Below are 116,389 nucleotides of genomic sequence, written 5' to 3'. Positions count from 1 at the left end.
ATTTATTTGAGAGGTATCACGGGCGGTAAAAGCATGAATCTGGATGATTACTGGTCCGCTGACTTGGGAAATCCTATTTTCAAAGAGACAATGTCTCGACAAAAATTTAGAGACATTATGCGCTATCTGCGCTTTGATGACAAGAACACAAGGGCTGCCCGACTTGTGAAGGATAAATTTGCCATGATCTCTGAGATATTTGAGAAATTTGTGAAAAACAGCATTGCCTCTTACACACCCGGTGTGAACATAACAGTAGATGAGCAACTGTTCCCTACTAAAGCGCGGTGCCGTTTCACACAGTACATGGCCAATAAACCAGACAAGTTTGGTATCAAATTCTGGGTGGCCGCTGATGTTGAAACAAAATACATGTTGAACGCAATTCCCTATCTAGGGAAAGACGACGGTAGGGCGGCTGGTCAGCGGTTATCAGACACCGTTGTAATGCATATTATGGAGCCTTTCCTGGGGAAAGGAAGAAATATAACAACAGACAATTTCTTCACCTCGTTGGGACTTGCAAACAATCTTTTGGCGAATAAAACCACTATTGTTGGCACAATGAATAAAATCAGACGAGAATTGCCCCCTTGTACACAGGCACAGTCTGAACGATATTCGACCAGGTTGTTGAAGGCTGGAAAGGCCACGCTCACAATTTATCAGGCAAAACGAAAAAAAATTTATGCGTTCTGAGCACAATGCATCAGGCAGTTTCAACTGATAATGGCGAAAAAAAACTGCCTGAAACCATTTCCTACTACAACAGCACTAAAGTTGGTGTTGATGTTATGGATCAAATGGCTCGGCTGTATTCAGTAAAGGCAGGCACCCGGCGCTGGCCCATGGCTGTGTTTTACAACCTCCTAGACCTGGCGGCAATTAATGCACATATTCTATATAAACAGTGCATGAATGTGACCATAAGCAGGAGGAGATTTATTCTGGAGTTGGTAAAGGAGTTATGTGCGCAACAGAAAACGGAAAAGGCAGCAGGGGCAATGGCAATGGTATGCAAGCGACCTTTACCTGAAACTCCTTCTCCACCTGCGAAAAGGAGGCAGTGTCAAATTGGCAGATGTGCAGGGAACAAAACCTCTTATATCTGCCAGACCTGTAAGCGGCTTGTCTGTGGCAAATGCTCAAAGAATGCACCAACGCTATGCTTGGAATGTTAATAAAGCGATGCAAGCATCATGGGCAGAATTCACACTGTTGAAGGGAACTTGTGTTCGTAAGCAAATAAAAATCAAGCGGCAGATGTTCAGAAACAAAACTTATGTCATCTGCTAGTAATCTAAGCTCAATGAATTGTAAGCCTTTGAATGGTGCTAAAAAAACTTGCAAAACATCAGCATACATTGGAGGGAACTTCTGAGGTGGTCAGTGATTGATGGCACGGTCGTTCGGAGGGGGTTGTGATCACACCTACAGTTCTTTTGTTTCTGGGCTGCCGGTCAAATATCTCTTCACTTGGAATTGAAGCACAAAATATAGGGGCTACATGCAAGGGATTTTAGCATCTCGACGCACAATATACTAAGCTGTTTATAAAGTAGACATAATGTTTGTTTTTTCATTTTGTAATCTTCCTCGTGTTTACCTTGTACTGTACAATGTATATTCATTTTTTAAAGAATTGCTGTAAATAAAACACATATGCAGTTGATTTACCAGAAAGGACGTTTCTGTTTTTTGTGTGCTAAACTAAACTTCAGGGTCAAGTAATACGGATTTTATTTGTTATATAATATATATAAATACACATATATAATATAATAGTTTGACACAAAAATGTGGGGAAAGATTAAGAAACACACTGAAGCAGAATCTGAACAAAACAATGATGATAAGTTCAAGCTTAGATTAATATATTGTGGCGTTTTTATCGCCTGAAAGGATGGTGGAGAGACGAGCGAGCTTATATTGCTGCCCAATGCAAATGGCTGGGAGTATTTTTATTTAAGCACACAATCTCACAACACGAACACATGAGACGGCTTAAAAGAAGAACACCCTATCACGCATACCCTGGCTGAAGCCACTAAACCAAACACCTTTCCCCAACACGGTGAACACATAAACAGTCCCTCCCGCAAAGCATGATGGTTATTACCTGAAACCCCGCCCACGCCACAATATTAATATTAAGATTAATATATAAACTGGTCCACTCCGTGGACGCTTCTTTAATATATAAATTTTAGGAATATATTAACATGTGCAGACATATATTTGAGGGTGCGCTTCCCCTCTTGCCCTGCGTAGAGCCGGCCTCGATTACTCACACACACACACATATTACACACACATATGAATTAGTTTCAGCTGAAACTCATGATCAATGGTGTTGGGGTACTTATGTAGTGATAATTAGTTTCAGCCAAATCATTAAAACTAACAATAGACTATGGGACTCTCTTGAGAGGGGATTTGAAGGTGTTATTCATTTATTTATTCAATTCTACATATAAACAAACAAAATACAGCTATTTTTCCCAAAAAAGTGAAGTTGTTCAGCTGTTTAGTGTCACTATGTCATAACCAGTAAAACAACGTGGACTCATCGCTGTGCTTGTTGTAACTGAAAAAAACGCTGCAACTGTTCAAAGTCTTTCCACTCCGTGACCGCTGAAATCCGACACGACACCACGTTAGGCTACGTCTTGACTCATTTGCATACCGACGGTGATTGGATGTTTACCGAGGGCTCAGGGGAGGTGTGTGTGTGTGTGTGTGTCTGCTTGTACTGTTATAAAAATTCTAAATATAAACAAACAAAATACAGCTTTTTTTCTCAGAGGTAAACGATAAAGTTGTTCAGCTGTTTAGTATCACTATACACTCAGTGTAGTTACCGAAATCTTTGATTTAGTTCTCATTGAGTGGCCACTTCCACATTTCACTCGCTTTTATTACATGAATCTTATGTGGGCATAAACAGTGAAACATTCCGCAGGTTTATAATACACCGCGGCCAAGTGAACCACGTTCCCGACGAACGAAATGAGGCATAATCGTGGTGTTTGATTCGGTTATGACATAGCATAGTTTATTATCTGCTGTGGTAGATCTGATTTATTCAAACACATTAATAAAGCTTTATATCCTCAGGATGGGTCATTGCATTTTTTAGAGATAATTGCAACAGGAATTTTTAAACAGAATGAACAAACTAATGAATTTTCTCGAAACGTTATAAAATAAAGTAAAGCTAAATCCTCTAAATCTCCTTATAAAATATCGCTGATTATCAACGCCAGAATGAATAGCGAATTGTCAATATTTCACGGATAAAAAAAAAAAAATATATATATATATATATATATATATATATATATATATATATATATATATATATATAATAAACTGCATATATGGAATGAAACCTGAGACAGTTACATATACGCACTGAATGACGCATAGATAGTATGCGCGATTCCTTGCGCCATCTGCTGAGAGAAATGAGAATGGCAGGTTGGAAAAGGCAGGAAACGGCATGACCGGCGCGCAGCTGTCAGCGATTTCACGTAAATAAGAGCAAAATAGCTTTATACTGGCTTTTACTGGTGCGATTTTGAAAATTTAAGCATACAGGGTGATTAAGCTCACAGATCTAGGAAAAGTCATGGAAGGAGGGTCCTGGAAATTGAACGAGTGTGAAGTATTATTTTTTTTTTACCCCCTTGCGGTCAAATGACCGCTGCTCGGCGCTTCTAGTGTTAAACAAAAAGCATTAAAATCGCTAAATCATTGTATATGAATATGATCCACTAGGGGAAATCCCAGGTGGCCGAGGTCAGCCACTCCACCATCCCATGTCAGTTACTGTAATGTTAAGGGTTGCTAAAACTCGAAATGGGTCCCAGATTGGTGATTAGCTTTGGCATGACAAATATCTGTTAATGTGCATTAGGCAAAGTGCATTTATGAGTTATAATGAGTTAAGTAAGTTTAAATTGGTTTCACCGAATAAATGTTTTAAGTACGGAATGTAGCCTTACTATATTGTGAGTTTGCCTCCTGGGGTGCTGCACAAGGAGTTGAGGGGCGGAGCCAGGAAAGAAGGAAAAGAGAGGATATGGCATGCAGTGAAGCCGCACATGTGTGAGTGCAGCGTGGATATCGTCAAAGGTTTTAAAAGTGCAACAGGTTTGTTTCTGCTCAAAATCGCGAAGAAATTTTGTTTGTTACACTCTGTAAATCCTTCGTGATAAATCTCTTTGGAGGTTGCCTAAAGAACATTCCAGAACAAAGTGCACTAAGGTTATTTGAGTCATTTATCCTACTTTGTTTATTTTGTTTTCTGGTCTGTGCAAGAACATATTTTATTTGAAAAATATGTCAAAGTATTTGATTTCTTAATACAAGAGTTAAACAAATGTATATTTTCGATGTAGTTTTTTTACCTCATTTTAAAAGTTAAACAAACGGGTCCTGTATGTAAATTACTCCCCTAGGTTGTTAAAAGTTAGGTGCCCCTGGGTTTCTATTCAGTACCATAATAAAGCGAGAATTTTACAATATAACACATGATTTACAATGAGATGTCCCTTTTACCATTTTGATTGATACCAGAATCAAGACGGTGCGTTGAATTGTCTAAATCACAGTATCCAGGACCCTACCACTCATGAGCCTATGGTAAAAAGGGTTACATCTCTATTTGGCAAAGCAGTGTCAGGTGGAGAGAGCTCTGTGAAGCCATGATTGATGAATTGAGTGCAGGAGATGGTGAGCAAGTGAGCAAATAAACAATAGTTTATCTAGTTATGTAGTGTTGGCCACAATCAGGCCATTAAAAACAAATACAAATACTAAAAAAAAGCAAATACTTATAGTCATTTCATATTAAGATTAATATTCAGTTATTTGTCACATGTACCTTATAGCACAGTGAAATTATTTTCTTTGCACATTTGGGGTCAGAGCGCAGGGGCAGCCAGTATATAGCAACCCCTGAAGCATATAGGGTTAGGGACCTTGCTTAAAGGCTTAACAGTGGCAACTTGGTGGTGCTGGGGTTTGAACCAACATAGGTGCACCTAGGTGGTGGAATGAACTTCCTCTAGATGTCCGTACAGCAGAGACTTTGACTATCTTTAAACGACAACTCAAGACGCATCTGTTTCTCCAGTACAGTATCAATTACCCCCCGGCCCCCCCCCAAAAAAAAAAAAAAAAAAAAAACCTCTTGCCAGTTGTGTTGGACTAATGGCCAGTTAACCCAGTGTAAGTATGTATCCAATGATGTAAACTTTAAAGCACTTTTTGTAAGTCGCTCTGGATAAGAGCGTCTGCCAAATGCCTAAATGTAAATGTAAACCACCAACCTCTCGATCTTCATATGTACACCAATCAGCCATAACATGAACACTACTACCAGGTGAATGGAGTAACACTGATTATCAATTATAATAAAACCCATACTATATACCAAAGAAAAGAATGAGGAAAGAAAAAACTGTTAATTTTATAACAGTCAGTCAAAGTTATGACTGCTTGAGGACAATAACCAGTAGGCTGTCTAAGAAAATGACTAATAGTTTCTGTTGCTCTGGTTAACTGAGGAACTAAAACATAGCTATTACTTAATTAGCCATCAATGTTATAGCATAGCACAAGCCCTCACACACACACACACACACACAGTACATCCCTCTTCTTCCTTTTTCATTCACCTGTTGCACGGGTTAACTGAGTAGCCTAAACCCTGTCATCATGAATTGACTATTTGAATTGAATTTGATTTGAATTTGACTAACGTATGCTCCTCGTCATTTTGCCTGTTACTTTGGCAATCAGCATCAATTATAGTACACAGCTGCTCTTCTACATTTGCCTGATGATGCTGCACAAACTGAAACACTGCTGACAAGGTGGATGCTAATGCAGCCACCCCTACAGCAAGCATGTCCAAAGTTTTAAGCTTCCAAACCTGTTTAGGTTTGTCTATTTTGACATGAAGCATTGAAAAGAAAGGAAAAGAAGTGAAGTGAAAAGATTTCATACAAGCAGAGCAAGATACTTCATCACTACACCTCTGGCACCATGTGATTGGCTTCAGTGTAAAAGAAAAGTCAATGGGGTGCTGTTCCTGCATGATTGGATGGATGAATAAATTAAAAAAAATACTGCACTCTGGGAGCACTACAGAAAAACAGACATGACACTTCGTCTTAACAAAAAAAAAAAGATTAATTTATAAAAGTAAAGAAATTCAAATGAGACAAGAAATTAGCACTATTAGGTTTTTACACAATATTGTGGCGTGGGCGGGGTTTTGATGGGCTACCATCATGCTTTGCAGGAGGGATTGTTTTGTGTTCACCCTGTTGGGAAAAGGTGTTTAAGTTAGTGGCTTCGGCCGGGGGTGTGTGTGTGGTTTGATGTGTGTTTTATGGAGGTTGGATGTGGTGGTTTTGTGTTTACGTGCGGAAGAAAAATAAATTACTGTATTTAAACGATTTACTGGTGCACGGCAAGGAATTTGGGGTCGCGTTAGCTAACCTAGGGGAGGTATTTTTAGCCATCCGGCGGGCGAACTTGCGGCTTAATCCCAAAAAGTGTCAGCTGTTGCGGCGAGAGACCGTATTTTTGGGACACGTGATTAGCGCCCAGGGGATTGCCACGGATCTGGCCAAAATTGCTGCGGTACAGAATTGGCCTGAACCGGTAAATGTGTCGCAGCTACGCACCTTTCTCGGGTTAGCCTCGTACTATCGCCGGTTCGTCAAGAATTTTGCCACGATCGCCAGCCCGCTACACGAGCTCACGAGAAAGAACCAGCCGTTTCGATGGGACTGGGTGCACGCGCGAGCGTTCACCCAGTTACAGGAAGCTCTGGTTACGTCGCCTGTTCTAGAATATCCGGACGCGTCCCGTATGTTTATCCTCGACACGGACGCAAGCGATGTAGGGCTGGGGGCCGTCCTGTCTCAGGTGTCCGAGGGCAAGGAACGTGCTATCGCCTACTTCAGCCGCGCGTTGTCTGGACCGGAGAGGAACTACTGCGTCACGCGGTGCGAGCTGTTAGCGGTCGTCGCGGCTCTTAAGCATTTTAGGCCGTATTTATATGGGCAGTCTTTCTTGCTGCGGACCGATCACACTTCGTTAGTGTGGCTGCTTAGCTTTAAAGAGCCTGAAGGGCAGTTAGCGCGCTGGCTCGAGCGGTTGCAAGATTACGATTTTATCGTTCAGCACCGAGAGGGGAAACTGCATGCTAACGCCGATGCTTTGTCCCGCCGGCCGTGTAGCAACGAGCGCTGTCGGCACTGCGAGAGGTTAGAAGCGCGGGTGATTGCGACGTCGAGCACTTTTCGAACCCCATGAGTCAGAACAGTCTTCCTGCGCAGTCCTCCGGAGCCCCCGTCGGTAACCAGCCGTCCGAGCCGGCGTGCAGCCGAGTTACTGCGGTGCCTAAACCATCGCCTATAGCCGTTGCGCCCGTGCCACAGCTGGACTGTGAACAGTTAATCGCCGAGCAGGAGAAGGACCCGGCGCTGCAGCAGGTATTAGGTTGGGTTAAAGCGGGCCGGAGACCGGAGTATAACGCAGTCGCCCACCTGGGCCTAGAGGTAAAAGCGCTCCATTCGCAGTTCGACAGACTATCGTTGTGGGGGGGCCTGCTCTATCGCCACTGGGAATGGCCGTGCGGTGCTGGCGAGTATTTTCAGCTGCTGGTGCCGCGGACTTTGCGGACACGGGTGTTAGGGATGGTCCATGGGCACGCGGGCGCGGGACACTTCGGCGTAACAAAAACTTTGCGGCGGCTGCGCGCTCGTTTCTACTGGCCGGGCTGCCACACTGATAACGAACTCTTTGTGCACAGATGCGACGTCTGCACGGCAAAGAAGGGCCCTACCCAGCGCTCGCGAGCACCCCTGCAAGACATTCGGGTGGGGGCACCTATGGAGCGTATGGGCGTGGACATTCTCGGGCCGTTTCCCATTTCCGATCGTGGGAACCGGTATGTGCTGGTGGCCATGGACTACTTCACCAAGTGGCCGGAGGCGTTTGCCGTTCCTGACCAGAGCGCTTCCACCACGGCTCGAGTGCTGGTGGATGAGGTGTTCAGCCGGTTCGGCGCCCCGGAGCAGTTGCACAGCGATCAGGGGCGTAATTTCGAGGCGGAGGTGTTTGCGGCGGTGTGCGAGCGCCTCAGGGTGAAAAAGACCAGCACCACGCCCCTTCATCCGCAGAGTGACGGCCTCGTGGAGCGTTTCAACCGGACACTCACTACCCAGCTTGCCGTGCTTACCAGCGCCCGGCAGAAGGATTGGGACGAACATCTGCCCCTCGTGCTGTGGGCCTATCGCACCGCAGTGCAGGAGTCCTCACAGCTGACGCCAGCGGCGTTAATGTTCGGTCGCGAATTGCGCACGCCCGTGGACCTTGTGTTCGGCCCCCCTCCACAAGTGGATTTACCTACGAAGCCGGGGTTGGATTATTTTTGTTCGCTAAAAGACAAACTGTTCCGTGTCCACGAGTTAGCGCGTAGACACTTGGCGGACGCTGGTGTTAAACAGCGCCGCGTGTATGACACCCACAGCCGGGGACGAGACTTTGCTACTGGGGAGCAGGTTTGGGTGTATTCCCCTGGAAGGAAAAGGGGGCTTTCCCCTAAGCTTATGTCTCACTGGGTGGGGCCCTGCACGGTACTGGCCCAGCTCTCCGACGTAGTCTACCTCCAGGTCGTGGTCGTGCTCCACCGGGACCGTCTCGCTCCCTATCAGCCCAACGCCAGCGAGATATCGAACTCTGTGGAGGCCGGTCCACCTCAGGAGGATGGTTGCACCCCTCCTTCCTCTGCAAAGAGACTCTGGCGTTCACAACGCCAGCGCCGACCACCGGCACGCCTCCTAGACTGAGTTCGCCATGATGACCGGGGACGGTCACAGCTCGGGTGGGGGCAGTGTGGCGTGGGCGGGGTTTTGATGGGCTACCATCATGCTTTGCGGGAGGGATTGTTTTGTGTTCACCCTGTTGGGAAAAGGTGTTTAAGTTAGTGGCTTCGGCCGGAGGTGTGTGTGTGGTTTGATGTGTGTTTTATGGAGGTTGGATGTGGTGGTTTTGTGTTTACGTGTGGAAGAAAAATAAATTACTCCCAGCCATTTGCATTGGGCAGCAAAGAAGCTCACTTGTCTCTCCAAGTTCCTGCGTGGCGGTGAAAAACACTACAATATTATTCATTAATAAGGGAAACAAAAGTAAGGTGAGAAGGGTGTAAGATGTGTGTAATTGTGGGAGCAGTGTACTAATGTCCAGCTGGTAAGATGACGCAAGACCAGTGAGCTATGGCATGAAATAAAGGCAGCAGTCAGATGTTATCTGGCACCAAGTCCACTTTGAATGCCAAAGGGGCCAATCACAATTCTTTGGGAGTGGTGTCGGAGATGAAAGCAACATAGTCATAGTAAGCATAGAAGTCAAGGAAGTGGGCGACATCCTAAAAGCAGCTGAATCTTAAGAGCTGTCCGTAACCAAAGATGGAAGTGCCGGGGAAGCAGTCACAGACAGTCAGTGGTGAGCTGCCCAATGGTGAAGAACACTCCTCAGCATTGAAGCCTTATAGAGCACTCAAACCCTGCTGTATCATCCATCAATATAGCTATAGACATGCAAGCAAAATAGAAAGCTTTAGAAATAACATTTTAAACAGGTTAAAAATAAATCGGTGAGTGTATATATTTAATTGATCAAATCATTTTATTCAAATGCACACAACTTAAATTTGTAAAAAACAGAAAAACACACAGCGGTACAAAAACAGTAGCTGTAGAACTAATAGAAAGCAGAACACAAAACACAACATCAGTTTCCACTAAATTTCAGTTAACTGAACATGTTTTTATATTACATACATACAAAACTTAACTTCCTTTAACTCCAGTAACACTGAGTTCTTTACCAACCGCTCTGACTGTAATCAGAATACACAACCTGCACTGCAAAATATTCCACTGTACATTTGCATTCTGACATAATGCAAATTAAACCATATACACTCTGTATATTAAGCACATCCTAATATACCAGTACTTCTTCAAGTACAAAACTAGGTCTTAGGTTACAAGAATAAAAGTGACTATAAAATACTGAACATTTAAGTAAAAACAGGAAATATTTATTTATATTTCAAGTCAGTGGATTCTCTTTACATGAATGAACGTTGCTCACTCGACTATGACTGCATTCTCAATTCTCTTTTCTTGGGTGTGATCTGTTAAAAGAATTGAAAAAGTTGTTTCAGAAAGGCAAACAAACAGAAACTGCATTTGGTCAATACATCATGTCACAATCTAAACAAACTCAAAATTAGTTGAGAAATTAAATAATTTTCATCTATTAATCCCGAAAGTGTTACAAAGCCATTTCTAAGGCATTTCAAACCCATCATTCACAAATGGAGAAAACTTGGACAAGTGGTAAACCTTTCCAAATGCTGTTAATCAAATCCTTTATACGTTTTCTAAAGTAAAAATGTGTGGAGATGAACTCAAAGAGTTTTCACCTCGAGCTCTATAACATTTGAGCAGAAGAATGATGGTGACCAGCAGATACGGAGAGGTCGTCACTACACTACTGATCAGCATGAGCACTGAGAATGGAGCTTCTTCACCTGATGGACCTGAAACAGGATAAATAATAAAAACATTGTTATTTATGGTAAAGTGTATGTTTAAGCTCTATCTGCAAGACATTTATTTACATTAACAGTTACACTGACCCTGAAAATTTTGCACGGTGGCCGTAAGTACGGTTCATCATGATTCACCGCAAGTTTTGGCACTGTGATTGTTTAAATTTTTTCGCATGTCAGTCCTTGCATAGTATCCCAGTACTTTAACACATTACTTTGTAACACGTTACATCCAACACTGACTTTAAGTGGTATCAGACATGCTTATTTATATTGGTTAATAAAACTGTAGCAGGATGAGCTGTGGTCTCATCATGTTTGGTTCTTTAGGTGGGTGCCTTATTCACGACAGGCTGTACTGTTCTTATATCTGCCATACTCTCAGTCTGTTTTGTGTCTAAGATTACTCCAGACGCTAGCCAATCTGTTTGCCTGTGGGCTGTTATAGAGGTAGCGAGAGAGCCTTTCATGTAGAGCGCCCGACTATTTTTAGTTGTTTACCTACCAGATAAAGGCCAAATAAGTAATCAAAATCTACCTCTAAACTTTGGACTTCTCAACATTAGATCCTTTGCACCTAAAGCAATGATGAAATGATCTCAGATTATTGCCTTGACGTACTCTGCCCCACCGAAACCTGGCTTAAACCAAATGAATATATTGGTCTGGATGAGTCTACTCTGTAAGGATATTTCTATAAGCATGAGCCCCGGGTTTATCTCATTTAAACTGCTCATCATTAATGTTGCACTCAATGAAATACATAATAAACCCTTGCTATATTTTACCCTGGCCACCGTGTACACCGTGTCCCCCAGGGCACATCTGCTACCAGACCTATTGGTTAACTCTGACAAAGTGTTGATAGTAGGAGACGTTAACATTCATGTAGATGATGCTTAAAACACTTTAGCACTCGCATTTATGGATTTACTAAATTTCTTTGGGGTTAAGCAAAATATAAATGGAGCAACTCACTGCTTTAATCATACACTAGATTTAATTATATCCAATGGTATGAATGTCTCTAATATAGAGATCTTACCTCAAAGTGATGATATCACAGATCATCACCTCCTGATATATTCTCTACCCGTAGAACAGATTAGCTGTGTCTCCCCATGTTATCTTTTTGTTATAAATATGAATCAGACTACTAAAGACAGATTCACAAGTAATCATGCTTTTATCACCCATGCTTTTATCACCTCTAGGTTGGACTATTGTAATGCCTTACTGTCTGGTTGTTCAGCTAGATGCATAAATAAGCGTCAGCTAGTCCAGAATGCAGCAGCGAGAGTCCTCACTAGAACCAGAAGATATGAGCACATCACCCCTATCTCATCTTCACTCCATTGGCTCCGTGTGAAATTTCGCATTGATTTTAAAATACTACTCTTGACATATAAAGCATTAAATGGTCTCGCGCCGCTGTACCTGAGCGAACTGCTAGTGTCTTACGATTCGCCACGCCTACTTCGATCAAAGGATGCAGGCTGCTTGTCAGTACCACGTATTACGAAAAATACAGCTGGGGGCAGAGCTTTTTCTTACAAAGCCCCATAATTATGGAATAGTCTTCCAAATAGTGTTCGGGACTCAGACACAGTCTCAGTGTTTAAGTCCAGGCTAAAAACCTATTTATTTAGCCAAGCATTTTTATAAATAGATTTGCCATAGGTTAAGAAGCAGATCTGGGGGACTCATGGACGTAGAGTATTATGGTGAACTGGTATGTTTGGATGCTGTCTTCCTCACTCTCATTGATCACTCAGGTTTGCTGACGGTGAGGTGATTGTTTGCTTTACATGTCAGGAAGCCCTCATGTTTGTGTTTCCTTCTGGCTCTCCCTTTTAGTTATGCTGTCATAGTTAGTCCTGCCGGAGTCTCTGCTTGCACTCTACAGTTAATATACATTCACATTAGACATTGTGTGACTGTGACCATACCTAACTGCCATCTCTCCTCTTCTTCTCTCCCCCCCTCTTTCCCTTTCCTCTCTCCTCCTGTCTCCCCCTTTCACTCTTTCTCTCTCTCCCTGTCGAGCTACACATGTCGTTCCTGAGCTGCCAGTGATCCAGACTCCCTCTGCCCTCCGGACCTGTCTGACCCATCCTGGTGCCCCGCTTCTGGCTGAAGATCTCGTCACATGGATGCCCCGTGTGTCTCTCTGGGATGCGTCTGGTGTCTGGGGATGGTTCTCTCTACCTAGAAGACAGTTCTGGCCTTGACTGGTGTTGGCAACTGTTTCTCTGGGGACTTGACAGTTCGATAGTTCATGACTGGAACTTCTTACAAGTCTACCTGGGTCTTCAATAACTACCTGTACTCCATATTAACATCAATTAACATCAGCTATTATAGCTGAACTGCCTCCCACCCTACACACTGTATAAATGCAGATCATTTACTGCTTTCTGTTTCACCCAAATGAGGATGAGTTCCCTGTTGAGTCTGGTTCCTCTCAAGGTTTCTTCCTATTACCATCTCAGGGAGTTTTTCCTTGCCACTGTCGCCCTCGGCTTGCTTACCAGGGACAAACTGACCATTTTGATTCATACAAATTCACATTTCATACAAACTTAAATAATTCTTTTGACTGTGTAAAGCTGCTTTGCGGCAATGAAAATTGCTAAAAGCGCTATACAAATAAAATTGAATTGAATTGAATTAATCTGCCAGATCTATCCCAATTTCTTATTAGACCCCTAAATGCAGATGATCTAGATGAAGTGAGTAGCGGCATGGCCACTATTTTTACCAGTACATTAGACACTGTTGCCCCCATCAGATTAAAAAAAAGTCAGAGATAACCGTGGTACAACAATCATACTCGTGCCACAAAGAGAGAAACCCATAGCCTCGAGCGAAAATGGAGGAAAACTAAATTAGAAGTTTTTAGAATTGCGTATAAAGACAGTATGTGCAGCTAAAGACAGGCTCTAAAAAATGCTAGGACAGAGAATCTTAGCCAACTGATAGCAAGAAACCAAAACAATCCCAGGTTCTTATTTAGTACAGTGGCTCGCCTAACAAAACCTAAGATGCCCGCAGAGAGTATCTCATCACAGTTTAGAAGTAAAGACTTTATTGACTTCTTTAATGAAAAAATCAATAGTTTCAGATAGAAAATAACGGAGGTTCAACCTCTAATAGTATCTCACGATCCAGTTCAGCCTATAGCTTCACATTTAGATTTTCAGTGCTTTACAGGTATAGGACAGGAAGAGCTGTATAAACTTATCACCTCAGCTAAATCAACAACGTGCCTGTGCCTGTTAGACCCAATACCAACCAGATTTTTAAAAGATGTGATGCATAAATCACCTCAGCTAAATCAACAACGTGCCTGTTAGACCCAATCCCAACCAGATTTTTAAAAGACGTGATGCATACAGTTGGAGAGCCACTTCTAAACATTATTAATTCTTTATTATATCTAGGTCACAGTTGGCAGTTATTAAGCCGCTTCTTAAAAAATATAATTTGGACGCAAATGAAATAACAAATTACAGACCGATTTCAAAACTTCCGTTCATATCAAAAATATTAGAAAAAGTAGTATCAGCTCAAATATGCACATTCTTGCAGGAAAGCAACATCCTTAAAGAATTTCGGTCAGGTTTCAGGCCCCATTATAGTACAGAAACTGCACTAGTTAAGATTGCAAACCACTTGTTTTTTTGTTGTATTCTCATAGATCGCCTACAAAATCATATAGATATTCAGTGACAGGCATTAAAATGGTTTAGATCATACCTGTCTGATCGATACCATTTAGTAGATCTAAATGGAGAACCATCTGTTGTAATGCCAGTGAAATATGGGATCCCACAAGGGTCAGTTTTAGGACCTCTGCTGTTCTCAATATACATGCTTCCCTTGTGTAACATCATTAGAAGACATGGGATTAGTTTCCATTGTTGTGCTGATGATACCAGATTATATATCTCAACAAAACCAGACGAAATACCTAAGTTGTCTAGATTAACTGAGTGTGTCCAGGACATAAAAGATTGGATGACCAATTGTAGCACAGCCACATAAGGGGTTAGTTTATTTATGCAAAAATAAAGTGGTAAATAAAAAGTAAAACCACCAGGCCTTTTTAAACAACCCTAAACGGGTATTTTGTTCCCCAGAATGACTGTGTTTTGGCTCCACACATTGTTTATAGTTGTATATAGGCATATTTTGTATATTGTTTGGTTTTGGTGCACTTTATATGTTTGTTTGCCCATTTCACTTTAATACACTTTGGTTTGGTTTTGAAGTTGTTGTTGTGTGTCTTGTCTTGCTCCACAAAGATTGCACAACACCAGAAGTAAGTAATATTAGTCCGTATTTAGATTTAAGACCCCGTTTTTGTGTAATTAGCTCTAAAATAAAACCTGAGCATTACACAATAACTTTCTTTTACTAATTAGTAATTAATAATTCAGATAAGATGGAGATATTACTTATTGGCCTAAAAACCAGTACACAACAGCTTTCACAATTCAGCCTGCGTTTAGAAGGATGTACTGTTACTACCAGCTTGACAGTAAGACCTGGGCGTAATATTAGACAGTAACTTATCCCACAAAAACAGCCTTTTTTAGCTTAGAAATACTGCCAAACTTAGGAGCATCTTATCCGTATCTGATGCAAAAAAGCTAGTTCATGCATTCATTACCTCCAGACTGGACTATTGTAATGCATTACTAGGTGGTTGTCCTGCATCCTTAATAAACAAGCTTCAGTTAGTCCAAAATGCAGCCGCCAGGGTTTTCACTAGATCAAGAAAATATGATCATATAACCCCAATATTATCATCCCTGCACTGGCTACCTGTTCAGTTTAGAATTAATTAGAAAATAGTATTGCTTACATACAAGGTCTTAAATGGTTTAGCTCCCACATACCTAACCAGTCTTTTAATACGCTACAATCCACAACGCTCTAGGTAGTCCCTAGAATTTCAAAATCTATAAAAGGGCGTAGGGCATTTTCATATCTAGCTCCAAAGCTTTGGAATAGCCTTCCAGACAGTGTTTGGGGAGCAGACATATCTTTTTAATCTGGCATACACGTAACTCATCCCATAACCTCATACTCCAGTACTTCTATCCTGAATGGCAACTACGCTAATTCTCTCCATCTGTTCTGTATTTTTCTGCCCATCCCGAGGCATTGGGAGATTGTGTCAGTAGACAGAGGCCAACCCTGCGAGGTTTCTGAGGCATCCAGAGAAGGACCAGCACCAGCTGAATTCAGCTTTATGATGGTTGGAGCTACATATGCTGCTCCTGTGCGTCCAGTGACCCAGACCCCATCTGCCCTTTGCACCTACTGACTCCCTGTGCTGAACTGGGCTTCATGCTAATTTAAATAACTTCTGTTATATTGAACTTTCACCTGCACAACACACATTTATATACACATTTTATATAATGTCTATCTGTTATCACCCAAATGAGGATGGGTTCCTTGTTGAGTCTGGTTCCTCTCAAGGTTTCTTCCTATTGCCATTTCAGGGAGTTTTTCCGTGCCACCGTCGCCGTCACCCTTGCTTGCTCATCAGAGACATTTCATTCATCATTCATTCATCTAATTATTATCTAGACACATTTTTCTTACACATACACACTTCCAAATATTTTCTTTTCTAAAAAAATTTCTTTCATTTTTGTGAAGCTGCTTTGAAACAATAACCATTCTTAAAAGCGCTATATAAATAAAATTGAATTGAATTAAATACCTGACTTCCGGTTTTGCCACAGGTAAAAACGCTCCTTGCAATCGCTTATCTATGCTTATGGGCATTGGCACTCACTTAAATGGGTTTTTATGTTCCCTCTTGACTTGTTAATAGTAAGGTTTTCTCCTATAAATTCTCTTTGTAAAGTGGGTGCACGCTTTTTTATGGTTTATACTCATTTTGGTTTCTTCTACAGTGAAGTCTTTCTCTGTGGATTCTCCTTCGTGTAGTGTGCATGTCGTTTCATTGCGCGTCTGAATTCTGCTTCCGTCTCATTTATGAGTACTCTCCATTTATTAATTATATTTGTGGGAAATGGTTTTCATTTAAGTTGGATTGTAGGTTTTTCCTGATTCTTCAGTAGTGAAATTGTTTCGGGTTACTTTGCCGTAACCCTGTTCCCTGAAAAAGTGGGAACGAGATGCTTCGTGAAAACCCTATGGGAACATCTTTCTGTGTTGCCGGTTGTAAAGCATGTGTGTATCAAACACGCCAAATTTTGGCATATATAACCTCGGTCAGGTGACGTCATCTGATGAATCACACCTGCAAGTTATAAATAGGAGTGAACCGGAAACATTCCTCAGATCAATTTTGTCTGAAAGAACGTCCATTCACGCAAGCAGTGCGGCATTGGAGCGCAGCATCTCGTTCCCGCTTTTCAGGGAACAGGCTTACAGCAAAGTAACCTGAGATGTTCCCTTTCAAAAGCTACACTCAATGCTGCGTGAAAATGCTTTGAGAACGAGAATACCAACACCTCCGCACTGCAAGTGTCTGGACCCCCAAGGTTGTGTAGTGTGTGTGCACAAAGGCCAAGGAGGTCAGAGCTATCTCTGGGAGGCTGACTCGAGGACCCAGTAGTAGCATGAACATCCAAACTATAGAATCTCACAAATGTGTGTGGAGAGGACCAGCCTGCTGCAGACACACTTGCTGCAGGGGAACACCTCCTGCCAGAGCAATAGATAAGGCAATCCCCCTGGATGAATGAGCCCTGTATCCTAGAGGCAAACTGTGACCCACGCACCTCGTAGGCTAGGGCAATAGCATCTCCCACCCGATGTGGCAGCATTTGGCATAAAAAACGCTGCCCTGACTTACGCCACTGGCTAGTGCGGTGGACGTAAATCTAAAGATTGCGTACTGAAGACAGTAATTGAAATCTTTCCTGCTCCAGAGCTGTAAAAGGTGGAGGACAGAGGCTTGGAGGATAACTGGGTGCATGGTCAAGAATGAAAATAGTTCGGGTGAGAATGCAGAATAGCTCTGACTAGCACAGGGGCAAAGTCTAGGCAGGATGGGAGGCCTGCAGATATCCAGTTCTCTTGAAAAAAGTAAATATAAGAAAAAACATCTTAAGAGTCAGAAGCCAGACAGGCACTGACTCTAGTGGTTTGGAAGAGGTGTCAACCAGACCCTGTCAGTCAGAAAATGACAAGCCGAAATAGCGGCTATGTACATTCTGAGGGTACTAGGGCATAAGCCCAAGGACAACTTTTCTTGCAGAACTCCAGCACTGAAATAATTCCGCAGTGGACTGGGTCTACTTCGCCATGCACCACTTTCAAATACCCTCACCTTGAGGGCATAAGTTCCTCTAGTGCGTGAAGGTTCCAGGGCTCCCATCTTCATATGCCCTAGAATGTAAATCGCCTTGAGGGACAGAAACTCTTTCTGTACCCAATGCAGAATCTGGTGTGCTAGCTTATTCAAGCGGCACAAGCACAGTCCACTCCGGCGATAATGTACGAGACTACCGTAGTGTTGTCCACCCGCACTAAGACATGGTAGCCTCAACTGTTGGAGGAGGGGTTTTAGGGCCAAAATAAAGCCATCAGTTCGGGGAAATTGATGTGCCACGCGTGAGGGAAGCGTCTGTCGTTAGCGTCTTGCAACGACAAAGACGCACATAGAGTGGGACCCAAAGTTAGAAACTGGGGTCTGAACTACATAGAAAGGGTAGGAAGCCCCTGGTGCGTAACCCTTATTTGCCTCCGGGGATTGGCCCTAATTTAAACCCCCTTGCTTTTAGCCACAACTGAAACGATCTCATGTGCAGAAGGCCCAAAGATATTACCGTGGATGCAGCTGTCATGAGACTGAAATCTCTGAAAGTGATGAACAGTCCCATTCTGACCTAGCTTGGTTTCCTTCAGGGTGTTGGAAATAGATTCGACACGCACAGGAGACACCTGTGCCTGCATTGCGATCAAATCCTACGTGACACCCAAAGATGTTGTGTTCTGAGCAGGAAAGAGAACGCTTTTATGGCAGTGAGTCTCAATCCTAAACAAACACGATGAGCTAGGACGACATGCCTATGTCGGAATGCTAGCTTCTGCGACTGAGCCAAAATCAGCCAGTTGCCTATGTCGTACAAAATACGGATGCATTTTGTATATGTGCAGCTGACAGAGCTAGGCCAAATGGAAGGACCCGATAAGGGTCAGATTCACCCCGAAAGCGAACCTCAGAAACTTCCTGAGGAACCTCCCTCAGGGAGGGCACTTTGTTCTTGAAAGGAATTCTACGCGCCCCTCCCCGGGGGGAGCCACCCTCCATGGTCCTAGGCACATGAGCCTCAGGACTTCTTCTTCTTCTGACCTCATTGAGGCGGCTTGTTAAGGGCGGCGAGCCGTACCCCAGACTTCACGAGGGGGTGCGCGGCTGCTACTGCTCTCTTTCTGTGCCTCTCGCCTGGCGAGAGTCGGACCAGGTCGAGACTGTGTGGCCGACACATTGAGCACGGCGGGAAAGAAATTTTCAAAAGGCCTGTTCGTATAATCTCGCCTCCCTAAACCTGGTGGCGACGGAATTAATGGCGTCACCAAAAAGGCCAGAGGGCGAGATGGGGGCATCAAGGAGGAATGCATGATCCTTAACCTTGATGCCCGTAAGGTTTAGCCACAGGTGTCTCTCTGCGGAAACCAGGGAAGCCATAGAACGGTGATAGCACGAGAGCCATCTGCTTGGTTGCGCGGAGGGACAGGTCTGTGGCTCAGCGTAATTTTAAAATTGCCGTATCATCCACAGCACCACCAGTGCTCAGATCTTTTAGCAGAACAGCCTGGTATGCCTGCAAGACCGCCATGGTGTGGAGAGAAGCACCAGCCTGTCCTGCTGCCTGAAATGCTTTTCCCAACAAGGAAAATGAAAGTCTACATGGCTTGGAGGGAAGTGTTGGCTTTTTCAGGAAAGATGATGTCCCAGGAGAGACAGCCGGCAAGCATCTCTTCTATCTGAGGCATCATCGTATACCTTCGCACCTCCCGCATCAGCGATACTCGAATAAATCGCAGTCGATGGCACGAAACCCGGGATGAGTAAGGCTTGCTCCAAGGAGGTTGCTAAAGAAAGGGAGAGAGCGTCATTGAGGCTCCACCCTTGGCCACCTGACAGAATTCTGTCGTCTAATTTAGAGCGTTTGGAAAAAGCTTGGCCCTGCGGCCAGTCAATATGCAGCCGCTCGACTGGGCATGTTATAACTTTAAGCAGCTCCTCAAACTCTCTGTCATCAATAGAGAAGGGTTCTGAGGGAACTACTTCCATTTCTGCAAAAGCAAGGGAGGAGGTCTCTCCTGCGCAATCACGAGAAGCGCCAAGGTGCGCTCGCGAGGCGGACAGAGAAACTTCCCGATCGGGAGAGAGCGTGAGAGAAAGTCTCCTTTATCGGGAGGAGGTCACAGTGCTCACACTCTCCTTGAAGCCCAAGGAGAGCGTGATCTCCACCCAAACACTAGAAACAACAAGTATGGAAATCGCCCTCAGATAGGATTCTATCACATGAAGGCACACATCTCGTTTGAAACTTAGCCATCTTATCAGTAAGTCAAACACTTTGTTCTTTGTTTTGCTTGCACACACACACTCGAACCCAATACGTCCTGAAGACAAAAAGATCTGAGAAATGTTTCCGGTTGACTCCTATTTATAGCCTGCAGATGCGCGTCATCAGATGACGGCACCTGACCGAGGTTATATATGCCAAAATTTGGCGTGTTTAATACACACATGCTTCACAACCGGCAACACAAAAAGATGTTCCCATAGCATTTTCACACAGCATCGAGTGTAGCTTTTGAAAGGGAACTCTTCCTATCGACTCTACATCGTGTAGAGCGCATGCCCTTTGCTGCATGTCCAACTTTCCAGTTTTTGTTTGTTTTTACCTAGACAGTTGGGTTTTCCTTTTTAACAACATTGCCTTACAGAGAATTTATTTTTAAATTGTAAGTTGTTTGTCCCTTTCTCTCTCTTTTTTTAATGATATTGCCTTATTCGGACTGGATTAGTTTTCCAAACGACGTTTAAGTTAAAATTTTTTTCAGATGACGTCGGTCATTTCATGTATGCATTCGGATGGACAAACTTTAAGTCAAATAATTGTAAGTAATTTTACGTTAAAACGTGTTTATTACTCAGGTAGGAGTTTCTGTGTTTTACATGTGGGCAATGCACAAGACATCTACATCCATAATTGGTGTGCAAACTTGAATACCGGCGCGCTAGAGATAGTTCGATAGTTCACGTTGACCAAAACACAAAAGAAAACGCGATTTGGAAAAAACATTTCCGGCCATCACAAACATTCGTATTTGGACGAGATTAGATTTCTCAGAGGACCTCCAAGTTTGCTGAAAAACAGTAGGTAATTTGCTCTGGAATTATTACAGAAGTCATGTGGGAGAAAGACAGACATGGCAGATTCGGACGTGATGAAAATCACAAGGTAAGTCTGTAAAACAGAAATTTCTCTAACGACCCCCTGTAAAACTAGTCCAGTTCGAATAGGGCTTATGTCCAAATCTTGTAGAACTGTGAGCTAAAGGTGGTGGCAGTGCGACATGTTGAGGTTTGTTCCCCTTCTTTGTGTGTGTTGGTCACCCTTTTGTGTAGATTGTCACAGTGAATTGTGTGTGGGGATGTGATTAAAGTGTGTTTGGGGTGACTCTTGCCTGAATATTCATCCCCTTCCCATGCTTTCATAGTCTGCTATCCACAGTTAAATTCCAGCTCTAATTTGTTTGTGTATTATAGTATGTTTCTCATTCTTAGCATAGCACATTGTAAGGATTTGAATAGTTATCCTCACCGTGCATTGAAAAACAAAGACAACTCAGTCGGACTTGGACAAAATTATGCTGTCTTTCGTTTATTTACTGAAGACACTATAGTTCACGGTTAGAGACCAGGCTTAACACTTTCAGCAAATATAAATCCACATATTTTCAGGAATAGCCGTTACACGAATAATGCGCAGCCATGCCTCTTAAGGTGGATTTTAGAGAGCGAGAAAAAGAAAAAAGGGGAGGGGAAGAGGGGATCACCAAGCAATCACCTATTGGCTGATCCTTACAACATCCTTGATTTGTCAAACTAAAACTACTTTTAGTATTGTTATGCATAACTGTTGAACTTCTACACTGTGTATGATTGTCTGTGAGAAAATAAACGTTTATGTACAAAATCCACGCCTCGTGCATGTTCAGTGAGCGTACCTGGGTGCCTTAGTTAATTTATTAATTAGGGTTTATTTCCTTGAGTTCAATTCCCAAGGTGCTGTAATTGGCTACAGTTGTTAAAATCAGGGGATCGGCGGAGTTAGAGCCAGCCCCTTATAACTCGCCATAAAACTAAACTATACAACTTATTCTAAACACGTTGTTTATGCTTATAAGTGATGTTCACAATTGTCACGTTGCAATCTCCATCACAAACACCTTTTTAACACCATATCTTACTAAATATACACTAAATGAAAGAGTTAGCTACACACTAGGGTTGGGCGATGTCGACCAATTTGGTCGGGGGTGGGGTGGGTTGTTGTTTAATAATTAATTCATAACGAATTAATTAATCGTAGCCTAACGTTTCCACTACCTGACCAGCATGGTGTTTGTTTTACCCATAACCAAACCATAAATAAATAAAGATAAGTTACACACAAACTACCACCTGTCAATCACTTTTTCAGCAGGACTCTAGGCACAGTGATCTGTGTCGTTATAATGGTGTCAACAAACTTGGTTGGTAAAAAAAGGTGCAAATTCACCTATTGGCAATACTTTGGCTTTAGAACGAATGAAAGAGGACAGCCGCGAGATACGTCTGAAGTGGTGTGTAGGATTTGCTGGAAAGTTGTCTGCGCAGAAGATGCACAGACGACAAATTTACATGACCATTTGCGTGTTCACCATCCCGCGGAATATTTGTGCATATGTGCTACCAGTGGTCCGTCTAAACGTGTGTTCAGCACAGCGGGTAATGTTGTTACTCCAATTTGCAGCTTATTAAAGCCAGAAAAGGTGGACATGTTTGTATTTCTTTTCAGAAACCTTTAAACTTGTTTTTTGTTCCAAGCTCTGTTAGCTATGGTTAAACCATGAAAAAGCCATATTTGGTGTAGTTTATTTAATCTAATTTAATAAAAATTATTTAGATTTTTTTTTCTGCTGTATTTGTATGCCTCATTTATTAATGTAAATGAACTAGTTCATGTAATTCGTTTGGAGTTTACTGTAATTTGCATTGTGATCACTAGCAACTTTCTTGTTATTATTTTCATATAATAATAATAAAAATAATAATAATAATAATAATAATAATAAGTAAAAATGCGGAAATTGAAAGCATGCATTTATTTAGCTATATATTGTGATTAAGTGTGTCTTTTTCGCGAGCTGGTTGCCGCTGCGGCGGGGGCGGGGCGGAGGATCGCGATGCCGGCTCAAAGTCGTGATATCATCGTCCATTGCCGATGGCCGATAGACATCATCTATCGACCCAAACCTACTACACACAGCAACAATTGAACAATGGATTCTCATACCACTGTTATGCAGACGACACCCAACTTGTTCTCTCCTTTCCTCCCTCTGACACTCAGGTTTCCACCCGGATCTCAGCATGTCTGGCAGACATCTCATTTTGGATGGCTGCTCATCAGCTGAAGCTCAATCTCAGTAAAACCGAACTGTTGTTTATCCCTTGTGACTCATCTCCAGGTCAAGACCTTGTGATATCCATGGACAACAACCAAATCACTCCCTCAACCACTGCCCGCAATCTTGGGGTAACCGTGGACAATCATCTGTCATTTTCCCCACACATTGCTATCCTTACTCGCTCTTGTCGATTTCTTCTTTACAATATCAGAAGAATTCGCCCATTTCTTTCTTCACAGGCTACTCAGGTGCTTGTTCAGTCTCTTGTTATTTCAAGACTGGACTACTGCAACTCACTCCTGGCAGGCCTGCCTTTGTCCACGATTCGTCCTCTGCAACTGATCCAGAATGCAGCAGCACGACTCGTTTTTAACCTTCCCAAGTTCTCCCACACCACCCCATTCCTCCGCTCCCTGCACTGGCTTCCTGTAGCTGCCCGCATCAAATTCAAAACACTGATGCTTGCCTACAAAGCCAAAAATGGCCCAGCACCCACCTACCTCTCTGCGCTAATTACACCACGCACTGCACCACGTTCCCTCCGATCCTCCAGCACTGCTTGCCTCATCCCACCATCTCTCAGGGATCGAGGGTGGCATTCATCCAGGCTCTTTTCTGTTCTGGCACCTAGGTGGTGGAATGAACTTCCGCTAGATGTCCGTACATCAGAGACTTTGACTATCTTTAAACGACGACTCAAGACGCATCTGTTTCTCCAGTACTTGGACTAACCCCCTGTCGGTCCCCCCTGTCGGGCCCCCCCCCGAAAAAAAAAAAAAAAAACTCTTCTCAAATGTGTTGGACTAATGGTACTTAGTTATTAACCTAGTTAACCCAGTGTAAGCATGTATCCAATGTTGTAAACATTAAAGCACTTTTTCTAAGTCGCTCTGGATAAGAGCGTCTGCCAAATGCCTAAATGTAAATGTAAACAATCATCATAAAGAGCACATGCCCTTTGATATCCCTTACTTATTAATACTAAGGTAGTTCTGAATTTTATTATTAATGTGGGTTTCAATAAACATGAAGTGTGCATACACTCATTATGGAAAAAAATACATACACACAATATTCAGAATTATTAAACATAACTCACTATGATCACATCACCAGCTAGGACACGGAGAAGCACATGCACAATATAACTAACTCAATCTGTGGAGTTTTCACAGAGTGAGTATTTCTAAATATTTTATAAACACACTTCATTACAAACACACTTCATAGAGACTCACCATGCACTGTGATGTTGACAGGATTACTGTTTTCCCCAGATTCAGACTCACACCAGTAAACTCCAGTGTAGGATGTGTAGAGGGAGCTGATTTTATATGTAGATCCTGTAAATGATCCCCACTGTGAACAATCTGACACTCCTCCACTGTGTGTGTATCTTCTCACTGTCCATCCAGTAGAGTGTCTCTGGTCCTCACAGCTCAGTGAGAGAGAGTCATTAGTAAAGTGTTGAGTTCTGTTGGGATTGATGATCAGAGAGACTGGAGGAGATTCACCTTAAACACAGAAAAGAGACGTGGAGATGCAAATAAGTGTAATATACAATAGACTGAGGAGACAAGTGCATGTGTGCTCAGAATGGTCTTTATTAATCAGGTAATTAAATCCACAGTCCTAAGCATTGATCATAACACAAAGTTTTAACACAGGTTAATCCCTAATCATTAATTCTGCAAAAACACAGCAGGTCAAAATCAAGAAACTAAATCAAAACTGGGACTATGAACACAGGAAAGACACAAAGCAGCACAGAAGGTGTAAATACAAAGTGTTTTAGGTAAAACTAGAAATAAGTCCACATGCTCAGATCATCACATCATCACGTCTCCACCAGAGGGCACCATCATCTCAGTATTAGCCTAGCTTTAGCATAAAACAACAAACAAAACAACCCCACAATATTGCACCATCTATTATCATCAGCTTTGTATCTGTTATTCTTGAATTATAAATAATAAATCATTTTAAATGAGAGACAAAACAAAAATTTCATCACTTATAAAAATACAGTACATGTTTAATCAACAATGTCATGAAGGTAAAAACTAGCAGCATTTAGAGCTCTTTCATTATCTTATAAATATGAATAAATATATGCTGCATTAATCACATTTATACAACCACATCCTACAGTAAATAACTAATGTTATCATTTTTCCTCACCAGTGATCCATAGTGTCTGTAGATTGCTGTACTGTGTGTGTAAGGCTGGTTCTCCTCTCTCTCCTCTACATACATACACTCCTGTGTGTTTAAGAGCAGCAGGACTGAGAGTGTAGGAGCCTCCAGATCTTCGTCCGTCATTATTTTTTATTTGATTTACATCGTCTCTGTAGGTAACAACTCTGTACCAGCTGAATGTCCAGTCTGTAGAGGAGTCTGTAACCTCACAGTTTAGAGTCACTGAGTCTCCTTCAGTCAGCCAGCTCTGTGGAGATACACTCAGTACTGCCTCTGGTCTCTCTGTTACACAGCATATGCACAACTAGTTTGTATATTTCTTAAATAAACAATTAGAATTTAACAATGACTACTTCTACTTCTTCTACTGTGTAAGAGCATCACACACCTGCTACTGTACAGGTGTATTTACCAGTGTGTGTGTGTGTGTGTGTGTGTGTTTTAATCTACAATATATGTGCATGTAAACCTTTGAACTTGTATTTTAATGTTTTTATCAACAGCTGATGAAATAAATAATGCAGGCTTTAAGAACCACATACATACATTATGACTCAGATAAACACAATGGTTTTACCAGACTGCAGCTCCCATCAGCCTCTGAGTGTCACATACACACCTGTTCTGTGTTTTCTCTTGTGGTTGTACTTTAGTTGCAGGTGTTACATTCATGTTTATTTTGCATTAGCTGTTATTGCTATTATGTTATGTGCTAGTTAATATTTCATTGCTATAAAGCTGGAATGTACCTGAACAGCTCGCTTTAGAGAAACAGATTGCATGAGATTCCAGCACTTAAATCCTGCCATCACACTCTCTCTATTCTCCTGCTGCTAGTTGTCTATGTCTTGCATTTATGTTGTGCTGCTTATTTCAGTTTATGTTCATGGAGTTCACTGCTTTTATTATAGTCTTGTTTGTGCTAATGCTAAGCCATGATAAGGCAAATGCTAATGCTAACCCCTAGCTCCTTGCCCAAATACAGTTTAAAATACAGTTTATTTTATGGATTTTAGACCACACAGATCTCAAAAAACATTATTTTTAACTTATTTCAAATTTCAAGAATATCAATAATTAAGCATATTTTTTATTCTCACCACTTTTTACTCCAATCCTTTAAAAAAAAAAGGATAATAAAATAAAATAAATAAATATATGATCATGTCGTACTTGTTGCAGTAATGGTGACTTCATCGCTGTACTCTGTGTAGGACTCTTTCTCTGCCCAGGCTTTATCTCTGTGTGCTCTGCACTTATACACTGAGTCTCCTGTATTATTCACTGTCACAGGGAGTGTGTTGGTGTTTACTGGTTCAGTGCTGAAACTCTGTAACGGCTGATTATTTTTGTACCAGTGAAACTCCCATCCAGTGCCCTGCTTCAGCTCACAGGTCAGAGTGACGGTGTCTCCAGTGTAGATGGAGCTCTGAGGATTCACTCTCACAGTCGGTTTGGGTTTTACTGTTGGGATGAAATGATGATGGAGTCAGAGCTGCTTTTCCTTTTACAACATAAACAGCAGATTTAACATTTTATAGAAAATCATGATCAGTTCAGTTTTTAACTAATGTTAAATTGTTAACATGCAGGATGATGAATGTGAGCATCAAAAACTTAATTTGTTAGTTTTATTATATTGGTAATACAGACATCCTGCACTTTAATAGCAAGCAGCTCCCTGATGCTCTCAAATCATGTACAACATAATATATATATATATATATATATATATATATATATATAGTGGTGTAAAAAACTATTTGCCCCCTTCCTGATTTCTTATTCTTTTGCATGTTTGTCACACTTAAATGTTTCTGCTCATCAAAACCGTTAACTATTAGTCAAAGATAACATAATTGAACACAAAATGCAGTTTTTAAATGAAGGTTTATGTTATTAAGGGAGAAAAAAAACTCCAAATCTACATGGCCCTGTGTGAAAAAGTGATTGTCCCCCTTATCCAAAAATAACTTAACTGTGATTTATCACACCTGAGTTCAATTTCTGTAGTCATTCCCAGGCCTGATTACTGCCACACCTGTTTCAATCAAGAAATCACTTAAATAGGAGCTACCTCACACAGAGAAGTAGATCAAAAGCACCTCAAAAGCTAGACATCATGCCAAGATCCAAAGAAATTCAGGAACAAATGAGAACAAAAGTAATTAAGAACTATCAGTCTGGTAAAGGTTATAAAGCCATTTCTAAAGCTTTGGGACTCCAGCGAACCACAGTGAGAGCCATTATCCACAAATGGCAGAAACATGAAACAGTGGTGAACATTCCCAGGAGTGGCCGGCCGACCAAAATTACCCCAAGAGTGCAGAGACAACTCATCCGAGAGGCCACAAAAGACCCCAGGACAACATCTAAAGAACTGCAGGCCTCACGTGCCTCAATTAAGGTCAGTGTTCACGACTCCACCATAAGAAAGAGACTGGGCAAAAACGGCCTGCATGGCAGATTTCCAAGGCGCAAACCACTTTTAAGCAAAAAGAACATTAAGTCTCGTCTTAATTTTGCTAAAAACATCTCAATGATTGCCAAGACTTTTGGGAAAATACCTTGTGGACCGACGAGACAAAAGTTGAACTTTTTGGAAGGTGCGTGTCCCATTACATCTGGCGTAAAAGTAACACAGCATTTCAGAAAAAGGACATCATACCAACAGTAAAATATGGTGGTGGAAGTGTGATGGTCTGGGGTTGTTTTGCTGCTTCAGGACCTGGAAGGCTTGCTGTGATAGATGGAACCATGAATTCTACTGTCTACCAAAAAATCCTGAAGGAGAATGTCCGGCCATCTGTTCGTCAACTCAAGCTGAAGCGATCTTGGGTGCTGCAGCAGGACAATGACTCAAAATACACCAGCAAATCCACCTCTGAATGGCTGAAGAAAAATAAAATAAAGACTTTGGAGTGGCATAGGCAAAGTCCTGACCTGTATCCTATTGAGATGTTGTGGCATGACCTTAGAAAGGCGGTTCATGCTAGAAAACCCTCAAATAAAGCTGAATTACAACAATTCTGCAAAGATGAGTGGGCCAAAATTCCTCCAGAGGGCTGTAAAAGACTCGTTGCAAGTTATCGCAAACGCTTGATTGCAGTTATTGCTGCTAAGGCAGGCCCAACCAGTTATTAGGTTCAGGGGGCAATTACTTTTTCACACAGGGCCATGTAGGTTTACATTTTTTTTCTCCCTAAATAATAATAACCATCATTTAAAAACTGCATTTTGTGTTTACTTGTGTTATTTTTGACTAATAGTTAAATGTGTTTGATGAGCAAAAACATTTTGTGTGACAAACATGCAAAAGAATAAGAAATCAGGAAGGGGGCAAATAGTTTTTCACACCACTGTGTATGTATATATATATATATATATATATATATATATATATATATATATATATATAGTATAGTATAGTATAATATAGTTAATTAAAATGCAACTGTGGTTTGATATAACTGTATTTCCCTACAGGGCTCTATCCTAAAGATAGTGGATTGTTAATATGTCTGGCTGTCTGGATATATAATGGACACCTCAAAACTGTTCCCCACTCATATTCCTCTGGGACATACAGTAAGGGTAAACCATATAAACACGTTGTTTGAGGTCTCGGGAGAATAGAGTAAATTGACCGATAGCGCCATCTGCTGTTTTGGAAGAGAAAGTTGCTCCATTGCATTTGTGAGAAAATAGGTTGGGTGCATTTGTGAGAAAATACGGTGGGTGCATTTGTGAGAAAATACGTTCGGCGCATTTGTGAAAAAGTCGAATTTTTTTCTTTGCAAAGCAGATTGTGTTTGCAAAATGCTGCATTTGTGAGAGTCATTTTTTTCTTTGCAAAGCAGATTGGGTTTGTTTGTTTGTTAAATTTTGGCACATAATTAACTCCATAGGTGTACAGCAGGCACTGCATATTTAATGAAAGAAACGGACGAGAGGGCTCAGTTTCTCCATGGTCCAGCGCTGGCCGTTATTGCAGGATAATAAAGGTTGTAATCTACTGGAAGCAAAGGCTGACTCTGAGTATTTTTCCACAACAATCACAGCATTCAGGCCCCTAACTCTCACAAGCCTATGGTAATAAGGATATATATATATATATATACAGTGGAACCTCGGATTACGAGCTTAATTCGTTCCGGAAGTGGGCTCGTATTCCAAAACACTCGTAAACCAAATTTAATTTTCCTATAGGAAATAATGGAAACATAAATTATTCGTTCTACAGCCCAAAAAAATTAATACATAAATATAATTAATACAAAATATAAAGTAAAAATAAAACAAATTAACCTGTACTTTACCTTAAAAAAATGTAAAATTAAACCCCGACAGATAAGGGTTTTCGTTTGTGCATGCAGAGTGTATGTGTGTAAAATGTGTGCGCGCGCGCGCGCGCACACACACACACACACACACACACACATTAACGGATAGACCGTTTTTAAAACCATTTAAAAATTAGCAAGGAACATTCCTAGTCACACTCACGTGAGCGCATACTAACAGGATCACTGCTGTAAGTAAAACAACAACAAAAAACGAATTAAACAGCTCCTCACCTTTGAAAACAATCGCGACAGAGAGAAGTTTGTGTGTTTATTTGGCAACCTGAGAGGAGGGGGGCTAAAGGGAGGCTCGCTTGCGTTTACAGCCCCCTTCTCTTAGGTTGCCAAACAAACACACAAACTCTCTGCCTTACACAGACACAAACACACACACGCGCACTCAAAAACACTGCAGGCACTAAGACCCAGCAGGGGAGACGATAGGTCTCGGCTTTACAGATCCCCTTCTCTCAGGTTGCCAAATAAACCATTATGGGCCAGGGGTAGCTCAGTGGTTAAGGCATTGGACTACGGTTCGGAAGATCCCAGGTTCAAACCCCACAACCACCAAGTTGCCACTGTTGGGCCCTTGAGCGCGGCCCTTAACCCTCAACTGCTCAGATGTGTAAAGAGGAAAAAATGTAAGTCGCTCTGGATAAGAGCGTCTGCCAAATGCCTAAATGTAAATGTAAATGTAAACACACAAACTCTTCTCTGTCGCGACTGTTTTCAAAGGTGAGGAGCTGTTTAATTTTTGTTGTTGTTGTTGTTGTTGTTGTTGTTGTTGTTTTACGTTACAGTAGTAATCCCGTTAGTATGCACTCATGGGAGTGTGACTAGCAATGTTCTTTGCTAATTTTTAAACGGTTTTAAAAACGGTCTCTCCGTTAATGTGTGTGTGTGTGTGCGCGTGCACATGCACATCTCACACACACACACACACACACACACACACACACACACACACACACACACACAGCGCGTGTGTGTATTCACCCAGCAGGAGAGACGATTACCTACAATCCTGCTGCAAGAGAGAGAAAAACCGTTGGCTCACTTGTGATGATGTAACGCTCGTTGTTAAAACAAGAAGCGCTGGCGTGAAACATGATACTTGGTGCTCGTTAACTAAGACAATGCTCGTTTTTCAAGTAAAAAATTATTAAAAATTGTTGCTCGTCTTGCAAAACACTCGTAAACCATGTTACTCGTAATCCGAGGTTCCACTGTATATATATATATATATATATATATATATATATATATATATATATATAATCAAATCATGACATACCTGTTGCAGTAATCATGACTTCATTGCTGTACTCTGTGTAGGACTCTTTCTCCGCCCAGGCTTTATCTCTGCGTGCTCTGCACTTATACACTGAGTCTCCTGTATTATTCACTGTCACAGAGAGTGTGCTGGTGTTTACTGGTTCAGTGCTGAAACGTTGTAACGGCTGATTATATTTGTACCAGAGAAACTCCCATTCAGTGGACTCCTGCAGCTCACAGGTCAGAGTGACGGTGTCTCCGGTGTAGATGGAGCTCTGAGGATTCACTCTCACAGTCGGTTTGGGTTTTACTGTTGGGATGAAATTATAAAAAACTCAGAGTTGCTTTTACCTTTAAAACAAAAACAGCAGGTTTAGCATTTTATTAAAAAAATCATGATCAGTTCAGTTTTTAACTAATGAGCGTGAACATGATGTCATGCTCTCAGCGCTCCGCGCTGATCTAAGACCGCTCTTGTCAGTTGACATTTCCTTTCCCACGCTGTCAAGCTCCTCATCACGCGCACTTGTTTTCCCACGCTGTCATGTCGCTTCCACGCCCCCGCTCCGCCCCGCCTGCACACTGGTTTCCCATTCAGCGCTGATTTCTCTGTGCTTATAAGGAAGCGCAGCGCACTGGATCCTTGCCAGATTATTGTGTCTCTTGTACCAGTTTTCTCGCGTTTACTTTGATAGCCCTCACGTTGCCAAGTTTGTTTCCGATTCTCGTTTTTCCCCTCCTCGCCTTTCGATTCTGATTTGATTGCTACGCTGACGGATTACACGGCTCCCGACTCAACGCGCGCTCTCTTGACTACGGCTTATCTTCACGTCTCGGCACAGACACCACGCTGACGGACTTCACGGCTCACGACCCAACGCGTGCCTCCACGACCACGGCTTATCTTCACGCTCAGCACAAACGCCACGCTGACGGATTTCTCTGCTCTGCTCGCTCTCTCTCATCCTCGACCAGACAACGCCTCGTTCCTGCACCTGCGTCTGGACCCGCCTCTATGCACCGACGGACATCTCCCTTCTCCGTGATCATCGTCCTGACAGAATAATCTGGCCATACGATGGATCCAGCAGGATTAGACAGGATGAGGCAGGCGCTGGAGAATCAAGGCGCTCTCCTTGGTAAACATCAGGAGGAACTGGTCACTACCAGACAGACGCTCGCTGACGTCACCGCCCAAATGCAACGTCTTCAGATGCCCGTAGCACGTTCCACGGACCCTCCACGAGAGCCACGCCTGCCAGCCCCTCCCACTTATGGCGGAGAGCCAGGTACATGCAGATCTTTTTAGTAATTTAATTAGCATAAAGACCACAAACTTGGATCAGACTGAATGCGCAACCGGCACCTCTGATCTGAAGCTAGGACTGTTAAATATTAGATCTCTCGCATCTAAAGCAGTTATAGTTAATGAAATTATCACAGATCAGGAGTTTGATATACTCTGTTTAACAGAAACCTGGATTAAACAGGACGAGTATGTAGCTCTAAATGAAGCTAGTCCTCCTGGATACAGCTACATACACCAGCCTCGGTTAACTGGTAGAGGAGGAGGCGTCGCAGTTATTCACAATTATGGAAGAACTTAAACTAGTTCTTAAGAAACACTACAAGATGAAGGACATGGGAGAGTTGTCCTATGTCTTGGGGTGCCTCGGTCATCCAAGCTAAAGAGAAAAACTGTATATTCCTCCATCAGAAGCATTATAAAAAAAAAGGCATTATATTCTTTATTCTCTAAAGCTGTACTCTTTGTTCACATATGACTGTGTGGCCACTACCAGCTCCACCACCATCATTAACTTTGCTGACAACACCGTCGTGGTGGGCCTGATCTTTAATAACAACGAGACAGCCTACCTGAAGGAGATTAGGAATCTGGAAAACTGTTGCCAGAGAAACAACCTCTTTTTAAACGTCAGTAAGACAAGGGAGTTGATAGTGGACTTTAGCACTAAGCAGGAGAGGAACTACCAGACCCCTGTCATCAATGACAGCCCAGTGGAGAGAGTGGACAGCTTTAAATACCTCAGTGTTCAATTCAATTCAATTCAATTCAATTTTATTTGTATACCGCTTTTAACAATTGCCATTATCCCAAAGCAGCTTTACACAAAACAGCTCTCCAACCAGAAGCGGGGCACCAGGATGGGTCAGACAGGTCCAGGGGGCAGAGGGAGTCTGGATCACTGGCAGCTCAGGAACGACATGTGTAGCTCGACAGAGAGAGAGAAAGAGTGAAGGGGGGAGACAGGGGGAGAGAGAAAAGAGAAAGAGGGGGAGAAAGAAAAAAAGAGGAGAGAAAACAGTTACAGTAGGTCTGGTCACAGTCACACAATGTATAATGTGAGACTCTGGCAGGACTAACTATGACAGCATTACTAAAAAGAAGAGCCAGAAAGAAAACACAAATATGAGGGCTTCCTGAAATGTAAAGCAAACAATCACCTCACCGTCAACCACCCTGAGTGATCAATGAGAGTGGGGAGGACAGCATCTAAACATACCAGTTCGCCATAATACTCTACGTCCATGAGTCCCCCAGATCTGCTCCTTTACCTAAGGCAAATCTATTTATAAAAATGCTTGATTAAATAAATAGGTTTTTAGCCTGGAGTTAAACACTGAGACTGTGTCTGAGTCCCGAACATTATTTGGAAGACTATTCCATAACTTTGGGGCTTTGTAAGAAAAAGCTCTGCCCCCAGCTGTAGTTTTCATAATACGCGGTACTGATAAGCAGCCTGCATCCTTTGATCGAAGTAGGCATGGTGGATCATAAGACACTATCAGCTCACTCAGATACTGCGGCGCGAGACCATTTAATGCTTTATATGTCAAAAGTAGTATTTTAAAATCAATGCGAAATTTCACATTGAGCCAATGAAGTAAAGATGAGATAGGCGTGATGTGCTCGTATCTTCTGGTTCTAGTGAGGACTCTTGCTGCTGCATTCTGGACTAGCTGAAGCTTATTTATGCACCTAGTTAAACAACCAGACAGTAGAGAATTACAACAGTCCAACCTAGAGGTGATAAAAGCATGAACTAGTTTTCCTGCATCATTTAGCGACAATATATTTCTTATCTTGGCAATATTTCTGAGGTGAAAGAATGCTATCCTGGTTATATTATCTACATGAGCTTCAAATGAAAGACTGGGATCTATAATTACACTGAGGTCTTTTACTGTTGCACAGTCTGATGGAACAGAAAGGCCATCTACAGATCTGGCCTTTAAAAACGCACGTTTTGAGAAAAGGGATCCTGCGACAAGCTGTGAAAATGCCCTTCATTACCTGTAGGGGGCAGTCGTGTTTTAGTCTGAAGTATTTTGTGTCTATTGAAGCCGAAAAATGTGTTATGTCTCTTAGGCGCCCAATGACAGCAAGTGACAGAGCTCATAAACGTCTCAAGCTCAAACTGATATGTATTTATTCTTTATTTTCATTCAGAATATTATTATTAGTAGTAGTAGTTCTTCACTTTATTATTCTCGACTCTTTTTATGCTCACTTCGAGGCTGCAGCTAAAGATGCTAGCGATGCTAATGCTAGCGGCGCTAACGGCTGCAGACAGGAAGTCACTGCCAGCACCGGAAGCTCGTTCATCATCACCGAGCACGACGTGAGGAGAGCCTTCAAGAGAGTGAACACCAGGAAAGCAGCAGGACCAGACGGCATCTCAGGTCGTATTCTCAGAGCCTGTGCAGACCAGCTAGCACCTGTGTTCACTGAGATATTCAACATCTCTTTATCCCAGTCGGTGATCCACACATGCTTCAAAGAGTCCATCATTGTTCCTGTCCCAAAGAAACCTCATCCTGCTTCCCTCAATGATTATCGCCCTGTAGCCCTCACCTCAGTAGTGATGAAGTGCTTTGAACGCCTGGTCAGAGACTTCATCATTTCTTCACTACCAGGCACACTGGACCCATTACAGTTCTCTTATCGTCCAAACCGCTCCACGGACGATGCAATCTCTCATCTCCTCCATACATCTCTCACTCACCTGGACACTAGAAAAGGGAATTATGTTAAAATGCTCTTCATCAACTACAGCTCTGCATTTAATACCATGATTCCCTCCACACTCACCACCAAGCTGGAGCACCTCATCATTGTGTCAGTGGATTTCCAATTTTCTGACTGGCAGACCACAGGCAGTAAGGATGGGCGGACATGTCTCAGCCTCACTCACTCTCAGCACTGGAGCCCCCTGCTGTACTCTCTGTACACCTATGACTGCGTGGCCACTACCAACTCCACCACCGTCATCAAGTTTGCTGACGACACTGTTGTGGTGGGCCTGATCACGAACAACAATGAGACGGCCTACCTGGAGGAGGTTGGAAATCTGGAGAACTGGTGCCAGAGGAACAATCTCCTCCTGAACATCAGTAAGACAAAGGAGCTGATAGTGGACTTCAGTACAAAGCAGGTGAGGAACTACCAGACCACCGTCATCAACAGGAGCCCAGTGGAGAGAGTGGGCAGCTTCAGATACCTCAGTGTTCACATCATGCAGGACCTGGCATGGTCCTGTCACATTAACACTGTGGTAAAAAAGGCCCGGCAGCGTCTCTACCACCTCAGACGCTTGAGAGACTTTAGACTGCCCTCCAAGGTGCTCAGGAATTTCTACTCCTGCACCATAGAGAGCATCCTGACGGGGAACATCATGACCTGGTTCGGGAACAGCACCATGCAAGACAGACGAGCTCTACAGAGGGTGGTGCGATCAGCAGAGCGCACCATCCGCACCGAGCTCCCTGACCTGCACTCAATCTACAGCAGGTGGTGCTGGACCAAGGCCAAGAAGATAGGGAAGGACCTCAGCCACCCCAACAATGGACTGTTCTCTCTGTTGAGGTCAGGAAAGCGATTCCGCTCCCTGAAAGCCAACACAGAGAGACTGACGAGGAGCTTCTTCCCGCAGGCGATACGGTCTCTCAACCACAACACCACACAGTACTGACCCACACATTTGGTTTTTACACTCACTCTGGAAATTCTGGACATTCATTTATACTAGTGCCCACTGCACAACTACACTTTGTGGTCATTAGTTAAATCACTCTATCACAAGCCACTTTAAATAAATCACTTTTAAGCATATTTGCACTGCATTAGACATTTTAAATATGTGGATTTCACAACCCTAAACATTACCATTTTTTACCATTTTATCTAACTTCGTTCCACACAAAAAATGACATAAATCTATACCTACTTTGTACAGCTGTTTTCTTTTTTGTTCTATATTTCTTCATATATTTTCTATATCGTGTATTTTAGTTGTACAGTTATTTTATTTTAACTTTACTTTTATATTTTATAATTATATAATTTTTCCTAGTTAAATTTACCTTTTATTTAATTTTTTATATTTATTTCTTATTCATAGTCTTTATTCTAAGGTCATGAGCAGTTGCCTTAGCATTTCACTGCATATCGTACTGTGTATGTGACAAATAAAATTTGAATTTGAAAAATGTATCCCTTTTTTTCTTCTCTCTGTTGTGTAAAATAACTCTAACACCAGTAACACTTCTTCTATCAGTACTCCGTCCCCCGGCACACACCTAATGCCATGCCGGAGAGACAGAGTCTCCAGACCGTCCTCAGAGTCCATGGTGCCTCGCTCGCTCTCTCTCATTATAAAGTTTTAACTTTGTTTATAAAAAAAAAAAAAAAACATATACAAGTAGAAAAAACTGTCGAAAAAAAATGCAAAGTCTTTCAAAATTTGGCAGGACGCCAAACCCCTTCACATGTTCTCCTCACACCCAGCTCATGCACAGAGAGAAAGAGAGAAAGAGAGAGAGAGCATTGATGTGTTTCGTGCTAAGTGATTGTTGCACTGCTCTTAGTGGCTGAGGCTTTTCATTTATCCTCACTGGCTGTGCTTCATTCCACAGTGTATTTTTAAGTGTGATCCCTGCTTCTTGTGTAGGGAATGTTGGTAAAGTGAACTTCCCTTGACAAAATCACTCCATTTGGAAGACCCTGTAATGTCACCAGTACAGTTTGGGATCACACTTAACATGGCTAAATACCCTGTGCAGTCCACTTCTACTAGTCAATCAGAACACAGCTAGAGTTAAATATCCCAGTGCTGTTACTATTTATTATCACAACTCATGGAAAGCCTCTTGTCCAATCAGATTAATCAGTCAGAACTAACTGTTGTGTAATAGAATAGAATGGAATAGAATAACACAGAACAGAACATCACATGTATTTCATGTTACATTTTCTGCACATACAGAGGTGGTAGACACCAAGACAATATAATATAATATTTAAGAGGGGTATGCACTTTATGCTTTTGTTTCTTTTAGGAAGAACAAAATATTAGTCAGCTCAATCACAGGGAAGCTTCTCAGGTATCGTAGATACTTTACTTCTCTTATCTTCCAGCACAAACTGACATTCCAGGTGTGCAAGCAGCTGGAAAACTATATATTTCAGTAAAGAAAACAGCCTGTTTCCTCATCTTCAATAGATGGTTGTGTGAGTGTGTGTGTGGGTGTGTGTGTGTGGCAGCAGGGGGGGAGTGTGTGGTTATAACTTGTACTGAAGAGTTGTTAGTTGTTCCAAGGTGGGATCTCTAATATAACCAAATTTCTGTAATCTGATCAATCAGTGATGGAGCAAATTACATTACAAACAGATTTATCAGTAAAACTCAGTCATGTGATACACATGGTGTATGGTATACAATGCTGCTTCCAGAAACCTTCTGCAATTATGTCCATTGCAGGTGGGCTGGGGACGGATGGGTAGAAGGAGGCACTGATAACAAAAGGTAGTTCAAAATTCAATATTATGAAATATGAAGATTAAGTAGTTAATTTAAATGTGTGTGATTTACGAGTACCATTTCTCATTGAGTGTCATTGAGTATCATGATGCACGCATGCGCTTCTTGTTTTGATGCTGAGCGTCACATGATCACAACTGAGCCAATGGTTCTTCTCTCTTGCGCGCTGCTGAATTGTGGGTAATTGTGTGTACTGCTAAGTATAACACTGTGACTGCATAAAACATGTTTTATTTTGTTTGTGTGTACTGTTTATTGCATAAACCTTGTGCAGGTTAATCTGTTTTCTTTTTACGTTATTTTCTGTATTAATTATTTTTATATATTTATTTTTTTACGTTGTGAAACGAAAAAGCTAAGTTTCCATTTTTGGGGGATTATTTATGTGGAAATTTTTTGATTTGCAAGTGTTTTGATATACTGAAGCATGGGTTTTAGTGAATACAATCATTTCATATAAATTTAGTAAAATAAAAGCCCAATACACACACTAAAGCCTGTAGGTACACAAGACTATTTAATTTAGTTGTCAACAGATCACACATATGATAGAGGAAGGGACAAACATGAAACTGAAATTAAATAATTACATGTTTTACCAAAGTTTATGGTCTTAATCATAATTACAGAATCTCCATAAAAAAGAAATAAACAAATGTATAATTCCAAGGTCTCTATGTGTCTTATAATATAAGAAATTATGGCACCCAAAGGACAAGATAAGATTTCCTCCCTTTTTATAATTTCATGTATTCCTTCATATTATTGTGGTGTCAGTCTGATTAACAGTTTACTGTGTGTTATTATTCATACTGACTCACCACAGTTATACAGTAAATATAATATAAATCCCAGGTGATATTACAAAAGTCATGATGATTCTTGTGAAAGAAATGAGCAGATTACACAGAGAAGTAAAATCAGCACTGATCAATCCTCAGTCACTGACAGCTCAAAATCCAAATCCTTAAATAATTATAAGATTTTAAAGACAAACACAAACACACAGACTCACCTGATACAGTCAGTCTAACAGCAGCACTGGACTGTGTATAGTCGTCTCTGCAGGTGTAGTAATCTCTGTCAGAATTTGCATCAACCCAGAAAGATAACGAGTCTCCATATTGATTGAACCAGCTATTCTTATACCATCCGTATGACCGGCGAGTGTCTCCTCCTCCCTGTATGTCACATCTGAGAGTAACAGTCTCTCCAATGAACACGTGTGTATCAGGCTTTATGGACACCACAGCTTTAGGCCACCCTGTAGAAAGATTATACTGTTAAACAATACATAAAGTAGATTGCACTGCACACAGAGTAACATGAACATTAAAAAAAAAAAAAAAGTTTTGTTAAAAATAATGCAGTCTGTGTTGGTGTGACTGAAAGAGAAGGGGTCTGGTTTATACTTGGCACGTTCAGAGGTACTGTAGTGACTCTCCTTATATAATAAATCTATATAGTACACTGATCTCTAATATATCAATATATCAATAATCTATAAATAATCTAATAAAATAGCGGGTATACAAAAAGAAAAAAAAACTATTTTAACCTCATTAAACTACTTTAAGTGTTTTCTAAGGTCTTACACTCACTCCTCCTTCTCTACGCTGGTCGCAGGAGGCCTGTAGGTAATCACAGGAAAATTTGGGCCACAACTGAGCCCTGCGTTTTCTCTTGCACTGTGGAATTGTGGGTAATCGTCTCCCCTACTGGGCCTTCACACATTTGCCTTCACAGACACACACAGACATACACAGACACACACACTCTTTCTTTTTGCTCTACACAGAAACACTGCTTTGTCGCGATTCTTTCAAAGGTAAAGTGCATTTGTTTTATTTTTACTTTACACCAGTGATTCTGTTAGTGTGTCGCTCAATTGAGTGTTATTAGAGAGATTTCTTGTTTATTTTTCCCAATAAAACAGTGTTTCTGTTGTGTGCACGCATGTGTGTGAAAAGATTGGAGGAAGGGTAACTGTGTAAGAAGGGCTCATTCCTCCTCTCCTCTTACTTTAGCTTCACACGCACACACAGTGGCTGCATCCACACTGACGGAAACACTTATCTGTCAGGATTTATTTTTACTTTTTTTGAAGGTAAAGTGCAGGTTCATTTGTTTTATTTTTACTTTTATTTTTTATATTACTTTATTTTTTATATTTGTTGGGCTGTAGGGGGAAGGTCACTTTTTTACAAATATGAGCCAACTTCAGGAATGAATTATGCTTGCAATCCAGGGTTCAACTTTATTTATCTTAACTGACAAAAATTCTTGTTAAACCATTAAGGGGCATAAAGTAAATTGCAGTTGACAACTCGTACAGAACCATCAGCCACAATTTAAATAATAAAAATATACATTATATAGGATAAACTGTGTATAAATCACCTTGATTATGGGCCTCTGGTACAAGTGAAACCAACACTAAAAAGAAAACAGAAACAAAGAACATGACAAAAATTTTAACATAATTTAATCTATTCATGAAAGCAGCACATTGTAGTCACACCAACCACACAAGATTCATTCTTATTCAGAAAATCTAATCTACTACCTGTTAGAAATAGAAAATTCACTATTCTTCTCATTAATGTCTTTAATTTTGCTTTACTACACAACGTGGTGTTTTTCGATGTTGGCTCAGCTTAGTGTGTTAAGGCTCTGAATTACTGATTGGAAGGTTGTTGCAAAGCTGGGATATGCGAAGAATAAAAAATTTCACTGTGCAGTAATGTATATGTGCTAAATAAAGGCTAAACTTAAGTGCAGGGTGTGATCATCTTATTAATTGGGCATAAAAAAACGTCTCGGGTTACTTTGCTGTAACCCTGTTTCCTGAAAAGGCGGGAACGAAATGCTGCGTGAAAACGCTATGGGGAACATCTTGTCATGTTGCCGGTTGTGAAGCATGTGTGTACCAAACAGGCAAAATTTTTGGCTTTTATAACCTCGGTCAGGTGACATCATCTGATAGGACGTACTTGCAGGTTATAAATAGTAGTGAACCGGAAACATTTCTCAGATTGATTTGTCTGAACGGACGTCCGGTCACATAGGCAGTGCGGCCTTGTGCGCACACGCTACACAACCTTGGAGTCCAGACAATTGCAGTGTGGCGAGGTTGGTACTCTCGTTCCCATAGCGTTTTCACGCAGCATCGAGTGTAGCCTTTGAAAGGGAACAGGGTTACAGCAAAGTAACCCAAGACGTTCCCTTTCAAAGGCTACACTCGATGCTGCGTGAAAACGCTATGGGAACGAGAGTACCAACGCTGCCTCACTGCAAGTGTCTGGACTCCAAGGTTGTGTAGCGTGTGCGCACAAGGCCGAGAAGGTCTCAGAACTATGTCTGGGTAGCTGACTCGAGGACCCGTGGGCCCGGAGTAGCATGAACATCCAAACTATTAATGTAATAAATGTGTGCGGAGAGGACAACCCTCCGAGTCACACACTTGCTGCAGGGGAATACCTTTTGCTAGTGCAATAGATGAGGCGATCCCCCTGGTTGAATGAGCCCTGATTTCTAGAGGCGAAGTGAGCCCACGCGCCTTATAGGAGAGGGCAATAGCCCAGTGTAGTGGGGGCCACCCCTGTTGCGGTCCCAGACCATGTAAAAGCTGCTCTGACTTACACCACTAGCTGATGCGGTGGACATAAATCTAAAGAGCATGACTGGACAAAGTAAGTGAAGTCTTTCCTGCTCCGAAGCTGTAAAGGCGGAGAACAGGAGGCTTCAAAACAATAGGATGCATATTGAAAAATGTGTGCGGAGAGGACCAACCCTCCACGTCACAGACTTGCTGCAAGGGAATACCTCTTGCTAGTGCAATTGATGAGGCGATTCCCCTGGTTGAATGAACCCTGATTCCTAGAGGCGAAGTGAGCCCACGCGCCTCATAAGAGAGGGCAAGCATCTCTCACGCAGCTTGCGGCTTCAAAACATGTAAAAGCTGCTCTGACTTACGCAACTGGCTAATGCAGTGGACGTAAATCTGAAGAGCACATACTGGACACAGTAAGTGAAGTCTCTCCTGCTCCGAAGCTGTAAAGGCGGAGGACAGAATGCTTCAAAACAATAGGATGCATATTGGCAAATGTGTGCGGAGAGGACCAACCCTCCGCATCACAGACTTGCTGCAAGGGAATACCTCTTGCTAGTGCAATTGATGAGGCGATTCCCCTGGTTGAATGAACCCTGATTCCTAGAGGCGAAGTGAGCCCACGCACCTCATAAGAGAGGGCAAGCATCTCTCACGCAGCTTGCGGCTTCAAAACATGTAAAAGCTGCTCTGACTTACGCAACTGGCTAATGCAGTGGACGTAAATCTGAAGAGCACGTACTGGACACAGTAAGTGAAGTCTCTCCTGCTCCGAAGCTGTAAAGGCGGAGGACAGAAGGTTTCAAAAACAATAGGGATGTCCGATCCTCTTAGAGAGGTTACACCATTTAGAAAAACCATCTTAACACTAGAAGCGCCGCGCCAGTGTCACCTACTAAAAACGCGGTTCAGCGGTCATTTGACCGCCTATTGTTTTGAATGGGAAGCTGCTGCTGACACACAATGATCGCTAGATGGCGCTTTCACCCAAAGCAAATAGTTTAGCTCCAAGATCAACTTGCACTTGGACAATGCGCCATTCATTCCCGCGTTGATAATAAGCGGTATCTTTTTTTCATATTCAACTGAGAAAACCTACTACAGAGTCTCTAAGAAGAGAGAAAAAACAAGTCAGAGGGAAAAAACAAGTCATGTTTGGAATTATAACCCAAAGTTTTTGACTTTTTTTTGCCGTTTTTTCTCCTCCTTTGTCCATCGAGGGGCTTCGTACTATAACAAAAAGGAAAGCTCTACTTAATTTTATATCGTATGGAGAAAATGTTATTAGTTTGTTCATTCTATTTGAAGCTTCTGAACGTCTCGGAGCAGCGATTTAGTTCTGAACTCGCTTCCGTGAAATTATCGCTAAAACAATATTAAATTTGAATAAATCAGATCTACTACAGCAGATAATAAACTATGCTATGTCATAACCGAAGCAAACACAATGAATATGTCTCGTTTCGTTCAGTGTTGCTAGGCAACGGACCACGCGCCTAATCGGTTCACTTGGCCGCGGTGTATTATAAACCTGCGGGATGTTTCACTGCTTATGTCCACTGAATGAGAACTAAATCAAAGATTTCGGTAACTACACTGAGTGTAACATCTGCATAGTGACACTAAACAGCTGAACAACTTCACTTTTCCGTTTACCTCTGAGAAAAAAAAGCTGTATTTTGTTTGTTTATATGTTTATAAAAGTACACGAAGTAGGCGCGCGCGCGCACACACACACACACACCTCCCCTGAGCCCTCGGTCAACATCTAATGACCGTCGATATGCAAATGAGTCAAGAGGTAGCCTAACGTGGTGTCGGAGAGGAAAGACTTTGAAGCAGTTTCAGCGTTATTCAGTTACAACAAGCACAGCGATGAGTCCACGTTGTTTCACTGGTTATGACATAGTGACACTAAACAGCTGAACAACTTCACTTTTCCGTTTACCTCTGAGAAAAAAAAGCTGTATTTAGTTTGTTTATATTCAGAGTAACACCTTCCAACCACCTCTCATAGTCTATTGTTAGTTTTAATGATTTGGCTGAAACTAATTATCACTACATAAGTACCCCAACACCATTGATCATGAGTTTCAGCTGAAACTAATTCTATACATGCAACAGAAAATGTAGATGCAGATTCCAAATGTATAAAGATACATGCTATATATATGTGTGTGTGTGTGTGTGTGTATTCGATGCATGCTATATATATATATATATGTGTGTGTGTATGTGTGTGTAATCGAGGCTGGCTCTATTCAGGGGCAAGAGGGGCAGCGCCCCATCAACTAAATGTCTGCACATGTTAATATATTCCTAAAATTAATATATTACAAGTTGATAAACTGATCTGCGGTAGCAGAGAAATCCGCTGAAAAAGGGACACTACACAATACGGTATTAGATGTCCCTCATGTCTCTGTCCCTCTGCTGTGCGTATTCATTCACAGGCGCGCTCACACACACACACCTCCCCTGAAGCAGTTGCTGCGTTTTTCAGTTACAACAAGCACAGCGATGAGTATAAGAATAAAATAAGGTATCAGTTTGGTCTGTGTAGTTAGTGCCCTTGTATAGAATAAATGAATAAATAACACATTCCAACCACCTCTCAAGAGACTGCCATAGTTTTGCAAAAATACTTGCAAAACATCAGCATACATTGGAGGGAACTTACCTTGTACTGTACAATGTATATTCATTTTATTAATGAATTGCTGTGAATAAACTACATATGCAGTTGATTTACCAGAAAGGACTTTTCAGTTTTTGTGTGCTAAACTAAACTTCAGGGTCAAGTAATAGCGATTTTATTTGAAAAGTATATATATATATATATATATATATATATATAGGGAAAGATTAAGAAACACGCTGAAGCGGAATATATGTATATAGCATGTATCTTTATACATTTGGAATCTGCATCTACATTTTCTGTTGCATGTATAGAATTAGTTTCAGCTGAAACTCATGATCAATGGTGTTGGGGTACTTATGTAGTGATAATTAGTTTCAGCCAAATCACTAAAACTAACAATAGACTATGAGAGGTGGTTGGAAGGTGTTACTCTGAATATAAACTAACTAAATACAGCTTTTTTTTCTCAGAGGTAAACAGAAAAGTGAAGTTGTTCAGCTGTTTAGTGTCACTATGTCATAACCAGTGAAACAACGTGGACTCATCGCTGTGCTTGTTGTAACTGAAAAAAACGCTGAAACTGCTTCAAAGTCTTTCCTCTCCAACACCACAGGCTACGTCTTGACTCATTTGCATATCGACGGTCATTAGATGTTGACCGAGGGCTCAGGGGAGGTGTGTGTGTGTGTGTGTGTGTGTGTCTGTGCGCGCGCGCGCCTACTTCGTGTACTTTTATAAACATTCTACATATAAACAAACAACATACAGCTTTTTTTCTTTCTCAGAGGTAAACGGGAAAGTGAAGCTGTTCAGCTGTTTAGTGTCACTATGCAGATGTTACACTCAGTGTAGTTACCGAAATCTTTGATTTAGTTTTCATTCAGTGGCCACACATCACTTCCACATTTCCCTCGCTTTTATGCATAAGCAGTGAAACATTCCGCAGGTTTATAATACACCGCGGCAAAGTGAACCACGTTCCGCCGATTAGGCGCGTGGTCCGTTGCCTAGCAACACTGAACGAAACGAGGCATAATCGTGGTGTTTGCTTCGGTTATGACATAGCATAGTTTATTATCTGCTGTGGTAGATCTGATTTATTTACATTCAATAATGAGGCTTTATATCCTCACGAGGGGTCATTACATATGTAATATGTAAAACAATATTGTTTTAGAGATAATTTCACAGAAGCTTTTAACAGAACGAACAAACTAATTAATTTTCTCAAAACCTTATAAAATTAAGTAAAGCGAAATTCCCTAAATGTCCTTATAAAATATCGCTGATTATCAACGCCAGAACGAATGGCGAATTGTCAATATTTTACGGAAGCATATATATATAAACTGCATATATGCAATGAAACCTGAGATAGTTACATATACGCACTGAATGACGCATAAATAGTATGCGCGATTCCTTGCGCCATCTGCTGAGAGAAATGAGAATCGCAGGTTGGAAAAGACAGGAAACGCCATGCCGCCGCGCAGCTGTCAGCGATTCCACGTAAATAAGAGCAAAATAGCTTTATACTGGCTTTTACTGGTGCGATTTTAAAAATTTAAGCATACAGGGTGATTAAGCTCACATAACTAGGAAAAGTCATGAAAGGAGGGTCCTGGAAATTGATCGAGTGTGAAGTATTTTTTTTTTTTTACCCCCTTGCGGTCAAATGACCGCTGCTCGGCGCTTCTAGTGTTAAGGGTCAGAAACCTGAGGCGCTGACTCTAGTGGTTCAACAAGGGGGCACAAGCTAGAGGACAAATTTCTTCTGCAGAAACTCGAGCACTGAAACAATTCGGCAGTGGACTGGGTCTACCTGCTTCGTCATGCACCAACTTCCAAATACAATCTATTTGAGGGGAGGCAGCCCTAGTACTTAGAATAGTCTTAATTACGCTGGCTGGAAGACCAGCTTGACTTAGAGTCAGAGAGTAGTAAAGGGGACATTTGCTGATCTTGCGAGGCAAAGAGGTCCACCTCCGCTACATGAAATTTTCCCAGAATGTAAATCGCCCTGATGGACAGGAATCTGGTGCGCTAGCTATTTAGCGGCGCGAGCACAGTCCGCCCTGGCGATTAATATATGAGACTGCCATAGTGTTGTCCACCCGCACTAGGACATGGTAGCCTCAACTGCTGGAAGAAGTGCTTTAGGGCCTGAAATAGAGCCATGATTTTGAGGCAATTGATGTGCCGCGCAAAAAGATGGCCTCTCCAGCTCCCTTGGGCTGGACGGTCATTTAAGACCGCACCCCAGCCCATGAGGGAAGCGTCTGTCATTAGCATCTGCGACGACAAGACGAACTTAGAGTGGGACCTAGAGTCAGAAACCGGGGTCTGAACCACATAGAAAGGGTACGAAGCACCTGGCGCGTAGCCCTTATTGGGAATTGGCCCTAGAGTAAAATCCCCTAGTTCTTAGCCACAACTGAAATGCTCTTATGTGCAGAAGGTCCAAAGGTGTCACCGTGGATACAGCTGCCATGAGAGCTAAGATCTCTGAAAGTGATGGTCACTTTCTGGTCTAGCTTGATTTCCTTGACGGTGTTGAGAATGGATTCGACACGAGGGGGAGACAGCTGTGCCTGCTTATGCTCAAATTCCATGTGACACCCAAAAATGTTGTCCTCTAAACAGGAAAGAGCATGCTTTCATTGGATCTCAATCCTAGGAAAAAAAGATTAGCTAGAACGACATGCTGATGTCGAAGCGCTAGCTACTGAGACTGGGCCAGCCAGTCATGTAATTCAATACGGATGCTCTGGAGTCATAAGAGCCAGAACTACATCCATGTATTTTGTGTATGTGCGGGTGAAAAAGCTAGACCAAATGGAAAGACCCGATACTGGTAAGCTTCGCCCCCGAAAGCGAACCTCAGGAACCTCCTGTGTTGTGGCAATATTTCCTGATTTATTTTTAGATAGCGGTAAAGCCCGCAAAATCAAAAAAATTGGACGCAGCCCCCTGTTCCTCTTGCACTTTCCGGTTTCATGAAAGTGGAGACCACGCCATTGAAACGCGGAGGGTGATGTGAGAACTGAATCCTGTAGTTTCTCTTTACAGTGCTTAGTACCCAAGGAGATATACTTGGCAGTAGCTTCCACGCTGCCAGTTTCTCAGAAAGGGGCAAAGCTCAGCGGCTTGGTTAAACGGGGCGGGGGTGTAAGATGTTCGGCATCCTGAAACACGGCAGGAAAAACCCGAAGAACTAACATTTTATTGGAAACTGGAGTTGCCCGAAACACCAGTGGTGGCGAAGCAAGAACACCAACCTACTGGGGGTGCCAGGGAGAACACTTCATTCTTTAAAAGGAATTCTGCGTGCCTCTCCCCATTGGGGGCCCACCCCCCACGGTCCTGGGCACATAAACCTCAGGGCTTCTTTGTGAAGACAATATGCCAGTCTGACCTCTTTTGAGGCGGATTGCGTGACGCACCCCAATCTTGCGAGGGGGTGCCCAGCTCAAAAACACTCTCCTTGTGTGTTTCACGCCTCGCAACAGTCAGACCCGGTCGAGCCTGGGTGGCCGATAGTCCCGACTGTTGAGCAAGGTGGGGAAGGAATTTCCCGAAGGCTTGTTATATAACTTCGCCTCATGAACCTAGTGGCGACCAAGGTAACGACATCGCCAAGTAGGCCGGGAGGCGAGATTGGGCATCGAGGAGGAATACACGATCCTTCTCCTTAATGCCCCTGAGATTCAACCACAAGTGCCTCTCTGCGGAGACCATAGCAGCCATAAAACGGCCGATAGCACGAGCCGTCTGTTTGTTGCACGAAGAGACAAGTCTGTGGCCCGGTGTAAGTCCAATACGCCTACCTTGCAGAGCCCCGCTAGTACTCAAGTCTCTCAGCAGGTCAGTCTGGTAGGCGTGCAAAACCGCCATGGTGTGCAATGGGCCAACCTGACCTGCTGCCTGAAAAAGCTTTTCCCTCCAGGGAAGATAAAAAGTCTACACAGCTTGAAAGTAAGTAATAGCTTTTCAGGAAGGATGATGTCCCAGAAAAGAGATAGCCCGGAAGCGTCTCTTCTATCTGGGTGTCATCATATAACTCCGCATTTCTACCTCAACTATATCTAAATAAATAAATAAGTTGATGGCAGGAAAACACGGGATGAATACAGCTTACTCCAGAAAGGGTGAACTCATATGGAGACTGCTAAGAAAAGGGGAGAGAGCGTAGTTGAGGCTCGGCCCCCCTGCCACCTGACAGAACCTGCCGTCTATGTTTTTATTTATTTTAATTTATTTATTTTTAAGTGCTTAGAGGCTATTACCATCTCCACGGAAGCAAGTGAGAGGATGTTTATCGTTGCCCATTCACAGGAAGCGCAGCGCGCGCTTGCGAGCGGACAGAGGAATTTCCCGATCCGATGAGAACGCGAAAGAAAGGAGTTTTAAATCCGTCTCTCCCTCTAGAACCCTGGTCTAATTTACAGCCCTGGCTTAATGCAAAGGTGCGCTGTAAATTGAAAAGCATGAGCTGGACACAGCGAATGAAGACTTACTGCTCCGGAGCTAACGGCGGAGGACAGAAGGCTTCGACTGTGGGAGATGGTTGGGTAAGAATGCAGAACGGCTTTTTTTCTTTTTTTTTTTTTTGCAGAAACTTCCAGCACTGTAACAGTTTGGCAGGGGACTGGCTAAAATGTAAAAGATCTCGAGGGACAGAATTTCTCCTGTCCTCCTAGGCTAGGGCACTAGCATCTCTAACCTGACTCGCCTAATGGCGGCTGCCCTTCGGCTGCGGTCCTAAGACATATGAAATCTGCTCTGATTTACGCCACTGGCTAGTGCGGTGGTGTACTGTAAATCCTAAGGAGCATAAACTAGACACAGTTAATGAAGTCTTACTGCCCCGTAGCTGTAACGGCGGAGAACAGAAGCTTCGAAGACAACTGCGGAAGATAGTTGGGTGAGGATGCAGAATAGCTCTAGCTAGCCAATGGCAAAGCCTAAGCACAATAGAAAGGCTGATGAGGCCCGTGAATAAGCCTGCAACTAAGGGGTGCTTTCCACCAGCCCCATCAGTCAGGACGTAGGCGAGGAGCAGCTACGTATGTTCTGAGTGTACTAGGGCAAAAGCCTGAGGTCAACTTTCTTGCAGAAGCTCCAGCACTGAAGCGGTTCGGCAGTGGACTGGGTATGCATGTTTCGCCATGTCCTAGTGTAGTTTTCCACGCTAGGACATGTTAACCTCCTGACTGCTGGAGGGAGTATTTCAGGGCCAGAAATAGACTCATCGTTTCGGTGCAATTTATGTGCCGCACGAGCAGATGACCTCTCCAGATCCCTTGGGCTGGGCGGCCATCTAAGACCGCACTCCGGTCCCTAAGGGAAAAACGTCTGCCGTTAGCAACTCGTGATGACAGCACAGACCTAGAGTGGGTCCCAGAGTTAAGGACGAGGGTCTGAACCACATAGAAAGGGTACAAAGCTCCCGGGGCATAACCCTTGTTGCCTCTGAGGATTGGCCCTTGGATGAAATCCCCCGGCACTAAGCCACCACTGAAACCACTCTGGGAGCAGTGACGTTACCACCTCGCCTAGCTTATACTCCTTTAGAGTATGCTATAATGAATTCGGCGCGTGCAGAAGACAGCTGTGCCCGCATTGCGCTCGGATACCACATGACACTTAACCTCATACCTCGTGTAGAAACGAGAACGCTTTATGGCATTAGGGCTTCACCCTAAGAAGTGAGGTGAGCTAGGGCGACGTATTGATGCCGACAGAGGGGTGATGATGGTTCGATGTCCTGAAACATGGCAGGAGGAACCCCAGCACCTAACACTTTGTCCTGAGGATACTGGTTTTCCACAGTGCTTCGTGCTTAAGGAGACATAGCTGGCAGTAGGTTCCCTGCTGCCAGCCTCTATAAAGGTGCACGAACTTTAACACCTCGGCTAGATGGGTGTGTTAGGTGTTCGGCATCCTGAACATAGAAGAAAGGAACCGAACAACTAATGATTCACTGGAGACCGCTGCTCTCCGAAACACCAGTGGCGGCAGAGATTGAACCACGGCCTCCTAAGGATGCTGGTCCTCTTTATTGCTTTGTACCTAAAGAGACATAGCTGGCAGTAGGTTCCCCACTGCCGGCCTCTCTAAAAGGTGCAGCTCTCAGTAGGTCAGTCTAGTATGCCTACAAAGCCATTGTGTGCAGGGCTGCACCAGGCTGACCCGCTGCCTGAAAAATCTTCTCCCACCTCCCTACATGCTTGGTGGGGAGTGTGGATTTTTCCCAAGAAGATGAGCTCCCAGGAGAGAGATAGCCCGTGAGCATCTCTCTGATCTGGGACATCATAAAGGACCGTACTTTCATCCATGACATTGGAACAAACCAAATGTCAATAGCACAAAAACACAGGATAAATACGGCTTATTCCATGAAAGAGTTAACTCATGGAGGTCGCCAGGAGGGGAGGGGCCATCATTGAGGCTGCTCCTCCTCCGGCCACCCGACAGGCACCTGTCGGCTGACCTTGAGCGTTTGGGGGATTTATTTAATTTATTTATTTTTACCGCGAATCGAGGTGTACGCGTTGGACCACGCGCTACCACCTCTAACACCAACTAACACACCGGCTCATCACTAGAGGAGCGCTCTGGAGTAATAGTTTCCATCTCCGCGGATGCGAGAGAGAAAGTTCTCCCCCCCCCCTATTACAAGATGCGCAGATGCGCGCTGGAGAAGTGGAAGGTAAAAGACTCATGATCCGGCGAGAGAGCGAGAGAGCCTCCGCCAGATTTGCACGCCAGAAATGCGCTACGGGTCGCGGTTTCGCTTTAAGACAGCAAACCCAAGCGCGTGGGACTTTAATAGGGAGAAAATCGCCATACTTACCTGCTCCCTGAAGCCCGAGATAGCGTGCTCCTCCCCCAAACACTTAAACAGAAAACACGAAAATAGCAAGATATTCTTCTACACGGAGGGACGGGCTCGTGTCTAACTCTGCCATCTTTCTGGTGAGTAGTAAGACACTTTCTATTTTCGCTTTCTGTTAAAAAATGCTTGCACACACGCACACACACAACATGGATCCAGAAGAAAAAATTATCTGAAGGTGTTTCCGGTTCATGCCTATTTATAACCTCCAGGTGCACCTCATCGGTTGACGTCACCTGCCTGAGGTTGTACATGCCAAAATATTTGGCGTGTTTGACACACACGTGCTTCACAACTGGTCACGAGGAATCGGTTCCCATAGCGCTTTCGCGCAGCATCAAGTATAGCTTTTGAAAGAGAACATTTACTCACAGAGCATCAAAGGGAGAGGACTGAGCTCCATCCTGTCTCTATAATGACTGAGCAGTAATGTGAATTAAAGTCTTAACAGTTCTCGTGTTTTTTTGAAGAAAGGACAGTGACAGTTTATGGTCATACTGAGCACACCTTGGAGATGATAAAAATATTGTGCTCCAGTTCAAGCTAGTGCTGAATTGGATGTAGGCTCCTGAGTGAAGGTGCTGCTCATGCCATACCTGCTGTGTGCTAATAAAGTACTCCCAGCCATTGCGTTGGGCAGCAAATAAGCTCACTTGTCTCTCCACCATCCTTTCCGGCGTTAAAAACGCTACAATATATTCTCTTAGACATGCAGCAGTGGAGTGTGTGAGTACATTTTCATGTTTTTTCCCCACATGTTGAGGAAAGAAAGCGAGACAGCGGTTAAGTCTTGTGTCTAGTGGTGGCTTTTAGAAGGAAACTCAAGAAGAAATAAGGTGAGCATCTAAAATCTAAACCTGCACAGACATTTTCCTGAAGATACCATGGAGCTGCTAGATGACATTGTGCCATCCTTATGAAATCAGTTTAATTATTGATTGGTGGCATTGTCTATAGGGAAAAGCGTAGAGCAGTTCATAGGGCAGACCATTACCATTTATATACTCAGCAAAAAAAGAAACGTCCCTTTTTCATGACTGTGTATTTCAACAATAATGTTGTAAAAATCAAAATAACTTTACAGATCTTCATTGGAAAAGGTTTAAACAATGTTTTTCATGCATGTTCAATTAACCATAATCAATTAATTAACATGCACCTGTGGAATGGTCGTTAAGACCTTAACAGCTTACAGAAAGTAGGCATTTAAGGTCACAGTTCTAAAAACGCAGGACACTAAAGAGACTTGTCTACAGACTGTAAAAAACACCCAAAGAAAGATGCCCAGGGTCCCTGCTCATCTGCGTGAATGTGCATTAGGCATGCTGCAGGGAGGCATGAGGACTGCTGATGTGGCTAGGGCAATAAATTTCCATGTCCGCACTGTGAGACGCCTAAGACGGCGCTACAGGGAGACAGGAAGGACAACTGATCATCCTTGCAGTGGAAGACCACGTGTAATAACACCTGCACAGGATCGGTACATCCGAATATCACACCTGCGTGACAGGTACAGGATGGCCACAACAACTGCCCGAGTCACACCAGGAACACACAATCCCTCCATCAGTGCTCAGACTGTCCGCAATAGGCAGTCCATGAGGAGGAGATGCACTGCAGTACTTCAAGATTCATGAATCAGATTCATATAACTTGATTAATCCCAGAGGGAAATTGCTTATGCTCGGTTACAGGTGCTCACAGTTGTTAACTAAGAAAGGTAATAAAGAATAAAGGTAATAAATAGTAATAATGATAATCTGATGATAATAAAAAAAATAAAAAATAAAAGTTCCTAAAACAGTAAGTACCATCAGAATATGACTCAAGGCCACTTGTAAGTACACAGTAATCTAGTATTGTTTATGTAATATTGTATTATTATATGTAATCTTGTATTACATATTTTATTCGGAAGTAGTATTGCAGTAATCATATTATTAATATGGTAAGTGATAATGTCCTGTTGTGTAACAGTTAGTGAAAAATCCACATACATGTGTGTATGAGTTACAGAGAAGAGTTGTAAATTTTTATGGCCGTTGGGAAAAAGGATCTCCTGTGGCGCTCTGTAGAACACTTGATAGTAATCAGTCTCTTGCTGAAACTGCTTCTCTGTTCAGCGAAGACACTGTATAGCGGGTGAGAAGGATTGTTCAAAATGGATCTACTTTGGATAGATTCCTCCTCTTCGCTACTACATCCACAGAGTCAAGAGCTCCTTCTGACCACCTTCTTAGACTCCTCACTATGGCAGCCTGTCTCTGAACAAGGGGTTTGTATGTTGGCATGAGGTGGACCAGGTTGTGATCCAACCTCCCCAGGAGGGGAAGTGCTGCAGCACTGTAGGCAACTTTATCATTAGCATACAGCAGGTCTAGTGTCCTCTCCCCCCTAGTGTGGCAATCCACATATTGAGTGAAAGTGGGAATAGTCTTGGTCAGCGATGTGTGGTTCAAGCAACTGGTGGCCACACCAGATACTGACTGGTACTTTTGATTTTGAGCCTCCCTTCATGCAGGGACACATTGTGAAACATTTTTAGTTTATGTCTTATGGTGTTGACTCTTTTAGTGTTCATACAAATATTTACACATTTAGTTTACTGAAAGTAAAAACAGTTGAGAGTCAGAGGACGTTTCTTTTTTGCTGAGTTTATAAGCTGTTTAGTAAATATTATGAAGTGACTGTAGCACAGTGCATACATTATGCAGATACAGGTCTACATGGGGTCATAGCTAGGTGTTCTGGGCTCTCTGTAGGAACAGTGCAGTAAGCATGATGAGTAAAATTATAAAAAGTGCAATAAGGAAAATGTATTCTTAGAAAATTAGAAAAAAAGTTTAAAATCCTCTATATGTGACTTTTAGCAGCAAAGCCATTTCCCCATTAGCTTTGTGTGCTTTAATTTCATTCCATCACACATTTAAAGAGGAACAAACAGTTAAAACTACTAATAGTACATTTTATTATTAGCATGAGTAAATCCAGTAGCTAAAACAAGCTTGCTAACTGAGTTTGCTATTAAGGTTAGTACAGACTGTACACTGATTATGCTACTAAAAATTTTCCTGACATGATGTCAGATCCACACTAGTAAAAGCACCAAACTCCAGGTTTCAGAATACAATGTGGCCTACAAGCATGGCTGTAGTGTACCTAACAACTCGCACACTGTTAATTCTGTTTTATTTACTGCATTTCACTTAAAAACAGGCTTTTTAACAAACCGCTAAACTCTTTTGTTATTTTATGTATTCTAAAATAAATAATTAAATAAATAAATAAAAAAATAAAATTAACACAATTTTAAAACAACTCAATACCTGTCAGTGGGGTTATTTTTGTCCATCAACAAAAAGTCAGCTTTTGCACAGCTATCTTCACACCTACTCTGCACATCTATCTTCACACCTCTTCCACTTCCTCACTACTGAACAGCATCAACAAACTAAAAAAATATTGTGTGTCTGCTCTCAGGCCTCTAAAACTGTCACTGTCCTGTGAGTGTATAAGGTTTATGAGAAGTATCTTTGTTGTTGTCCTGAATGTATTCCTGTTAAGCAAATAGGCATTACCTTGACTGCAACCATGACCAGAATTAAACAGGTCCTGAAAATGGACAATAGAAAATAAAATGGTTTCTAAAGATGAAGTAAGTAATGAGTTAAAACATGTGCCAAACAACAAACACAGATTATAAACTGGCCACAGAGATTACACATCCCAACTATAGACTGTATAATAATAATAATAATAATAATAATAATAATAAATCTGTACAAACCCTGCATCACCCATAAGTTTTCTAAAGAGTTGTTTTGAAGATTAAACATCGGAGCTCTTTGCCACATTAACAGAAGCTGACTGTTGTTGTTAGTCTTTCAGCTGCTCCCGGCAAGGGGTCGCCACAGCGGAATATTCAGTTCGTACAACAACTTGGCAAAGGTTTTACGCTGGATGCAACCCTCCCATTTTATCCGGGCTTGGGACCGGCACTGCATCCAGTAGCTGGGGGGTTTGGGCACTGGCTGGGAATCGAAATTCCAGTTAATCTATACAGGGGCAAATAGGTGGAACAAAGCCTGGCTGTTGGTTGTAACATGCCTTCTTACCTCAGTTACCACAAGCTAGCTATTTTCAGAGATGGAAAGTAACGAATTACATTTACTCGCGTTACTATAATTGAGTAGTTCTTTTGTGTAAAATATGTAATTTTAATTTTACTTAAGTATGTTTTGTTTAAAGTATTGTACTTTGCTACATTTGAAAGAAAAAAAAATTGCACCCCAGACAAAACAGATGCCAGTGATGCGGACCCAGCTGAAAACGAAATGCCATCAAATTCTAATGAAGCTAGGTTGTATGCCACATTACAGTATGTTGCGCTTTTAAGAGTTGCTGCCCCTCCCCCCATGTGTGTGCTGCAGAGGTGTGTGTGTAAGACGGAGAGAACGAGTAGGAGCTCAGGTGTGCTGATTACACTCCCGAAACACTCTCTTCCTTTACCCTTTTCTTCACTTTTGCTTTATGTTTTGTATTATAATTTTGTGACACTAAAAGAGGCCGACAAAGGTTTTGTGCTGAACGTTATTCTCAGCTCTGAGCTCTTTTTTTCATCGGCTATCCGGCGCAAAGTGTCACATCATATTTAAGCGACCACTTTGATTTCAAGCACAAGAAAGGCAACAGCTTTATTATGCAAATGTGTTTCTTAAATTAAAAACAACTAGTTTGAGATTTATATCCTCTTGTCTTTTTTGAACTACACTAGAATCTCCTATCTCACCCCTGCTGTTAAAAGAAGTAACTCAGTAACTTTTACTCTGAGTAAATTTTTTTAAGAGCTACTTTTTACTTTTACTTGAGTAGATTTTTATAATGGTAACTTTACTTGTACTTTAGTAAAAGTTCACAAAAGTAACAGTACGTTTACTTGATTACAAAAATGTATTACTGTTTCCACCTCTGGCTAAATTAGCTTTAACCACATATAGTGGTTTGAAACCTGTGACTTAAATCATCCACATCCCTAATTATGCAGCATTTTATGGCTTAATATAATTTTAACTTATAAGTTCACCTCCTGTATAGATAAAAATAATTTTTGTACCATCCTGTAAACATGTTTATTTCGGTTGTAAAGTTGGACATATTAAAATGCCCCAATTATGCTTTTTCAAATATGTTCTTTCATGCAGTGTTTCATGTAGCTGTATGTCAACATAAACTATCTGCAAAGATGTGATGCCGACAGTGCACGATAAATAAAGTTTTTGTTTATTAAAGAAAAAAGAGTCGGCACACATTTGCCTAAACGAGTCATTAGCAATTCAAATCTTTTTCTGTTACGGATCCACGACACTACGTAACATATTTGTGTAATGTCCGCCCACGTTCTACATCACTAACAACTTGTTCTTGTTAACATATGACACTTACCACTGAGAAACGTCCTGCTCCAGTCATTCTTGAGAAACAGTTTCTTGTCGATGTGCCACAACCGTTTCATCACCAGACTCGAATTGATACTGTAAAATGTCTCGGGTTACTTTGCTGTAACCCTGTTTCCTGAAAAAGCGGGAATAAGATGCTGCGTGAAAATGCTATGGGAACGCTCCTTGCATGACCGGACTGAGCTCTCATCCAGAGTTGAAGCATGTGTGTCAAACACGGCAAAAATCTTTGCCATATATAATGTCGGTCAGGTGATGTCATTCGATTAGGTGCACCTGGAGGTTATAAATATGCATGAACCGAAAACATCCTCAGGTCATTTTTTGTCTGAAAGAACGTCCAGTCACACATGCAGTGCGGCATTGGAGCGCAGCATATCATTCCCGCTTTTTCAGGGAACAGGGTTACAGCAAAGTAACCCGAGACACTACTGGCTAGTGCGGTGGTGTGCTGTAAATTTGAACAGCATGAACTGTACACAGTGAATGAAGTCCTACTGTTTCGGAGGACAGAGGCTTTGAGAACAACTGGGGAAGATAATTGGGTGAGGATGCAGAATAGCTTTAGCTAGCCAATTGGCAAAGCCTAAGCACACTAGAAAAGCTGATGAGACCCGCGAATAAGCCGGCAACTAAGGGGTGCTTTCCACAAACCCCATCAGTCAGGACGTAGGCCAAAAAGCAGCTACATACGTTTAGAGTGTACTAGGGCATAAGCCCAAGGTCAATTTTCTTGCAGAAACTTCAGCACTGAAACAGTTCAGCAGTGGACTGGGTCTACATGTTTAACTATGTCCTGGAATGCAAATGATCCTGAGGGACAAGAATTTTCCTGTCCCCAAAGCAGAACCTAGTGCGCTAGTTTTCCTAGCAGCGCAAGCCTTGTCTGCCAAGGTGATTATTTACAAGACTACCATAGTGTTGTCCATCCGTGCTAGGACATGTTAGCCTCTTGACTGCTGGAGGGAGTATATTAGGGCCAAAATTTCAAGTCAATAGATGTGCCATGCGAGAAGATGACCACTTCTGATCCCTTGGACTAAATTGCCATCTAAAGCCGCACCTCAGCCGGTGAGGGAAAACGTCTGTCGTTAGCAGCTTGCGATGACAACACGGACCTAGAGTAGGACCCAGAGTCAAGGACGAGGGTCTGAGCCACATAGAATGGGTACGAGGCTCTCGCCGCATAACCCCTATTGCCTCCAGGGATTGGCCCTTGGATGAAATCCCCAGGCACTTAGCCACCACTGAAAGCGGTAAAAGTTACTTCCTGGCCTAGCTTGAAATTCTTTTGAGTGTTTAAAATGGATTTGACGCGCACAGGAGACAGCTGTGCCTGCATTGCGGTCGGATCCCACATGACACTCAATGTCAAACTTTGTGTAGAAAAGAGAGCGCTTTCCGTGGCGTTGAGACTCCATCCTAAAGAAAATGAGGTGAGCTGGGACGACATGTCGGTGCCGAGGTGCTAGCTCCATGGAGAGGGTACAAAGCTCTTGGCGCTGTCCCAGGGGATTGGCCCCAGGGGATTGGCCCTTGGGCTGGATGGCCATCCAAGACTGCACCCCAGCCCGTGAGGGAAGCGTCTGTCGTTAGCTTGCGACGACAACACAGACCTAGAGTGGGACCCAGAGTCAAGGACGAGGGTCTAAACCACATAGAAAGGGTATGAAGCCCTCGGCGCATAACCCTTTATTGCCTCAGGGGATTGGCCCTTGGATGAAATCCCCTGGCTTTTAGCCACAACTGAAGCGATTTCATGTGCAGAAGGTCCAAGGGTATCACCATGGAAACAGCTGCCATGAGACCTAACACTCTGAAAGTAGTAAAAGTTACTTTCTAGCCTAGCTTGATCTTCTTTAGGGTATTAAGAATGGTTTCAACATGAGCAGGAGACAGCTGTGCCCGCATTGCGGCCAAATCTCATATGACACCCATAATATGGCGTAATTGAGCAGGAAAGTTGAATCTCAATCCTAAGAATTGAGGTGAGCTATGATGACATCTCGATGTCGAAGCGCTAGCTGCTAAGACTGAGCCAGAATCAGCCAGTCGTCTGTGTATTTCAGGATACGGATGCCCTGGAATCATAGAGCCAGGGCTGCATCCATACGTTTTATAATTTCCTGTGTAGTGGCATTAAAAAATCAATCCCAACCCCCCCCCCCCGTCCAAGAAATACTGACTATAATAGCCTGATTCTCTGACTTGCAGGGGAACATGTTCTATGGCCCTTTTTTCCCAGCAAAGCCTGTAATCTCTGCAGTTCAGTTCGGCAGGATGGAACCGAACACCTAACATTTCGCTGGGGAACGCTGCTCCCCGAAACACCAGTGGTGGCGAAGATTAAACCACGGCCTCCCTAAAGCGGACTGCGAAGCGTGGCCAGTCCTGCCCCAATCTATGAGGAGGTGCCTGAGCACGGCGGGGAGAAACCTCACAAAGGCCTGCTTATAGAGCTGTGCCTCCCAAAACCTAGTGCTGGCGGTGTTCATGGCGAGATGGGGGCATCAAGGAGGCAGACGCGATCCCCATCCTTAATGTCCAGCCATAGAACGGCCGATAGCACAGGCCATTTGCTTGGTGACACAGAGTGCTCAGATCTCTCAGTACATAGGTCAGCCTGGTATGCCGGCAAAGCCATTGTGTGCAGGGCAGCACCAGCCTGACCCACTGCCTGAAAAAGCTTTTTCCTACCCACAAAGATGTTAGTCTACACGGCTTGATTATTTTTATTTTATTTTTTTCAGGAAGGATGAGCTCCCAGAAGAGAGATAGCCTGCAATCGTCTCTTCAACTTGGGGCATCATCATATAAATCTGTGCTTTTCACATCAATGACATTGAACAAATCAATGTCGATAGCACGAAAACACGGGATGAATACGGCTTATTCCATGACAGAGGTAACTCCTCATGGAAGTTGCCAGGAAGTAGAGGGGCCATCGTTGAGATGTGCACGAGAGAAATGCGCCGCGGATCGCAGTTTAGTTTTAAAGACGGCGAGCTGAGCACGAGGGACTTTAATAGGGAGAAATCGCTGTACTCACATGTCCCTCAAGCCTGGGGATAGCGTGCTCTTCCCCTGTTTTAAGAGACTCATAAAGCAATATTAGCACCCTTTAAAATAGCATAATAAGGGCACTTTAACATTGTCGTCTATGGGTGATGGCTCACATTTGTAACCAGCTAGTGGCCATTCAAGGAAGAGCATTTGGCACGTAAACTTTGGAAGAAACAGAGGCTGGCACTTGAACCAACACACCCACTCTATATCCCCTAACTACTGACTATTAACACCTATCAAAAATCCCCCTTTCCACACAGGGTATATAAGGATTCACAATCTACATGACGAACTGTGCAGTAATGGTCTGTGAATTTCCAACCCAGTCCATTCAAAGGATTATGACCATTGTAAGAGCATTGTAAGGTTGTTGCATACCGGCTGGCCAGAACTATCAAGATCAAAGCCGTGTTGAGATTGGCATTTACATGTACATTTAGGCATTGGGCAGACGCTCTCATCCAGAGCATAAAACAGAGATGGCACTTTAAGCACCCCAGCAGACCGTCACACCGCAGACTCTTGGCAAGCTGCTCAGTGACGAAGAACACTCCTCATTATTACAGCCAGAAAGGGAAAACACCAGGACATTCACAAGTGACCTGCACTTGTGTCTTTCACACAATTGATAACAGTAAAAAAGAAAAAAAATGTGTAGGTCCCACGATTGAAATCTAATGTAAACAAAAGGATATTTTCTAAAGCTTTATTGCAAACTAAATCGTAATGAACCTCTACTGCAGAATCACCTAATTTTGAAAGAGGAATCTGTTACATGCTCCCTCATGATGCACTGCTAATTAATAGTGTCTAATAATGATGGAAACTTCAAACCACGTTTCGCTCTGTAAGTCTCTCTGGATAAGAGTGTCTTCCAAATACCTAAATGTAAATGTATTGAGACTTAATGTAAAGCAAAGGTTCGTGCTGGTAAAGAGTGGGCATTAACCAGACAACCTGCCGCAACCACGATCTCTCCACTAGACACACTTGAATCTGTCTGCAAGAGACTCCACTGTGCTGTATTTTACTTAAAATTTTCTTCAACACACTTTTCAGTTTTTTTAATTTATATTTTCATTAAGCCAACTTGTAGCAACACAAGAAGTATTAATGGAGTTGGATTTATTCCCCATGTTTACAATCGTTGTTTTGAGTTGGGCACCTCATCACCTACTTTAAATTTAATTAAAGTATACATTTACATAATTGTTTAATTGTCCACTATGTTTTAACTGGCAAATAAATATCAAATCAGAATGAATAAAACAATTATATTGGTTTGATGTTATGGTATATTTGGGTGTCTTTCCAGAACCCAGGCAATCTGTAGATTATAGAAAATGTATTTTTTGACTTAAAACATTTAATTAATTAATTAATTAATTAATTAATTAATTGTATTAGTTCATATTTTTAGTAGGTGGATTGTAGTAGTTTGTCTGCAGTTCAGTTCCTAATTGTTTTATCACTTTTCATAATACTGTCGATTAAAGAGTCTAAAATTATGCTTTATTAATTCTGCATGCGCTGTGCGTTGCTTAAACTGATGGATTATTGTGTATACCGTAATTTTCTCTTGCGGTTTCTTCTCTTTATTATCACGTTGCTAAGTCGGCTTTGTTTCTCATTTTCTTGCCTTCAGTTTTTCCTTTTGAATTTGTTCGCCTCGCTCTTTGATCTTCCAGGTTTGACTCTGCGCTTTCTCTTCTGGTTTTTGGCTTCTATCTAAGGATTTCCGATTTAACACCTCACTCTTTGATCTCCCGGTTATTGAAATCCCGCTCTCTCTTGATTCCACCTCTCGACCACATCTCCCGTCCAAGCCTGCCATCATTTTCCTGCGTTTGCATCCATCTCGTTCTGCGCCGCCCCGTGACTAAATCATACCGGTAATTAAATATAACCGGTAATTAAATACCGGTAATTACAGATAATTTACTTACTGTATCTGATCACTGCACTGTGATGTTAATGGTTCAGTAGTTGCCTGTGTTAGTGGCTCGAGTAAGATGTATTGTTAAAGATAAAAAGACGTTCTTTATCTATGAAATCAAGTTTTTTGTCTAATGAAGTAGAAAATAAGGATTTAGAGTCAGCAAAATGAATCTATGACCCCAACCTGTCTCATGTGAAAAGTTCAGGCTGCTCATGATGGTCTAGGAAATGTTTTCTTTCTGCACATTGTATCCCAGCATCGAGTTGTTCCTAATAAAGTTGCAAGTGAGACTATGTATAGAAATGTTATTGCTCATTAGTCAATAATGGTTTTGTCTTTAATTTGACCTGCTGCAGACACTCTGGATTTATATGAGGATTTTTAGCCAATTTAGGCTTTAAAAGATCTCAGTGAGTGTCAGTGGAGTAAAATTTGACCTCCACATCAACAGTTAAAAGGTTGTGTGTAAGTTATTGCTCTCATGTGTTTACCTTCACACTTTCTTACATCTTCCACTGCTAAATTTGAACTACTTTACTAAAATAGAAAATAAACCACATCCATGTGCTCGTCTCTGCTCTCAGGTATCTAATACCCGCACTGGACTGTGTGTGCTCAGAATTAATAAGTGTTTGTTTCTGCCCAGTAATATTTTAATTTTTACCACAGACAGGTAAATAATCATTAGAATTATTAAAAAGAGAAATAAGAAAGTAATGTATGTTAGTATGGTATTAATGTGAATTAAAATGATATTAGACATTAGATTCCAACAATAATGGAAATGTATGTAATGAAACATTCTAAGCAAAGTTATTGCTGAAAAAAAAGTTAATGGTAAAAAAAAAAAAGATTTTCACAGGAACCCACAGCGACTAAAGACATCACATTAAAGCCAGTCACAAACTTTCCACTAATGAAAGTGCAAACACCATGCAGTCAATTTTTAGCAGATGAAATGATGAGAGGTTGTCACTGAGCAGCAGATGACAGCAGGACACAGAAGATCAGGTACAGATTCCAACAATACAGACTCGTTTACACTCATTAGATTATTTAAATCCTGTGTTTTAAACTCGCTTTACTTGTACTCTTACCTGTTGAACTATCATAGTTACTGAGAGTAGTTACACATCAAACTAAACCCTTCTCATAACAGATATGGATCCACTGATCCACCTGACCAGTCATGTTGAAGTACACACAATGTCCTTATAACACAATAAACTCATCACTCAGGACATTCAGACTGCAGATGAACAACTTTATACCCAACACTCACTCTAATGAAGACACAAAGAGAACATTTACTCACAGAGCATCACAGGGAGAGAACTGAGATCCATTCTGTCTCTACAATGACTGACTGACAGAATAGTGGTTTGTGTTGCAGTGGTTAAAGACTAACCACATCCTGTCGTCTCATAGAGTCACCCATATAGAGAGAGGTAGAGAGAGAGAGAGAGAGAGAGAGACAGATGCGTAAACTAATCTTTCCTTTTTTATATTAAGACTGTTTAACTTTACTATGGTTACAGTTATGATTTTTTTTAAATCTAATGTACATTCAGATATTTAGCTTATTTACAGCACTGCTTATTAATGTCTACCCTTGCTTTATACCATTGCTCACTTGTGGAATTATCCAATTAGCAAATCATGTGTCAGAAGTGCATAAAATCATTCAGTTAATTGTGTTTAAGAAATGTTCTCTCACTCACACATGATCACTCCCACACCCATTTACAGACCATGATCACTGACTACCCCCTCTAGTAGTGTCCACTAAATAATTTCAGTCATGACATAATTCAAATACGTTAAAACAGAACTATTCAATACAATCTGAAATTAAAATAAGAAAAAAAAAACTAACCTGTATGGAGTTAATATCAGCAGATGCAGAAAACTAAAGGCAATTTTAAACAAAAAACACCAAAATGGCTAAATCAATGTATATGAATATGGTCAAGATCCACTAGGGGGAATCCCAGGTGGCCCAGGTCAGCCATTCCACCATCTCATGTCAGTTCCTGTAATGTTAAGGGTTGCTAAATCTTGACATGGGTGCCAGATTGGTGATTAGCTTTGGCATGTCACTGCCCCCTGCTCAGCTGATGTTTGTCCAGCTCTCTGCATGGTTGAGGATTTTGCTCAACATCTCTATTTGGCAAAGCAGTGTCAGGTGGGGAGAGCTCTGTGAAGCCATGACTGATGAATTAAGAGCAGAAGATGGCAAGTGAGCGAGTCAGCAAATAAAAAGCTATAGCTAGTTATGTAGTGTTGGCCACAATCAGGCCATGATCAGGGCTCAGTAAAAACAACTACTTTTAATAATTTAATATTAAGATCAATATTCAGTTATTTGTCACATGCCCCTTTTAGCACAGTCAAATTATATATTTTTTGCACATCACATTTGGGGTCAGAGCGCAGGGACAGCCGCTATATACCGCCCCTGAAGCATATAGGGTTAAGGGCCTTGCTTAAAGGCTTAACAGTGGCAACTTGGTGGTGCTGGGGTTTGAACCAACAACCTCTTCATCTTCATATGCACACCGATCAGCGATAGAACACAAATATACAGAGAAATACTTGATGAAGTATTGTGCTCTTTTATTCCTCCAATATTCAAGGAAAGAATGAGGAGAGAAAAACTAAATTTTATTACAGTCGGCAAAATTACAGTACAGAGCTGCTCTTCTACATTTGCCTGATGATGCTGCACAAACATAAACACTGATGACTAGGTAGACGCTAATGCAGCAGCCCCAGCAAGCATGTCCAAAGTTTTAAGCTTCCAAGCCTGATTAAGTTTGTCTATTTTGACATGAAGCATTGAGAAGAAGGGAAGAGAAGTGGGTTGAAAAGATTTTATACAAGCAGAGAAAGATACTTTATCACTACACCTCTGACACCATGTGATTGGTCTTATGCTGTCAGTGTAAAAGGAAAATCAATGGGCTGCTGTCCCTTTATGATTAGATGGATGATTAAATAAATAAATTACTGCACTCTTGGAGCACTACAGACAAACAGACATCACACTTCATCTTAACAAAAAAAAGATTATTTTATAAGAAATTAGTAAAGAAATTCAGATGAGACAAGAAATTAGCACTATTAAGTGTTTACACAATATTATGCATTATTAGGTGAAACAAAAGTAAGGTGAGAAGGGTGTAAGATGTGTGTAATTGTAGGAGTTCTGTACTAATATCCAGCTGGTAAGATGACGCAAAACCATTGTGCTATGGCATGAAATACAGGCAGCAGTCAGACGTTATCTGGCATTAAGTCCACTTTGAATGCAGTAAACTCCAGTAAAACTGAGCTTTTCACCAACTGCTCTAAATGTAATCAGAATACACAACCTGCACTGGAAAATATTCCACTGTACATTTTCATTCTGACATAACGCAAATTAAACCATATACACTCTGTATATTAAGCACATCTTACCTGTTCTTGTTCAAGTACAGAACTAGGTCTTAGGTCATGAGAATAAAAGTGACTATAAAATACTGAACATTGAAGTGACAAACAGGAAAATTACAAATCAGTATATATAATAAATATATTTATTTATATTTCCAGTCAGTAGATCCTCTTTATATAGATAAACGTTGTTCACTCCTCTGTGACTGGATTTTTAATTCTCTTTTCTTGAGTGTGATCTGTTAAAAGTATTAAAAAAGTTGTTTCAGTTATTTCAGTTGATTATGACAGAAAAGCAACCAAACTGAAACTGCATTTGGTCAACACATCATGTCACAGATCAGTTGAGAAATAAAGTAATTGTCATCTATTCATCCCAAAAGTGTTACAAAGTCATTTCTAAGGCATTTCAAACCCATTATTCACAGATGGAGAAAATTTGGACCAGTGGTTAACCTTCCCAAATGTAGTTAATCAAATGCTTTGTACATTTCCTAAAGAAAAAATGTGTAGAGATGAACTGAAAACGTTCTCACCTCGTGCTCTGTAACATTTAAGTAGCAGAATGATGGTGACCAGCAGATACGGAGAGGCCGTCACTACACTACTGATCAGCATGAGCACTGAATATAAAGCTTCTACACCTGATGGAGCTGAAACAGGATAAATAATGAAAACATTGCTTTATTTATGGTAAAATGTATGTTTTAGCTCCATCTGCAATTTCTCCGCATTTATTTACATTTACAGTTACTTTATCATAGCATGTTGTACACAGACTCAAACAGGCTTAATACTAAAGTTTACATTATTGGGTGATAACAAGTTCAACACATTAAAACATAGTTCCATCTAATGAAATATTTAAATAATTTCTCACCTCTGACTGAGACCCAGCTTTTCAGTGACTCTGAAAAGTGGTTACAGTAGTAGAAACCTTCATCTGACTTTGAGACTTTATGGATAATCATCTCTCCTGTAGTCTGTGTCTGGAGAACTGATCCATCTTTATAGAAATCAGCTCGGAGGATTGAGGGATTCGTGTTGCGATATAAACAGTGTAGAGTCAGAGGATGTCCCTCAGTCACAGGATGGACAGGACTCTCCAGGATCACATCACCAACTAGAACACAGAGAAGCACATGTACAAGATAACGAACTTATTACCTGTGGAGTCTTCACAGACTAAGCTATGAATGCACTTTAACCAGTGTTGGAAGACATTCATTTTTTTAATGTAACTAATTACATTACAAAATTACTGTCTTTAAAAAGTAATCGGTTGCATTACAGCGTTACTTTCTGATAAAAGTATCTAGTTTGAACACTTTTCCATTGCAGAAAATGTAATGCATGTTGATTTAGTCAAAACCTTTATAATTATTTTACCATCATTACTTAGCGAAGTTTGGCCCATAATCTGGTAACTACCAATGCCCCTATCTCACCTACGTGGTTTCGTGCGGTGGCCGTAAGTATGGTTACACCCACGTTACACACAACAGCGACTTTAAGTGTTATCAGACATGCTTATGCATATTGAGAAATAAAACTAAATACCCAACTCATCCTTAACAAGTTGTTTATGCTTATAAATGATGGTGAAGTTACAAAACAGAGGCAAACATCTTGTGCTACTTTGTAACCATTGGATTGTGTATATATATATATATATATATATATATATATATATTTTTACAAATTTAGAGAAAATACAAAATGGACACATTTCACAATTGTCACCTTGCAATCTCCATCACAAACACCTTTTAAACACCATAGCTTTTTAAATGTAAACTAAATGAAAAGAGTTAGCTACACACAGCAACAATCATCATAAACAAAGAAAACACATGCCCTCTGATATCCCTTACTTATTAATACTAAGGGAGTTCTGAATTTTATTATTATTATTATTGATGTGGGTTTCAATACACATGAAGTGGACATACACTCATTATGGAAAAAAATGCATACACACAACAATATACAGAATTATTAAACATAACTCACTATGATCACATCACCAGCTAGAACAGAGAGAAGCACATGCACAATTTAACTAACTCATAATCTGTGGAGTTTTCACAGAGAGTATTTCTGAATATATATATATATATATATATATATTCAATATCTATTCTGAATATATGTGTATATTGTGGCGTGGGTGGGGTTTGAGTAATGACCATCATGCTTTGCGGGAGGGACTGTTATGTGTTCACCGTGTTGGGGAAAGGTGTCTGGGGTAGTGGCTTCGGCCAGGGTGTGTGTGTGTGGATCAGAAGTGTGTCTTGTGTTGTGTGACTGTTATTTGAATGTGCCGTTGTGTCAGAGCGAATAAAATACTCCCAGCCATTTGCATTGGGCAGCAAAATAAGCTCACTCGTCTCTCCACAATCCTTACCGGCGTAAAAACGCTACATTGGTGTCAGAAGTGGGATGGAGAGTAGCGGGTTAGAGCGGCGACCGGAGCGGAGCTGCACGTTCCAGGTTCCGGCACTGGACATTGGGGGGGATTCCTCCAGTGACGCAGCACCGGAGCAAGCTACAGCTCCGTGCCCCGTCCGCCAGCGAAGCGACCTGCAGCTGCGCCTGCCGGCCTACAACGGCGCCGTCGATCCCCACGCGTTCCTCGCCCAGGTAGAGCTAGCCGCCGACTTCGCGGGCTGGTCCTCGGCGGAAACAGCCGTCCGGGTGGCCCTCTCGTTGGAGGGTGACGCGCTGCGGGCGTTGGAAGACCTCTGGGCTGATGAGTGGAAGGACTGGGCAAAGCTGCAGGAGTCGCTCCGCTTCCGGTTCAGCGCAGGTGACCGTAAGGCTATGGCAATTCCGGCGCATGCCGTTCGGCCTATGTAACGCTCCAGCTACGTTCGAACGGTTGATGGAGAAGGTACTAGCCGATATTCCTCGCAACCGTTGTGTCGTTTACCTGGACGATTTACTGGTGCACGGCAGGGAGTTTGAGGTCGCTCTAGCTAACCTATGGGAAGTATTTCTGGCTATCCGGCGGGCGAATTTGCGACTCAACCCTAAAAAGTGTCAGCTGCTGCGGCGAGAGACCGGCTTCCTAGGACATGTAATTAGTGCTAAAGGGATTGCCACCGATCCAACAAAAATAGCGGCGGTACAGAATTGGCCTGAACCGCTAAATGTGTCCCAGCTACGCACCTTCCTCGGGTTAGCTTCTTACTATCGCCGGTTCGTGAAGGATTTTGCCACGATCGCCAGTCCGCTGCATGGCCTCACGAAAAAGAATCAGCCGTTCCGCTGGGACAGGGCGCACACGCGTGCTTTTACTCGGTTACGGGAAGCTCTGGTCACGTCGCCCGTTCTCGGATACCCTGACGTGTCTCGTATGTTTATCCTTGACACGGACGCGAGCGATGTAGGGCTGGGGGCTGTCCTGTCTCAGGTGTCCGAGGGTAAAGAGCGTGTTATCGCCTACTTCAGCCGCGCATTGTCTGGACCTGAGAAAAATTACTGCGTCACGCGGCGCGAGCTGTTAGCGGTCGTCGCGACCCTAAAACATTTTGGGCCATATTTATACGGGCAATCCTTCTCGCTGCGGACCGATCACGCTTCGCTGGTGTGGCTACTTAGTTTTAAAGAGCCCGAGGGGCAGTTGGCGCGCTGGTAAGAGCGGTTGCAGGACTACGACTTTACCGTCCAGCACCGAGCTGGAAAACTGCATGGTAACGCGGACGCTTTATCCCGCCGGCCGTGTAGCAAAGAGCGTTGTCGGCACTGCGAGCGGGTTGAAGAGCGCGTGCGTGGTCGCGACATCGAACACTCCCCGACCCCCGTGAATCGGAACATTATCCCTGCGCAATCCTCCGGAGTCTCCGTCGGTAATCCGCCGTCCGAGCTAGCGTGCAGCCGAGTTACCGCGTCGCTTAAAGCATCGCCTGTAGTCGTTCCGCCTGTGCCACAGATGGACCGTGATCAGCTCATTGCCGAGCAGGAGAAGCATCCGGCGCTGCAACGGGTACTGGGTTGGGTTAACGCGGGCCAGAGACCGGATTATGCCGCAGTTGCTCACTTGGGACAAGAGGAAAAAGCTCTCCACTCGCAGTTTAATCGACTAGCGTTGCGGGGGGGTTTACTCGACCGCCACTGGGAACGGCCGTGTGGCGCTGGCGAATCTTTTCAGCTGCTGGTGCCGCGGACTCTGCGGGCACGGGTGTTGGGAATGATTCACGGCCATGCGGGTGCTGGACACTTCGGAGTCACCAAAACGCTGCAGCGGTTGCGCGCCCACTTCTACTGGCCGGGCTGTCACACTGATAGTGAACTCTTTGTTCACAGATGCGACGTCTGCACGGCAAAGAAGGGCCCTACCCAGCGCTCGCGAGCACCTTTGCAAGATTTTCGGGTGGGGGCACCCATGGAGCGTATGGGCGTGGACATTCTTGGGCCTTTTCCCATCTCCGATCGCGGGAACCGGTATGTGCTGGTAGCCATGGATTATTTCACCAAGTGGCCGGAGGCATTTGCTGTTCCTGACCAGAGCGCTTCCACCACGGCCCGAGTGTTGGTGGATGAGGTGTTCAGCCGATTCGGCGCCCCGGAGCAGTTGCACAGCGACCAGGGGCGTAACTTCGAGGCGGAGGTATTCGCAGCGGTGTGCGAGCGCCTCGGGGTGAAAAAGACCCGCACCACGCCCCTTCATCCGAAAAGTGACGGCCTTGTGGAACGTTTTAATCGAACGCTCACCACCCAACTCGCTGTGCTTACCAGCGACTGGCAAAAGGACTGGGACGAACATTTGCCTCTCGTGCTTTGGGCTTATCGCACAGCGGTGCAGGAGTCCTCACAGCTCACGCCAGCTGCGTTAATGTTCGGTCGCGAGTTGCGCACGCCCGTGGACCTTGTGTTCGGGCCTCCTCCACAAGTGGATTTACCCGCGAAGCCGGGGATGGATTACTTTTGTTCTTTAAAAGACAAACTGTTTCGTGTCCATGAGCTGGCGCGTAGACACTTGGCGAACGCCGGGGTGAAGCAGCGCCGCTTGTATGATACTCACAGCCGGGGGCGAGACTTTGCTGCTGGGGAGCAGGTTTGGGTGTATTCCCCCGGAAGAAAAAGGGGGCTCTCGCCTAAGCTTATGTCGCACTGGGTGGGCCCCTGCACGGTCATTGCTCAGCTCTCTGACGTGGTCTACCGGGTGCGGTTGACGGGGCGGTCGCGATTGGTCGTGCTCCACCGGGACCGGCTTGCTCTCTACCAGCCCCACGTCAGCAAAACATCGAGCTCTGTGGAGGCCGGTCCGCCTCCCCCGCAAAAAGACTCCGGCGTTCACAACGCCAGCGCCGACCACCGTCACGCCTGCTAGACTGAGTTCGCCATGGTGACCGGGGACGGTCACAGCTCGGGTGGGGGCAGTGTGGCGTGGGTGGGGTTTGAGTAATGACCATCATGCTTTGCGGGAGGGACTGTTATGTGTTCACCGTGTTGGGGAAAGGTGTCTGGGGTAGTGGCTTCGGCCAGGGTGTGTGTGTGTGGATCAGAAGTGTGTCTTGTGTTGTGTGACTGTTATTTGAATGTGCCGTTGTGTCAAAGCGAATAAAATACTCCCAGCCATTTGCATTGGGCAGCAAAATAAGCTCACTCGTCTCTCCACAATCCTTACCGGCGTAAAAACGCTACAATATATTATAAAACACTACACTACAAACACACTACAATAGACTCACCATTCACTGTAATGTTGACAGGATTACTGTTTTCCCCAGATTCAGACTCACACCAGTAAACTCCAGTGTAGGATGTGTTAAGGGAACTGATTTTACATGTAGATCCTGTAACTGATCCGCACCATGAACAATCTGATACCCTCTCACTGTGTGTGTATCGTCTCACTGTCCATCCAGTAGAGTGTCTCTGGTCCTCACAGCTCAGTGAGAGAGAGTCACCAGTAAAGTGTTGAGTTCTGCTGGGATTGATGATCAGAGAGACTGGAGGAGATTCACCTTAAACACAAAAGAGAGACATGGGAATATAACCAAGTTCAATATGGAACACAATGCAAAAGCAAGAAACAAAATCAAAACTGTGCCACTGAGTACAGGAAAGACACTAAGCAACACAAAGGGTATAATTAAAGTGTTTTGGATGAAACTACTGTAGTAATTCATCCTAATGATCAGGCCGTCAAATCATCACGTGTCCACCAGAGGGCACCATCATCTCAGAACTGCCGTAGGTCTAAAATTAACAAAGCCCCCTACAATATTGCACCGTCTAATGTTATCATCTTTGTATCAGGTTGTAGCGCAGCTACATAAAGGGCTCTTTTATACAGGTGAATATAAGCAGGCTTAAGGTTAAAAAAGCTAAGGTGCCCTATAAATCATGTCTAGAGGAAGGTTTTAATTGCCTGTGAACATTTTGTGAATTGGTTCCCGCTTGTGCTCTCGCGAGAGTGCACTGCCAGTCCGAACGGTAAGACGCATGTGGCCACCTGACACAGATATAAAGCGAACCCGGTGCTGTGTCGAAGTTGGTTCCCCCATCAGAATACGTTTTTTTAGCCCCACCCCTGTGAAAACGGCACAGGGAACGCGCATTTAGGAGAAGGCTCGCCCACGGAGGGTTATGCGTGAACCAGTGAAGTTCTACGGAGCGTGATAAAGGCCAAAAAGACATTGTTCGCGCTTTTTAATCCCTGAAAAAGACGGCGAATTTCACGCGCCTTAAAAACGAAACTTATCATAACATGCGTTGTATTTTTTCTGGTATACACTACCTATAATTTATTTATGCTATTTTACCAAGGGAATATATATATATATATATATATATATATATATATATTTTTTTTTTATAAATAAAATACATGGACACTAGTCCATTTGCTGATTTCTTTAATATACAGATTGATGTGACCTAGTGAGTTGACTTCACGCGGATAAAATACTAATTATCTCTCATTATTATTATTATTATTATTATTATTATTATTATTATTAATGTCTTGAGACTGTATCTGACGGGTCTCTATTCTGGCATTATGGTTCTGCTGAAAAGACGTCTGAGAAGAAATATCAGACATAATATCACCAGTGTTACTGCTGACTTGTTTCCCGACCACAGGGAAAGACATTGTGCTTTGTCACTGTCAGATACAGTTTCCCTTATATTTTCGAGTACTCATACATAACTGACTGTTGTTACTGATTTGTTCTTACACCACAGGTGAATTAGCAGAGTTTTATCTCTCTAAATGTGTTCATTGTCAATGTTAGATACTGATTCGACACTGTTTTCTATATAAATAACTTCCTTTATGTATCAGACCGTTACTGCAGTTCTTAGAGTTTCATCATTCTAAAACTAAGTACAGTATGTTTAAATGTCCATGTTCTAAGTAAATATTAAAAGTTCTGTTTCCGCTTACCTGTTTACACAGCAAAAGTAAATCTGATGGTTTAGTGAAGTTTGAGCATTCTAAATATGTCCTTTATAGCAGTAGAAACACATTCTGATGGCTAGAGCTCGTGCTATCAGATAAGGTTCCCCCTCTACTTTTTACATACAGATGTGTCCACAGCTGTCAAAATGGTACTACTCACATGTTGGAGAGTGACTCAGGTAGATCATTCTGAATATGTCCATGATAGCAGATAGCAAGGGAAACACATCCTGATGGCTGGAGTTCATTCATTACATTTCATTCAGTACATTTCTGGAATATTGCCAACCGGACTGCTTCACTGGATTACTCTAACTCCGATATCGAACTGCTGGTTTATTTCCATCATACGTCATACCAATAACCTGAACTTTGGACATTCAATCCACCCGCACCCATTGTTAGTTTGTCTAGATTTTGTAAATATCGTTTTCTTTGTTTGTTTTGCTGCACTTTTCCTTTATTTTTTTGTGCAATACACTGTTAGGTTTTGCTAGTTGGTCGTTGTGTTTCTTGTTCACCGAATCTCAAGATTACAATCTCTATTTTTAGTGTAACACTCATTTTATACTCAATCTGATCCTTACAAGTTTATCTAGAGATATAAATAACAAAACAGATGAATCACCCATATGAAAGACAGTACATGGGTTTAAACATCAATGTCATAAATGGGCAAACTATTAGCATTTAGAGCTCTTTCTTTACCTTATAAATATTAATAAATAAATGTTACATTAATTACATTCACACAACCACATCCTACAGTAAATTACTGTTGTTGTTATTTTCCCTCACCAGTGATCCATAGTGTCTGTAGATTGCTGTACTGTGTGTGTAAGGCTGGTTCTCCTCTCTCTCCTCTACACACATAAACTCCTGTGTGTTTAAGATCAGCAGGACTGAGAGTGTAGGAGCCTCCAGATCCTCTGCTGCTGTCTGAGAGGAGCTCCACATACATGATAGAGCCATCGCTACAATATATTTTAGTCACACCATGTCTGTAGGGAACAACTCTGTGCCAGCTGAATGTCCAGTCTGTAGAGGAGTCTGTAACCTCACAGCTGAGAGTCACTGAGTCTCCTTCAGTCAGCCAGCTCTGTGGAGATACACTCAGTACCGCTGGTCTCTCTGTTACACAACACATGTGAAATTAATTTGTAGATTTTTTTTAAAATAAACAATCAAAATACAGAATATCTAATTGCACATTTTAGTGTCACTTAAGCAAACTCACATACTCGCATCCTACAAAATAAAAATATCACACCTGCTCCTTTAAATGTCTAGTTACCTGCGTGTGTTATTGTTATAGAATAGTAATTTTAATGAGACTATCATGAATTTTTTATAATTTGTCATAAAAAGATGGTTTAAGAAGAGTGGAAAATGCTACAGTACCCTTTAATCAAAAATTTCATCTAATTTAAAAAGAAACCTTTTTTTTTAATTCTGTGAGTGTAAACCTTTGAACGTATTTTTTTTATTATTATTAACAGTTGATGAAATGAATAATGCAGGCTTTAGTCTTTATGAAGCGCATACATTATGACTCAGATAAACACAATGGTTTTACCAGACTGCATTGCTATTATGTCATGTGCTAGTTAGCGTCTAGCTTCTGTTACAAAAAATACAAGACCACTACAAAGATTCAGTAGGGGGTGCAAGCTGAGATTTCACTGCTGGCACAAAATTTAATTTTTGTCTTGCATTTAAAATGTGCTGCTTATTTCAGTCCATGTTCATCGAGCTTACTGTTTTAATTTTTAGTGCTATTTGTGTTTCTTTTCGTGTTTTACATTAAAATGTTAAATGCTTTTTTAAATCTCTGACTCTTACAAAGTGCTGAAACTGGAGACTCCTTCCATCAATTAAAATACATACAATAAAATTCTCCTTAGAGAAAACTTAACCCTATCAATGACTACATTTATTTATTTTTGTCAAACATATTTTAAACTCTTCATCAGGTTTTGTATCCAGAATACACATCACTTTGAAAGAGCGGTCATGATAGCTGGGTATATTTATTTGTTTGTTTATTCCTGAATAAGTTGTAACACCTGTGTTTACTAGTCTGGGTTTTTTACATATGAGAGTAAATCTCTCCGATAAACACACACCTAACTGATTTACTTACTTTACTGAGTTAAACCCTGAGTTAGACTTTGTTAGACCTCTCTGGTCTCAAATTCTGTTTTAAACGTATTTCAACATGATTTAAAATATTATAGAATAACATGGAATTGTTATAGTTATGCACAATTTATATTCTCACTACTTCTAACTTTAATCATGTTGGAAATAGAAAAAAAATCACCTTTTACCTTTTGCAGTAAGCGTGACTTCATTGCTGTACTCTGTGTAGTAGTGTATGTAATACGCTGCCCAGGTGTTATACCTGCGTGCTCTGCACTTAAACACTGTGTCTTCTGTATTATACACTGTCACAGGGACTGTGTTTACTGTACTCAAACGCTGTAACTGCTGATTATTTTTGTACCAGTGAAACTCCCATCCAGTGCCCTGATTCAGCTCACAGGTCAGAGTGACGGTGTCTCCAGTGTAGATGGAGCACTGAGGATTCACTCTCACAGTCGGTTTAGGTTTTGCTGTTGGGATGAAATGTTGAAGGAGGCAGAGCTGCTTATACTTTTACAACATAAGCAGCAGATTTAACATTTGATACAAAATCCTGATGCAAATTTATTACAGTTATACATTTAGGCATTTGGCAGACGCTCTCATCCAGAGCGACTTACAAAAAGTGCTTTACTAGCTTGGCAGATACTTAAGCTAACAAGTTCCTCTAAGAGAGTGAGATGCTAAACTTGATCTAAGTTTACATGTAAAAAGCTCTGTAAAACTAAATATACAAACAAAAGACACCATAAAACAAGGTGTCTTATGCATCACAATCCAACTAATACAGAATAGAACATATTTAACATGTTCACTTAAATACCTAAAGTTCAATAAATCAGCTTTTACACAATTTGTACACATCTTCCTTTAAATTAAACTATTAGCAAACAGAATATAAACCTAAATACTCACATATGTATATTTTTTAAACCTTCACAACTCTAGGAGGACACACTTAAGACGTTCATTTCATTAGACCACTAGATGTTGCTATGGGGCTGTTGTCACTGAGGTCGGCACACAATGTCATGTAAATCAATGCTTTGTGTGTGCGTAAGAGAGAGGGTTTTTTTCCGTTTTTGTTTTAATTTTAAAAACAAATAAGAAAAACCTGTGCACATTGTACACACACAGAAGAATTCAACATACATCCTATACAGTACATACACATGCAGTAAAATAAAATAATAAAATAAAGAAAATAAACAGGGTGTGCTGTCTGTCGCTTTGGTCTGCGTGAACTGCAGGGAGAAACACGTCATTAAAATGAACTGAAACTCAGCAACTCGAAAATAAATAATCTGTTTTTATTCTGTTTTGTTTCTTATTACAGCTGATGTGATCTCGCTTCCCTGTGCACGCGCTGTTGATGAAAGGTTCATTTCCATATGAACAGCGCGCGCACGGGGAGGCAGGATCACATTAGCTGTAATGAGCCGATACAGGAGAATCTGTCCCACTCCTTACTTTCATACAGATTACATAAAAACAGATTATTTGTTTTCGAGTTAAATTAGTAAATGTAAAAGTAGACAATTCAAGATTTCTATAGATATGTATTTTGTGTCTCTCTGTGGAATATTTTCTGAGTTTCAGTTCATTTTAATGACGTGTTTCTCCCTGCAGTTCACACAGACCAAAGCGACAGACAGCGCACCCTGTTTATTTTCTTTATTTTATTAATGCTCAAAGTTTTATTTTTAACATGTGTGCATACAAAAAAAAGTAGACAATTTACAGATTTGATTAATATATAGATCTTGTCTGTACGATCAAAACTGAAAGTGTAATTTAAGTTCTTATTGGCGTCATCAGGGGAAAACGCCTTAAAACGCATATGTGCGTGCGCGGACCTCAGAGGGTAAAATATAGTTGAGGTGAAAGCGCAGGGTTATATGATGATGCCCAGATAGAAGATACGCTTCCAGGCTATCCCTTTCCTGGAACATCATCCTCCCTAAAAAGCTAATACTTCCTTTCAAGCTGTGTAGACTTTTTTCTTCCCTGGAAGGTTCATGTGCCCAGGACCATGGGGGTGGCCCCCCAATGGGGAGAGGCACGCAGAATTCCTTTCGAGAATGAAGTGTTCTCGTGAGGTCAGTGTTTTTGCTTCGCCACCACTGGTGTTTCGGGCAACACCAGTCTCCAATAAAGTGTTAGCTCTTCGGTTTTTCTTCGGTTGCTGGGAAATGGGGCCATGGAACATGTTCCCCTACCAGACAGTGAGTCAGGCTACTACAGTCGGTATTTCTTGGTTCCCAAGAGGAACGGGGGGCTACGTCCAATTTTTAGATTTTCATGGGCGCTATCTAAAATAAATAAATACAGCTTCAAAATGTTGACTGTTAAAGTGATTGCTCTCAAATCCTACCAAGCGATTGATTTGGGACAATCGATTGAAGGATGCTTACTTCATATAGTAATATTGCCACAACACAGGAGGTTCCTAAGGCTGCTTTCGGGGGCGAAGCTTACCAGTATCGGGTCCTTCCATTTGGTCTAGCTCTCTCATCCGCACATATACGAAATGGATGTAGTTCTGGCTCTTACGACTCCACGGCATCCGTATTTGAATTACATAGACAACTGGCTGGCCCAGTCTCAGTAGCTAGCGCTTTGACATCAGCATGTCGCCTAGCTCATCTTTGTTTTTTAGGATTGAGACCCAACGCCACGAAAAGTGTGCTCTTTCCTGTTTAGAGGACAACATATTGGGTGTCACATGGGATTCGATTGTAAGCGGGCACAGCTGTCTCCCGCTCGTGTCAAATTCATTCTCAACACCCTCAAGGAAATCAAGCTAGACCAGAAAGTGATGATCACTTTCAGAGATCTTAGCTCTTATGGCAGCTGTATCCATGGTGACACCTTTGGGCCTTCTGTACATGAGAGCATTTCAGTTGTGGCTAAGAACCAGGGGATTTCACTCAAGGGAGCTGGAGAGGCCATCTTCTCACGCGGCACATCAATTGCCTCGAAATGATGGCTCTATTTCTGTCCCTAAAGCACTTCCTCCAGCAGTTGAGAGGCTACCATGTCCTAGTGCGGGTGGACAACACTATGGCAGTTTCATATATTAATCGCCAGGACGGACTGTGCTCGTGCCGCTAAATAGCTAGCGCACCAGGTTTCTGTCCCTTAGGGCGATTTACATTCCAGGGCATATGAATGTGGGAGCAGTTGTACTGTCCAGTCAATCTCTGACACACAGGAAATGGAAACCCCACCCCGAAATAGTCAGTCAATCTGGGAGAGATTTCAGGTAGAAGAGGTGGACCTGGTCGGGGGGGCGTCCGCCACTACACTGGGTGAGAGATGCTATTGCCCTCTCCTCTAAGGCGCCTCACTTCGCCTCTAGGAATCAGGGCTCATTTAACCAGGGGGATCGCCTCATCTACTGCACTAGCAGGAGATATTCCCCTGCAGAAAGTGTGTGACGCAGCGGGGTGGTCCTCTCCGCACACATTTGTTAGATTTTATAATCTGGATGTTCATGCCACTCCGGGCTCACGGGTCCTCGAGTCAGCTTCCCAGATATAGTTCTGAGACCTTCTAGGCCTTGTGCGCACACGCTACACAACCTTGGGGTCCAGACACTTGCAGTGCGGTGGCGTTGGTATTCTTATTCCCATAGCGTTTTCACGCAGCATCGAGTGTAGCCTTTGAAAGGGAACATCTCGAGAAGGAGGTACAACGCACAGGTCTTGTACCTGGTGAAACACAGGAGGAGCCCGGCCAGGAGGCAACCCACAGAGCCCAGTCCCTCCACGTACCTCGGACTCATAATACAAGCAAAGTAACTTGCACAGCACCAAATTAAGTGGCTTCCAGCCAGCAAGAGGAGCAAGTGGATGCAGTTTGACAAGGATGTGTCCAACATCATTCTGGCCACGGCCAAGGGAGATGTGGACAGCCGACTGACAACAATGACCACCATCATTTTTAGCTATGCTTCAGAAAGATTTGGGCAGGTTGACAAAGGAAAATCACAATCTGTGTCTTACACAATGAACCGCAGGGCCACCCAGATACATCATCTGCATCAGGAGCTCCACACCCTCAAGAAGCAGTACAAGGCTGCTACCGATAAGAAGAAGAAATCCTTAGCGGAACTGAGAGACATCTTGCATAAGAAATTGATGAATCTTTGCAGGGCAGAGTGGCACCGGAGACGGGAAAGAGAGTGAGCAAGGAAGCGGGCAGCATTCATTGCCAATCCCTTTGGCTTTACAAAACAACTGCTTGGGGATAAGCGCAGCGGCCGGCTGGAGTGCTCCATAGAGCAAGTTAATCGCTTTCTCGAAGACACCATAAGCAATCCTCTGAGAGATCTGGAACTGGAGCCCAACAAAGCCCTCATCCGCCCAAGCCCCCCCAACAGTAGAGTTCAACCTGAAGGAGCCAAGCCTAAAGGAGGTTGAGGAGGTCATCAAGATGGCCCAATCGGCATCTGCACCGTGCCCCTGTGGAATTCCTTACCTGGTCTACAAGCGCTGCCCAGAACTTCTACGGCACCTGTGAAGGATCCTGAAGGTGATTTGGAGAAGGGGGAAAGTAGCTAATCAGTGGAGGTGTGCTGAGGGAGTTTGGATCCCCAAAAAGGAAAACTCAAGATATATCAGTCAGTTTCGATCCATTTCACTATTAAGTGTGGAAGGGAAGGTGTTTTTTTAGCATTGTTTCACGAAGACTGACCGAGTTTCTCCTCAAGAACAGCTACATTAATTCGTCAGTGCAGAAAGGAGGGATCTACGGCACACCTGGCTGCTTGGAACACACGGAAGTAGTAACACAACTGATTAGAGAGGCCCATGAAAACAGAGGTGACCTAGCTTTTTTGTGGTTGGACCTGGCGAATGCCTATGGGTCCATACCACACAAGCTGATAGAGCTCTCTCTGCACGTCCGCCATGTTCCCAGGAAAATCAAGGACCTCATTCTGGATTATTATAATAACTTAAGGATGAAAGTCAGTTCTGGGTCTAAAACATCACACTGGCATTGTATAGGGAAAGGAATAATTACAGGTTGTACCATCTCTGTTATGCTATTTTCCCTAGCCATGAGTATGGTGGTTAAGTCAGCCGAGGTGGAGTGCAGAAGGCCTCTGAATAAGTCTGGTGTGCGACAACCCCAATCAGAGCCTATATGGATGACCTCACAGTAACAAAAACATCGGTACCAGGGTGCAGGTGGATTTTACAAGGGCTCAAAAAAATCACCAGCTGGGCAAGGATAAGTTTTAAGCCCTTCAAATCAAGGTCCATGGTGCTGAAGAATGGGAAGGTGATTGACAAGTTCCATTTTTCGTTCTCAGGAATTGTCATCCCAACAATCACAGAGCAACCCATCAAGAGCTTGAGAAAATTGTTCAACTTCAGCCTGAAGGATTCAGCAGCCATCCAGAAGGACAGTTTAGAGCTCGGCACCTGACTCACCAAGGTAGATAAGTCGGTGGAAGGTTCAAAGCCTGGATCTACCAGCATTCAATACTACCCCGCATTTTATGGCCCCTGCTGATTTATGCAGTCCCAATGACAGCAGTTGAGACCTTAGAGAGGAGGATCAGCAGCTTTCTTCAAAAGTGGCTGGGCCTTCTTCGCAGCCTCACCAGCGCAGCCCTGTATGGAATAAGTAACATTCTGCAGCTACCTATGGTGGCATGCACCAGGGAAGCCCTACCTTACAGGGACTCAAGGGAGTGAAAGCTGTCAGCATCTGGTATCGAGGTGAGGACAGGAAGGAAGTGGAGGGCTTAAGACAAAAGAAACTGCTGGGCACCATCGCAACAGGTAGAGCAGGGTTGGGCTACTTTCCAAAGACCCTCATCAGCCAGACCCGAGGAAAGGAAAGACACCACCTGATCCAGGAAGAAGTTAGAGCGGGTGTGGAGGAAAAGCGAGTGAGTAGGGCAGTGTAACTACGGCAACAGGGAGCATGGACGAGGTGGGAGAGTGTACTAAGGCGAAGGATTACCTGGGCAAACATCTTGCAGCCAGACTTCCAGCGGGTCCGCTTCTTGGAGTGTTCAGTCTATTATGCCCTACCAAGCCCAGCGAACCTCCATGTGTGGGAAAAAAGTGAGACACCCTCCTGCCCTCTGTGCTCCGGCAGAGGCTCTTTGGAACACCTCTTCAGTGGCTGCCTGAAGGCTCTGGCGGAGGGTTGCTATCAGTGGTACCATGACCAGGTGCTCAAGGCAGTCACTGAGAGTTTAGCCTCAGCCATCAGCTCCAGCAAAAACCAACATGCTCCGATGAAGGCAATCTCCTTTGTTAAAGCTGGAGAAAAACCCAGGGCACACCAACAAATGGCAACAGGCCTACTCCACACAGCATCTGACTGGCAGCTGCAGGTGGATCTGGGAAAACAGTTGAAGTTCCCCCAGCACATTGCAACAACAACCCTCTGGCCAGATATGATCATGACCTCTCAGTCTTCAAAACAGCTAATCATACTGGAGTTGACAGTGCCCTGGGAGGAAAACATTGAGAGGGCCAACAAGAGGTAGAGGGCTAAGTACCAGGAACTGGTGGAGGAGTGCAGGGAGCGGGGCTGGAGGACCTTCTACGAGCCCATAGAGGTAGGCTGCAGGGGATTTGCAGGAAGATCTTTGTGCAAGATTCTAAGCAGTCTGGGCATCATAGGAGCAGCAAAGAAGAGGGCCATTAAGTCCGCAAGCGAAGCCGCTGAGAAGGCCACCCCGTGGCTTTGAATGATAAGGGCAGATCCATGGGCTGCTACTGGGATGCAAGTTGGGGCCTGATCACCCACAGCTGGGTCGACTGGGTGAGGGTGTATGATGCTGTGCGACCCTAAACACTCAATGACCTCAGAAAACATCATTGATGATGCGTCCCAGTGCATCCAGGAGATGTTTCTTAAATAGTAGTAAAACAAAAGCCCAATACAGACACTAAATCCTGTAGATACACATGACTATTTAATTTAGATTGTCAACAGATCACACATATGGTAGAGGGTGGGACAGAAACTTAAAACTGGAATTAAATAAATACATGTTTTACCAAAGCTTATAATCTTAATCATAAAATTATAGAATCTTCATAAAAAAGAGAAGGGACACATTTATAAATCCAAGGTCTCTATGTGTCCTCTAATAAAAGAAATTATGGCACCCAAGGGCCAGATAAGATTTTCTCCCTTTTTATAATTTCATGTATTTCTTCATATTATTGTGGTGTCAGTCTAATTAACAGTTTACTGTGTGCTATTATTTATACTGACTCACCACAGATATACAGTAAATATAATATGAATCCCAGGAAGTCCTGATGATTCTTGTGAAAGAAATGACCAGATTACACAGAGAAGTAAAATCAGCACTAATCAATCCTCAGTCACTATCAACTGAAAATCCAAATCCTCAAATAATTATAAGATTTTAAAGACAAACACAAACACACAGACTCACCTGATACAGTCAGTGTAACAACATTACTCTCTAACTGTGTATAGTCATCTTTGCAGGTGTAGTCACCACTGTCAGAATTTAAATTAACCCAGAAAGATAACGAGACTCCATATTGACAGAAGCCGTTATTCTTATACCATGTGTATGACCACTGAGTGTCTCCTCCTCCCTGTATTTCACATCTAAGAGTAGCAATCTCTCCAATGAACACGTGTGTATCAGGCTTTATGGAAACCACAGCTTTAGGCCTCCCTGTAGAAATATTATACTGTTAAACAATACATAAAGTAGATTGCACTGCACACAAAGTCACATGAACATTACAAAATAAGTTTTGTTAGAAATAATGCAGTCTGTGTTGGTGTGACTGAAAGAGAAGGTGTCTGGTTTATACTTAGCATGTTCAGAAGTAGTGACTCTCCTTATATAATAAATCTATATAGTATATTGATCTCCTTATATTGCTAATCTATAGATGGCATATAATCTGTATATATATCGATAATCTTTAAATAATCTAATAAAATAGCTGGTATACAAAAAGAAAAAAATATATATTTTGACCTCATTAAACTACTTTAAGTGTTTCCTAAGGTCTTACACTCACTCCTCCTTCCCTATGTTGGTTATCCTTTAGAGGTCGCAGGAGGCCTGGAGCTAATCACAAGAAACTTGGGGCCACCCACACACACACACACACAAACTGGCAATTTGGGAACACCATTTAGCCTAATCTGCATGTCTTTGAATGGTGGGGAATAAAGCATAGTGGTATATTATATGGTAAGAATATGCAAACTTCACACACACACATACACACACAAACAGACCCATGCAGAAACCAAACTCTGGATAACCAATACACCACATGCTACAGTCCTTTTTTTTTTATTTAGTTAGAGTGAGTTATCTTGGTTTATGACAATCACATTTATTTAATCACATAGGATTACTAGTTATATTATCAGGACAACAAGCTAGCTTAGACGTCAGAATGAGCAACATATCCCCAAAACTCTACCCTTGTGTTTAAACTGTTTTATTACATCATCAATCATTTTTCAGTCTTTTATTTTCACCGAGTAACAACTAGAAATTGAATTTCCCACTGAGTAATATGAGACTGGGCAGCATTACAGTTTGACTACCTTGGTTCTGCTTTACATGCGCACACACGTGTGTTATAATAAACAGTACACGCTTGCGTGAAGCTAAAGCAAGTCTCTTTCTATGCGTCATTGGACAGTGCGCCCCTCCCCTCCCCCCTCGCCTTCACACACACACACCCACACGCACACACACACACACACACACACTCTCTCTTAACAGAAACACTGCTCTGTCGCTGTACTTTTTAAAGATAAAGTGAGCATAAATTTGTTTTATTTTTACTTTACAGCGGTGATTTCATTAGTGTGACGCACACTCGAGTTTCATTAGTGATTTTCCTTGTTAATTTTCCTGATAAAACAGTGTTTTCATTAATGTGTATGTGTGAAACTGAAATAAGAGAGGAGGAAGAGTTACTGTGTAGGATGAGAAGACTGAGAGGGGAAGGGCTCACACGCACACGCACACACACAAAAAAAAAACATCTGCATGCACACTGATGAAAAGACTTATCTGTTGGGATTTATTTTTACTTTTTTTAAAGGTGAAGTGCAGGTTCATTTGTTTTATTTTTACTTGATTTTTTATATTAATTATTTTTATGTGTTAATTTTTTGGGCTGTGGAATAAATAATTTGATTTTCCATTATTACTTAGGGGGAAAGTCACTTTAATTTACAAGTGTTTTAATATATGAGCCCACTTCTGGAATGAATTATGCTCGTAATCCAAGGCTCCACTGTATTTATCTTAACTGACAATAAATCTTGTTAAACCACCCGAAGGCATAAAGTGGATTGCAGTTGACACTTTGTACAGAAACATCAGCCACAATATAAATAATAAAAAAATATACTGTACATTATACATTATATAGGATAAACTGTGTATAAATCACCTTGATTATGGGCCTCTGGTACAAGTGAAACCAACACTAAAAAGGAAACAGAAACAGAGAACATGACAAAAATATGAACATGATTTAACCTATTCATGAAAACAGCACATTGTAGTCACACAAAACACACACGATTCATTCTTATTCAGAAAATTGAATCTACTTCCTGTTAAAAATTTACTATTCTCATTAATGTCTTTAATTTTGCTTTTCTACACAACATGGTGTTTTTCAATGTTGGCTCAGCTTACTGTGTTTAGGCTCTGTATTACTGATTGGAAGGTTGATTGGAAGGACTGATTGGAAGGTTGTTATAAAGCTGAGATATGCAAAGAATAAAGAAATTCACTGTGCAGTAATGTATATGTGCAGAATAAAGGCTGAACTAAAGTGCAGGGTGTGATCATCTTATCACATAAAAACCAACACAATGTCACACTGTAACATTCAGCACATGTGCTAATCACACAATAAGCTCATCACAGGACATTTAGACTGCAGATGAACAACTTTATACCCAACACTCACTCTAATGAAGACACAAAGAGAACATTTACTCACAGAACATCACAGGGAGAGGACTGAGATCCATCCTGTCTCTATAATGACTGACTGACTGACTGAGCAGTAATGTGAGTTAAAGTCTCAACAGTTCTCATGTTTTCTTGAGGAAAGGACAGTGACAGTTTATGGTCATACTGAGCACACCTTGGAAATAATAAAAATATATTCTCTTAGACATGCAGCAGTGGAGTGTGTGAGCACATGTTCATGTTTTTTCCCCCACTTGTTGAGGAGAGAAGGGGAGACAGCAGTTAAATCTTGTCTGGTGATGACTAGGAGACTCCTAGGAGGAATCTTAAGCAGAAATAAGGAGAGAATGCAAAATCTAAATCTACACAGACATTTTCCTGAACTCATGATGAAACCAGATACCATGGAGCTGTTAGATGGCATTGTGCCATCCTGGAAAAATCAGTGTAATTAATGATGCCCACTCTGATCAGTGTCTCCAGTCTCCTGATCTCTTTAACTCCAGACTGTGACTTTAAACAGGATGAAGTGTTTCTGCAGATAAATCAATGAATCTGAAATTATTAAAACTCAGTTCTAAACTGTGAATAATATGCGAGATAATATAGACCAACTGTATGATCAATTACCTGCTCTGTATTCAGATTGGGTTAGTGGGTGTGGGGGTGGCATTGTCTATAGTGGAAGGCATGGAGCAATTCATAAGGCATCATATATAAGCTCTTCAGTAAAAATTATGAAGGGACTGTAGCACAGTGCATACATTATGCAGATACAGGTGAACATGGAGTCATAGCTAGGTATTCTTGGATCTCTGCAGGAGCAGTGCAGTAAGCATGATGAGTAAAATTATAAAAAGTGCTATAAGGAAAATGTGATTCTTAGCAGCAAAGCCATTTCATTTCATTAGCGTTGTGTGCTTTAATTTCATTCCATCACACGTTTAAAGAGGTGGGACTATAGGGAACAAACAGTTGAAACTACTAATAGTACATATTATTATTAGCATGAATAAGTCCAGTAGTTAAAACAAGCTTGCTGATCGAGTTTGCTTTTAAGGTTAGCACAGACTGTACACTGATTGTGCTACTAAAATTTTCACTGACATAATGTCAGATCCACATGAGTAACAGCACCAAACTCCAGGTTTCAGGATACAACGTGGCCTACAAGCATGGCTGTAGTGTACTCCACCTCACACACTCACACACATTCAATTCTGTTTCAATTAATGTGATTTACTGCATTATACTTAAAAAAAATACTTCTTCACAAACCGCTAACCTCATTTGTTTTTTATGTATTCTGAAATAAATAAATAAACTTAACAAAATTTTTAAACAACACTATACATGTCAGTGGGGTTATTTTTGTCCATCACCAACAACTGTAGGGGACCACCACTAGAGGTCACTGTTTTCTTTGTGTAGTTTTGGTTTGCAGACTCAGTTTCCCAGAAGGCAAGTAATGCGGGTGCTCACCCGAACCAAGGTAGCTCATTACATCTTTTATAAATAGTTGTTTAGTCTGGGAAACAGGGTTGAGCATTGTTTGTATTTACTGTCATTTATGTGGACATTTTGGTTTGTATTTTGGTTTGTCTTGTTTTGTATTTTAGTTTGTTTTGTAACGTAACCAATGAGCATGCCTCAAGGCTCTAGTTTGTGGGTAGGTCCCTCGTGTTTCAGTGTGTGTTCAGCTGATTCTGTCTCGTGAAGTCTTGTGTTTGTCTTAAGGTTTTGTAAGCACGTTTTGTGTCTTGGCAGTGTTGGTGTAGTCCCTAGCATGTTTAGCTCTTGTATGTTTAGCTTCCTATATGTTTAGGACACTGTATGGTTTTAGCTTCCTATATGTTTAGGACACTGTATGTTTTTAGCTTCCTGTATGTTTAGGACACTGTATGTTTTTAGCTTCCTATATGTCTAGGACACTTTGTTTGGCTAGTAGCATGTTTAGCTTATTGCCATGCTTAGCTGAGTGTATGTGAACTTAGGGTTAGGTTTGGATCTGGGTTCGTTTGGCTACTAACCTGTTACGTCATCTGCTCTCTAGTCTCGTCTTGTCCTGTGTTAGATCCATGTGTGGTTTGTTTGTGCACTTTGAGCTTCTGGTTTCGCCATAGAGCCTGTGTTTCACCGTAGAGCTTATGTCAAATGTGTTTCTCCATAGCGCCTGTGTTTCGTCCTATGTTTTTGTTATAGTTTGAGTTTGTTGTTGGTTTCCTTTGTTTTGTTTCTTCATTGTTTCTTGCATGTTGTATGTTATTGTTATTAGAAATGCCCTTTTTGGTTAAAACACCCCTCTGTGCCTATGCCTGCCTTTTGTGCCCACAGGACCAGCCAATACTAAGCGAATACGCTATGGGAACTGTATACAAAGATCAGTGAACTGCAAAATACACACCCGGATGGACTGTTTATTGTTGCGGGAGATTTCATCCATGCAAATCTCAAATCAGTGCTTCCTAGATTCCATCAGTATGTGGACTTTGCAACGAGAGGGGAAAACATGCTGGATCTTGTTTACACAAACATCCCCGGCGCATATCGGGCAGAGCCTTGTCCCCACCTTGGCTACTCAGACCACATCTCTGTTATGATAATTCCAGCATACAGACTACTTGTCAGGTGCTCAAAACCGGTTCTGAAGCAGGTGAAAACCTGGCCAGCAGAAGCCATCTCTGCTCTTCAGGACTGTTTCGAGAGCACTGACTGGAACATGTTTAGGGAGGCTGAAACTTACGGCGACTTCACTGACTTGGAGGAGTACACGTCATCAGTGACCAGCTACATTAACAAGTGCACCGATGATGTCACTGTCTCCAAGAGCATCATCTCACGACCCAACCAGAAACCGTGGATTACTGCGGAAGTGCGTGCACTTCTGAGGACCAGAGAGGGCCGAACTTTATCGGGCCATCAGAAAGGCGAAGTGCACACACGCCCAGAGAATCCACAATCACTTCAGGGACAGCGGCGACACACGGCACATGTGGCAGGGCTTACAAGCCATCACAAACTACAGGACGACATCACCTGCCTGTGACAGTGACGGCTCCCTCCCAGATGCGCTGAACAACTTCTACGCTCGGTTTGACAGGCAGAACGACGTGGTGGCGAGAAAGACCACCCCACCTCCGAACGACCAGGTGCTGTGTCTCACTACAGCTGAGGTGAGGAAAACTCTACGCAGAGTCAACCCACGTAAAGGTGCTGGACCAGACAGCATCCCAGGCAGAATACTCAGAGAATGTGCTGAACAGCTGGCAGATGTTCTCACCGACATCTTCAACATCTCTCTGAGCAGCGCCGTCGTTCCCACGTGCTTCAAGGTCACCACCATTGTCCCCGTGCCCAAGAAGTCTACTGAGTCCTGTCTCAATGACTACCGTCCCGTTGCACTCACACCCACCATCATAAAGTGCTTTGAGCGGCTCGTCATGAGACACATCAAGACCCTGCTGCCCTCCTCACTGGACCCACTGCAATTTGCGTACCGTCCTAACCGCTCAACGGATGACGCTATCTCCACTACACTACATCTTGCCCTCACACACTTGGACAACAAGGACACATATGTTCGAATGCTGTACATAGATTTCAGCCTCCCTCTGCAACTGGATCGTGGACTTTCTGACCGGTAGGCCTCAGTCAGTACAGATCGGGAACTGCACCTCCAGCTCCACCACACTGAGCACTGGGGCCCCGCAAGGCTGTGTGCTCAGTCCCCTGCTGTTCACACTGCTGACTGGACTGATAAACACAAACACACACACAAACACAAACATTATCACACAGCTTAACTCAACTACCTCAAAATATTGGGACTGGACTGAATAATCAACACAAGTGCAGACACACTGACCTACACCACCAAATTATCGTACACACCAACCTGTAAATGCTTCACTGTTTATCTCTTTTGCACAATGATCACTACTGGACTACTTTTTGCACTAATTCCTCAATTCTTGCTGCTGTTTTAAGGAATGTTTATGTTTACCCACTACCTCAACACAATATTTTCATGGTCTGTTATGTTGTGGTTGCACACTCACTTTGTTGTTGCTCTTGTTTGCACATTTGCACGTGCACTTTATGTTGTCTATAAAAATGTTATACTTAGCTAGTTAGTTTTTCTTAATTTATGTTGTAATTTATGTTAGGTCTCTCTGTCCTGTCTCTGCTAGCCAGCTAACTAGGCCTCTTGGTTAGCTAGTTTAGTGTCTATGTTAATTTATGTTGTAAATTTATGTTGCATGTAGCACCTTGGTCCTGGAGGAACGTTGTTTCGTTTCACTGTGTACTAACTGTATATGGTTGTAATGACAGTAAAGCCTACTTGAACTTGAACTTGAACAATACCACCCAACCGTAATAACTCAGCTTCTGCACATCTATCTTCACACCTCCTCCTCATCTTTCTTGCTAAACAGCATCATTAAGTATTAAAAAAAAAAAAAAAAAAGGAAAGGTAGCATCAGCATGAGATCTGGTCTCCTCTTAGGCCTCTAAAACTATTACTGCCTTGTGGGTGTACACAGCTAATGAGAAGTGTTTTAATGTTGTTGTTTTGAATGTATTTCTATGCTTGTTCCCAGGATAGGCATTTAGTTAACTGCAACCATGACAAACATTAAACACTCACTCAATCATCTATACCGCTTTATCCTGTATTCAGGGCTGCAGGAACTTGGAGCCTATCCCAGGGGACTAAGGCCACAAGGCAGGGGTATACCCTGGACAGGGTGCCAAACCATCGCGGGGCACACAAACATACGCACTTGAGTTTATTTAAACCCCAGTTAATTTATACAGGGGCAAATAGGTGAAACAAAGCCTGGCTGTTGGTTGGAACATGCCTACTGTACTTACCTCAGTTACCACAATCTACCTATATTAGCTTTAGCCACATACAGTGGTTTAAAACCTGCAATGAAGCTGTCACTCAAAACATACACAGACCTAATTATTCAGCATTTTATGGCTTAATATAATTTTAACTGATAAGTTACCAACAATTTACATCCTGTATATTTGTCATTAATCTAACTGAGATCAAAAGCATTTTTGTACGAAGCTGTAAACATGTTTATTTCTGTTGTAGATTTTAATATTGTCTATGGTTATTGACTCAAATTTGGAATCAGCAGCTTAGTGACCATTTAAGAAACAGCATTTTGCACTTCTATTTTGGAAGAAACAGAGGTTGCCACTTAAACCCACTTTAGATCCACATCTATACCTAATACACCTTAATAACAACACCTAATAAAAATCCACCCTTACACTCAGGATATATAAGGATTCACAATCTACATGACCAACTGTGCAGTAATGGTTTGTGAATTTTCAAATCAGTCCTTTCAAAGTATTGTGACCATTGTAAGAGATTGACTCAGGGAGCACCACAGACACATAGACATGAGGATGGAATTATTTCTTTTTAATGAATTCCTGGTGCTTCATCGGCTGGCCAAAATGGAGGTGGCACTTTCAAGCTCCCCAGCAGACCCTCGGTACCGCCGACCCTTGGCAAGCTGGTCAGTGATAAAAAAACACTCCTCAACATTACACCCGGAATCATTTCGAGCCCACCACTTTACAGTGGAACCTCGGATTACGAGCATAATTCGTTCAAGAAGTAATCTCGTATTCCACTCGCAAACCAAATTAAATTTTCCCAAATTAAACTCAAATTATTTGTTTTACAACCCAAAAAAATAAATACAGAATAATTAACACAAAAGTGAAAATAAATTTTATATTAACGGAATCACTGCTGTAAAGTAAAACAACAACAAAAAACAAATTAACCATTACCTTACCTTTAAAAAGAATCACGACAGAGCAGAGTTTCTGTGTGTTTGTATAAGAACCTGTGAGGAGGTGAAGCGGTAAAGCCGAGAAAGAGTGTGTGTGTGTTGGTGTAAGTGAATGACACACACACACATACACACACGCCTTTACAGCCCCTCTCCTCTCAGGTTCCCAAACAAACACATACACACACACACTCTGCCTTACACAGGCAAACACAGACACTCAGAAACTCTGCAATCACTAAGACCCAACAAGGGAGACGATTACCTACAATTCCGCAGCACAAGAGAGAAAAAAAACGTTGGCTCAGTGTCAAGACAAGAAGCGCATGCGTGATACATGATACTCGGTGCTCGTTAACCAAGACAATGCTCGCCTTGTGGAACACTCGTAAAATGTGTTACTCGTAATCCGAGGTTCCACTCTACTGATTATGTCCTGAATGCCAAATTGATTTTCTTGCCTTTTTTATTAAGAAAAGAAAGTCCAAGGCTATCAGCCATAATCTAGTACCAGTTATGTCATGTTTAGTGGCAAGGTGCGCCCATTAGTTTCAGTTTTCAAAGTAAGCAAGGAGAGAGAAAAAAATTTGACACGTACCCATCACTGGAGGATCTGTAAAACCATATGGTTTATGTTGTCCTGGTTATTGGTATTGTGATTTCCTTTATTTCTTTTCAAAATTTGTCATAAACCTGTTTAGATAGTTTGTTAATCTGTTGTATGCCGCCCCTAGTCACAACACTAAGGCTGTTTTTTTTTTTTTTTTCTTTTTACAGATGTTTACTATTTTCATTGACACCGTAGGACTAAATAAACAGGCCAATATAACACACATTAGCTAAACATTCAATTACACAGAAAACATGCATACAACAGTAAACTCAGAATTTAACAAAAATATCTATACCAACCACTTTTGCCTGCTTGTAAGCTAAGAGAGGGGGTTTAACTTAAAGTTCCTCAGTTGGATGGCTTACTTTCATCAGGAAAAACATTCGACACGTGCACGCAACACAATCGCTGGTCTTCTCATGCCGATGACAAATCAGGAAGTGGCATACAAAATGCAAGATGGGAATAAAATAAATAAAAGACCAACGTTCTTGTATATTGTTCAAAGAAACAATAACTGAATAAGAAAATCAAATGTGACATTATAAAATAATAAAAAAAAAATTATGCTAATTAAACTAATTAACATTTATATAAACCAGCAAGTGTTCAAATACACAAGCGCCATATAGTGGAAATTAAACAAATCTTTGTGTCAGCAAATATGTGTTGAACTTTGTTACCTGAACTTGATCTTGTTTTACCTCATTGGATATTGTTTGCCTGAGTAAGAACTTCATGAAAGCTAGATACCCTGTACATGTGTCTGTCACACAATTCATTCATTCATTAACCAGACAACCTGCCCCACCCACTATCTCTTCATGTGAGGACCGACATGCAGAAAGATGGAAACCTAATCACAACACCAAAACTGGCATTGAATCATGATGAACCGTACTTACGGTCAATGTAACTGATTACTTTTTAATGGAAGTAATTTTGTAATGTAATTAGTTACTTTAAAAAGTAACTATAAAAACGTTTATAACCCCCAACACTGGTTATAAAATGACTAACTTTGTAAAGAAAATGCTTGTTTGTATCTTTATCTATTCATCTGCATGCAATTAATTTAATGAAACTTAGTAATTTTTCTGAGCTCCGCCAGACTGACCAATTTTTCAACTTTTTCGTCCCCTTATGAAGAGTGAACATATAACAAATAAGTATTTTATACTATCTTATAATATATTTACTTAAAACGTGTGTAATATTGTAAAGTTTTAATTGTTTTGCAGCACACTGCTTTTAACTGGCATTAGCATTGCTAGCCCGGCTATCACAAGTTTATTTATGCTCTTTCACACCGGTTATCTCCGTTTCTATACAGCATGTCGGTTGTGTCTCTGCCTCTGTGTGCAGATGAGAAGACATTGGAGGTGCACTCGGTGGATTTGGAGCTAGAGGCCGTGGAGAAGCTGATCCGTGACCTACAGGTGAAGATGGCCCGGCTACAGCAGCGGAAAGCCACGCTGGAATCGTTGCAGACCGACGCTCACCAGTCCCAGGTAAATTCTCAGCTTAAGAATTCTCCTACAACCTCAACACTGCATGTTTTCCTGCCCAGGTCCAACACACCGAGGACGCAGCCCATCCAGGTTTCCTTCACGCCGGCACCGGGATACCACAAGGCCTGGATACTGCAGCAGCGGAAGACGTGTACCAAGCCCCGGGCGAGGACCTCTCCTCCTCCGCCACCACCCATCTTCGAGATCGCGACTCAAAACCGCTTCACTTCTTTCCGTGAGACGGCACACGACGCGCTGGTCATTGGAGACTCTATCGTCCGGCATGTGCGTGCTACCAGGGCTAAAGGTAAGGCGTACACTCGCTGTTTACCTGGTGCACGTGTTCTTGATGTTGCTGCACAGGTGCCTGTGGCCCTGAGGAAGATCATTCGAGCTGTGGTTCTTCATGTTGGCACGAACGACACCAGACTGAGGCAAACGGAGATCCTAAAGAATGACTTCAGGAGCCTGGTCGAAAAGGTCCTCAGCACATCACCCACGACAAAGATCGTCGTATCTGGACCACTTCCGACATTTCAGCGAGGAATAGAGAGGTTCAGTAAATTATTTGCCTTTAATGAATGGTTACAATCTTGGTGTCAACAACAGAGATTACCCTTTGTTGATAACTGGAATGTTTCCTGGGAGCGTCTTTACCACACTGATGGCCTGCACCCTAGCAGAGCTGGAGCAGCAGTCCTCTCTGACAACATCTCCAGGACACTACGAACCATCTGACTGGTGGTAAGTCATACCTTAGATTCCTTAGATATTAGCCACAATACAGCTCACCATACTAATAGACACACACATAGCTTGTCCTATAGAAATTGTGTCTGTTCCCCGAATAGTGAGAAAAAAGAATAAATTCTTTAAATTTAGCCGAAACAATCTGGTAACCATTAAACCAGAAAAAGACCAAATAAGTAATCGAAATCTACCTCTAAAGTTTTAACTTCTCAATATTAGATCCCTTGCGCCTAAAGCACGTATTGTTAATGAAATAATATCAGATTATTGCCTCGACGTACTCTGCCTCACCGAAACCTGGCTTAAACCAAATGAATATAATGGCCTGAATGAGTCTACTCCGTCAGGATATTTTTTATAAGCACGAGCCCCGTCTAACTGGTCGCGGTGGTGGTGTCGCCACTATTTACAATGATGTACTCACTGTTACTCAGAAAATAAGGCCAATCCCAACCAGATTTTTAAAAGAAGTAATGCATACAGTTAGAAAGCCACTTTTAAACATTATTAATTCCTCATTATATCTAGGTCACTCATTATATCTAGGTCACGTCCCTAAACATTTTAAGTTTACCTATCATCTGTCCTCATCCTCCTGGACCTGTCAGCTGCATTTGACACGGTGAACCACAAGATTCTATTATCTATTCTTACAAGCCTTGGAATTTGTGGAACAACGTGGCAATGGTTTGCTTCTTACCTAGAAGATAGGTCATATGAGGTAACATGGAGGGGATCTACATCTGCCCCACGTAGACTCTCCACTGGTGTCCCGCAGGTCTCAGTACTTGGTCCTCTTCTGTTCTCCCTCTATACCCGGTCTCTTGGTAAGGTAATATCATCGCATGGATTTTCATACCATTGTTATGCAGATGACACCCAACTTACTCTCTCCTTTCCTCCCTCTGACACTCGGGTTTCCACCCGGATCTCAGCATGTCTGGCAGACATCTCAACCTGGATGGCTGCTCATCAGCTGAAGCTCAATCTCAGTAAAACAGAACTGTTGTTTATCCCTTGTGACTTATCCCCATGTCAAGACCTTGTGATATCCCTGGACAACAACCAAATCACTCCTTCAACCACTGGTCGCAATCTTGGGGTAACCGTGGACAATCATCTGTCATTTTCCCCACACATCGGTAACCTTACTCGCTTTTGTAGATTTCTTCTTTACAATATCAGAAGAATTCGCCCATTTCTTTCTTCACAGGCTACTCAGGTGCTTGTTCAGTCCCATGTTATTTCAAGACTGGACTACTGCAACTCACTTCTGGCAGGCAGGCCTCTGTCCAGGATTCGTCCTCTGCAACTGATCCAGAATTCAGCAGCACGTCTCGTTTTTAACCTTCCCAAGTTGTCCCACACCACACCACTCCTCTGCTCCCTGAACTGGCTTCCTGTAGCTGCCCGCATTAAATTCAAAACGCTGATGCTTGCCTACAAAGCTAAAAATGGCCCAGCACCCACTTACATCTCTGCTCTAATCACACCACGCACTGCACCACGTTCCCTCCGATCCTCCAGCACTGCTCGCCTCATTCCTCCATCTCTCAGGGATCAAGGCATTTATCCAGGCTCTTTTCTGTTCTGGCACCTAGGTGGTGGAATGAACTTCCTCTAGATGTCCGTACAGCTGAGACTTTGGATATCTTTAAACAACGACGCATCTGTTTCAAGACTCAAGACGCATCTGTTTCTCCACCACCCCCCTTCCCAAAAAAAAAAAAAAACCTCTTCCCAGTTGTGTTGGACTAATAGCACTTAGTTATTAACCTAGTTAATGTAAGTATGTATCCAATGATGTAAACTTTAAAGCACTTTTTGTAAGTCGCTCTGAATAAGAGTGTCTGCCAAATGCCTTAATGTAAATGTAAATGTAAGTTGGCAGTTATTAAGCCGCTTCTTAAAAAATCTAATTTGGACGCAAATGAAATAACAAATTATAGATCGATTTCAAACCTTTGCTTTATATCAAAAATATTAGAAAAAGTAGTATCACCTCAAACATGCACATTCTTGCAGGAAAACAACATCCTTGAAGAATTTCAGTCAGGTTTCAGGCCCCATCATAGTACAGAGACTGCACTAGTTAAGATTGCTAACGACTTGTTTATAGCTTCGGACCAAGGCTGCATCTTAATACTAGTCTTGCTTGATCTTAGTGCTGCATTCGACACTATAGATCATAATATTCTCATAGATCGCTTACACATAGGTATTAAAATCACATAGGTATTCAGGGACGGGCATTAAAATGGTTTAGAACATACCTGTCTGATCAATACCATTTTGTAGATCTAAATGGAAATCCGTCTGGTGTAATGCCAGTGAAATATAGGGCCCCACAAGGGTCAGTTTTAGGACCACTGCTGTTCTCAATTTACATGCTTCCCTTGGGTGTACCATATACGATATACATGGGATTGATTTCCATTGTTATGCTGATGATACCCAATTATATATCTCAACAAAACCAGACAAAATACCCAAGTTGTCTAGATTAACCGAGTGTGTCCAGGACATAAAAGATTGGTAAAAATAACTTTTTTTTTTACTAAACTCAGATAAGACAGACATATTACTCATCGGCCCAAAGACCAGCACACAACAGCTTTCACAATTCAGGCTGCATTTAGAAGGATGCACTGTTACTACTAGCTCAACAGTAAAAGACCTGGGCGTAATATTAGACAGTAACTTGTCCTTTGAAAATCATATTTTTAATATCACAAAAACAGCCTTTTTCCATTTTAAAAATATTGCCAAACTTAGGAGCATCTTATCCGTAACAGTTGCAGAAAAGCTAGTTCATGAATTCATGACCTCCAGACTGGACTATTGTAATGCATTACTAGGTGGTTGTCCTGCATCCTCAATAAACAAGCTTCAGTTAGTCCAAAATGCAGCCGCCAGGGTTCTCACTAGATCCAGAAAATATGATCATATAACCCCAATATTATTATCCCTGCACTGGCTACCTGTTTAGTTTAAAATTAATTACAAAATAGTATTACTTACATACAAGTTCAGGGAGCAGACACTGTTTCTTAGTTTAAAAGTAGACTCAAGACGCATCTCTTTAATCTGGCATATGCCTAACTCATCCCATAACTTCATACTTCAGTACATCTATACTAAAGGGCAACTACACTAATTCTTTCCATCTGTTCTGTACTTTTCTACTCATCCCGAGGCATCTGGAGATTGTACCAGCTTCAGTAGACAAAGGCCAACCCTGCGAGGATCCTGAGGCATCCAGAGAAGGACCAGCTCTAGCTGGATTCTGTTTTATGATGGTTGGAGCTACACTTCCTGCTCCTGTGCTTCCAGTGATCCAGACCCCATCTGCCCTCTGCACTTAATGACTCATCCCTATGTTGAACTGGACTTCATGTTAATTTAAAGAATTTCTGTTATATTGTACTTTCAGCTGCATAACACACATGGTGTTATATCATCTCTATCTGTTATCACCCAAATGAGGATGGTTCCCTGTTGAGTCTGGTTCCTCTCAAGGTTTCTTTCTATTGCCATCTCAGGGAGTTTTTTTCTTGCCACTGTCGCCGTCACCCTTGGCTTGCTCATCAGAGACATTTCATTCATTCATCTCATTATTATCTAGACACATTTTTCTCACACATACACAAATTATTATTATCATTATTATTATTATTTTATTATTTTATTATTATAAGAATATGCTTATGTGAGTCATGACTCACCAAAAAGAGCTTTCAGAGGATCTATGATCAATAATTATTGATTTGCATAAAGCTGGGAAGGGTAACAAAGTGATTTTAAAGACTTTAGAAACTCACCAGTCTACAGCCAAGTGGAGACACTTTGAGACTGTGACTACTCATTTTGACTGGACCCCAGTCAAAATGACCCAAAGAGCACAACTAAGACTCATCATTGAGGTAAAGAAACAACATAGAGTGACCGCCAAAGCCATTTTAAGGCATCACTGGAACTGTCTAACACCTGTGTTCATAAGTCTACGGTACGTAAAACATTGAATAAGAAGAGTGTCTATGGCAGGACATTGCATAGTAAGCCACTGCTTACTAAAAAGTACATACCTGCATGCCTGAAGTTTGTGACAGCTTTATTGACAATGTTTTGTGCACTGATGAAACTAAGATTGAAAAAAATGCATTGACCAGTTTTTCTTGTCACTGTATGTAATATTTTTTTTTCTAAATGATTTACTGTAATAATTCGTGTCTTGTAAGTCACTGTGGCAAAGAATGTGACTAAACATTATTGAATGTAGTAAACATGTGTTTACTGCAATTATTAATGCATTTTTTAAACTAAAAGACAGTTAATTAAAGATAACATACTTATCTGACACCTGCCCTGTGATGTTAATAGTCAGAGGTGGAAAGAGTAAATTTTGTGCTCAACTATAAGTAATGTTACTTCAGTAAAATTTTACTGAAGTACATGTAAAGTTACCAGTCTAAAAATATATTTAAGTAAAAAGTTTATTTAAAATGTACTTAAAAGTTACTAAGTTACTTTTTAACAGCAGTGTGGTATGGAGGATGCTAGTGTAGTTCAAAAAAGAAAAGAATTTATAAATCTCAAACTAGTTTTTTTTTTTTTTATTGAAGGAACACCTTTTGCTTAATACTGGGGGCAGTGGTCACTCAGAGGGCTCCACACCACACCACATTACATTTAGTCGCAGACATAACTTCCACTATTTAAAGTACAAACACTCTCCAGTCAGCAGGACACAGAATATCAGCTACAAATTCCAACAATACAGACTCGTTTATACTCATTAGATTATTGGGAATCTGGGTTTTAAACTTGTCTCATAGTTACTAAGAGTAGTTACACATCAAACTAAACCCTTCTCATAACAAATATGGATCCACTGATCCACCTGAGCAGTCATGCTGAAGTACACACAATGTTCTAATCACACAATAAGCTCATCACCCAGGTATAACAAATATATGCATTGTGTGTTGCAAATATACTGTATATTTTTTTAAGAGGACAATTTGACTTTCTCACACGTGTGCAGACAGATTTTTTCACAAATGCCCCCAACGTATTTTCTTACAAATGCAATAGAGCAACTGCCTCTTCCAAAACAGCAAATGGCGCTATCAGTCAATTTACTTTATTCTCCCGAGACCTCAAACAACGTGTTTATATGGTTTACCCTTATGTCCCAGAGAAATATGAGCGGGGAACAGTTTTGAGGTGTCCATTATATATTCAGACAGCCAGACATATTAACAATCCACTATCTTTAGGATAGAGCCCTGTAGGGGAATACTGTTATATTAAACCACAGTTGCATTTAAATTAACTATTGAAGGCTGAAAGAACTGACATCATGTTTGGTGTTTTATATCCATAATGGACGTATGCGACATGATGCATTAAAATCTTTTATAATTAGTGATCATATCTACATTTAAATAATCTTTAACAAAGTTGTAAGGGGAAAAAAAAAGCTTTAAATAAACAGTAAACATACTGAATTACAGACAGAATTCTATTACAAACCTGCTTGTAAATAGTTTAATAAATTTCATGTATGCTGTCTTATACAATGATTCTTGCATCTTACTGTATCTACACTTCACGCTGCAACAGTTGTCTACAATGTAGTAATGTACTACAGACACAGATTATTTAAATGTAGATATGATCACTAATTTATATATATTTATATAATTTGTAAAATTACGCACACCCCACTTTTCAGTTATTTATGTGTAAAAAATGTTTGGAATCATGTATAATTTTCGTTCCACTTCTCACGTGTACACCACTTTGTATTGGTCTTTCCCCTGGAATTACATTCATGTTTGTGGCTGTAATGTGACAAAATGTCACAAAGGGGCCGAATACTTTTTCAAGCCACTGTATATAATAGACACCTCAAAACCTTTTCCCGCTCATATTCCTCTGGGAGATAAGGGTTAACCATATAAACACGTTGTTTGAGGTCAATAGAGTAAATTGACTGATAGCGCCATCTGCTGTTTTGGAAGAGGAAGTTGCTCTATTGCATTTGTGAGAAAATACGTTGGGGGCGTTTGTGAAAAAATCTGTCTGCACACGTGTGAGAAAGCGAAGTTTTCTTCATAATCTCAAAATTGACTTTTATTTGTGCATTTTACTTTTTGTTTGTTTGAAAGTCGATTTTTTTCTTTGCAAACGTCGATTTTTTTCTTTGTTTGCAAAACCCTGGATTTGTTTGTTTAATTTGGGCACATAAATAACTGATGGCAAGTGAGCGAGTCAGCAAATAAAAAACTACATGTAGTTATGTAGTGTTGGTTACAATCAGGCCATGTTCAGGGCTCAGTAAAAACAAATACTTACAATCATTACATATTGTAGCATTTTACCGCCGTGGATGTTGGAGAGACAAGTGAGCTTAATTGCTGCCCAATGCAATGGCTGGAAATACTTTATTATGCACACAGCATGTATAGCATAAGCAGCACATTCACACGAGAATCTACCTCCGATTCATTAAGCATGAACCGGAGCACATTCCACACGTCACACACGAATCAGCAATCAATAGAACACACAACTTACCCACACACACATAACCTGGCCGAAGCCACTAACCCTAAACACGTTGTTTGAGGTCAATAGAGTAAATTGACTGATAGCGCCATCTGCTGTTTTGGAAGAGGAAGTTGCTCAATTGCATTTGTGAGAAAATACGTTGGGGGCGTTTGTGAAAAAATCTGTCTGCACACGTGTGAGAAAGCGAAGTTTTCTTCATAATCTCAAAATTGACTTTTATTTGTGCATTTTACTTTTTGTTTGTTTGAAAGTCGATTTTTTCTTTGCAAACGTCGATTTTTTTCTTTGTTTGCAAAACCCTGGATTTGTTTGTTTAATTTGGGCACATAAATAACTCCATACATACCGGACCGGTAAGTGTATCAAGGTGCAGCGGACGTAACAAGAAATAGCTCTTCTTCTCTCAGCTTAAAACTTAGCTCGGACACACTTCTTCTTCATTTAAACCTAACAACCATATAGTGAAGTTTTGGGCCACTTTTGAATAAGTTAAAGCCTTAAATCTCATGATGATTCGCGCTATTATCGCGAGAGTTCATTCGCACGCAGCCATTTATTTCAGTTTGCACATTAAACTAGATTTAAACAATTTATCTTTTGCCTTGAAGAAACATATATCGCTCCAATTCATACTTAAAGTTTTCTAATATTTGTTTACATGTCAGTAAACTGTTTTAAACAGAGCAAGTTCATAATTGAGTGTGAAGGAAACTGCTGAGAGTTTCTTATGTGAAGTTCAGGTTGCTCGTGATGGTCTAGGAGATATTTTCTTTCTACACATTTCATCCCAGCATTGTTTGAGGTGTTCCAAATAAAGTTGCAATTGAGACTATGTATAAAAATGTTAATGATCATTAGTCAGTAATGGGTTTTACTTCAAGTTGACCTGCTGCAGACATGTTCAACTTGGCCAACTTTGGCTTTAAAAGATCTCAGTGAGTGTCAGTGGAGTTAAATTTGGCCTCCACATTGACAGTTACAAGGTTGTGTGTGAGTTATTGCTCTCATGTGTTTACCTTCACACTTCTAACCATTTTTTACTGTTAAGTTTGAACGACTACACTAAAATGGAAAATAAACCACATCCGTCTGCTTGTCTCTGCTCTCAGGCACCAGCACTGGCCTGTGTGTGTTCATCATTAATAAGTGTTTGTTTCTGCTCAGTAATATTCAAATTTTTAACACAGACAGTTAAATAAACTTTTGACTTAATAAAAAGAGAAATAAGAATGTAATGTCTGTTAGTATGGTATTAGTGTGAATTAGTGATATAAGGGTCCAAGAATAATGGAAATGTATGTAATAAAACATTTTTAGCAAAGTTGATGGAAACCACAGCGACTAAAGACATCATATTAAAGCCAGTCACAAACATGACTTCCACTATTTAAAGTAAAAACACTATCCAGTCATTTTTTTTAGCAGATCAAATGATGATGAGAGGTTGTCACTTAGCAGCAGATGCCAACAGGACACAGAAGATCAGGAACAGATTTCAACAATACAGACTCATTTACACTTATTAGATTATTTAAATCCTGTGTTTTAAACTTGCCCTGTTAAACTATCATTACTGAGAGTAGTTACACATCAAACTAAACCCTTCTCATAACAGATATGGATCCACTGATCCACCTGAGCAGTCATGCTGAAGTACACACAATGTCCTAATCACACAATAAGCTCATCACTCAGGACATTCAGACTGTAGATGAACAACTTTATACCCAACACTCACTCTAATGAAGACACAAAGAGAACATTTACTCACAGAGCATCACAGGAAGAGGACTGAGCTCCATCCTGTCTCTATAATGACTGACTGACTGACAGAGCAGTGGTTAAAGACTTACCACATCCTGTCGTTCTCATATCAAAATAGAAAGAGAGAGAGGGAGAATTTACATATGCTGCTATAATAATTAATTAACACAGATGCGTAAACTACCCTTTCCTTTTTTATATTTTATATTAGGACTTACACTGTAAAACCTATAATGTATAACTTTACTATAAGCAAACTATCTGAATGTACACTACATTTAAATGTCTTCCCTTGCTCTATACTATTGTATGGAGTAATATCCCGGACATTATTCAAAAGGAATTGCAAATTACCTCCTTTTGGTCGGCGACTGCGAGTGACATCAATCCCCATACAATCACGGCCAACAGTATAGACCCGCCCCTGACGCTGATTGACAGGTTTCCGTGTAACATGTTGGAAATGCAATTGCAAACAGATTAGCGATTGCGTTTTGGCCGGCTTCAGACGCGAGGCAGCAAAAGTTAAAAACAAACATGGTAATTAATTTTGCCATTTAAATATGACAGGTTCATGGGACATGGGAAATGCAAATGGAGTTTGCTTTTTCATTTGAAATTTGGCAGTCAGTGTTTGTTCGTAAAGGCAAAAAAGCAAACAGTAATGCAAAGTTTGCAATTGAATTTGAATTATGGCAGTTATTTGTGCGTCCACATATGGGAAACGCAATTGGAAATGTAATTTGCAATTCCTTTTGAATAATGTCCGGGATATCACTCCATACTATTGCTCACTTGTGAAATTATCCAATTAGCCAATCATATGTCAGAAGCCAAGTGTATGAACTCATTCAGTAAATTGTGTTTAGGAAATTTTCTCTCACTCACACGTGATCACTCCCACACCCAGTCACACACCATGATCACTGACTAAAAAGTGAAAATTAATTGTGTTTTACCCCCTCGAGTAGTGTCCAGTAAATAATTTGAATCATGACATAATTCACATGGCAAATAGGTTGTAACAGAACTATTCAATACAACCTAAAATTAAAAATAAGAAACAAACTGACCTACTGTTTGGAGTTAATATCAGCACATGCAGGAAACTAAAGGCAATTTAAACAAAAGCACCAAAATGTCTAAATTAATGTATATGAATATGGTCAAAATCTACCAGATGTCTCAGGTCAGCCACTCCACCATTCCATGTTAGTTCCTGTAAAGGTAAGGGTTGCTAAAACTTGACATGGGTGCCAGATTGGTGATTAGTTTTGGCATGTTACTGCCCCCTGCTCAGCTGTAAATGTATGTGTAGCTTTTTGCATTACTGAGGATTTTGCTCAATATCTCTATTTGGCGCAGTGGTAAACTGTCCGCCCTATCATGCGGAGATAGCTGGTTTGATTCCCGGGTGATGCTGTAACTTCTCGCAACAGGAAGTCCAACTCCGCTATTGCCGGTTCCCAAGTGATGGATGAGAATGAAGAAGGGTTGGGCGCTGGGCTAGCAACCCGCCCCGTAAAAAAGCAACCACTACAGGAACAATGAGAAAACACTTGTTGCCCTATCAGTGCTGGAGGCCTTAAGGATTAAGGATCTCTATTTGGCAAAGCAGTGTCAGGTGGAGAAAGCTCTGTGAAGCCATGACTGATGAACTGAGTGCAAAAGATGGCAAGTGAGCGAGTCAGCAAATAAAAAACTACATGTAGTTATGTAGTGTTGGTTACAATCAGGCCATGTTCAGGGCTCAGTAAAAACAAATACTTACAATCATTACATATTGTAGCATTTTACCGCCGTGGATGTTGGAGAGACAAGTGAGCTTAATTGCTGCCCAATGCAATGGCTGAAAATACTTTATTATGCACACAGCATGTATAGCATAAGCAGCACATTCACACGAGAATCTACCTCCGATTCATTAAGCATGAACTGGAGCACATTCCACACGTCACACACAAATCAGCAAACAATAGAACACACAACTTACCCACACACACATAACCTGGCCGAAGCCACTAACCCAAACACCCTTCCCCAACATGGTGAACACACAGACATCCCCGCAAGGCATGCTGGTCGTCAGCCGCCGCCCCGGCCACGCCACACTGCCCCTACCTGAGCTGTGATCGTCCCTGGTCACCATGATGAACTTCGTCTCGTAGGCGTTGAGGCGGTCGGCGCTGACGCTTTGGGTGATCACCGCCGGAGAGCCTGGAGCTATTTCGTCGTGCTGGTGCCGCTAACCTGATGTGCTGGCAGAGCCACGGCGGTTGGAGTCCCCGGACAAATGAGCGACGGGCTAGCTCTTCCCGCTTGTTGAGCTCGAATTTCCGCCAGCCCCTCGCACGCTGCCTCCTTATGGTCACCCGCACTGAACCGGAAGTAGAGCGACTCCCACAGCTTTGCCCAGTCGCTCAGCTTATCGGTCCGGAGGTCTTCCAGCGCCCAGAGCGCATCGACCTCCAGTGAGAGAGCTACACAGACTGCCGTTTCCACCGGGGACCACCCCGCGAAGTCGGCAGCTAGCTCTACTTGGGCGAGGAATGCGTGGGGTTCAACGGCACCGTTGTAGGAGGGAAGGCGCAGCTGCAGGTTGCTTCGCCGGCTGACGGCGCATGGAGCTGTAGCTTGCTGCGGCGCTTGCGCAGCATTGGCCTCCGCCTCGAGATCCAGTGCCGGGATTTTCATCTTGCCGCTCCGCTTTGGTCACGGTGGTGTGCTCGCGCTAGCTCCGTTGGGAAAAAGCTCTTTCTTCCCGAGTAGTCGCTCCGCTACTCGGCGGCCTGCTTGGATTTTTAGTAGGTCCTCCGTAGTGCGCTCCAACCCGTTACTCTCCATCCCACTTCTGACACCAATGTAGCATTTTACCGCCGGGAAGGATGTTGGAGAGACAAGTGAGCTTAATTGCTGCCCAATGCAATGGCTGGGAGTACTTTATTATGCACACAGCATTTGTAGCATGAGCAGCCTAAGCCTGAACCAAGGCACATTCCACACGTCACACACGAATCAGCAATCAATAGAACACACATCTAACCCACACACACATAACCCTTCCCCAACACAGTGAACACACAGACATCCCCGCAAGGCACGCTGGTCGTCAGCCGTCGCCCCGCCCACGCCACAATATTAAGATTAATATTCAGTTATTTGTCACATGTACCTTATAGCACAGTCAAATTATTCTTTTTTGCATATCACATTTGGGGTCAGAGTGCAGGGACAGTAGATAGCACCCCTGAAGCAGATAGGGATAAGGGCCTTGCTTAAAGGCTTAACAATGGCAACTTGGTGGTTCTGGGGTTTGAACCACCAACCTCTCGATCTTCATATGTACACTGATCAGCCATAACATTAACACTACTACCAGGTGAATGGAGTAACACTGATTATCAATTATAAAATATATACTGGCAGTCAGCAGAGTTGTTCATTTAGTGTTTAAGATATGGAGCTGTTATAATTCATTAAATTTTATATACAGTAAAAGTAAATATTCTGTTCAGATTTTAAATATTGATGAACATGTCTTAATGGTTCAGATCATTTTTTAAAATATTAATCATATTGTAGCGTTTTTACGCCGGGAGGAATGCTGGAGAGACGAGTGAGCTTATTTGCTACCCAATGCAATGGCTGGGAGTACTTTATTAAGCACACAGCATGTAAGGCATGAGCAGCACCTTCACTCAGGAGCCTACATCCAATTCAGCACTAGCTTGAACTGGAGCACATTTCACACGTCACACCTAAACACACACACAACAGGGCCGAAGTCACTAACCCAAACACCTTTCCCCATCATGGTGAACACACCGACATTCCCGCAAAGCATGCTGGTCGTCAGCCGCCGCCCCGCCCACGCCACACTGCCCCCACCCGAGCTGTGATCGTTCCTGGTCACCATGAAGAACTTTGTTTCGGAAGCGTGGAGGCGGTCGGCGCTGGCGGTGGGAACGCCGGCGTCCTTTGGCAGGTGAGGGATGAATGCAAACGTAGTCCTGAGGCGGTCCGGCCTCCACAGAGTTCAATGTTTTCCCGGCGTGCGGCTGGCAAGGCGCAAGACGGTCCCGGTGGAGCAAAACTCGTGCCCGCCCCGCCAACCGCTCCCGGTAGATGACATCGGAGAGCCGAGCTATTACCGTACAGGGGCCCACCCAGTGAGACACACGCCCGGCCGAGAGCCCCCTCCTTCTCCTTCCGGAGGAACACACCCACACCTGCTCGCCAGCAGCAAAATCTCGCCCCTGGCTGTGAGTGTCCACGCCCATTCGCCCCATAGGTGCCCCCACCCGAAAGTCTTGCAGCGGTGCCCGCGAGCGCTGGGTGGGGCCCTTCTGCCTGGCGATGAGCGGTTCACAGTTCAGCTGTGAGACCGGCGAAACCGGTGGAGCTACTGCGGGTGACGCTCTGAGTGACGCAGTAAGACGGCTGATCACCACCGGAGGGTCTGGAGGGCTGCACAGGGGAAACGTCCTGCGTCGAGGGTTCTACGTCGGCTACCGGGAGTTCCATTTCCCGGTGTGCTGCTAACCTGTCCGGCTGTGGTTTGGGTCTGAGCAACCTGGCTACCCCGAAGTTACCACGCAGAGTTCCGCTGGACAAGTTCAGCACCGCACCCCATCTATCCAAAATGTCCAACCCCAAAACGCAGTCCTCCTCGACACTCCCCACTAAGAACTCGTGTGCGTAAGTTCGACCACCCACCTGGACTCGCACCGTGCGACACGCCCGTACCTTGACGCAGCCCCCAGCAACGGTGCGGATGCTGAAGGCAGGATCAGGCCGTCGGCGAACACGCTTGCTTTGCCCCAGTACTCCAGAGCGCAGCAGCGAAACAGTGGAGCCGGTGTCCACGAGCGCCCGCAGTAAGACGCCATCCAGCACACAGTCAATGTAAAGCCCCGTGCGGCTTCCCAAGTGTCCTCCCGGCGCTAGTTTAGCGGCTGCTAGTGTACGCTGTCCCGTGCCTCGGCCTCGCCGCGAAACGTCGGAGAGTTGCTCGTTGCCTAGCCGCGACGGGTAGCCCTGTCCCCGGCTAGGTTCACGAACCGAGCGCCACTGAGCTGCGGGCGGTCGCTCGGCTCTTCCGCCGTGATGTACCGCCGATATGGGCTTAGCGCGCTCGGCCTCGCGCAGCGGCAGGTCGCTTTGCCGGCTAACGGCGCGCGGAGCTGTCTCTTGCTCCGGCGCTTGCGCTGCGCCAGCCTCCGCCCCGAGATCCAGCACCGGGATTTTTACCTCGCCGCTCCGCGTTGGTTGCCGTGGTGTGCTCGCTTTAGCGCCGTCGGGAAAGCGCTTCTTCTTCGCGAGTAGTCGCTCCGCTACTCGGCGGCCCGCTTCGATTTTCAGAAGGTCCTCCGTTGTGCGCTCAAACCCGTTATTCTCCATCCCACTTCTGACACCAATGTAGTGTTTTTACGCCAGGAAGAATGCTGGAGAGAAGAGTGAGCTTATTTGCTACCCAATGCAATGGCTGGGAGTACTTTATTAAGCACACAGCATGTAAGGCATGAGCAGCACCTTCACTCAGGAGCCTACATCCAATTCAGCACTAGCTTGAACTGGAGCACATTTCACACGTCACACCTCAACACACACACAACAGGGCCGAAGTCACTAACCCAAACACCTTTCCCCATCATGGTGAACACACCGACATTCCCGCAAAGCATGCTGGTCGTCAGCCGCCGCCCCGCCCACGGCACAATATGAAAGTAGGTTATGAACAATGAAGAATGATGTCTAGGTGCAGAAGCAACTTTAACGATCATCTTGAACAATATATGAATGTTATTTCTCTCCTATAGGCTGTTGGTTAGAATAGGATTGTGACTGGGCAAGGTAGAACACGAATATACATACTTGATGAATAATTGTGCCCTGTTATTAATCCAATATCCAAGGAAAGAATGAGGAGAGAAAAACTGTTAATGTTATAACAGTCGGCCAAAGTTATGACTGTTTGAGGACAATAACCAGTAGGCTGTCTAGGAAAAATGACAAATAGTTTCTGTTGCTCTGGTTGACTGAGAAGCTGAAACTCAGCTATTACTTAATTAGCCATCAACATTATGGCATAGCACAAGCCCTAACACACACACACACACACACACACACACACACACACACACAGTAGCCTAAACCCTGTCATCACAATGGAGGTTCTTCTGAAAATCCAAGCGGGCCGCCGAGTAGCGGAGCGACTACTCGCGCAGAAGAAGCACTTTCCTGACGGAGCTAGCGCGAGCACACCACGTCAACCAACGCGGAGCGGCAGGAAGAAAATCCCGGCCCTGGATCTCGGGGCGGAGGCTGGCACTGCGCAAGCGCCGGAGCAAGATACAGCTCCGTGCGCCGTTAGCCGGCAAAGCGACCTGCCGCTGCGCGAGGCCGAGCGCGCTGAGCCCATATCGGCGGTACATCACGGCGGAAGAGCCGAGCGACCGCCCGCAGCTCAGTGGCGCTCGGTTCGTGAACCTAGCCGGGGACAGGGCTACCCGTCGCGGCTAGGCAACGAGCAGCTCTCCGACGTTTCGCGGCGAGGGCGAGGCACGGGACAGCGTACACCAGCAGCTGCTAAACTAGCGCCGGGAGGACGCTTGGAAAGCCGCGCTGGGCTTTACGTCGACTGTGTGCTGGACGGCGTCTTACTGTGGGCGCTCGTGGAGCGCCGTCGCGACGTAGAACCCTCGACGCTGAACATTCTCCCTGTGCAGTCCTCCAGGCTCTCAGCCTCAGGTGATCAGCCGTCTGAGCCAGCGTGCAGCCGAGTTACTGCGTCACCCGCAGTGGCTTCGCCGGTGTCACAGCTGAACCGTGATCGCCCATCGCCAAGCAGACGGGCCCCACCCAGCGATCGCAGGCACCACTGCAAGACTTTCGGGTGGGGGCACCTATGGGGCGTATGGGCGTGGACACTCACAGCCGGGGGCGAGATTTTGCTGCTTGAGAGCAGGTATGGGTGTGTTCCTCCGGAAGGAGGAGGGGGCTCGCGGCCAAGCTTATGTCCCACTGGGTGGGCCCCTGCACGGTAATTGCTCGGCTCTCTGATGTTTTCTACCGGGTGCGGTTGGCGGGGCGGGCACGAGTTGTGCCTCGCCGAGACCGTCTTGCGCCTTATCAGCCGCACGCCGAGGAAACATCGAACTCTGTGGAGGCCGGACCGCCTCAGGACAATATTCGCGTTCATCCCTCACCTGCCAAAGGACGCCGGCGTTCCCACCGCCAGCGCCGACCACCTCCACGCCTCCGAAACAAAGTTCGTCATGGTGACCAGGGACGGTCACAGCTCAGGTGGGGGCAGTGTGGCATGGGCGGGGCGGCGGCTGACGACCAGCATGCCTTGCGGGGATGTCGGTGTGTTCCCCATGTTGGGGAAAGGTGTTTTGGTTAGTGGCTTCGGCCCTGTTTGTGTGTGTGGGTGTGTGACCTGTGAAATGTGCTCTGGTTTAGGCTGAAGCTGAATTGGATGTAGGTTCCTGAGTGAAGGTGCTGCTCATGCCATACCTGCTGTGTGCCTAATAAAGTACTCCCAGCCATTGCATTGGGCAGCAAATAAGCTCACTCGTCTCTCCAGCATTCTTTCCGGCGTAAAAACGCTACAATATATATGCAGGTGATAGCAAAAAAATAGGAAGAACAAGTTGAGGAATGTGTTGAAAAGGACAAAGAGTGGAAAGGCAGTTGGTCCTGATGACATACTTGTAGAGGTTTGGAAGTGCTTAGGAGAGGTGGCAGTAGAGTTTCTGACTAGTCTGTTTAACAAGATTTTGGAGAGTGAGAGGATCCCAGAGGAATGGATAAAAAGTGCATTAGTGTCGATTTTTAAGAACAAAGGAGATGTGCAGAGCTGTGGCAAATACAGAGGATACCAAAGGAGAAGTACAGAGAATGTAATGGGGAGTTGCATTATGTCTTTGTAGATGTAGAGCGCGTATGACGAGGTGCTAAGAGAGGAGCTTTGGTATCGTATGAGGAAGTCTGGAGTGGCAGAAGTATGGTGAGAGGTGCAGGATATGGTTGTAAGACAGTAGCTAGATGTGCTGTAAGTGTGAAAGAAGATTTCAAGGTGGAAGTGGGTCTGCATCATGGATCGGCTCTGTGCTTTGTAGCGAGAGCAGAGAAAAGGTGGAGGAAAATCTAGAGAGGTGGAAGTACGCTCTGGAAAGAACAGGAATGGAGCCACAGCAAAATAGAATACATTTGTGTGAATAAAAGGGGCTCAAGTGGAACAGTGAGGCTACAGGGAGCAGAGGAAAAGAGGGCGCAGTACAGAAAGGAGATTTATGGGGGTAGTAAGAGAGCACATGAACTTAGAAAAGAGAATGCATAGAATAATTTGCTGTGGTGACGCCTGAAAGGGAACAGTTGAAAGACAAAGAAGTGGGTGTATGCCTGGAAATGAGGGTCAAACAGAAAAAACAAAAAACAGAAAATTTGAATACTTTTTATTCAAATTTTGTGTGACCAAATATTACCATTTACTCATTTAAAAATACATATTTATTCATGGTGTTTGCACTTTCTTCCTAAATGTAGTGAGTTTTACCTTCTGCTGCAGCTCTGAGTATAAAGATGTCGCCATTAAGCCTGCACGTGTTTTCCCGCGAGATGCTGCAATTTGGCGCGTGGCGTGCCGCGACTTGCCACAAGCAACATTCGGGAAATTAAATAAATGTTTTGTGCCTTACTCAATATCCGCCAGATGGCGCATGAAAGGACTTTATCTAAAAGCTGGACCAAGTACAACGATGAATTGTTAGCCTTAAACAATATTGTTTCCGATGCTGAAGCAAACATGAATTTTAACATGGACATTTATTTTGTTTTACAACAGATATTTAATAATGAACATGTGTTCATTATTAAATATGGTTATTATTATTATTAAATATGTGCTCCATATTTACAGGGACAAAACAGTAAAAGACATGTAAATAATTGGTATTGGTTTAAATGGTAAATTGTTTAAATGGTATTAAAATTATTTTAATACCCTGATAGTAGGCTATCTGATAGTGTTAACTATGCCAATGTCCTGATTCGTGAATATGCCAACATATCTTATTTAAAACGTAAAAATGTGTTTGCATCATCAAAAGACAAGAATGAACAATACATATTATATATATATATAATTTTATCATATTAAGTAAATATTATTTGTCGAGTTATCTGGGAATTTGCACATCAGCCTCTGCTTCAAACTCGAAAAAAGCCATAGCCAACTACAGGGGACACGGGAATCAACTCTGAAATCACTTTTAATTCTTGTGTCTGACAGCTTTGCAAGTTACACAACAATTGTTCAAAATAGATTTGACTAAGTGAGGGAGAGAGAGCAAGGTCGATAACCTTAAATGAAAACCAGAAAAAAGGGTACATCACTATTCCTGGTAAATAACAGTTAAATCACTACTTCTAAACACACCAGTTAAATAAAATTAATACGAATACAACAACAGAATTATTTAACTAAGCTTCTAACACAACTAACTAACACATACTATTCTATTAATCCTTTAAAGGACATGTAATACACAACATCATATTAAATTTTTTTTTGTGAATACATTTAAGCTTAAACAACAACCACAGCATACCATAAGTTAGTATTTTTCTTGTAATGAGCACTATAGTGAATTAATTAAATGTCAAGTAACTCAATCAAGATTCAAATAATCAGTCTTTCGTATAAGTAAAGAGCGGTATTATCATACCATCAGTGTCCCTGAGATGACCAGCAGCCGATGCGCTTCCCTGTCTCACATGTTACTGACTGCGGTCTCTTACACACAAGTTTTTATACACAGACCCTATACTGTTACATCATAGTTACATCATAGTAGATACAGTGAGGTGGCGATTCTCATCTGATTGTCACAGATGGTGCTTGTATGTTGAGTCTTTATGAACACAAAGTGCTTCGGGCTTTTTAGAATACTAATAATCATGTTTTTGGCTGTTTGTGTCCAGTATTGAATAATTATTTCATCCATTATTTGACCACGGCTGGAAATAATAGCTGGAATGTGATTGTGAATTTATAACTGAAATAAAGCTGTTCGTCGCTGTGCGGAAACCCGCGGCTCGTGCTTTCACTTGACAAAAGCAGCGTTTTTATCAAAAGGCTGATAAACGCGTGTTGTACAGTATATACAACGTGACAGCGCGCTTAGTTACTGTAATCCCTCTTCTTACCATTGATGTACACTACTGTTCAAAAGCTTTAGATCACTTGCAAATTTCTTGGTTTTTGTTTAATGATTTTTTTTGTACATTCTACAACAATACTGGGGATTTCAAAACTATAAAATAACATATATGATATAAGGTAATTACGTAACAACAACAAAAACAACAGTTGGTTGTTATTTTAAGACACAGAGGTCAGCCATTCTGTAATTGTTCTTGCAAGAACAATATTGTCAAGTAATTTGCAAAATCCGTCAAACACCATAATAAAGACCATCCAAGGAGGGCGAGACCAAAACCTACCTCTGCCGCAGACGAGAAGTTCATTTAGAGTTATTAGCCTGAAAAAGGCGTTATGAAGTCTTTACAGAGCATAAGTAGCAGAAACATCTCAATATCAACTGTTGAAAGGAGATCAATGCATTTTTGGATGCCTTTAGCATTCCTTTACAAGGTAGAAACAAATAAATATTAGGAACGATCATGGAGTTAGAAAATGATCTAAAACTTTTAAACGGTAGTGTAGGTGTGAAGTTATCAAACCGGTTTCGCGGATGGGGGAATTGGCAGAATTTAGGGGTTTAAAACGATTTAACCATTCCGAGCAAATGCTCTGCCTAAAATGTATTTCGCCAGCAAAACATAGAATAAATAGAAATAAAATGTTTAATGGTACCAATAAAATTAAAGTTCATAATTACTTTGAGTGTAATTTACACATTTACCGAATATATATTATGTTTTTATGTGTATACAGTATGTTTGTATGTGAATATAACATAACATATATATGTAAGTATATGTTTGTGCGCTCGTCTCATATGTGACATTCATATAAAATGAAATTCGTGATAAGTGTATGTTAAAGTATTTGTGGATATGTATGTAATGACGTGGCTCACGTGAGGGCCAGAGCCGCGCATACACTGTTCAGAACAGGCCAGATCATGATACCGTGACACTTCGTGTGATCATTCGGTCGCACCGGTAAAAGATGTCAGGGCCAAAGACAAAGTGCGCTGAAGAAGACACAGGCAAAGCCCAAGCCTCTGTCTGTCTAAGGCGAGAAAGTGAGGGAGAGCGACACACATCAGTTCAGCGCGCTTTCGGGTGCACAAAGCACAAACTCTACTCACTCTCTTTCTACTATACATCCTTGGTAAGGGCATAAGCCCAGAGAGCTTTTTTAGTTTTTTGATTTAGTTTTCAGAATCCCATCCGTTCTCACGTAGATGAAGGAGCTCTGTTTATTTTGTGTTTTCAGTTTTCTTTTGGTTTCCTTTTAAGTTTCTTAATTAATAATCCCACGCTATCTCCAAACGGAAATGTCTTCTTGTGTCTGTCATAAGCACTCACAACAACTCCTATTTCACTGACCCCCTTTAAAGCCCTGCGTCAGGGCTCTTATAATCAATAAAAAATCTCTTGGTGCGGATCTCCACACTGCACCCCTAACAATATAATTAAGAAAAAAATGTAAATTAAAGATGTCTTGAAACATAATGCAGTAACTCTTTATTCATTTAAACATGGTAAAGGTGTTAATGTTTTGTACATTCCTTTATTCATCCTTTTTGTTTGTGCTTTGGTTTCATGGTTTTACATATACATACAACGTTTGGAAAAAAATTTTCGGAAGCGATAATAAATAAGGAAAATACACAATTTTGTTTCAATACAGTTTTATTAACTTCCTCCATTGCCTGGTCCCAAGTTCAGGATGAGAAAGGAGGAGGGTTGGGCATCGGGCTAGCAACCTCACCCTTTAAAAGAAGACATGCTACAGAAACTGCAGCAACAACAAGTACATCCCAACAACTGCCTGGGCGGGAAGACACCCCTTCAGTTTGGCCCGTGACGTGTGCTGGTGAAAGCTTCCCGAAAAGCCGGCTCGCCGATAAGTCTTCTTATGACCAAGGCCAAGACCAGGATAGGGACCTGGAACATCAGAACCCTGTATGTAAGTGGTAAGTCAGCTCAGGTGGCCAGTGAGATGAGAAAATACAACATCAAGGTTCTCGGATTATGTGAGACCCGATGAAATGGAAGTGGCCAGACCAGACTGTCTTTAGGTAAAACCATAATTTACTCCGGGCACGAAGACATGGACCACGATCACACTCAAGGAGTTGCGCTACTGTTGGCGCCAGAGGCCATGAAGGTGCTGATGGCATGGGAACCCGTCTCATCAAGACTTATGATATCCAGGTTTCACTCCAAGGGCAGGAAAATCACTATCATCTAATGCTATGCACCTACTAGCGCAGCGCAAGCAGAAGAAAAATACGATTTTTACAGCTTTTTGCAATCCTTTTTTGACCGGACTCCATGAAGAGACATAAAGATTGTCATGGGCGACTTGAACGCCAAGGTGGAAAGTGACAACACAAATGGAGAACTTATCATGGGCAGACACGGTATAGGTACCTGCAATGAGAATGGAGAGCTGTTCACAGACTTCTGTTCCTTTAATGACCAAGTCATAGGACCATGAGACCACTGGGACTTCACCAAATGGGAAGACTGACAACCAGATCGAGCACTTCACCATTGATCATAAGTGGAGACGAAGTGTGTTGGAGTAAGGTGCGGCGCAGACGCAGCCTCAGACCATCAGTTTCTAGTGGCAACACTGAAGGCCAAGCTGAGATGCTTCTGTGATTCTTCAGGAAGACCACATCACAAGTTTAACATATAGTTTTTAAAAGATGGTAAACAAGCAGAAGAGTTCAACTGTGAAGTTAGGAATAGGTTTGAGGCACTGGGGGATCTGGTCGAAGGGGAAATAAGGAATCACTAGACAGAAATACAGAAGACCTGGAAGGACACTTGCACCAAAGTCCTGGGGAAGAAGGAGAGGGAGCAGAAAGAATAGATGACAAAAGAGACATGGGAGAAGATAGTGAAAAGGAAGGAGGTGAAGCAGAAAATCAACAGATGTCAAGATCAACATGAGAAAATAGACCTCAGAGCACAATATTAGAAGGTGAACCGAGAAGTTAAGAAGAGTGCCAGACGGGACAAAAGGCAATTTGTGCACAGTATGACAGAAGAGGCAGAAACAGCAGCCAAGCAGAACAACATGAAGAGAGTGTATGAGATCACCCGAACTTTGTCAGGAAAAGTTTCAATCCAAGTAAGCCAGTCAAGGACAAGAATGGGAAAACCATCACAAGTGACAAGGAACAAAGAAGAAGATGGGTGAAACATTTTGAATCAACCACCACCACAAACAGTTCCTAACATATCACCAGCAGAAGAGCCCCTCTGTATCAACACTAATCCACCAACTAAGGCAGAGATCACCAAAGCCATCAAGTCCTTGAAAAATGGAAAGGCACCAGGGCCCAACTGCATCCATCCAGAAGCTCTCAAGGCAGACACGGCAGTAGCAGAGGAGATGCTACATCCTCTCCTATTGACGATATGGGAGCAGGAACAAGTGCCTGTCGACTGAAAGTTTGGGTACCTGGTGAAGCTCCCCAAGAAAGGTGACACATCTCAGTGCAGCAACTGGCGAGGAATTATGCTGCTGTTCAACCCCAGCAAGGTGCTGACCAAAATCATCTTGAAAAATGAAGAAGGCACTGGACAAGAGATTGAGATTAGAGGAGGCAGGATTTAGACAAGACAGATCATGACATGTACGGACCTCGCCACTATGCGCATCATCATCGAGAGTCCATTGCATGGCAGTCCCCCTTGTATACAACCTTCGTCGACTTTGAAAAAGCTTTAGACAGTGTCGACAGAGTGACCATTTGGAAACTGATGCAACACTATGGAACCTCACAGAAGCTCATTAACTTCATCCAACAGCTATACGAAGATTCGTCCTGCCAGATCATCCACAACGGAAAACTGACCAACCTCTTTGCAGTGAAAACTGGAGTAAGGCAAGGCTGCATGCTGTCACCAACATTGCTCCTGATCGTCATGGACTGGATCATGAGAAGAACCATAGAGAGCAACAACACCGGTATCCAGTGGACCCTCACCAAACAGCTGGAGGACCTGGACTTTTTCAGAAGATGTCAGCCTCCTGTCCCACAAGCAGCAACATGCACAGTCTAAGCTTACCCGGCTCACTAAGGAGGCAGGAAAGATCAACCTGAAGATCAACAGAGTTGGTGAAAACTGATCGCTTCGTCTATTTAGGAAGCGGAATCAGCAGTGATGGCGTTGCAGATGAGGACGTTAGGAGCCTAATCAACAAAGCAAGGTTAGCTTTCAACACCTTGAGACCCATCTGGAACTCCAAAGCTTTATCTTAGCGCAGCAAGATCTGCATTTTTAACACCAACGTGAAAGCAGTTCTCCTGTATGGATCTGAGATATGGCGGGCAACCAACACCATTATCAACAAGTTAGAGTTTCATCAATAAGTCCTTGCGGCACATCCTTAACATCAGATGGCCTGAGAAGATCTCGAACACAGATCTGTGGAAAAAAAATAGCCAGAACCCGACATCAAGAAGAGAAAATGGGGCTTGATGAATGAATTTTTTTTAAGGCACTGTGTATCTGCACAGAGAGATGGTGTGTGTGTGTGCACGGAGAGTTT

General features: G+C 42.5%; 2 protein-coding genes across 2 annotated transcripts; both read right to left on the bottom strand.

Moving 5' to 3' along the window:
* Positions 1-10,178: 10,178 nt before the first annotated feature.
* Positions 10,179-57,787, bottom strand: LOC128511338 (carcinoembryonic antigen-related cell adhesion molecule 5-like). Its single transcript, XM_053484198.1, has 8 exons — positions 57,718-57,787; positions 39,007-39,255; positions 31,169-31,459; positions 26,705-26,995; positions 25,514-25,813; positions 24,571-24,846; positions 10,517-10,633; positions 10,179-10,225 (listed from the first exon to the last, which is right to left on the bottom strand). Exons 1-8 carry the CDS (start codon positions 57,785-57,787, stop codon positions 10,179-10,181), a joined length of 1,641 nt encoding a protein of 546 aa, XP_053340173.1.
* A 5,095-nt stretch (positions 57,788-62,882) lies between these two features.
* Positions 62,883-84,639, bottom strand: LOC128511258 (Fc receptor-like protein 5). The gene is made up of 9 exons (XM_053484069.1): positions 84,609-84,639; positions 84,048-84,083; positions 82,040-82,291; positions 74,787-75,071; positions 73,255-73,587; positions 70,739-71,014; positions 65,923-66,165; positions 65,579-65,695; positions 62,883-62,887 (listed from the first exon to the last, which is right to left on the bottom strand). Exons 1-9 carry the CDS (start codon positions 84,637-84,639, stop codon positions 62,883-62,885), a joined length of 1,578 nt encoding a protein of 525 aa, XP_053340044.1.
* Between the last annotated feature and the right edge of the window lie 31,750 nt (positions 84,640-116,389).

The sequence above is a fragment of the Clarias gariepinus genome, chromosome 1, assembly GCF_024256425.1.
Source record: "Clarias gariepinus isolate MV-2021 ecotype Netherlands chromosome 1, CGAR_prim_01v2, whole genome shotgun sequence".
Lineage (NCBI taxonomy): Eukaryota > Metazoa > Chordata > Actinopteri > Siluriformes > Clariidae > Clarias > Clarias gariepinus.
Note: the sequence above shows the minus strand (reverse complement) of the source record. Positions and strands in the feature narration are given on the sequence as shown.

What these genes read in the sequence shown, in the direction of transcription:
- LOC128511338 (XM_053484198.1), bottom strand. Translation starts at nt 57,787, where the DNA reads ATGCGGCGAGAGCCTCGTACCCATTCTATGTGGCTCAGACCCTCGTCC. An exon ending in GACTCTGGGTCCTACTCTAG is followed by an intron (nt 39,256 to 57,717) that starts GTCCGTGTTGTC and finishes ATCTTTCTACAG; the next exon opens with GGTGGCCTAAAGCTGTGGTG. An exon ending in TGTTAGACTGACTGTATCAG is followed by an intron (nt 31,460 to 39,006) that starts GTGAGTCTGTGT and finishes TCATCCCAACAG; the next exon opens with TAAAACCCAAACCGACTGTG.
- LOC128511258 (XM_053484069.1), bottom strand. Translation starts at nt 84,639, where the DNA reads ATGGATCTCAGTCCTCTCCCTGTGATGTTCT. An exon ending in AGTCACGCTTACTGCAAAAG is followed by an intron (nt 73,588 to 74,786) that starts GTAAAAGGTGAT and finishes GTTGTGTAACAG; the next exon opens with AGAGACCAGCGGTACTGAGT. An exon ending in TGTCAACATTACAGTGAATG is followed by an intron (nt 66,166 to 70,738) that starts GTGAGTCTATTG and finishes TCTGTGTTCTAG; the next exon opens with TTGGTGATGTGATCCTGGAG.